General features: G+C 44.7%; 2 protein-coding genes and 3 long non-coding RNA genes across 13 annotated transcripts; 3 read left to right on the forward strand and 2 right to left on the reverse strand.

Annotated features, from left to right (window-relative positions):
- Nucleotides 1-19,149: 19,149 nt before the first annotated feature.
- LOC139590994 (uncharacterized) lies at nt 19,150-96,652 on the reverse strand. 6 transcript variants are annotated; one of them, XR_011679487.1, is made up of 3 exons: nt 96,254-96,652; nt 22,109-22,200; nt 19,150-20,704 (listed from the first exon to the last, which is right to left on the reverse strand). It is a non-coding gene; the product is annotated as an uncharacterized lncRNA (long non-coding RNA). The 6 variants fall into 6 exon arrangements; XR_011679485.1 differs by lacking the exon at nt 96,254-96,652 and adding exons at nt 24,200-24,378; nt 87,807-88,437 and having other exon boundaries at nt 19,150-22,200; XR_011679482.1 differs by having other exon boundaries at nt 19,150-22,200.
- Nucleotides 79,820-82,506, forward strand: LOC139590995 (uncharacterized). Its single transcript, XR_011679488.1, has 2 exons — nt 79,820-81,476; nt 81,835-82,506. It is a non-coding gene; the product is annotated as an uncharacterized lncRNA (long non-coding RNA).
- On the forward strand, nt 88,864-93,804 carry DLX6 (distal-less homeobox 6). Its single transcript, XM_071429043.1, has 3 exons — nt 88,864-89,777; nt 90,681-90,874; nt 92,659-93,804. Exons 1-3 carry the CDS (start codon nt 89,417-89,419, stop codon nt 92,908-92,910), a joined length of 807 nt encoding a protein of 268 aa, XP_071285144.1. The 5' UTR covers nt 88,864-89,416; the 3' UTR covers nt 92,911-93,804.
- Nucleotides 96,653-96,906: 254 nt separating the features above from the next.
- LOC139590993 (uncharacterized) lies at nt 96,907-100,730 on the forward strand. Of its 4 annotated transcripts, XR_011679479.1 has the most exons (5): nt 96,907-97,044; nt 97,375-97,642; nt 98,208-98,580; nt 99,926-99,998; nt 100,371-100,730. It is a non-coding gene; the product is annotated as an uncharacterized lncRNA (long non-coding RNA). The 4 variants fall into 4 exon arrangements; XR_011679480.1 differs by lacking the exon at nt 97,375-97,642 and having other exon boundaries at nt 96,914-97,044; XR_011679478.1 differs by lacking the exon at nt 96,907-97,044 and having other exon boundaries at nt 97,054-97,642.
- A 496-nt stretch (nt 100,731-101,226) lies between these two features.
- On the reverse strand, nt 101,227-104,090 carry DLX5 (distal-less homeobox 5). The gene is made up of 3 exons (XM_071429045.1): nt 103,502-104,090; nt 102,175-102,359; nt 101,227-101,922 (listed from the first exon to the last, which is right to left on the reverse strand). Exons 1-3 carry the CDS (start codon nt 103,854-103,856, stop codon nt 101,590-101,592), a joined length of 873 nt encoding a protein of 290 aa, XP_071285146.1. The 5' UTR covers nt 103,857-104,090; the 3' UTR covers nt 101,227-101,589.
- Nucleotides 104,091-133,650: the final 29,560 nt, after the last annotated feature.

Below are 133,650 nucleotides of genomic sequence, written 5' to 3' on the forward strand. Positions count from 1 at the left end.
AGCCTTGGCCAGGTTCTGCTTTCCTTGAAATGCATGGCAAATTTGTCAACAAAACACTCTCTGGCCCAGTAGTGGGGGGAGAAGTTTAACAGCTGGAATTAACCAGCAGGAATAATGTGAAGCAGGCTGAAGTTTCATATTAGGTTTAGCCTAATGCTGGGGTTCAAGGCTGAGCTTGCATTCTGATTCGCCTGTGCCAAAATCATGGAAGCGACATCCAAAACCAGAACCAGAGAACAGCCGCTTTCAGCTCTGGATTTGGCCCAAAGCCAGACCAGGGCTGCAGGCATTGGTCCAGGAATTCAGCACTGAGACACCCACAGGCCCCAGATACAGCGTCTTGAAACTCCAGTTCTCTACCATCAAAAATATTAGCCTGGTGCACAGAAAGTGCTTCTATTTACAAAGATGTTGTAAACATAATTAATTCTCCTTTGCACGGACTCTGCTTCCCTGACTGGTTGGAGGGAGATGACCAGCCATATGGGAGACAGGCATTAAACTAAACAAGATCCCAGATTGGTTTTACACTTCTTTTTTCTTTTTTTCTTTTTTTTTTTTTTTAATCTGAAGGGACCACCACTGGTGCAAGGCTCATTTCTTGTAGTGCCTTGAATAGCTATTAAAGGCAATTGTCATGTTGGACAGGCTGTGAGTTGAAATCCAGGAGTACCAAGCTATTGGTGCTCCCAATGTTTGCCTCCTCCACCCCTCTCTGACATGAATTTAATGCAGGTGCAGACACAAGCCTAACATAAGGGAGCAATTTTCTGATTCATTCATGTAAGACCCTGAGGGAGAGCAGGAACAAGATGTACAAAGGTAATGTGGCATTGTTAAAAAATTAACTTTGCTTTCATTTTATGGAGCCACAGTGCTGTGTTGCTTAGTTACGTGGATCAGGAATTTAACTGTAAACAAGATATTTCACTCTTCAGTCCCTAGGGTTTTCAGCTCCATTTGAAAAGCAGTTAGAAATGAGCATTTTTTGCCAAATCCTTGGGTTGCTTCTTGCCATTACTTGTACCCTTTGTGTCTGCTGCTGCTGTTCTAGCAGTGCTGGAAGATGGAGGTGGTGGCATCCATGCTAGCGTGACCGCTCTCGGGCTAGAGCCCTCTGAATGCTGCACTTGTTGGGAAACAAGACAGAATGCTTATGACTTCTGTTTTGGTTTTTGTTTGTACAAATGCTGGCTGCACAAGTTCCAGGCATAGGGAGTTTGCCAGCTGGACTATGCAGTTATTCAAGCCATTGGAAGTGGAAAAGGGGTTAATTATGTCAGTATATTGTTACATCACTAATGGAAATTCTGGTTTTGCCCTCAGGATCTCCACTGCTGTGTCTGCTCAGAACTGTTAAATATGACAAGGTCACTCACCCTGCTTTAGTAACAATGAGTGCTAACAAATTTGGCTGTTGCATGCATTGTCACTGCTCAACAGGGTCATCCCTGTAAGCACAAGCATTGCCTATGCCTTGTATCCAGCAAACCTCACAGCAGCTCAGATGTTAGGTTAACTGTGTTTAAAAAAATACAGTAACACAAAACTCTCTTTACATTCTAAACCAGATTAGGTAACTAACAAATACAGGAAAGATGGGGAGACAGAAAGTGGTGAAGAGAGGTTAAAACGTGATGCTGAAGATATGAACAAAATATTTTAATTGATAAAGCAAACTTTCAAGACATTTTTCTCTTCCCTTTTCCTTCTGGCTCTGCAGATGGCTGGGGAGAATCTGTCTTTTACAACACCACGTATTGAAGCAACACATTCTTCTGAAGTTTAGTCACCCACTAATTACTAGTCTTTCATTAACAGCGCAGGCATAAATGATGCAGCACTTGCTTATATCCAGTAGTCTCTATTGTTGAGGATTAAAAAATTAAATCATTAGCTACATGCTTGTTAAACATGCTAAGACTGTTTATGTAAACTCCCTTGCTCTTATTTTGGCTCACACAGATGGCTAAGATATGTCAGCTAATATTTCTTATTTTAAAGAGAAGGCTAATTGCCTAAATGTCAGACATGCTGAGTATTACTGGTCTCAATGAGAATGGGAATGTAATGTGTGCACACATTACATTCTAATGTCATCCTAAATGTGGTTCCTGCTAGTGATTTTTTGTCTGGCTACTGGTTTGTACAAACAGCATTGTCACAGTTGAGAAAAGCCTCTGTGGTGGCAATGGCCAAGCAGATCTCTCAAATCTCATGTTGTTTAGAAACAGTTTTGTGTTACTCCTCCAACGGTGCTCTTCAAGGGAATATCTGAAGACTGAGGCAAACATCAATAAGCAATGCACTTGTTTGGTTAAGGTTTCAGCCTTGACCTCCATCTTTAAACTCTTGTTTGTTATTAATCACGTGCTTCCTGAATCAAAGAGAATATTTTTGGAGAGGGAAAATTGTTCTGGGACTGGAGCGTTATGCACCAAACAGACTTGCCCAGATGACAAATAGCCTTCACATGATAGCCAAGGTTCATCCAGCTGCTCGGCCCCGTACCAAGTGATTGATGGTGTTGATGTTCTAAATAGGCTTAAGATATGCCAAATATCAGGGCTGTAACAAAGTCCTTCAGCTATATACTGTAAATAGGCAAGAAGGCATGTTCCCAGCATATGGCAAATCTGAGAGCAGTGTCAGGATTATAAGTAACCTCGCAGGGTTTGTCTGGTTTCTTTCGAAGTGAGACAAAAACAGTTTTCTGTGCGGGAATGAGCAGGGTCATGCGAGGTCTGCACGAAGCTTCCGATTACCACCGATTTTCTCTGTAACTGGACACCCTTCAGAGTTATAACAACATTTGATTTCTTAGCAGAAATCAATAAACTGTTTTTCTACCACAGTTCTGAGGGGGAAAGAAGAATAGGATGTGCTCAGAAGTTGCTGTCAGGAGTTTTTTGTATCTTAACAGAATGGTAAATTCACACCTGAATAGTTTTATCTTGATAACAACAGTGCTGGTTCTTTCTACTAATCCACAAAGGGCTGTTCATCGATATCCCACAGGATCCAGCAGCTGCACCACAGGAGCAACAGTTTCATTGATCATTCCTTTTCCCCAGAGAAATTTCCTTTATTTTGTATTTTGTATTGTCCATCTTCTTCACCGTAAATGCTGCATGCCTTCTAGGCAGGGAACAGAAGCAGTCTTGGAAGTGCCAGGATACTGGAGGACAAGCTGCCCCCTGCTCTGGCTTTGGGACTGGCAGAGGTTAGAGTGCAGGGTGGTGAGGTTTCTCTCTGCTTGGTCATTTGCAGGGGATAGTTAGCCTGTGCTAAACTAACCCCTCCCTGACAGCTAGCAGGATTTCAGACCCCTCTCTGTGGGGCACTCTCTGTTGCAATTCCCTGCTTGGCATTTCATGTCTTCATGTCCAGCTTGGTAGCTCCACTGGAAAATGTTTGTTCCTGGGCCTGCAAGCTCTCAGTGCAATGCCATAATCTTACTTTCTAAGAGATTAACCCATCTTGGCCTGAAGAGTGTGTTTGAATGGTTTTCTATGAATGACACTGAGGAAAGCATCTTTTGTGAAAAGGCCTTGATGGTGTAGGCTATTTCCTGGATAAAACCATTTCCTCAGTAATTGGAAGATAAGTCAGGCTCACATGTGTGAAGCCAACTTCTGTACTGACTCACTCCAGTTTGGGGCCAGCAGTTCTCTACTGGATACTGCCATGAGAAGTGGCCAAGACAGCCTCTGCACTGCACCAGATCCATAGCGCAAATTGGCCAGGAAGTAGAATCAAGCTACTCCAGGGCATTCAGATTTATCCAAACCACACCAGTAAACTCAGGATCAGTCATGCCCTGAAACACCAGCTGAACAACAGTGAATGGCATTTCATAATAACCTGCTCAGTTTGGGGCCACAACATGGAGCAATTGGCCCATGTCCCTTTTCCATTAGGTATGGCTATAACCAGCTTCTTAAATGATCAGAGGTTTCAAAGTTCTGTCTTCTGTCATCTCCACAGACTGGCTGGAATTAGCGGAAATCCCAGAACCATGTATCTTTATTTATTTCCAACTCACTTCTTGTTGGCAGTTAGAGCACAGCCTATGGAGCCAACAGGACGTCAGGGGGAATTAGCAATTAAAATGTACACTGTTCAGGGTTCCATGGTGCCTCAAGTGATTTTGTTTGCATTCATCCTGGAAGCAGAACAACAAGCCAGATTTTAATTCACATTGTAATTTAAGTGTGAGCCTGTGTGCTGATGTTCTTATCGCTGCATGCTCCATTTCAATAGAGTGCAAGCTCATTCGAAGTCATTCAAGTTAAATCGATAGTGAGAGTCCAGAGAATGAATGGAAAATGAGTAACCATACAATTATCTTCAACTAATTCAATATATAAATGAAACCAGAGGCAGCTTTTCCAGTGAATTCCTGTTCATAGGAAGCCTTCAGTGTGACACATCAAATGCAATGCTAAGAGTAAAGCTGGTCATGGTCACAGTCATACTCTTAATTATCATGTCATCTGCTGTTGGGAGTGTTAAGGCCCTAATGGAACACCAGGGGTACGTACTCTAGCCTGCACAGCACAATTCATCAAACCTGGATGGATTACCCAATAATTTGGGCATGGGGCCTTTAACTTCTGCTTAAGATATAACCTGCATTTCAGAAAGACAGACAATCATGACTTGAAGGCTAGAAGTCACTGAGACTACCCCATTCCTATCTGACCTGCTTTGAGGATTAATTAACCTTCTTAAAAGAACTCTTTCTGTTCTGTAGCATTTTCTCTAAGTTGCATGTATAACTTGTAATGATAATGAACTGTGATATTCCTTACTTTTGCTGATTTTCCATTATTGGGCAAAATAAATTAGCATCCCTGACTTTGGCTGGACTGATTCTACTAGCTAATTCCAGCTGTATAGTTCTGCTCAATGAACAATTTCAGTAAAATGACATTTGGGATCAGGAAAGCTATAGCTTTGCCAGACAGCCTAAATACAGGGGGATGATCTTGTTCTCCTTTTAGTCAACAGCCAGCACACTCTTATGAGTTGAATTGAACTCAGGTTCATATCTGCCTGAGAGGGTAACACCACTCCAGTCCCTGGCACATCTCTGACATAGCTGTGTTTTGTTTCCAAGTAGGGGCTCTGGCACATCTTTCTGCTGACTCTGCTTTTTGCATGGGATGCTGCCACACCACGTAGCCAGAAGGAGTGGCAGGTAGACGTGTCCTGAGGCTGGTGGGGAAAACACTGATTCCAAAGGTGGAACACCTTACCCTAAGCAAAAAATCTAAGTACAAACATAATAAGTGGAACTGTGCCAGTAAGAAAAATTGGCATCTTCCTTGCCTTGGGATGCTGGAGCCTTGCAGATAAGGAGTTCCACAGCTAAAAACGTTGCCTCCTTCTCCCTCCCTGCAAACTTAGTCTCATGAACTTCTTTTAGAAGTGACCAAAAGGAATATTTCATACTCAGCAAAGCAAAATATTTTTTCTTTCATATAGAAGAACTGAAATATTTTAGAACATCATTTAAACTGTTCCTTAGTTTTGGCTGCTAAGTCAGAGAACCAAAATTTACCTAATAACCCTGGATAATGCTGTCTTTCTAGGAATGACGAGTGAATAGTTTGTACACAAGAAGTGGTTTATCTGATAATGTGCCTTTCTTACATGGCCTTTACTATAAAGAAATAAAAAGGGTTTTTTTGTAGCTGTGGTTATATAGGTATAAAATTGAATTTGACCTAAACTCAATCTCTACTTCTATTAAGACTTGTATACATCAATACTAACTCATTGATCCTCCTGGAACCTCCTTCAGTTATGAAAGAGCTGAAGACATAATTGAAATCTAAAGGAGAGCTAGAAAACAAATCAAGCCCTTTGCACTTTGGTCCCATGCCCTGACAACATTTTCTCCTCTTAGTCTTTGTAACAGAATATGTTTTGCATATTATAGTAACACTTGTAATTCAAACTCTATTACTTATTCTTCAGGGCATGTAGATTAATGAGATTAATTGGTCCCTCCCTTCCTTTCTACATCTAGATATATTTTCTTACTCCTCTCAACTCTTCACCAAACTGAACTTGCCGAGTCCCTCAGGCTTTTCCCACATGGCAGGCTGCACAGATATCTCATTCTTGCTGCTCTCCTGAGCTCTCCCCTGGTCTCACTGTTTCAGGAAGTTCAGCGCACACCTCATCCTCCCTTGCTATGATGGAAAAGTGTTTGGACCCGCTCTCACTATAGAGCAGACTCAAATTAGACTTCCAGAATTTACCAGTTTTATTGGGCGATTGATATGACAAAGCTAGCTCTAGTTTGCAAATTTGCAGAGGTTTAAATGCACCTAATGAAAGATTGGCTTTGGTTATCCCCTGCCTGTGAGCAGTTCATCTGCTTCACAGCTTTGAGTCTCCCAGTTACTTACAACTAGCTATTTGTATATTCACTGGACTTCACTGTGTGAGCAAACTGTTTAAAAATACATTTTAAAGAGATGTTTTCACTTCATGTGGTTTTTTGCCAGCAGTGTGGTTTTTAAAAATGTTTTTAAAACCTGTGTAGCACAACCACTGTGAAGCTCTACCTCAAAAGGCAAAGCAGAACCCTTCACTTGCCGAGAGTGCTCAAGGGATCTGCTGTTGAAGCACATTGCAAGCCCTGTGCACTGCTTGAAGGCCTGGTAGGAGTTTTGCTTCCTTGTGTTGGAAAAACAGTGATAAGGTTGTGCAGAAGCAGGTGGGAAAGGTTACTTAAAAATTGCTTCAATATGGTCCTTGCTATAACATTATCTGAATTGGCCTGGATATTTAGAAGAGAATTAGCCATAATGATCTCACTCTGTCGCTTGTCCTTTTGTTTCCACTTTTCCAAGAAAAAAAAAATTTGATTTTGTTACAAAGTTCAGTTGAGGTTTCTGCCTGGATCTCCTGTGTCCAACCCATCTCTCTGCCATGCCCACATCTGCCCCAGGAAAGAGCGCTAAGGGCACTTCCAGAGATGGAAAGCCACATCAACAAAATTGCTCCCATCTAATCCTGCTGTCTTGATTAATGTCTGCTACACCAAAAGAGGTAGCAGGTCAGCTTCAAGGGGAGCTGAGTGTGCCAGCTTTCCCACTTAGTTGCTTCTCTGTGACTGCAAAGCAGCCTGCATGGAGATCCTATGGGTTGGGAAAGGGGTGATGGTTTCTCAGCTGGGTGGGAGCAGTCTCACAAAGAACATTTGCCTGTTGCAGACAAAATAGCTGCTCAGAGAGGCTGAAAATTATCAGACTTCAGACAACCATCAAGCCCTGAAAATGCATTCACTCCCTCAATCGCCAAAGTAGCAAATGTATCACATTCTTAAAACAACAGTAAAAATCTCATTTTACAAAATTTATTTTTGAGCCATGAGAGACTCAAGATTGTTTTAATAAAAGAACAGAGTTTGCTCCCCCATCCTATAAATTAAAAGAAATTTTCAACTTGGAGCAATATTTTTGGTCAAGTTATAAAACAAAAGCAATCAGAGAAAAATGTGGAATACTTATGGAAATGAAGACAGCAGTTTCTATAATTCTCAACAACAAACCAGTATCTGTAAGTTTTATCCATATGTACTTTGCATGTAACTGCAAGAGTAATTGGTGGCAGAGCCCCTTGTTTTCAAATGACACGCTAAAAGCAGGTTTCTGGCCACATTTCAAGAATAGTTTCAGTTATTCAAATTAAATTTGCAAGGAACCTTTCTACTCTGTCATAAATTCTCTTTGCAAAATGCTGTGACAATGAATTCCTTAAAAGCAAGTACAAGTGGGGTAAGGTTTCCAGGGAGAGTTAATATCTGTTATTTGACCAGCTGATTTATCCAAAGGCACGTTTGGTTTTTACAGTCAGATTTCTTGGTTCACATTTGATTTGTATAAAATCTTGAAACAACATATCTATTCAAAATATTCATGATTAATTCAAAGGTTTTCAAATATTCTTCTCCAGCTTGTAGAAATTTTAAAAAATTATAACCCTCAGTTGCTCCTGCTGAATTTTGTGTGCCTCACGTTGAGCAAATTTAGATTTGCTCTTTTTTGCCATTGGCTCTATTCAAACAAAATCCTCCAATTTTGCATTTGCTGTCCAAAAATCCTTTTAGCCTCCTTTTTCTCTGCTTTAAAATTCCACAAGTGTTAAATCCCATGCTGAAAAAATATCTTCATAGAATTCTGTACAATTTAATACTAAAGATATTTGGAAGGCTAAAACATTCCAAATGCTAATAATCATCTGAAAGGGGACAACCAATTGAAGTAGGGAGAGCTTAATTTTTTCCCCCCTCCCAAAAAAAAAGTATATATATTAAAAAATTAAAACCCCCAAACACTTCTTAAAAAAAAAAAAAAGGACTAGAAGTGGCTGGGAAAAGATCTTCTGATCTGAGGAATGATTTTTTTTCCCCCACTAGCAAAATAGGTATGAAAAATGTAAGTATGCACAGCTGTGTTTATTCCAATGATTAGACATTCTATTTCTCTATGACCTCTCTGCAGTGAGCTGGCAAGACACCTGGGTATGCTTAGAACTGTCTCATTCATACATTTACATTTATTCAACTTGGACCTTTCTTTCTCTCCCTCCTTGCCCTTTTCTTCTCTAAAAAGACCACAGAAAAATAATCTGTTGAATCTGGTCCACTCCTTCTTCTCTCTGTTTTTATTGTGTTGGCAAGGTATTGGTTAAGATTTTACCAATGCCTTTACACATTTTAAATTACATCATTGACACTATTTTAACACTGAGCATAACATTTTCTTTCTCAGGGCTTTTTTAGGCTGAATCAGTGAAGAGGTGACTGCAGAGGATCATGTAGTATGACTGCACATGTGCTGTACTAGGAAGGCAAAAGAATCTGCATCCCAATGTTTGCATCTCCCATGCTCTATACCTGCCCTTGCATTTTCTCTATGCGAAGTTTGTGTGCACGCAAAATGTGAGCTATCCTTGAACTAGTACCTGGGAACGCTGTTTGATAGTGATGGATGTTTAGTGGACATGGAGAAGTTTGCTTACAAAAGAAGGTCACCACAGAAATTTTGCAGTCCAGACTGTGTTGCTGATACAGAAGTGAGACAGAGTGGGGTTAAAAGGTTTCCTCACTGTTAGCAAAGAAGTTTGGTACGGACCTGAAATTCCCTCCTAGGTCTTCTGAGTCTTAATCCAATGCCCTACCTGCTCCTTCAACCTTGCTCTGCAAGGTTGCATCAGGCTGGGAAGCAGGGCTTCCATATTTGTTTGTCTTCTAGTGTTATTGAAATCAGAATTTCCAGAAATGGAAAGTTGCCAGATAAATTCCAGACTATTTCCCTGAAACTTATTATAGTTTGTCCCCCTGCTTCTTTGGATATCTAGATCTTTCAAAGCACTAAATACTGACTGCAAACTGTAGATCTAGTTCTTTTAATAACTGCACCTTAACCTATTGTCATTTTCCTTAGAGTTACTCTAAGTTTGAACTGCAAAAATATGACTGTATATACACAGAATTACAGTAAATGAAACAATAATGGGAAGCATCTGAATACACTTATTTTCCTTTCCTTTCAGGCTACCTGAATTCATTACCTGCCCTTCACACTGTGTGCTGTATACAATACAATGTCTCGTTTCTCCTCCATTCTGTAAAATCAGCTTTCTATTTTTTCTACTTCAAAACCATAACTCAAAAGCTTTGAATTGCTATTAGGTGTTAGTCAAAGGTGCATTTGATTTGCTGTTTCAGTAAGTTTTACAGGAAATGTTTAGGAAGGAATGATTCCCTCACATATAATAGTTTTTACTTTACATGTGATTAGGATGTGTCCAATGCAGACACATTGAAAATATTTCACAGCAAAGCAGTCCTATAATTGGATTTGTAGGGAAGTGTAAGCAAAAAGAACTCTGAGATGAATGAGTTTCTGTGTGTTGGTTTGACTGGCTAGCCCATTAATACATTGGAACCCATATGGCCAAGTCTTCATAGTTTGTCTGTGGAAAAGGGAGATAAGGAACTTTGGAAACACACAAGGTGGAAGAAAATGAGAGGAGCAAATGAGAATTAAAGTGAGGAACAGAAGCAGCTAGGCTGGAAGCAGAGGTAAAGGAAGCACTGGTGGGGATGCAATATGAAATCTTTTCTTTGTATGTGACTGGAAGACTCTTCAGGTGGAACATTTAATACCAAGTCAAAGTGCTTGCTTATACAGTCATATTACTAACCTTGTGTTTCACAGGAACGAGCTCTACTGCAAGGGGTAGCTGCATAGAGTAGTTTCCTCTCATGGCAAAGCTGATTCGGCAGGTTTCCACTACCTTAATTCATCTACTTGAGTTAACAGAAAAAAACCAAATTTTTTTCCAACCCCTGATACTTTTAAAACTTGGATATCTCACTTGCCCAGTTTTAAAGTTGCTATGAAGAACTTGTTCTGTTGAGCATAAACTGAAGCAGCCCAGCAGGGTGGGGGTGCTGCAGGTGACGGTGATAGGGGCTATCTCCTGTACCATCGGAGACACCGTGCCTTTAGTACCATCAGGAGCATTGCAGCTATTTCCCTCTCCTCAGAGGAGGGAGAGAGGGGGTTTGCTGTCCAGAAGTACCCAATCTCCTACTGAAATGTAATGGCAGTAGGTGAGAGAATCCTTCAGACTGCACAGGGTCACTCACGCGTTTGAGGAACGCAAGGAGAGCATCTCCCTGGGATGTAAGGAGTGGGAGCCCGGCTGCTTTGCAGGGCCGATGTGGATGAAGCCACGTCAAGGTGGGGAGACCCGGGGAGCGCCAGGGAAACAACTTTATGAGATTCTTTTGAGCTCAAAGCATTTTGCTGGGGTTGGGGAAGGGCTGCCTCCCCAGAGCCAGGTTGAAAGGAGGGCTGGAGGGAAAGAGTAGGAACCAGCAGCCATCCGTGCCCTGGCCCCGAGCGAAAAGGTGGTGTGTTTGCCGCCTTCACCCTCCCACCTTCCAGCCACATTAAAGCCCAATTATTCACGCTTGATGTCAGCAAGGCTGGGCCCCGCTACCCGCTGCTCCCAGATCCCTTCCCCGAGGGGCCGGATTACCCCGGCGTGCACCACGGGTGGGGTTCGTGGGGCGCCCAGGCCGGCGGGAGCCCAGGGCCGGCACCCTCAGCCCCACATGGCGCCTGCTTCCTCCCTGCCCTGTGCCTGGGCCGGCACCCTCAGCCCCACATGGCGCCTGCTTCCTCCCTGCCCTGTGCCTGGGTCGGCACCCTCAGCCCCACATGGCGCCTGCTTCCTCCCTGCCCTGTGCCTGGGAGACACCGCTCCTTTGGCCTCTGAGGTGGGACAGTGGCTGTGGAGAAGCCCTGGGCTGCTGCAGCATGGGCACCACGGGCTCCTCATGCACGCCAGGCCGGCTGTTCCCAATGGAGTCTGCCTTGGACGGGGAGACAAGAGGGAACACCCAGCCGGCTCCCGGAGCAGCCACAGGCACCAGGGATGAGCTGAGAATTCAACAGGAAGGCAATAGCGAAGGGAGAGAACTGAGCTGACCCTTTTTTCCCCTCACCATTCACATGCTCACAGATTTTTATCAGGCTTTTTAGCTGCAGGGCAAAGTGTTCCTTTATAGTTCCTTCCAAAGCAAAGCTGCCGCCAGATCCAGGCTGCGGCTTCGGCAGCTGTATCCCATCCCCCCGGCCTGCACAGCCCTGCTCGGGAGGGCCTGGCAGGGGCTTGGAAGCCGGGAAGGGCTCTGTGCACACTGTTGTGGGCATTTCGTGAGGGCTCTTGCCAGCTTTCGCCAAGTGCCAAAGCGTTTACCGAAATGCACATGTCGTGCCAAAATCCCGCTGCGGGGATGTGGGGCTGTGCAGCACAGCCAGAGACACCGCGGGCTCCCCTGGGTGCAGATTACAGGGTGCAGGGTGCAGGATGCAGCAGGGTGTGGGGTGCAGGGTGCAGAGTGCAGGATGTAGGGTGAGAGGTGCAGGGTGCAGAATGCAGGGTGCATGATGCAGTGTGCAGGATGCAGGGTGCAGGATGTAGGGTGTGGAGTGCACGATGCAGGGTGCAGGGTGCACGGTGCAGGATGCAGCAGGATGCAGGGTGTGGGGTGCCAGATGCAGGGTGCGGGGTGCAGGACGAAGGGTGCAGGATGAAGGATGCAGGGTGCAGAGTGCACAATGCAGGGTGCAGGATACAGGATACAGGGTGTGGGATGCAGGCTCCTCTCTTCCCCGGGCCACCCGGCAGGAACCACGAGAAGAGGTGCCGAGAGGCAGCCGAGGAGGGCTGGGTGTGAAATCCACGGCGGTGGGAACCAGTACTGCTCCCTCCTCCCACCAAGCCCAAGTGTCACATTGGTGGCATCCAAGGACAGGGGCTGTGCAGCACCCACAGATAGGGAGGAGCATAGGCAAGCTGGCACGGAGCAGCTCTGCCCTCTCCCAAGGCTGACGACAAGCTGGTCACTTTCTTGAAGCCAGAATAAGACACTTTTATGGCCTGACTGGGTTCGTTTTCTCTCTCTCTATTTTTTATTTTTTTTCCCTTCCCCAGCGGAAACTTACTCGTTTGTAATAGGAAGGTTTATTGTTTTCACGTCTGATATTTCTTTGATTACTTAAAAAGAAATCCCAGAGGCTTGTTTTCACAAAATAGTGATTGCATAATTGATGTGATTATGATGTATTTTGCTGTGTCACTGCAGCTCAGTTGATTATTTTGAGAAGCTCTGAGCACTGTTAGTGCTGCCATGTGTTGTGCATGCATGGCCCGGGCTTTCATCCCCCTCCACATGAGTACAAGAGCCTTTCAAGCACTGCTTCCTCCTGCAGGGACTGCATGAGACCTTCCTCTGCACGAGGAAAATGATGCAGACCCACAAAGAGCTCATATGGGGATATGACAAACTCTGTGGGGTGAGGGACAAAGCTTTTTCTGCATAATGGCTGTCTGGTGTGAATAATCTCCCTAGAATCAAATTTGCCATGTGGATGAGCACACAAGTGAAATAGGCCAAATTCTAGGCTCTTTCCCTGGCTAAAAATGTACAGATAAAGAAAATGCAAAACAGTCAAGTGATCTGGAAATAAAATTCTTCTGAAAACAAAACCATGAAGCAGATTATTGGTGATAATAATTAGTTAGAGCCTGAAAAATGTATCAGCTACATGCAGGTAGAAGTGTTTAAGAGCTCACCACAGAAGCCTTGGGAGAGCAGATTGCCTTCCCTTAACTTGGCTAGAACTTTTTAATTATTTTCAGCTTGAGGCTAGAGAGCATTATAAGAGTCCTTTCTTTCTCCTGATAACAATATTTTCATCTCTTTGCTGTATTCTTCTTTCTTTTCTATTTAATTCAGGGATGAAACATTGCCCCCAGTAAGGCTTCTTGGCCAAATTTCCAGATTTCTGAACCTTTTGTTTTTCTCTACATGTGTGCAATTTTCACTATTTTTGTCCAGCAGTGACCTCTGAAATTCCAGAATAATTTTCCCTCCCCTTCCTGGTGCCCTCACGTGACCCAGGAACACAAACATCTGAGAGACCTCTGGGCATCTTCACATCTGCTGGTAGGTAAGATCAGAGCCATTGTGTGATGTATTTTTAACAGCAGGTGTTGGGCTTGGAGAAGGGTGTGTTGGGTTTTGAGGGGTTGGGCAGAATCTGCACTTAATTCTTAGTTCCCAGGCTATTTAGGAACAGCTTAAAAAACACACTTAATCTGTTTGTACAAATTTAACATTGTAAAACCACAATAAGGAATTGCTAATGAAGTGCCAGCCTGGATTTAGTTTCAGCTTTGCACCACTGCTGTCCTAAGAAAAACAAAAAACCCACCCAAACAAAAAAAAGCCCCACCAACCAACTTTAAATCTGAGTCCAAAACTCTAGTTTACAACTTATTTTCATGAAATACTATTGATTGATTACTTGAAGCCTGTTAATTATTATTTAGTCACGGTTTTCAACACAAATTCCTTACAGCAGCAAAACAAACAGTGTGGATGTTTTATCTTTTGCCAATTAACACAGTTTGAACATGAATTAAAATACGCAGTTAGCTCAGGGTCTGATTCACCACTGCATCTCTCCTGGTTGTGCTGCTGCAGTCCTGTTGATTTCTGTGGCAATGAGGGAACCTTGGTGCAAAATGAGAGAAAAGGTTTCTTTAATTGATACCCCTCCCCCAGCCATGTTTAAAGGATCTTACAGGAAAGCCTCACACATGACTCTTTCATGGTCTGTTATAAATCTGTAAATTTATCATCTAAATTAGAGAAACAGTGTAAGCAGAGGGTTTCTCCCAAAATATCATTGAAATCCTATTTTCACAGAAACCGCTCTCAAATTTTTTTATCAGACCAATCTAAAATGGTGCTTAGTGTTCAGTTATCTGCCAGGTATAAATGGCATAAATGGATGATTACTTTAAATACATCTTCTCTGAGAAGGGAGTTATGGGACCTCACAAAAGCATCAAGCTGTGACTACTTTCAGGAAATCACCTGGAAATAAATGATGAAGGTTGCTTGCATGTCCTTACATTCTCATTGCCTTTTTAGCCAGATAATTGAATTCAGTGTGAGCTGCAATTCATTTCTGGTATCACTAAGGAATAAATTATTTAATATTTGGGAGAAGAGACTGAATGACCTTTCAGTCACAGCATCTATGATTATAAATTCTCATGTCCCCTGTCACATGGTTGTATACATACCAAAATAAAGAGGAAGATTTTAGCCTTGTTGCGATTGGAAAAATTTTGATAGTAGTTTCACCAGTAAGATGGTTTCACCTGTTCACTTTTCTAGGCTACATTTGAATTTTACCACATGACCTGTTGAGCTGTCTCTGACCAAAGTCAGAATAGCTATTTTTGAGCAGATATTTTTAATAATGCTAATAATAATTTTTAATATTCTAAGGAGAATAAGATTTTTTCCATTCACTTCAGTGTAAGTAGAATCTCAAACAAAGTAGAGATTTCTACATCAGTAGAATTGCTACTGATTGTGGTAGTGGATGGGTTTGGAAAAATCTTGGTTAATGTGGTCAGGATGACACAGTTCATGCAGGTCGTGGCTGCCCTCTTGTTCTTCTCCATCCGGGGCTGTGGATTGCTCAGTGTGGCTCAGGTCCTTCATCCTGTAATGAGGTACAGCAATGGGCATCTTCCCCAAGCACATCAGATGCAAATGCCATTATTTTTAATAATGGCTGGTTGGAAGTAATTTTCAAACATTTCTATTCCCAGTTAGTTGAGTCCTGAGGGCATTATGAAATCTGTCCTGATTGTGCAGATTTGTTTTACACAGACTGGTTCCATAACTGATCTGAACTGTCTTGGAATGTTTTTTTAATAAATATTTACATAATTATTACTTGAATTCCAGAGATCAATTCTCATACAGCTGGGTCCTTATGCCATTCACAGCACAACAAATCTTAAATAAAGCAGAGAATCCGTGGGACAGTTATCCAGTCACAGTAGTGGGAAGTCACAACACGCATACAAGGCCCTTTCATCTGCCCTGTGATGTTTTTAAGCTTCTGGAAACTTGCTTCATCCCACTTGGAATACAATTTGAGTTCGAGTTCAGACACTGGGGATGCTTTCAGACAGTACTCAGCTACCTACATAGTTGTTATGAAGTGACAGAGAAAACTTTTTTCCCTTTTTCACCGTTCCCAAGAGAATGAAGGCCAACTGTCTCTTCTGCCAGACTTCTGCAGTTACTAGGCATTGTCTCTCATGCCTCTCCCCTCAGAGCAGAACAGCCAGAGAAATAGGGTAGCTCTCACTTCAGTTCAGTAAATCCACTGCTGGAGTTTTCATCCATGCTGATTGCACTTGATTTCTCTCCTACTTTTCTCCCCACTTGACCCCATGATTACATCCTAACTGGCTCTTCCACTGGGGCATCTTCAAGAGGAGGAGTACCTTCAACCACAGAAATTACTTGAGACCAGAGCCTGTAAAACAGACAGGCTCCCCTTGCTCAAAAGGGAGGAACCTCATTCCATATATGCTGCACGGATGCTCTGAACCAGAGATTCACCATAATTTTTCTTACTGAGCTTTGTACTTTGTGTGATGCCTGATCTGAGAGGTGTTCTCTGAAAATGCATGTCAGGTCAGGCCTGGAAGCAGGGGGTAACACTTTGTTTGCAAATCCCAAAAGAGCTTAGATGTGATTTAGGTGCTTGGAGGCTCACACTGTTATGACCTTGGCAAGTTCAGGGGCAATATTTAGAATTTTTTCTGGCAGGGAAATAGGCACCTCCAGGCATATGCAGCAGCTCAATAGGAATGCAAATGGTGGTTCTGAGAAATACAGTGGCAGGTAAGTGGTGCTAGGTGAGTAAACTTTTTGTGAATCTAGTCCAAATCCACTGCATGTAAGTGAGGATAATATCTGAAATGCTGGAACAGTGATCTGAAGGAAGCGTGGACTTGAAAAGAAAGAGGCTGATAAAGCCAGGAGAGATCCAACTGAAGAGAAAAAAAAAATCTGTTTATTGAGCTTGTCCAGTGAGGATTATGCAGCAATATTTAATCCTTTGTTAAAAATCAGACCCTCTGCCCTTGTAGACTACATTCAGTTACAGAGAAGGGTGGCTAGAATGTGGCTGTCAGAGTAGATTGTGTCCTGAGGGTGAGCTGAACTCTTACACTGTGTTTATATAAAAACAAAAGTGGTTCTTTTCCTCCCTCCATACCTTGATGCATAGAATTGCTGCAAGCAGGGTAATTAATCTGGTCTGTGCCTGCTCATCAAATCTTTCTTGTGGTAAAACATCTCTAGTCTTTTTAAGTGAAAATTATTTTCATTTTGGAGAAAATTGCCTTGTGTTTCAGATTTGGGGTTATCCTACAGGACAGGGTAGAGGCACCCTGCTGCAGACTGCTGCCCATTTGAGGGCCAGAAGCAGTGCCTCCTTCACTCTCTTGGCCCTGGGGATGCAGATGGACCTGGGCAGCCAGAGCCCTTCGTGGGAGCTCAGCCCTGCTCAGCTCATCTCTCACAGCTGCGTTCGTGCTGTCCTGACAGTGCTCTATGGGCTGCCACAGCCTGGCTGCCCTGAGAGCTCAGTGTGTGCCTGAGCTTGCCTTCCCTCCTTCCCCCTTGCTGAGGCTGGGGACAGTCCACCTGGACACCCTTCTCAAAAGTCCTTCAATATTTGATTCATGCAGCCAGCATCTATTATAAATCCTGTGATAGGAATGTTACAGTTTGTATTTTGAGTTAGCTGAATCTGGACAAAATACTACATCTGATCCATTACTAGAAGCTAAGCTGCCTTTATTGTTGTTAGCAAGACATGTTTTTCTTCTTGGCCTGTCTTTTGATTTGTGTGGCATCTACATTTTGATGTGGAGATCTTTTACCAAATACATGCAAATGCATCTATCCTCATCAGAATGGTTCATGTTGGATGCAGTATGTTTGTGCATTGGTGTTCTGGAAGAAAGCAGATTTTCTCCAGGATATATAGCTGGATTCACCTTAACCCCAACAATGGATGCTACTGTTGTTGCTTTTCTCTGCACACTCTAGAAGAAACACAGGGGAAGAGCAGACATAAGCCAGATTTTTCAAACAAAGTCTTGACAGAACAATGGATGAAACGAGTCTCTTCAAGGTTTCTGTGTCATCAAATGTTACTGTTGACACTCTGAATGTAGCAATAGTTGTTACGCTAATTAGAGTGGTGTAGTTCTGGAAACAGGAACTGTGAAAAGACTGTGTCTAGAAGGTACTAATAATCTTTTGATACCTGTATTTTTGCCATTCTTTATTATTATAATGAGAGTGTTAATGTGCGAGGGAGAAATCATGTGTGTCCTTAATAAAGAATGAAGCTGCACAGTTGTTATCATCTTAAGTACCATATTCATTTAAAATCAAGTAGGCAACTCAAAGGTTAAGAGGTTTAATGTTCCTGAACTGTACAATTGAAGTACTGTAGTCCAGGTTATTGTTAGCAATTACTCAAAGTGCTTGGGGTTTTTTAATAGAAACTTCATTTTACAGAAGAAAGTCCCCCTTAACTTTAGCCAGCATTGCAGTGTGACCATTTAACTGCACAAAGTACATCACAAGATGCTGTCATGACATAATTTGCTCCCAACAGCTATTTATATGCTGTTCAATAACCACCCTCAAATATTCTTCAGTCTCTCTAAAGTTTTCATGCCACATATATTTCCAGTGAATATGGGAAACTTGAGAAGTTCTGTACTTAGCGATTAATGTAATATTCCACATTCATTCTTCCCAACATAAGAAATATGCCATTTTTTTGCAGCTTTTCCAAGCAAAGAAACAGACTTTACTAAAACAGAGAGTGTACCATAAGCCTACTAGACTGTGTGAGAAAAAAACAACAAGCACAGAATAAATGTTATGGTGAAGGAAATTGAGGGAAGAGAGGAAGCTTAGAGAGGGATTGCAGATAGTTTAGGAGTGTGTTAAATGCAAAGCTGAACTCCACATATTAAGCACAGGCAGCCATAAAAGCTAATTGATGTAGATGCAGATGATTATAATGTGGCATTCACAATTAACCTTTCAAATTGGGCCCCCATAGTGAACCAAGAGAGTGGCCTACTGCTGGAAAAAATGTGTATGAGCCTGAATCTGCCCAAAGAACTTGAGAAAATGTTTTCAGGAATACTGAAAAAACTAGGAATTGCACCAGCAGAAGGATGACTGTTTACCAAAAGGCAAGATTCAGACTCTCTTGCTTACTTTTCATGTCTTGAATCCCTCCAGGATATTCTAGAAGCAACAAAACTGGTGGGTGTTTTGTATTACTTCTCTTCCACTTGATCAGTCACGGCTGTGTTGTTTTCTTTGGTCCCTTAATGGAGGCTTATTGCCAAATACATGTAATATGGGATGGGTGTTCCCAGTCAGGTTCTTAAATTCACAGCCCTCTACTTCAGTAGCTAATTTACAGTCTGGTGCCTACAAATCAAGACCTTTCAATTGTAACTTTAATCTGCTAACATGATTTATGGAAGCTACAGCTTAGATTCAATTTAAGCAGCATTGGTCTGGGTCAGCCCTAGCTGAGTTTCCTTTTAAACTCTAACAAAACCCAGCTAGAGAGTGAATTCATTCCTGTTTAAGGATTCGCACAGAAAGACCACTAAGCCAAGCCATATGGGCATAGTTTCTTGCCTTTATTGATATGCACATCATTCCAGTTTTACTTTATTAGTTCAGAAGTTTGACGTTTCTTTAAACTTTGCTGTGATACGTGTTTGTGTTCAAAGCAGTCTCTTCATGTCAGTATGCAGCAGTCTTTCCAGATCCTTTCAAACCCATGCAAGAGAAGAAGCCACGAGTGCTTCTTGCTCATTGTGCCCCTTAGGGAGAATCAACAGGCTTCATGACATCATTTGCTGGTCAACAAATCATGTAGTTTAGTGAACTGAGACAAAAATTTATCTCCATAATACAGTTCCCTCACTATTCAACAGAATACCATGTCTCAAAGTCAGCAGTTGAAACCTCTTTGCTATTACACGAGGACACTATCGGATGAGACTGAGACACTGTTCCTTCAGGAGGGATAAAATAAAAGGCAAAGAAGAAAATAGGGCAGAGCCAGAATATGGAATGACAGAATCACCTTTACCAAAGTTTTCCCTGATTTTCAGTTGCTTCAGTAAAGGAGCCATGAAGAATCCCTTAAAATGAGGTCCTGGCCTGTTTGCTCAAGTAACCTAGGAAACCAGGGTGGCTCCCCAGGCTTTGGCTGTCTCTTGCAAAGAGATCTTTCATGTCCTTGCATTGGTCCTGCTAAAGATGAGGTTGGAGGTGCTGGACTGCAGCAGCATCACTCCAAATAACAGGGGTCCATAATGATGAAGACTGTGCTGGGGACACTTTCTTATTCAGTAAGTGTGACAGATCACCAGCATTAAAATAGGAAAACCTAAAGGAGAAAATAGCTGCCTGTGCTTCTGTAAGTAGCTGGTTCCCCTGACCTCTGGCATGATCCCATCCTAGTCAGATTGACTCATAACCAGTCCTGCTCATCCAAGCCACAGCTGCGTCAAGGCACAGTGAGAGCCAATCAATCCCACCAACTTCATCTCTGTTTCGTGACAGTTTAATCACTGAAGACTGTCTCTTTGTTGAAATATTTTCCCTTGGGGTTTTGGATAGCAGAATTATGTCAAGGCAAACAGAACCAAAAAGTGAAAAAGGCATTTGCTCTCACCTAAATTCTTTGGAGTTGATACAAAAAACACCTCTTCTGTAGTGTTCACAGCAAGCATGCATACATGTCCTGAGCCCTTAACCTCATGCAGTCATAGCTCACAACTCAGCTGAAATGGCTGTATTTTACATTCTTCATTTTATTGCCCATCAGTGGTGACATAAGTTAGAGGATACAGCCTAGAAAACAGTCAGTCTCATCATACATGTCAGCTGAAGTAAAGAAAAGGTAACAGTCAGTGTGAACTGATGGCAAATATATTATTTCCTGGGTCATATTCACTCTGGTGAAAATCAGGAATTACTACTGAGGTATTCAGAGTTAAATTGCTCTGTAACCAGGCTGAGTGGGAACAAGGTCAGAGGAACAATTTCTATTCCATTGGTGCCTTTTTCAGGTTATAATTCTGAGTGTCCACTGCCATATTTTTGTCATCATCATGTTTTTGTACCATTTGATAGTATATTACTGACGTAGCTCTGGTTGCTCTGTTAAGATTCACATAAAAAACCAAAATGGTAAGATGATAGAATCAAGTACAGAACACATGTGGGACCTGAGCGTTTTCACCGTTCACTGACAAAAGCATCCAGAGATGCTTGTTCACAATTCAGTTTTGTTAAAAATAGCTAATCCAACCAATATTATTAATATACACCAAAAAATCTATCCTGTACACAATTAGCACTACTGTAAGGAAAACACTTTTTTCAGTGGTGTTACAAAAATTATAGGTCGTTGTGCCCACCAAAGTTATTTTAGCAGAGCGATGTTGTTAGCACTGGAACTAAGCCATGTTTTCATAGTCAAATGATAGGCCTTTTCTAAGGTCATGCCCACGCAGTACAAAGCCCACTAAGTGCTTCTTTGTAAAGGCTAAATGGAATTCACACTTCTGCAGGCAATCATTTTATTATGATCATATGAGTATTCACAATGTAATTTTTAACATCTTGTAAATAAAGCAGGCCAATATCTAAGGGCAATCATTATGTGTCAAATTGAAAAGCTCCTGATTTCTGGCTTTCACTTACAACATATAACATACCATACAAGAAAATTAACATTTTTTACCTTACTCTGGCCTTTCAATCATGTTTCTGGCTTACAGTTTTGCAGAAAAGAAAAATCCACTTAAACATAATAGAAATCAAAGTATCACCTTTTCCTAGCAAGAACTACCAACTCGCACATAACATTATGCATTATATAAATGGTGTGGAACCTTTAAAGAAGGGACAGCGAAATGTCAATGCCTGAATTGAGGATACTGCTCAGACTTCACTGGCTGTTTGGTTTTCAGCACCTTAGATAAATCTAGACCAAAGGATGGCCACTTTCATTATCTGGCACAAGCGGATATTAACCCAAGTAATAGATGACCCATGAAAATGTATCTTTAGGTAATGCTAGGCACAGTCTCTGCTCTACCCCTCAGCCTCTGGCCATCACCAGGATCTCTCTGCAGCAGGTGGCTTTCAAGGCATTATGAACAGCCACCAACATCCTCCAAGAGTTTGTTTAAACCTCTTCTGGGTCATGAGTGCCTCAGACCTCTGTGGCAGCCTGACTGATGCCTTCCCCACTGTAGCCACACAGGTATGGCAGAGGGCAGAGAGCTGCCAGCAGGCTGGTCTGTTTACATGGTCTAGCAGGACTGTCCAGCTTGACCTCAGTGACTTCTTTGTCCTCTCCTTGTAAGGAGCCCTCCTATGGAGAAATATACTCTAAGATAGGTGCCCAACCAGCTGGCTACCATACCAAGGGGAAAGTCCAGTGCTTCAACATTGAAATCCAAATACAAAACTCACTCCTGACAGGTTCTATCTTATACACATTGGGGTTTTTTTTCCATTTAGTGAGCTGGGTGATGAGATATAAAATATACTTACTACAGCTACAGATTCTATGATACTGCAGAGATTGCTTTCAAATTGGAGGACAGGCTGGAATCTAGATTGATCTGACAAGCTGAAGAAATTGGCTGAAAAAAAAGAAAAAGAGAAGATTTAATAGAGTCATATGCAAAGTATTAAATTTAGGTAACCATGATCAAGCCAAAGTACAAGATGGAATAAAATTGGTTAGGGAGCATTTCAAAAGACAAGGCAGGCATTAAAATGGAGCACAGGCTGAGTGAGTCAACCCTGTCACACAGTGGCAAAGCAGCCTGACTTTGTGTTGGGTATCTGAAGAATGCTCCTCTCAGGGTCCACAGCTTGCTGGGCATCTGCAGGCATCCTTCTGCTTTACAAAGCACTAGTCCAGCTTCAATGCACTTAAGTTTGGCTACTGCACATCAGGGAAAGTGAGGACCTCTTAGAGACATCCCAGAGGTAAGCAATCCAAAGAATCCTTTGGGGAGCAACTGAAGAAATGTCAAGTGGTAGGTTAGGGACTCCAAATGGGAAACACCATCAAATATGTAAAAGGGCTTTGCCAAGAAGCAAAACATCTGATCACTGTTTCTGTGGTGACAAAAAGCAGCAACACATTCTAATTGTAGCCAGAAAGACTCAGGCTAAGCACTTTCAGAAAACTCTTTCTAACACTGCAGGTAGTGGAGCACTGAGGTTGGTTGGCAAAGCAGTGAAGCAGTTGTTGCAATAACTCTTATGGACCAATTGGACAAGTGTGTCTCAAGGACAGCATGGAAATGTTGAGTTGGCCTTCTGGACTTAGAATCCTTTTCTTTTGATTAAAATAAAAAGCCTTCCAGCCTTTTCTTTTTATTAGCTTGGATGTGAACCTTGTCCATGGAGGCTTACTCATATACAAGGCCTTTGCAGGACAGCTTCTCAAACTATCCTGGGAAAGCAGATCCAACAAATAGGCAGCAGGGTTATTTCTAATATGTCTAACAGGGATGAAAAGAAGCTCTGAAGGCCAGGAGCCTTGTCCTTAAATGGACCTCTGCATTGGTTCATTCTTCAGGTTTAGCCCATCACTGGAATTAAAGGCCAGCTTTTTAAAGGACTTTTGTGGTATCACAAATGAGAAAAAAAACCCTTTGCTTTCCTTTTTTTTCTGAACACCATAATTCATTAATCTTACTACCACAGTCCATTGGCTCAAATCACATTGCATATATTAGTGGCATCTTCGCATAAAAATTTTTATTATTTTGTGACACAAAATAGCGTGACACAATCATTCCTGTTTGTATCAGAGCATGCCAGGGAAAGTGGGGAGACATAATTTGTAGTGTCTCCATTACAAATCTCATGTTTCATGGCTGGGAAATACAGAATTTATACAGATAAATGGCAGTGAACCATAACTAAAAGATGAAAACATAGGTCCAGAGTCCCCAGCACCATTAAGTGTCAATAGTACATTAAGTCTGACCCAGGAAGGGAAAAGTATGGCCTGCCTTCTCAAAAGGGCTTACCATTTTAAAAGAATCTCACCGTCTAAAAGGGATCTTCACAGCTAAATATGCCATTTTTCATTTTTGTGCACATACAGATCAAGGGAAGGCTGTGAGTCCATGACTTATAAATACTTCTTCTTCATTTTCTTTAGGAAGTGCTAAGATCTGGTCTTCTTTACTTCACCTTCTGTTATTTATTTTTGAATCCAAAGCCTCAGTTCTTTAGAAGATGGGAAAAGTTGCTTTGAAGTTAATTTTATATGTAGAAGCAAATCCTGACCATAAAAATGCTTTCAGAGGGTCACATCACTGTCAGGAGATTGAGTTGTGCTGCCATTTCCTAATACTGGGGATAAGGCAAACTCCTTCCACCTTGATGTGAGATATTAAACTTACTCAGGTTTTATGGGTTAAAAATTGTATAATGCAAATTAAAACTTGGGAGGACTTTTTCCTTTGCTATTATCAGCATTCCTGCACCCAAATTCTCCAAGGGTGCCTCTGAACTTGCATTTTCCATGAATATGGCTTTGCATTTGTGGTGTTACAGCTTAGACATCACACAGATGGTTTTATCACAACATCCTATATCTCTTTCCCAAATGATTACCTGACCACCAAGTCCATTGCAGTCTGAGCTCTGTTTTCTCACAAACCTCTCCCTTTTGCTCTGCTCTCCTTGCAGGAGTGACCTCCAGGAGCACTTTGGTTGCGCCAGAGCAGTGACAGCATCTCTGCCCCGACACTGCCAGCAGGAGAGCTGGATGCAACCAGGAGCTGTTTGGTTTCCTGAGGAAAAGAGAACACTTCCAGGAAAAAGAAAGCTGAAAGCAAAACCAGGCAGAGGGGAACATGTGAGCCCTAGCAACCATCACAGCAGGCGTGCTTTGGCACTGCAGGAAGGGCAGGTGAGAAAAGCAATGGGCCCTGCTGTCTGGATGATGCCACACAAAACCACGGAGGATATACCCTTCAAAATTGATAAAAATAGCATCCAAAGTCAGAGCAATAGTAAGCTTTTTGGTACAGAAAGTTAAAAATATGCTTTGGCAATATGATCAAAATAGGCCAGTCGGTGGCTGGCATATCTATTTCTATCACAGCTAGCATATGTGTGGATATATAGGTAGATATATGATACTACACTCCAAAAGCGAGTTACTTGCACAAATATTGATGTCTTTTCATTACAGGCAACAAATGCCCTTGCAGAATCAGACACCCAAAATCACTCATAGCTTCTTCTATGAGGCTTGATCACTATGACTTATTCTTATATAATTTTTCTTTTATTTTAAAAATGTACACTTGTCTGCTTCATGATGCATTTTTCACCATTTCAGTTTCCATCTTTTTCGGACATCCTTAATGGATCAGTAGAGATGCCACCAAAATTAAACTGTGTCATATTTCTTAGCACAGTTTATAAAGAAAAGTGTTTAATCTTGCATGGCACACCTCAGAGCCTAACTGAAGAACAGCCTCAAACATTGGTCTTTTGGCAAAGTACAAGTTTTAAAACCAGTAATTTAACACAGTTACAATGCAAACAATTTCTTAAATCTCCGTCATTTTCTGCCATTTCTCTGAGTTCAGTGAATACACATAAAGTGCTTGCACCCAGATCAGTGGCATGCCAGAAATGAAGCATCTCCAGTCCAATCTGGGCCTAGTCCCCTGCCCACCTTTCCTTGGGAGTGCCAGTCTGAAAGTATTTCCCTAAAACTCTCACTTCTGCCTTCAAGTCACCTTTTCCAACTAACCTAATACAAAGAGGAGAAGGGGGGGTTTCTCTCCCTTATAGAGAAAGAAAACCTCTCAAAGCTCTCCTAAGTAAATTCATAAATTCTCCTAAGTAAATTTATGTTCACATTTTACCACCAAACAAGTGGCTATTAAAAAGCAATGTTATCCCCACACTCTATTCCCCCACAGCTCCCCACTTGCATCTCCCTGTTGGCTGGGTGTACCCATGCTCAGCCACAGCCACACCACAACCTCCTCTCCAAATGTATGGTCCAGATATTTATCCCTAAATGTGTTGTTCATAGAAAGCTTTTAGATTCCTTGTCAGGCTCCCACAAGGTTAAAAGGATTTTTGGCTGTATGGGTGGGACGAGGTGAAAAAAGACATCTAAGATGTCTCAGACCTTTGGAGACAGGGAAGATATTGACACATTCCCAATTTAAAGTCTCTTACAGGGTTAAGAGACTCTCTCTTCCTCCTGAGACTGTCCAGGTGCTCTATCAGTGATGCAGCCAAAAAAGCATCACAATTTAAATTCAATCAGTAAGTGAGAGTAGCAGGACCATGGCAAGGTGAGGGGATTGACACCTACTTCGGGGTGAGAAATGCCATGTGGTGTGTCTGTGTCCACATGGAGAAGGGCTGTGGTTTCTGAAGCTTCAGGTGGGCACCCAGAGGTAGTATGACTTGCACTAGGAAAGACTTTGATGTGTTGTAATTTGGTTGCCTTCAGCATGGAAATCCTTGTTATGGTGGTTCTGTATTTTCATTTGAAGGTGCATTAAACCATTTTATTTTTCAGATCTATCAGATAAATGGTAGAACACACCTTTGAGCAAGCTGGTAATGCATGCTTTAGGTTACTTTATCTCTGGGAATGGGCCAAAGTGGTTTCTGTCTGTGTGCGTGTGCCTGTGTAATTAGCCCACAAAATCAGACTCAGATAAAAATAACCAGGCAATGAATGTAAATAATCAGGGCCATGATACACATCACTCCTAAAACGTGATTCCCATGCACTGAGAAAACAGGGACTGTAAAAAGTTAGAGAAATCTCAACTTTCATTTCAATCCCTGGAAAACGCTCTGGGGGAACATAGATACTCTCTCACTTTAGTACCTTTCTAAAAAGGCCAGCAAAGCAGAAAAGCTGGACCAATTTCCATGCACAAGGAAGTGCCTAGGATACTAAAGCCAGTGGCAGAGTCTAGGCAGATGTTGAGAAGGGAGGCCATGGGTTGCAGAAGTTGCAGGTTTGGAAGGAGCTTGCTGCCATGGAGGACCCCAGTCACACCTCCTATCCCAGGCTCACCAGCAAAGAGTTCAAGTAAAGCCAAGCTCAGGTCATCTGCTGACAAAGAAAACTTTTATAGCCAACCTGTCTGGACTGCACAGCTGAGTCTGGGCACACTCAGGCATTATGCCATCCCTCCCAGGCACTCAAGGGACACCTTTGCCCCATGAGCAGCATCAGGGCTTGCACCTCAGGTAGTGCCTACAACATGTGGACATTCCTTCCTGCAACCAGGCAGTGTTGTGCATGCAGAGCAGCCTCTAGGAACCTCCACACAACATTTTTTTCCTTCCTTGCAACATGGCATGGCTGTGGCCAGAGGTGCCTCCACAGTGTTGATAGAAGGCTTGTGGAAACAGGGCTTCAGCCACCCTGCTCTTTTGTCACCTCACAGGATCCAGGACACGTTGTGGCAGTGCAGACTCCTGCTGCCACTGGAGTTGTACTGATGCCATTTGTAATGATAGAAAAATTCAAGGGCAAACTCTGGAGGCCAGTCTCCCAAGATACTTTCTACAGATACTTTCCTGGGATGAGGTCAGAGAAGCTGTAAGCAGCCACTGTTGGCACACCTGGGCAATGTCACATGCTGTAGGGAGATGCAAGGGAATGGAAATACATGGAAACATGATGCTATCAGAAAGAACTATAGCTGTAAAATTTAATAGTGTGATTTGTGAAGCTGACAACACCTGCCATAAGTCACAAAACAAAACAGAAATGTGTGGAAACTGTAAATCTTTCTGAGCACAATTAGTGTAAACCCTTGTTAAGTTTTATCATAAAGAAGGACAAACATCATAGAAATTCCAAATATTGTTCTTAGCCTTGTCTCTTGTCCAAACAGTAGTCAGGAGACCACCAGGGAAAGGACACTTTATCTTTCCTCACTGCTTCTCACTCCACTATTTTTATCCTCTTCATCTTTTTTTGCACAGGAAGGTAACCCTTCTTTCTGAATCCCAAGAGGAAAGGCACAAACACTTTCAAGACAAATAACTGTTAATACAGTAAGAGGTAGGAGACGGGGAGCTGTAAAACCCAATGCCTTATGCCATGATGGGGAGCCTAAGATGGTGAGATGGGCTGTGGTGAGTCTGCAGCTCTACATTTCCATGTACTTTGACACTGCCCAGCTCGTGGTACAGGTTCATTTGCTTCTCATGGGAAGAGAGGCTGAGTTCCAGACCAACTGGGTGAATCCCTGACCAAGCTGATTTTCCACTCATCCTGTGTTTCTACAGCAGAGTGATGGCTCACATCAGGAACATCAGAGAAGGCACAGCAGAGCAGCCCTCTTCTGCTGACTGGAGAAAGTGCCAAGCACAGAGAGGCTGACCTGGCCTTTCCAAGTCAAACCTCTCCATTACCTCCTGTGGGTCACAGCCCATGTCATACTGGCTATCAGGGTACAGCAGATCATGTGGGAGGATGGGACTATGCATGACCTATGAGCTCTTCAAGGGTTGCTTCAGCCCCAGAGAGTGGATGGGAATAGTGCTGACATCCTCTTGCATCATTTGGCCTGTAACAGCCTGCCTGAATATTATTTTCCTATAGGAAAAGAATAAATAGATGGTACTACTTAAAAACATCCCAGAATTTTGAAAGACATTTCGTTCCAGGCTTTGAAACACAATCCACTAAATCAACCATTTTCCACTGGAATGGCACTAGGTCAGTCCAGTATTCTTGAGGTTTACGGTCAGCTGTAGTTTTGCTTGGAATGTGAACATCACTAATAATAGAATGGACATCCCCAGCTAATTTTTGAAAGGGAGAAAATTGCTTGGTTTTTCCTCTAATGAATACCTCTGACCTCCTGCACTGAAGGCGAAGGCAGGTTGTAAAAAAGAAATTAGTTCTCTTCCTCCTTTTCTCCCTGCCATCTCCAACATTCTCACTCCCCAGTGCCAACAGCATGCCACAGCATTTTTATACTCAGTCCCCTGCTTCAAGACAGAGACATATTTTGAAGCAGCCACTGCATGTCCTACTGCTCAGCCACGTCCACCTTCATTAATGAGGTGTGACGTGGGATGTGGATTTGTATCCCGACACAAACATGTTGAGGGTCTCCATGTGTACTTAACACTTACCATCTGCTTACCACTCATTCAGGTGAGCAGGGTATGGAGTCATTTGATTGCCAGTATGACCAGCACTGCCAGGCAATGCTGGAGCACTTCTGATCACTTATTTGCTGAACCTTGTGCTCAGGACCCCAGGGAGGGCCATGGAGCAGCAGACCCCTGTGTGCAGGGTGATGGGATGTGCTGCATGTGAAATGTTGAGTCCTGTGCAGCAAGGCCTACAGACACAGTGCACCCCAGGCTGTGGGACAGTGGGGCACAGGAGCTGCTGGCCAGGGAGGATCTCTCACGAGTGGGTGCCTGAACAGCACCCCAGGCTCAGATCCCAACACGTCACTGAGTGCCCATGAGAAAATAGCTTGCCACCTTCTCTCACTATCAGGTGTTCTGCTGGCACACAACATAGTAATGCTAACTAAGCCAAGGTTTCAGCATGGCTGTTTATGGACACACGTTTTATCTCAGGTTCTTAGGTTATTATTGGTGTCACTAGATTTTCTGACTATAAATTGTTCAAGAAGCTTTATTGATTTAACAATTGTTATTGACCATTTTAAATGCTAAATATGATCAAGGCTTAATATCAGAATGATGACAGAGATATGTTATTGTTCAATGCATTGTAATTTAAGTAACAAGATTTCATCTGCCCATCTTATGAGTACTTTTGTAATAGAAATATTAATAGAAAGCTAAGTATTCTCAAATGCAACAGATTTACCCAAAATATTTATGTACAATTTACACTTCATTTCACAGTAAATTGCAAGCTGACTCCAAATCAATGATCTGATTTGTTTTCTACCTGTGTTTGCCGATGCCCTATGAACTAGTGGCTAAAGGAGACAAGGATGTATTTATGACATTTTACAAGTCCCTGGTGAGAATTTATCTCAAATGCTGTGTATCACTTTGATGTTCCCCTTTCATGAAGGAACTTGAATTGGTGCCCACAACCAAGCAGTTAGAATCAGTGACCCTGGAATTATCTTTCCAGTCCTGCTGTCCTATGTGCCAACTGGCATATAAGAATGAGCTGAATTGATTTATTTTTCACGACTATTCAAATAATTGCAAGAGCACAACCTCACTTCAAAGCATACGCTAGATTTAGCTGCAACTATAGGGCATCTCATTTGGGTTTAAATTACTGACTGGGATGTAGACAAGGACACAGCTGTGTTTCTGGCATCTGACATGCTGGCATTTGGAAATGCATTGCACTTGGGTCTTGGTGAGGTGATTTCTCAGTTCCACTGAATCACGGGTAGTTTTACCACTAGTTTTAATGTAAGATCATCACTTCTAGAATTAGCTGAAATCAGTGCTATTATCCATATTTACAATGACATTGTTGAGATCAGAATCTGGTCCTTGTTTTCCTTTTTGGTGAACTAATATATTTAGAAGCAGAATCTTAAATTCCTCTTTGTAAAACTCACATCTCCAGGCCCTTCTACAACACCAAATTCTCTGTTTAGCATCCTAGCTCTCCCAAAGAAGATTTCACTTCCAAGCCTTCTGCTCAAGATCTTTCCCTGAAAGGTTTATTCCCATTCAGGATGGAGTGCATGGAGTCACCCAGGGTGGAGCAAGCTGCCCTGTGCTGTCTGGTCTGTGGTAACCTCCATCCCTGCATATCAAAGGTACTGGTTCCTGTCAGCATGCTGAGGGAGGCAGCAGCTTTTGCAAAGCAGCTACTGAGAGGCAGCTTGCCAGGAGGGGTGCAAGGCACAGAAGACACAGGCTCCTGAGGACGCCAGAAGCATAGGACCCAAAATAACCACCTGGAGTTGCTTATGCCTGTGTCTGGCCTTGCTGATTTTACTCTTTCAAGGGCTTTTGGGCACAAGGGGTGTTTGTAGCATATAACCCTAAGCATCCCACCTAGTGACCAGTGTGTGGTGGCAGCTGTTGTGGCCATTTTGGCAATGTGTCACCAGAGCACCTGCCGCAGGCAGCCTTCCCTCCTGGGCACTGTGCAGCAGAGCTGCCTGCCTTGCTTCAACCCCCTGCCCTGCGTGCCCTGGATTGCTCTGCACATACCCATGCACACACACGTCCCTTCTCCCCTTTCACCTCCTCCCCTCGGGTCCAAATGGATTCATGAGTCACGCGGGAAGTGCCCCTGATGACCTCACAGCCATAGAACCAAACATGAAGCATCAAAAAACAACCTCATGTGGGAGCTGGGGACCAAGCAAGCTAAAGCCCAACTGGTCAGATGTTCACATCTGGGGTTTTATCACTTTCACAGCATTTTCTAAGCAATAGTAGTTCTTCTCTGGAAGAGTTTGACAGATATTCAGACTTTGATGAGATACATAAAAATTTTCATCTGGGACATTATGTGATATGTCTGACTGAACAAAATGCAAATAATTGAATTGTCATAAGAGAGATGGAAAGATTATTTAAAGCTTAAAGGTTGTTTTTAATCTACAAATGTATCTGGCATTGATTGGAATAGAGAAGTTCAATATGACCATAAAGCAGAAATGTGAACTTTTGCTATTGGTACTGTTTCTGCATCATTAAAAGGGATGGAGAAAGTCATTAAGGAAAAATTAAATTGTCATAAATACCAGCAGTATTTCAGTGTCCATGTGAGGATGCATGTTGGTGTATTTAAACTGGTCAAGATTTTCTTCAATGTTTTCTGAAGCAGGAAAAACATTTCTTTCCATTTATATGCCTTTTAAAGTAATGCTAGAAATTATTTCCAATAACACAAATACTACCCTGAATGGGAGCAGAGCTCTTGTGGTGCATTTGAGGGCAGTAAATCCCATTTTCTACCAAGATTAACAGGTTTTGCAGGCTGAACATGCCTGAAGGCAGCTGTACTCTACACACCCAATTTTTTACAAAACACAGCAGGACAGGTTCATGTCTGGTATAATCCCTTTGCCTCCAGAACATTTCAGTCTTGGCAAATTGGTCTTAGAAGCAAGCATATGCTCCAGGCTTCCAGTCAGGGCCAGTTTTTCTTCTATTCCCCGTAGACCAGCTCCACTTCCTGGGCTTGGACCTTTTCTTCACAGGAGCAGGACACTACAAGGTCAGCTCTGTGCAGTCCAAGCAAGAAAAATAATACTGATCTTCTTTCAGTGGAGAAATGGTGCAAAAATCAGAGATTGGCAGGATATCATGGTACAGACCTCATTCATAGGCCCTGTATGGAAGTGGTTTGGGCTGCAATCTCACCAATCACTTTCCTTCCTTGGAAAGTCCTTGGACATCCAAGACCTTTCCACTTTTGCAGGTGATCTCTTGTGCATCACAGGATGGTGTGAGCCAGCCCAGGAGCTTCACACTACTTTAATGTGGTGGCCCCAGGTTTGGATTCAGTTTGGGATTTGGAGCAATAGCTATCAGCTCATCCACATGAAAATGTGGCCAAGTTTGCTGCTGTTTCCCTGGGTTGCGGCAGCCATCGTTCGTGGCTATGCATCCACCTCACTACTGCTACACCCATGCAAACTGTGCCTCACCACGGGAAACGAGCTGATCCAGTTCAAATTCTCCTTTCTCTCTGTCAACACACAGAAATGAAGATAGAAACTGCTGCCTCCGTGTTGCTCAACACACCGGGCATTTGAAAGGGCTTTTAGGTGAATGTGGTGCCAAAGTGTCTGTCTCCGCCCACTCTCCTTTTGCCAAAGAGGTAAGAGGGAAAAAAACCCCATAAATATAGTCTCTGTCATTGTTCTCTGATTTCAGTGGGTTGCTGGAAGTGTGTGTGTTCTGCAGAGTTTCTGCAATAAAGCACCTCCCTATTTTGGAGGGGAAGAAGTTATTTTCTGCACATGCAATTGACTCAGAGACTTGTTTGTCGTGCAGGAAGAGTTGCAGGATTAACTTTGAGTACTTTGATATTCAGTGATAAAAAGGACACACCAACACGAGGATTTGAGGAGGCTCAGTATGTCCTTCCTTCTTGCTTTTTACACACCTACAAGCTGGGCATGAATGACAGATTGCAGCTTCAGTCCTGGAAACTGTCTCTTGAGGCTTAATCCAAAGAGCAACAATGACATCATGAAAGCTGGTCCTGCTCCACTGAAAAACCAAGCAGCTGGCTGCAGGTGTGGCTGCAGTCAGACTCTAATGGCCAAATTCACAGCAGAGAGAGGCTTCAGTGAGGTCAGCTGAAGCTGCCAAAGACAGGAGCACTGTAAAGCCGTGCCCTTCCCCAAGGCAGCAGCTCACCCTCCTGTACCAGTGCATGATTCAGAAATGAGGCAGTGACTTGGACAGTGCACATGTCTCTTTTTGGTGTTAAGGAAGGAAGAGGAAATGCTGACAGCATCAGCCTAGCATTCTCTCAGGAAAGACCTAAACACAAGAGTTTCCTCAGCTTGAGAAGATTTATTGCTCAAACCCAGTGTAAGCTCTCCAGAGCATCTAAAGCATCTCAGGAGAATATCACCTGAACACTAATTAAGCTCCATAGTGTGCTAACTTGGATTTTATCCCTAACCTCCATTTTGTAACCTATAAGTACTTAGTCATTCATTCTGCACACATTCAGAAATCACAGATAAAGCTGTGTTTCTCAGACTGCCCAGCAGCAAAGCAAATCTTTTTGGGAGGGATGATAAAGAGATGGAGTTGTAATAGGGCAAAGGATCCAATGGCACAGGGTGCATTTCTTTCACTCAAGAAGGTGATAAAAACATTTGTCTCTAAGTCTTATTCACAATGGCATTTCTGATACAAATAAGTTAGAGTAATTACAAGAGAAAGTATTTCACAGTGGAACTAGAGAAAGAAACAAATCTGAAAGGCAGCTGTTGCTCTGCAAGGTCAGTGTGATTGCTACAGAATTTCTCCTCTAAACCTTCCAGTAGAACATCCACACCTACACACATGCTTGGCATGAAACACTCCTGTGAAAGCATTACCTCTGTAGAGGAGAAGAGGTAGGTATGACTTTCTCTTTCAGAGTCTCAAACAAAGAACAATATATACCAATCACAGAACTCTTAGTTAATTCTGTCAGCTTGGCTTTTGAAGTTAAGTATCTTACACCCTACCCTTAGGAAGCATCTTTCTGTTCTTCAAGTCACTGTAAGAAAAGAATTTTCCAACAGCTACCAAATCTGTAGAAAATACAGAATTCATCCTATCTCAAAAAGAATTTCATTTCAAGGAAAGTAATCAGTGTTATTCCAAAAAATTAAAAAGCAAATCCTGAAGGTTTTTTTATAGGTTGCATAGATGTAGTTAAGAGGCTAATGGTATAATTACGTGCAATGAAGTAGGTATGCTGCAGCACCTTGCATTTCTCGAGCAGACTGGGGTTCCTACCCCTCTGCAAGGTCCCCACAGCTGTCACATGAGAAGGACTCAGTGCCACCAATGTAAGGCTGCAGTGCTGTCCTTCCAAGGTCCTGTGGCACCAGCAGGACTTAATGGGCCATGGGAAACCAAATGTCTTTATCTAAACTTTGGTGACATCAGCAGGGTTTACCTGTCTTACTTTAGAATATGAAACATTTTCAATGACCTTGCACTGACTGAAAACTGACACATTACTTTAGACTCTAGTTTGAGTTGCATCATTCCCACAGCATCAATGCAATGTCAGTAGCTCATGGTGCAGGATGGCTCGTCCTGGGTTTGGACTTATTTAGAGGCCTCTCCTGCTGAGGGCTGTGCTCCTCCTGAGGAGACTTTGCATTTGCCTTCAAAATATAAATTCCATTGGGAAAAGGAAGGAATGGAATCTGATTTAAGGAATTGTAGACCTATTAGAGTGGGCAATATTTTTTCACCAGGACTCTGCTAAATGAAAAATACATATTTGTCAACACTAAAACTTTCCAGGAATGTCCCACTTCACCAACTTATTTTCACATATAAAACTGAGGAGAAATTCCCTCAAAATTAAAATCTTTTGTTCTAATATTTTCAAAAATAAAAACTTGATGTTTCTTCACAAAAACAACTTTTTGTTTTGAGATGCATTCCAGCTTACTTTGAAATAAAATTGAAAACATTTTTTAAAATCTCCGTTTCAAAATAAAACAGTTCATTCGGGGATCAAACAGAATATTTCATTTAAGTGGTCAGAAAGGCTTTTTATTCTTTGGAGCTGATGATGAATCAGAAAAATTCTTTCTTTCCATGACTCCGGTATATGCTGTTTTGAAGCTGCTTTGATATCTGATATTTATTACCTTAATCTCATTTGTGCCTTAGCATTACTGGCTGTAATGGCTCCATGCTTGCCTGATGTTAGATGTTTAAATGCTGTGGCCCTGAATAGTGCTGGAATGGAAGACCACTTAGGGATCATGGGTACTGTTGACATAAACCAAGCAATTATGATGGGACTGTTGACCTGGTAGATCCTATTGATCACTGAGAGACAAATAAATAACATGTCCAAGTCACATAAATTTATGTCCAAATAACATGGACATAAATAGAGGATATAAAAACAGTGAATTTTAATTATAGAAGAATTTGAATGTATGAGAAAAATCAACTCAAAAGAAATTGAGATCTCATGGCATTCAGATTTATTTGAATCTTCTTTTAAATTGGATCTGAGAGCTGATGAAGAAGTTGCCATATTTTCAATCACTAATAAAAGTAATCTTGAGACAAAACTGATCTGAATATAGGTAGTTACTTTTAGAAAATAACATATGTTAGTGCTTGAATGCACTGACTTGTGACTACAGGAAAGCTGCCCGTCATCTGCATTTTATGAGTGCATCTCTTTTTTTATGCAAACACTAGGGAATGTTGTCTTTTGTGTGGCTGGTTTTCAATATGTTAAGAAAAATACTTTTTTTTGGAAAAGAAAAGTAACTTTTTGCCACCAGAAGCCCAGAATTATCGCATTAGGACCACCCTGGCTGGCTTCTCTGTGGAGTTCAAACTTCAAGGAAGTAGTATGGACACAGAAAGTTATGTTTAAACTGAGAAGACTATATAGGTTTGTACTGGAGGTTTTGTTTCTCTATTTGGTTTTAATAGAGCATTCATTATAAATTAATGAAGTATCATACAGACTTTATTCTTATTGTTTAGAGAACTATTATCTCCCATTTGCAGAGACAAAAATGAGAGTATCCTGAGGATAAAGCAACTTCCCAAAGTTCAAATATTAGGAAAGGTAACCAAGGTCTTTGAGCCACAAGCCTGCTCTTTCTGGCAAGGCCTGAAACAAGCACCAGAGCTGGAAATCTGCCTTTTTCTCCTATTTTTTTTTCTGTGGGCAGGGCAACCCACAGGAGTGACTAGCCATGAAATTCCTAGGCAGTTCTAGGTTTGGATCCTGAAACTACCCTCAACTAAGTTTCACAATTTTGATTCAAGCATTTATTATAATGTTATTTATACTTAGACAATGAAATCTGAGCATGTACCAGCTGAGCCTTTGAACTGTATCCCTTCTTCTTAGTGGTCTAGTCATCTTTCCACAGTAAATATGTTAGGTACAATGATCACTGATAGAATGGGTTCAGCCAATTCCACATGGAAAATACTTTATGTTGAGACATCGAGAAGTGTAACACTTTTAACTTCAGCAGGACACATCTTTGGAAACAGGCTTTAATCCTAGCTATGATGACAAGATGAGTCTGTGTTTCAAGTGGTACAAAGAGTGGTTTCAGGTCCTCAGGCCAAATTTTCAAGGTCAGATGTGTATACAGGCAGCTGAACAAATGGTCTCAGAGAAAACATGCACAGAGATGACATGTAAGAAGAAAAATTTTCTTCAGTTTACTCCTACTTGTGTTTGTTTTCCCTACTCAGATGGCTCTAGCAACCTTCCCTCCATCTCTCCATCTTGTCAGGATATAAGTTTGTGCTCTGAAAGTCTGCCAAAATGCTTTGGTGTACCATTGGGGTCTTACAAGATGCTCAGCTTATTCTGGAAAAGAAGCCATATTTTGGATGCATCTTCATCCTACATCTCCAGACTCCTCCATCCAAATGCAGACCCCACATTGCTCTGCCTGTGCTTTTAGCAGTGCTGCAGCATGCCCAGGTGTGTGCTTCAGAATGACCAAACACACAAGGGAAGAAGACTGGAGGGTCATCCAGGTCACCCACTGACAATGCTGGAGTTTTCCCTGATACCTTGTCCCTGTAGATTAGGCAGCACTGATCAGATGCTCTGGGAAACCTGGAGGTCAGACAAAATACTCACAATTTGGAAATCTTACTGGATTCCTCTGCATTGCTGTGAATACTGCCTGTTTCAAGGTATCTGGTAAATGTTTTTGTCATTGTAAGTAACAACCTGCAAGAAGAAAAGGAAATAGACAAACAAAAGGGAGCCTCATCCAGAACTGGGTGGCCATGTCCTGCCCTTCCTGTCCTTACAGGCAAATTGTGATGGCTCTCCTTTGTGAAGAGATTCTTTGAAACTTCACATCCAAAATCTGATGGTTTCCTTACACTATTGCTCATACCATGATCAACTGAAAATGCTCTGAAATTTTAGTTGTGCTCCCCCAAAAAACACCAACCAGGATTTATTCTCAAATGTATCTTTTGATTAAGAAAGCAACCATTACCACTAGCAGAAAAGCAATTCAGTTAGATGGTAGCTATTTGAAAAAACAAATCAGTTTTTCCCAGACAAAATCAGATCATACAAACAGGAATCTCTACACCTGGCACAGCTTTCCCACACAGAGAACTCAAAGGCTTTACAGAGGATAGAGCTACTGGACTTGTCCACGCTGAAAATGAATCCCAGTCCTTCTGTGAGCCAGACCACCAAGCAATCGGCTGTCCTTCATCTGCAGGAGGGAGGAAGGTGGGGAAATAGTAATTTTCCCTCTCTCACATTCAAGAGTTAAGTTCTGCTCTCTCTGATCACTGGTCTCACTCATGTCCATGTGGAGTCACTGCTTATCTTGCAGGGCTTCATGGCTTGGTGGTCCCTTTGGAACAGTCCACCTGCACGATGCTTTTGACTCTTATTTTTTTAAACTTTCTTCTTTTTTTCTCTTAGATTTTGCAGCAATGATTGAGCCCTTTTGGTTTGTCTCTGAGGAGAGGAAACTCAATGACTCATAATTACCTTGCATGCCATTTAATGAAATTGAAGGAGCACAGTAACATCCATAATCTAACTCTTTGAGCTTGTTAAGCCCTAGTTCTGCATATTTCCAAGTGCTAATATTCAGACATAAATGGAAAAAGGTTAAAAGGATTCAGTGAATTTGTAACAAATGTGCCCTTTGTGTATATGAATTCTGAGTTGTCTCTACTGGACATGGTGTGTTGGTTAATCTTGCTATGAATACCAAAATTACCTCCTTGCTAGCAGGGCTCATTGCTGTTATTACTGTAGCCCAGTGAAAAGGGCATTGACTTAGGTGCTAAGAGACTCAGATTCTCATCACATCACTGCTACTGTCCTGCCATTTGTCATAGGACAAATTCCTGCATCTATTTATTTCTGTTCCTGTTCCCAGCTGGTGCTGTCTTGTGTATCTAGAGTTGAAGCTCTTTGGGACAGAGACCTCCTTACATACTCAGTGTCAGATCTCAGTTAATTTCTTAATGAAGTAGTAACAAATGACAAGCGGGTAAATGTTAAATGAAGAGAAGTTCCATCTAAAATTAATGAACAACTTAAAAATTGAGCATACTTGGTATGAAATTTAAACCAGCTTTATCAACTACAGTTTCAGCAGCCTTAGATTATCTGGTGCAGAAGGTGATGCGTTCTGCAGAAGCTTCTTCTATGTTTTAAATACAGGGCCTTTTAATAAATAAGCACTGAACAAAAGCAAGACAGCTGATCCCATGCCTTTTCAGCTTTACCTTGCTTCCAGTTGGCCTGCTTTTGTCGTGTCACTTTCCACATAGATTTTTGCACTGAAAATGAAGAACTCAGAGGGAGAAGTTATTACAGAAGAAGATTGAGAGGTGATCAGAGATTACCTGGAGTGAAGGTGTATGAGTTCTGCAGCTGAACTGAGAGCAAATGATCAACAAGAAAAGAAATAAAAAAGCAGGGAGCAGAAGAGAAGAGAGGCAGCACTTTATTTATTAAGTGCCATCAATGTTTAAGGTATAAGGTAGAAATTCCTGAACAAAGTAATTCACAGTTTAAGAGTAAAATTGTACCTTTAAGAAGGGTAAAAAAAGCCCACACTGAGGCCAAGAAACCACTTACTGAGATTTCTCAGAATGTTTTCCAGCAACACTGGGATCTGCTTTCCTCCCACCACTCTGGCAGGAAAGGAGTTTGTCTGCATAAATCACACCTCCCTTAGAGACCACTGTCACCCTCATGGATATCCTATGTTTCCCCTGTGGCTGCTGTTCAATCACCAGAGCTGTGTCTCTGCAGCACTACATGCTCAGGAAAGAATAAACAGAAAGAAAAATGTAAAGACCAAAACTGCCAACTTAATGAAGGGGTGTATTGTGGTTTAACAGCAACTAAGCTCCACACAGCTTCTCACTCTCTCCCCCTCACTTCATCCCTCAATGGGATGGGGAATAGGATCAGAAGGGTAAAAGTGAGAAAACTCATGGGCTGAGATGAAGACAGTTTGATGAGTAAAGCAAAAGCTGCACATGGCAAGCAGAGCAAAACAAGGAATTCATTCACTGCTTCCTATGGGCAGGCAGGTGTTCAGCTATCCCCAGGAAAGCAGGACTCCAGCACATGTAAGGAGGGCTTGGGAAGACAAACACCATCACTCCAAAGATCCCCCTCTTCTGTCTTCTTCCCCCCAGCTTTATATGCTGAGCATGGCACCATATGTTAGGCTGTCCCTTGGGTCAGCTATTCTGGCCACCTCTCCTCCCAGCTCCTTATGCTTGCCTGGCGCAGTGGGGTGAGAAGCAGAGAAGGCCTCAACTCTGTGCAAGCCCTGCTCAGCAATTGTTAAAATATCCTTGAATTGTCAACACTGTTTTCCAGCATAAACCCAAAACACAGCCCTATACTAGCTACTATGAAGAAAATTAACTCTATCCCAGCCAAAAGCAGCACATTCTCCATCCCTTATTCCATATCATTTACATCATGATCCCACACCTTCCAATTCATCCTCACTGACCACCACCCCTTTCCCATCCTTTGAAGGAATACACAAATATCATTCCCTTAGTCTATGGACAATCCCTGTATTATATGCTCATAAAACACCCATAACATGTCCACAGAATGTCCATTGAGGTAATTTCATCCATGACTTTGAGTTCCACCTGTCAGGGGAGTCACTTAGGACAGAAGAGGCAGTGTTTTGTTAACATGTGCCATTGGGCACCAAAACCAGCTCAGGTCAGCTCACTGTTGCACTTGTATTGCTTCTCCCAAGACTTGTCCTCCACTTCTTTACATGGTTCTTGCTATAGTAATTCCTATAACTCATAATTCAAATCATGGGTGACACAGATTTAGAGTATTTCCATTACAACTTTCATCCCTGATTCCCTGGTGCCTGTTCATAGGTTTTAACACGATGAACTCTTCCCCTTGCTTTCAGCCTGGCTAGCAACCTTAAAAGCTTCCTCAGGAAGAGGACCAAGGCTAGTAAGTAGCAGAGTGTAAGCATAAGGACTATTGAAGAATCCCCATCATCTCTAGCTAAGCAGTCAGGCCTCTCTCCAGCTGGGTCTGTCATGTTTCCATCAGAAGATATCCACTGTTTTATACAGTGTTACTTTTGGTTGTCTTGGATTTTTTTCATGTTTATTTGTCTGTAGCTGATGAAGTTTGGTCATTGCTGCCCTCCCCTCAAGTATCTATGGCAAATTACAACAGGCACCTGTTTTGGCTATTGCAGCATAATGGCCTTTACATCATTTGAACACTTCATTTCCCATTTAGCATGGCTCAATACCTAAAGGTTTCTCTGAAGTACAACAATTTATGTGAAGGGACAAAGTTTAAGACAGACATTGTATTTCAGCAAGCTGCTCTGTACTAATACCAGAAAGAACAACAACAAACAGGGTAGCCCTCTCTTTTGGATGTAGGGTGGAAATAAGACATGTAAAACTGTCTGAATTCCCAATGTCATTCTTGAGCATGGACCCCATGTGAGGCACAGAATCCTAGCCTCTCTCTCTCTCCCTCCTCAGCACCGTTGCACGCTCTTTAGTATTTTGCATGTGCTGGTGGTGAAGAACTGATTTTTGTTATCATCTAAAAGCACTATCATGTTGAAAACAGGAGGAGGAAATAATAGAAAACCACAGCTCCATAAGTGAGAAAGCTGCAGAAAGGTAGTAAGCCCTCCAGACAGAGTTCTTGGAAGCCTGTTCTCCTACCACTGAAAGGAGATAAAATCTAGCTGAGGACAATCATATTTGGCCTAACATGACCCCTGCTTTTAGAGTAAGAATCAGAAAGAAGTATGTGGCCTTGCAAGCACAGAAAGGTATTAAAGTCATCCACCCTGGAAAGAGCCATTAGGTTAAAAGGCAACTGATTGGAGGTGTTTGTTTCCTGTACCCATAATTTTCATACCAGGAAATGTAAGACTTTTTGTTGCCTTTTCAGAAAATACCAAGGCTCTAATATCTACCATGCCAGAGTATGAAACAAAAAAGAGAATAAGAATTCACTTCTGGTTTACAGCTGTTGTCCCAATAGTTATATATGCTCCAATAAAAAATTACAATGGTCCAGGGAGACTTATTTGCCAAGCCACAAGCACATCAGGCTGCAGAAATAAACAAGGGCCAAGAGAAAAAAGTCAGTCCTGTTGGAAACCAAGTATGCTATTGCCAATCTTGTGATACTGTAAAATGCTACTCTCCCACCTCCAGACCATGAAACTAAACATATATATACACTAGATATTTTTATTTGCCTTCAACAATCCCCAAAAATTCAAATGTACAATCTTCTCCCCACCATCATGAGGGCTTAGCACATTTATTTTTAAACAAAAGCTGAGATTATCATGCAATTAAGTGGCTCTAGGCACTGAGCCTTAAAAAAATACCCTTTAGAGGTTCACTTTCAAACAATGAAAGATGGTGAGGCTGCAGTGAGAGAGCTGACAGAGGAAAGGAGATCATGGCAAAGGCTAAGGTGAGAGTGGCCAAGCAGGGTTAGTGACAGTCTCAGCTAACCCACGAGTGGGGTCTGACCCAGGAGTCCGAGGAAGAAAGCAGCAAACACACAAACCTCCAGCCTTGGTGTTTGGCTGCAGCTCTGCTGCGCTTGATCTGCAATTCCTCCGGGAAATCCCACTGAGATTTTTGGCTGGGACTTTGGAACAACTGGAGAGGAAACTTCATTGAGCCCTCTGCCTGTTTGGAGAGCACTTTATAAGTTTATGCCGTGCTGACTGAACACTTCTGCAGTGCAAACACCAGCCTTGAGACTCGTAGCTCATACACATGGCAGTCAAGGTGCACAGGGGCTGCCAGAAGAGGACAGTCCAGTGAGCAGGGGCACAAGGCAGCTCCTCCTGGCACAAGCTCCAGCAGATCTTATTCTTTCATTCTGCAGCTGCAAGCTGTTGGAGTTTCCCGATGGGTAAATGGAATCTGCTGTTTTCTCTCAGGAGAGTTACTAATCTTTTCAGCTACATAAATACACTTCTATTATTGTCTGAGTAAATTGCCTTAGAAAACTGTTTCTTCAGGAAAAAAGTTGAAATTTCTTAAAAGGAAAATGTCAGTATATTTTTCATAATTATTCCACTACTTTTTTCTACCATTGTTTATGGTAGAAATCTTCATAGTTAGGAATTAGCATATACACTCACGTTATCATATCTGCTTAAGAATCTGAGTTTACTCAATCCCAAATAAAAAGTGTGACTCATGCATCCCAGTCTCCTTGCTCCTGTCCAAATCTCACCTAGATTTCTTCCCAAATCATTGCCTGCTTGCATTTGTTTGTTATTACAACAATTCCAATTCTTGGATGGCAAAGAGCTCTGAAAAGAAAAAGATTATACAACCCCAGAATCAGCCTCGCACTTCGGCTCTCACATCCAGCCCTCCCCAGAAAGATTCCAGTTCAGCAGGATATTTTTCCAAAAGCTTTATTCTGCACTCAGCAGTCTGCACTCACTCTGCCTGCTCCAGCATTAAGATGAAGGGGGTGTTATGGGAGCCAGGGAAGCGAGGCAATGTTTGGCAGATTCAGATTTCAGGTGGTCTGAGTCCCCTGAAAATGAGGGCAATGACGGAGGAGGGATCTGCTCTATTTTATACACAGTGTTAGGTGTTTGTAATGGTACCACTGAAATTAAGAACTCTTTCAGTATGTAAAACTAGACGGCCTTTTGAATAATTTCTTTTGTAAAAACAAAAGAAACTATGCAACAGACACAATCTAGATGTAATTTCCAAATAAATCTACTCTGTGATTTTACCAGGATGTCTGTGAGTGGAATGCAGGCAAGTCCACAGCAGATTCGTTGAGATGCCTATGAATGCTTGTCAAATCTAACTTTATATTTTAATAAAAAATTCTACTAAAAAGAAGCCATGCCTAAGCAGAGTGCACTGGAGAAATTGTAGGCAAATCTGTACCTTATTCATATAATTAATTTTAGTATCTGATCCTACAGCTGAAGAGCACTTAGTGAATACAGAGAGCAGATGCAGTTTGGCTGTGTCTTCAGCAGGTATGTTTATTTGTTATCAGAAGGCTAACAATATCCCAATAGCAATTTGCATGGAATGTGCAGTTATTAAAACCAGAACAGTGGACGAGACTGTAATAATTTTTGAGTCTGGCCCTGAAATTACCTGCTTAAACAGCAATTTTACTGTTGCAGCTACATGTGAATGTTTTGACTGGTCTCTGGGCCTTCTTATGCTGTAGCTCTGGAGCGCTGTAGCTCTGGAGATTTTGTCACAAATCTTGGAATATTTTGCCCTGCAGAAACCCCAGCTCCTGGCAGAAGCAATCTGGCAGAATATCATCTTTCCTTTGTTTACTTTTTGAAGCCTCAAATCTTCTTGGTTACACAGCAAAGCTCAGCCATGTAATCTTCTAGAGGCTTAAAAATCAAAACTCAGATAAAATAAAGTCCCTGTTTCTTAGACCTAAAAATCTCCTGATTTTTAAACTGAGCTTATTACCCCGGGGATCTCAGCACTGCTTTTTTACAAAACTGGGACTGCAATACTGATTGAGGGGCTCCCAACATCATCAATAGCACATCTCTCCTGGCTTTCAGTGGCAGCAGATCTGACCTGTTGTGATTTATTAATCACAGAGTTTGTCAAAAATACGTTTCAGCTGGCAGTGTTAGGGAAGAGGTGAGGAGAGGAGAAGCAGGTGCTATGTTTTAACAGAAAGGACTGTGCCTGTTTACCTCATAATCTAATATTTTTACTTTATGGTTTTAAATTTCACAAAAAGCTATGGCAAAGCCACTTAGTAAACAAGGGAGGGAGCAGTGGCTCTGAAGGAGGTGGCAGCTGCTTTCACAACTGACAGAGGCTACTGTGCCCAGCTCCATGTTCCTGCAGCTGCAGAGCCCTGGCAGCTTCAGATCCAAAGTCTAAGGAAACCACTGCTGTCCTGATCAACTAATGAATAGAAAAGGTTACAAAATAAAAGCAATGTTTACATTCCCCACTCAGCATTTCATTGCAGTAAAAGCTGTCCTGGAGGGCCAGGAGTGTCTGAGCTTTGGTGACCCCATGCATCCCAGTTTTCTCTCCAGGCTACACCAGGCACCCCAAGAGCAGCTGGAGGGGCCTGACACCTTTTCATTACAAATTCTGCACCCTAGCACTTGGCAGCCTACAGCAGCTGCTGACCCACCATGCCCTTGGGAGCTGTGACCTCTCAGAAGCATGGGTTTTGCAGGGGGGACCCAGTTTTCCAGGAAGTGCAAGCCCCAAATAAACATTGTCACAGAAGAATTGCAGAGGAATAGGAACACTTCCATGGGTATGTCTCAGCACTTTCTGTGTGTTCCCTCCTGATCCCAAAATGAATATACAACTTCTGCCACGATCACGAGGATTTCTACCTCCTGGGCCAATTATTGCACCTTTTTAGTCAGGGTTTAAGACAACTGAGTGACTCCAAGGTGCACTGTGAGAGGAGGGGGCCCCAGTCCCCTCCATGGGAAGGGCACGGGAGGCAGGACCAGCAAAAGCGGAGCAAGATTGAGTCCTTCTGACTTTCTTCCAAAAAAAATACTTGCAGAGAAACCTGGAATTATATATAAGTAAAGTTGCCTTTTGATATTACCACGTAATTTCCACTTCTGGCAAAGAGATTTTTGCCCAGGCTAATTTGGAGACATTTCCCTTCATCACATTGGCACCGCCGTGTCCTTTTTGATAGAAGCCTCATTCATGGGGAGAGCCAAGGCAACCCATTCCCCTCTCACTTCTGCAAACAGAGCTTGTTGTTGAGTCTCTTGAAAGGCTGTGTGAGAAGATAAACATGCTACACATGAACTACCTTAGGTGGAGGTGAAATACAGATGATTATATTTAAGGGCTTACAATAGTCGTTAAGAGCTTCTAACCACAGGCCCTGGCAGAGCTGGTCCTCGGCTCGCAGTGCATGTCTTGGCTACATCCTCAACTGACTTGCTGTTTGTACCCCCTGAAACAGGGCCAATCTTGTCAGTCTGGTGGCAATGGGAACAAAACAAAAAAAAAAGAAAAAGAAAAAGAAAAAAAAAAAAAGAAGAAAAAAAGGAAAAAAATCCAACTCTGTTAATAGGATTATAAGATTTGGGGAATATAATGTTACTGCAGATCGTTTATTTTGAAAGCTGATTTCATTTTAGTGAAAACAAGCTCAGCCCTGCACACTGGGGGTTTGCAGCCATGATGCCAAACACAATCATTGCTGGTTTGAAAGATGTGATTGCTTTTTAATGTGGAAATTTCACAAGGTTACAAAAGAGGAAAAAATTAAACTCCTTTCTTATAACAAAGTCACCCTGGGATATGAGCTACAATGCCCTGACAATGTCCAGATACTCTGACTGCATTGCACATCAGAAAGGTGGATGAGTGTGATTTACACCATTTCGCAATTGGGATTTTTTTCACAGAGCTGAAAAAGCTGAAAAGTTTTGAGCAAAAATAAAAACAGCACTTTGTAAAATGCATTTGGAATTGCACAAACACGACCCAAGGGTCAAGGAAGTAGAGGGGGGATGAGTAATGTGTCCAAAGGGATAATTGTGGGGATAATATGATCTCCCCTTAATTTCTGACAGCTCGGGACCCACAGTGGCCGCCCACTCGAGGTATTGAAACCTAAGTTCCTCCTCAGGCTAGCAGACAACTTTTATATTTTGTTAGACATCAGAATAAAAAAAAAAAAAAAAGATAGCATCCCTGGCCTTTTCAATAGCAACCTCCCAAAGGGCTTAAATATATTCTAGAAATAATGGCTAAGCCCCATTTTCCTGGGTGTTAGATGATGTTCTGTCACCATCTCAGAAGAACCATTGTTGTGACAAAAGCCTCATGGCACAGCCCGGACAGGGCTGAACAGGGAAACAGGCACTAGCAGGAATGTCCCAGTCAGAGGAATTCATCAGGAGGGACCAAAAGGAAAGAATTTTTCCAATATGCTCTTAAAAGAGTGATGAAGAGGGTAACAAAGCTGCCACTTTCTGAGGGGGGGTGGGGGAGGCGGGCCAGTAGAGACTCGTGAGCTCTCTCCTTCTTTGTAGTGAAGATGCTGCTTTTGATCTACAGCGCGGGGAGCGCTCTCCCCAAAGGCAGGGGTGAGGAGGGGCGTAGATCTGGAGGGAGACACAAAGGATGGAGCTAAGCACTGCCTCCGAGCTGGGGATGGAAATGACATGTGCGCTGCGCAACCTTTTTCTTTCCAAAGCAATTTGCTATCATTATATTGCCCGTGCATTTCCAATACATGTCAGCCTGCTCTCTTTTAACTTGGCGGGAGGGGAAGGTGCTTTCATTGCAGGGCTCCTTGCAGAAGCTCACCAGACATTGCTATTATTGCATCTGCCGGGCACAGCACAGAACGCTGCTCGTTCATTAAAGAAATGGGCTTAGAGCAGAGCAAATTTATTCAGTCCCTGTTAGAGAATGCTTGGGTGGGTTTAGACGTTTTCATATGCAGAAATATTCCACATTTTCAAAGCAGAACAGTTTTTCCCTGTAACTTCAATTTGGCCTCTATCTAGCATTATCAAAATAATTTAGCTTTGTTAGCCTGGATCCTGTCAGTGGTGAAAATCCAGAAAACTGCTAGAACAGCATTTATTAAGGATTTCATAAAGTTGTAAATTACAAGATTCCCATTAACTATTTCAGTTAGGAATCCTATTTAACTATTTCAGTTGGGATTTCTGTTCTGGTCTGACTCACATGCTTCTCTAAATATTGGGGCACAGTGCGTGGTTACATATCTTCATGTGTGGAAGAAGAGGTGGGGCAAGATTTTAAACAAAATTTCAAATTACTCTTCTTCAACCAGATGCTTTCTCATTCACACACCAAGGGATGGAGCTGAAAATCGTTCCATATGGCATTGTGCCTGGGCTGATACATTCAGCTGAGGCTTAACATCCATAGGCAACACACAAAATTAATTTGGTCTCTGTTTCTGCATTTTCAGTGATTAGTACAAGGAAAGCTATGCAGAGCAGAACAATGTCATTTTGGTTCCTTCATCTATTTTACCCGGGTGTTGGGTCAACCTCAAACAGCCTGAGTGTGAGGCAAGCCCTTCCACCAAACTTTTTTTCTTCTGTTCTTGCATGGGAGGTTGGTAGCTGGGAAGGGCCTTTTTGGTGGGAGGGCAGCCAAACCCAGCCATGTCTAGCTGTTTAGCTTTGGAGTCAGGGTTCCTATGGCTACAGAGAGGCTCTGCAAATTCTTGGTTTCTCCTGCAGAATTTGGAAGATGACATCAGTCAGTTCCTCCAAAGACATAGAGGAGAGCAGAAGTTCTGACCACTTAGACCCATGTCCAGCAACCATCACCTATTGATAATGTAAATACCATCCTACAACACATGGTGGAGGAGTTTCAGGAAGAAGCATCAGCAATAGCTTGCCATTGATTTATGCCTGCCCTTTCCTCTCCTGGAGCCATTGATGGGGCATTTGAAAAGGAAGGTGATGCTGCTGGGCGGTGGCAATGCCTGCAATGCCTCTCTCCAAAATGACGGTGTAAGAAAGTGCTTTCAGAGGACTTGTGCAGCCAGGCCAAGAAGTGGGCTTGGGAGACAAGATGCCTAAAATTTGCCCTGTGGTTCTCCTAAAGCAGTGGTGAACTCTAGGGATGCTCTCTCCTGCTGCCTCTCTCTTTTTGTGCAGAAGGCTGAGTAACAAAATCAAAAGCACAGCTTGAAGCAAACCAACTGCACACAGGTTTCCTCGTGGCATGACAGGCTATCACAGCCCAATGCTAGGCTGCTAGACTAGAGGCAGTCTTTCATTGAGTTTGTCTTACTGAGAGGAAAAACTGCTTTGTGTAATAACTTTATGGTAAATGTTGGCAAAAGATTTGCACTGCATACTGAAAGACAGACATTTCTGACCACAGCTCATGAAACCACATTTATTTACTCTGGCATTTGTCCATTATTTGTTCATAGGCTTTCTGTCTCTGCTAAATGTGTTCCAATTTTGGGAGCTAAATCATTGCCAGTAGTTTCCAGGACATTCCGCTAGGCTAAGCAAAATTGCCCTAAGCAGTTGTCAGAAACCACTGGAGTAGTATTTTAAATACAGAGAATTTGAAGAAAAGAAAAGATACCAAGTGTCCTATCTGTCTGGATGGCAGATCCTGTGTGTTGTAAAAAGTTAGGGAACAGAAGCAGAGGGCTTAAAGAACTGCCTGACATTCCTGAACCATTTTCCAGAAGCAGTGGGCTTAAAGCACTGTCTTTCCTGAGCCATTTTCCATCACTTAATGAACCAGTCTGATTTTAAAATGAGGATAGTAATTAAAAATATGCATATGTATTTGTCAGCAGCTCATCAGAGAGAAATTATGCTCAAAATTCCATCTGGAAAACCCTATTTATTTCCTTCTTTACAAAAATGAACTACAAAGTACAGGAGGAAAGCCATTGCAGTAAAAACTGATAATTGCTATCACATGGCCCAACAAAAATGCACATTTATAGTTTAGACAGGACAATATTGTGGCTTTTCTAGACCAACCTGATGCATCTGCTCACTATCCCATATCTGACAGAGCTCAGAATAACATGATGTATTACCTGCCCTGACAACAGTCCAATAAAGATTGCAAAATAATCCCTAAAATAATGAGTGCTGGCTTCAACTATATTTTGAGTTCCTATATTTTCTCTAATGTTATTTTTCTTGGCATTAATTATTGTAACTACAGATAGCATCTCTGCCCAAAAAGAAGCTCAGCGTTTCTTCAGACTTTGTTGAGTTCCTGTTGTTGAATTCTGGTATCCTCTGGCAAAGCCTGAGTCCATGTGAGCCCTCAGGAAGCAGGAAACTTGCCTACTGGTGATCTGGACTTAGCTGCCTTTTCTTTTTATCAATTGTCCACTTTTTGCTATGTGTTACAGGGAACACTGATTATTTTCTCTACGTTTATCATGTCCCTTTCTTTTTCTCTCCATTTCAAAGAGAAAAAAATCCCAGCCTTCCAATTTCTCCACCAATGAGTCAGAGTAATTTCTGAGTTCATTTCCAAATGCACTTTCTTTCTGCAGACAGAACAGCCAGTCCCACCTATGCAGTGCTGGAGGAAGTGGTGGTAGTGATTTATGTAAGAGCATTCTGCTGCCCTGTTTCTCATCCATACCATTAAATCCCATCAAGGGTTTTAACCCACAGCTTCATATTAAAAGAGTATCTCAATGAACTGCCAACTAGGATTCCCCTCTAAATCAGTGCTTGAGAATTCTTTGAAAAAAGGTGGGCGGTTTTTTCCTTTTTGGCTATATAAATATTTTATCAACACTGAATTTTAGCTGCCATTTTATTACCGTCTATTCAATTTATTAAATTACTGATACATTTGCAACTACCTGAACCTCTTCAAAATGCTCTTTTTACACAGCAAAAAAAAAAAAAAACCAAGTTATGTCCTAATATTTTTCATCACACTGCCCAGCTGTATAGTAAACGTAGTAGTAATAGCAATAGAGCAATAACAGTACAGTAAGTAATGACATTGATCCTAATAAATGGAGCATCTCCATGGTAAACCTCTTACTTTGGTAAAAGCTGGCCATTTAATCTTTATGGGAGTAATTTTTATTCACTAGCTATAAAGAGTACTTTGCTTCCTATGTTCCAGATGGTTTTGATTGATAGAAATATTCAGCTTAACTTGCATGATGCTGTGGGGTTTTTTTCCCTTAGATTCATGTGTGTGTTTTTTTTAGAGGTTAGTGGAAGTCTAGAGAAATGGATTTCTGGTTCACCTCTGTCCACCCTTCTGTGGACAATAGCAAAGATCCAGAGAGATTAGGGAGGCAAAGTGAGATTTGGCAAAATCTGCACCAAACTCACATATTCCTGCTCACTTACTCTTTTTACTATTTTATTTTTACTTGCCATTTGATGAATTTAATGGGTGCAGATAAGATTCCCACTGGCTCACAAATCCCAAATTATCCCTGTATTTTTAAATATTGGTAGTCTAAGCACAATCCTAATGCTTTAAATATTATGTCTTCTATCTCATAGAATTTTTCCTATTCCCACCAGTAATAAGGAAATGCAAATCTACTTGGCAGTGGTAGATTTATACTCTGTGGTAGTAATTTGCTTTTAATTTATTGCCTTGCTTCAGTGACACCTTTGTTTCACATTCTGTACCATTACTACTACTGCAAAAGAGGACAGGAAGAATATATAACTTTCTGAAACCTTATGCAATAAATATCTTTCTTAGCTCCCCCTTCAATTTCTGTGAGCCCAAGCAATGCTGTGATTCCCTTGAAGCCTCCAAGTTTGTGATATATGCAAATAAAGCATTCTTACTCTGAGATATGCAGCTATTTGGGACTGTTACAAGCTATCTTGACTTCTTAATTTTCCTCTTGCTTGTTCTTTGCCAAAAGGCAGCACCGTTATCACTCACTCATGCATTAAAGTACATTTTTTAAGCAAAAAAAAAAAATAATAATAGAAGGACTACAGTGGGAAAGCGGCGGCATCTGGAAAAATCAAACAATGTGAATTAATACAATCTTTGTGGGCTGGAGGAAGCAATGGAGTCAAGGAAGGCCTTTGGATGTTATGTTTTACAATACCTCTGGAGGCCCAAGCCCCACTATAGGCTGTTTTCTTCCTGCCTCTGGACAAGCTGAAATTAACTGGTAATAACACACAATTAAAAGCGCATGTGTGTGTGTCTGTGAGGGGTGTGTTACTTTGCTCCAATTCCACTCCTTCTGTGCATTTTAACTTTCAAACTTAGACAGCGGTGAAGAGGAGACAGACAGGTATACATAGCAGCCACATCAAAATCTTGGTGGGGCAGGGAGAACATTTGACACCTCCTTGTTTCAATGCCCCCTGTCTGTTTTCAATTTCACTAAATCGCTCCCGTCTGGGGATTGTATATTTTCAGTGGCCTCTCCCAGCAATGCAGAGGTGGAGTGTAAGTGTGCCAAACCCCAGCTATGCTCCGGCACAGGACTGCACATTTACAGGAGGCAAGAAGGGAGTCAGCTCATGGGACCAGCCATTCACCCAACTTAGGTCTAAAAGTGATGCCAAGAAACTTCATTTGCCCTTTTGCCTTTATGGTCACTTTATGAGGGAAGAGGTGGATAACTTGAGTTACAAACTGGCTAATAATCTTCTGACACTGCAGCTTTGAAAGTAACACAAAAGGTTTGTGTGTGTGAAAAGTCCCCTGTTATGAGGGGATACTGTACTGCAGTTTCTGCTCCAGATAACAAGGATTATGCTGCCTTGGGTAGGGGGATTTGCTTGGTTTTGAAGAGGCAAGCAGGATCTGGTTCTGAGCACTTCCAGGGAAAGGAATGGCTTGTAAAGGCAATTTGAGGAGGATTTCACTGGACAGCTGTAGGCACAGTGATACCTGGGCTCCAGGTTGCCATGGAGGTAAGTGGAGGTTTTGCTCCTAGTTTTGTTGAGAGAAAAGTTCTGGCCCAACACAGAAGCTTGTGCAGTCTTGTGCAATCTGCCTCATAGCAGCAACAAGGCAACACTGAATAGGGAAAAAAAGAAGAGCTCCTAAGTCAGCTGCTCTGAGGCTGGATATCACTGTCTTGGGGTACATGGGGTACTCCTCTATGTCCTTCCTCCTGTGAGCATCTCACCAGAGCCAGCCCCTCACAGGCACTGAATAATGCACATTGCAAATGCCTATGCCTGAGCAGAAGCCCTTCATGTATGAATATGTCAGAATGTAAAGCAAAGAGATTCCCTCTAGTATTAGTTTGCACAGCTCCCATGCTTTCTTCTGCTTGTCTACAGAGAGGGGCATGGAACAAGGTTAGTGTGAAGCTCTGGTCAGACTCCAGGCCAGTGTTGCTGCTGGGAGGGCTGCAGAACTCTGCCCCTAGGAGCCAGGGGGCTAAAATAACCCTGAAGAGAAAGCCAGCCAAGGCACACCATTAATTACTTTGGCCCACTGTAGATCATCCTGAAAGGAGCAGGATTTGGCTTCAATACAATTATGAAACCGAGGTGGTAATAGGGTGCTTTGAGAAATCCCATTGTGCCATTGGGTGGCCCTGAGGATGCAATGAATGAGTTACACAATAAGCTGGTGAGAGCATGAAAAGACAAGATACCTGAGCCACTCCACTAGAGCTTCATTACATTAAAGAACACTTCTTTGAGATCGGAAGGATTTTGTCCTCCCCTTCACTCGCTGACTTCTCTGAGAATTGAGCATTACAGTGGCTTTGACTGTAACCATTATAATAATTTTCCAGTGCTAATGTTGTGGTTTTAATGAAAGGAAACAGCAAATGGTGTATCGACTCATATACACAAATCTGCACTTCATTTGCACAAAATAGCTTCTGGATGGCTTTCCTCCATGTTTTTGGTCAAAGCCACTCTTTTTGAGAAATGATCAATGTCTACACTGTTTGCTCTTCCACAGATAAAGCAGATGCTATTCATTACTGCCTTTGCCATGCATATATTGCTACTTTCCCCAAAGCAGCCGCAGTGGGTCATGTGTTTATTTTTCTTTAAATCCTTTTGTTCTTAAATCACTCCGCTTTTGCTTTCAGGATATGATGAATGATTAATGCTGTAGTAGCAGCATTATTGAATTAGGAAAGTCACTGGCAGCTTCCAAAATCATTGAGACAACCAACAAATAAATACAAGCCACTTCTTTAGAGTTAGATGTAGTGAAGCAGTGTGATAATGTCACGATAAGAAGAGGCAGGGCTGGTATGAATACTTTTAAAGCTGCAGGATACACTTACTGTTGCTTTCATGTAAATCACAGTAGCTCTGATAACAGTGCAGATGTTTTGAACAATTTGCATTGGAGTAATATAACTACAATAAAGAAAAATGCTAAGGAACACTCAGAACTGGTGCGGGTACTTGAGGGAATTCTATTGTATAAGAAGTTACATGATCATGAAGAAAGGAACTATTCATGGGTTCATGGTTTAGTCAAAGTCTAGAGATTAGGAGTCAGATGCTGAAAGGTAGGTGTTCAGCACCTCACAGGGATTACAGCCAACAGCACCAGCAATTACTCACCAGGAAAGGAGAGAGATTATAGATTTCTGGACTAACCCTTTGCAATCACCACTGGAATAGACAAGCAGAGTTAGCCTACTGTTTGTAGTGATCCAAGTGTGGTAATATTCCGGTTAAATGGGAGTTTGTGTGAAACAGGAAAGCAGGATTAAATTCATTTTCTTACATTTATACACAGATGGTTCTCTACTGGCTTCCTAACAATGCCCATCAGGTTTTGATGTGACTCTGTCTCTCATGTATTTCACCACAGCACCATGGTGGGCAGAACAGCCAGTGTGGTCAGGCAAAGGTTCTAAAGGCCACTGAGCCTTTACAACTCCTTAACATAGAAGGGAAGCAGTGAAGAGACTATGGAATGGTGAGAAATAAGCCCTGGCACCTCCAACTGCCTCAGTTTGCAATCTGAAGGGAAGAACCTCAGTGGGTATGGCACTGCATGTTGTTTGACAGCAGTAATTATCATGGCTTTACTCCCCAGGGGCAGTCCCTGAGCACACTGCAGGCCTGCCTAATTCTTCTCCCTACACCTCTGTTTAGGATTTCTGTAGATATCAAGAGACTCGTGCTAGTTACTCCTGTGTACTCCTGAAAATAAAGGGCCCCTTTATTGAGTGCTATAGTGCTATATACTTTCCTGGCCTTAAAATCTTTTTTATTTTTCATTGAACTGTCCCTTATTAGAGCTAGGTAGGAAAAATGTTTCCCTGCAGAGTGAAAGATCTCACAATTTCAAGTGGTCTCACTGATGTTCTACTTCAGGATGCTACTAAGTCCTTTTAGATAGGGCCTGCTCTGAGCAATCAATAGCCAGAGATTAAGACTCTCACTGCAGCTATTGAAGAACTGGGTAAAAAATATTTCTATAAAGAAAAACCAGAATAAAATCTGCGTTAGTCCAGGATGAGCTCAGTGTGCTGGAAGAGGGCGGGATGCTTCTGCTCATTTCCCTGGCTGCAGCAGTTTCACTACACAAGCAATGACATGTCAGCCATGAGAAGAGACCTGGACTTCCATCTGCTCCTCTCAGCATGGTAATGTAATTCCTGGACTGCCAACTCAGGCTTTTTCACTCTCTTGCCTAATGAAAGCCTTGGCATCTATGCAATTTGGAGCATCTCCAACAGGAGAAGCTCTCATTTTGAAGCAGACTGCAGCCCAGAACCCACCCAGACTGTGGGATGCTGACTTCCATGTCCCTGGGCCATCTTAAAGAGATTATAGTCCTACATGTGGTCTGCTCTTTTGAATCTGAATATCCAATGCAGAGAGTTCTGGTTGCCCTGAGACAGCAAATCAAAGTCTTTTACTTGGACCAGAAAGTCATTGAATTTATAACCACCTTCCCTTTGAAAATTCTGAGTTTGAATCAGTGTTTTCTGATTTGAGGATTGTATTTCAAAGACCTTCCAGCCATCTGTGTTCCCTGTCACCTTTATCTTCAGCAGGTTCCTCTACCTGTGAGTCTTAGTTTTTTAAGAAATTTTTGTTAAGCTTATTCAAGGAAAATTATTTCTAGACTATTTCATCAGCCTTTCCACAGGACAAGCTCTGCCTTTGTTTTCACCATGCTTTCGGTCAGCTTGTATTTATGCTCACCCAGGTGCAACCCTAGAGAGTTCTCTCACTTCATCCCTCAACACTGGTAGGAAACAAATTGCTAAAATCCTTGACAGGAGTTATACATATCTTACATCTCACCAGCTGAGCAGTTGTTCCTAAGGTATTAAGGAATCAAACTGGAGGTCCCTTCCCATCTGATTATCTGCATGCAGAGGGTAGGGACTATCATGGGCAGGTGAACAGTGGCCCTGCCTCCTTGGAAACCATAAAATCCGTAAGAGAATGAATCAAAATTTTACCCTACAACAAACCCACCCACCTTTCCTTTATTTCCTCCCCTTACATGGCATAACTGGTATTTGAAAGTCTCCACTCTTCCTGTGCTTGAGTCAAAAACAGAGAGGTCAGGAGCCCTGCTAGGGCTGGCAGAGCTCAACCCCATTCACCCCCTTCCTGCCCAGGCTCACTGTTGTTTTGATGCTCCAGCTAAAGAAAATCTCTGCAGATTTTTTTTTGTCCTCAGAATGAAGCTTCCCACTGCTAGCCTTGGGAGACACAGAACATCCTGGCTGGGCAAGAGCTCTTTATGGATATTTCTAGTGCTCTGAGGGAGAAGGGGAAAAAAAACAAACTACAGCAAGTTTATGGTAATTGCTTTAATGAGGCAAAGCCCTTTAGAATGCAAACATGCTCAACAATACACAAAGAAACAATCAAAAAAAGTGGTTTATACAGGCTGTTTTATAAGAAGGTAATAAAAGCAATTGTATGGCATACTCAGTTGCATAAACAGGCTCACCATGGAAGGTGTTTGTGTGAGAGCATGACTATGAATACTTAATTGCTTTCTTATTCTTATTTTCAGTACAAAATACTGCAATCAAAACTTAATCTGTGGCTTGATTTTTAAATAAAAATGTTATATTCCAGTTTCCATTGTTGTAAATACAATGAAGCATGGTCTTTCTGTTAAACAGTATTTTATTTCTTACTCGGTGTAAAGAGGTAAAACTGTGATTAATGTCTATGTCCCTGGCAATATCAAAATGTTTTTCAAATGCAGGATCATTTTTCCTCTTCATATGAAAGGCAGAAGACCAAAATGTTTAAAAGGTCTTCATTAATGACCCAACTGGAAGTCATGGAAACCTTTGGTGAGATCCTTCTGTGGCTGCTAATCCTGTTTGAACCAAGCCCCAAAAGCAATGCAAATTTCAGATCTATTTTCATTCACACATGTCTTCTGAAAAACACAGTCAGTATAAAAGAAGAGTGTAAGGAAATATGAATTTGGGGACCTCAATAAGTTGCAAAATACAAAACTGAAAAATTGTCACCCAATTTCCCTTAACTCTCAGGAGAGTAAATTACTCAGACAAAAGGCTTGTATGAATTGTTATACAATCTGCTGTATCTGGAATGTTGTATTCTGCATCTGGTGATTTCTTTTTAATATGTAGTACGACATTTGTGCCTTAGTGACATCTAGACCAGAGTAATTTTCAAATACTTAGGTATAAGAATTCATTTTTATTTCCTCTCGACTTTCTGCTTTTGTAAGAAATACAGAACTGTCAAAGACCTGTTGTGCATATAAACTGAGTGATATGTCTAAAAGATTTCGGGAATAAGACTGTCTTATACAAGAAAATTAATATCTGGATGAAAAAAATATATTCATTAATGGTTTGTACTGTAGAGGCTGAGGACATTGCTGAGAAATAACATAACAGTAATACCAGAAAGGCCAGAGTCACTCCCAATGAAAATGGATGTCTCTAGGAAAGAAGTGACAATTTCTGGTTTCAAACTAACAGCAAAAAATGAGTATAAATTTGATATATTAATTTACTTTTTTTAAAAAAGAATCTCCTCCTATAATATACAGAAAGAAGTAGCACTTTTTCAGTTCACTAGGCATATAAGAATTTCTATCCTTTAAATCGATGGACTCCCTGTTAATGCTACAGGCCACCTGCCAAATTGGAAATGTCATTTTTATTTTTACCTTTCTCATCATTACAGACAGCATAATGCTGTCAGGAATCAAGCAGGTACCATTAAGTGTTTCCTGCTCACAATTTAATTATCATATTTTAATATGTTGCATCACTGATGCCCAAAAACTGTTCACATGAAAAAAAATTTTAAAAAAATTAAAATTAAAAAAAAAAGACAAGGCAGAAGTTCTCAATATGTCCTATCCTAGGGAAAGTAATATTAACACTTTCCATCTCACTACAGTAGAACTACTGCCTAGGAGAACAAAGGAATCTTAACTAAATTGGTGAATACTTTAAACCACATAAGAACAGCAAGAAGAATGTAAACTTTCCTATAACCAAATCCTGATGAACTTGCATGCCAAAATCAGCCTTTCCAGGCACTTATTGGCAGGGTGTCCAAAGGACCAAGAACTCCCAAACACCGACTCTTGACCTTTCAGCAAGGTATCTTACCTTCTTCTTAGACATCAAAATCAAATTGTTTGCTGGTATCTATCCATCTTTGACAATTAAAGGCAAACAGCCTAATCATGATAGTCAAGACCAAACCTTTTCTTAGAAAGTAAAGGGTATCTAGGTTTGGATTACATACTACACAGAAAGAACTAGAACACTATTCTGAAATTTTTGGAAGGAATAGAGATCATGCTTTCCTTTTAGTATCTCATTCTTCAGGGATCAGAAAGCAAGTCTACAACCAGAAATCTAAACAAACCATGAGAATCTGTAATACACTAGAGAAGTGGAATTGAAAAGACAAGTCATTCAGTCTGATGAGGTAGATGGGTGTCTGGAATCATGCTAAATGTTGTCAGCCTTCAAGGTCAAGGAGTCAAGCAAGGGCAGACAGAAAGTTAGTCACAAGGTATCATCTGCTTACAAGGACATGTGAAGAACAGCCAGGTATTAGCCATGAGGAACTTTCTAAAAAGATGTGTGGTATTAACCAGCACTCAAAACTAATCAGAGAGGCTTGGTGAGATGTCACCGTATTATTATCTGACTGATCCTAAATGTATTGACTCTTGGATCTGAAAGTAGACTTTATCAATGTATGTATTTTGTCATAGAGGAGTTGTCAAAATTTTCCTCCTCAATCCCTTGACAGAGATGTCTCGTTACAGAAATCAGGCTACAGAGAAGGTAGTCATAGATAAACCATATACTGCTCTTTTGACACTCTCCTGCTTTGGTTTCCCCCTTTCTAATAGGAAGCTCTCTGCACTGGGAGCTCAGGTGGGTTCATCCTCCATCAAGATATCCATCTAAGCCACCCAATAATGATCCATTATTACCTTGGAGAGGCCTCCATCTCTGCACCACCCTCACAGCAATGCCTCCCAGTGGCAGCTCCCCCACCACAGCAGCCTTCCCGTGTGCTGTGGGGGCTGAGGAGAGAGAAATGCAAGTGCTGCCACGTGTGAGCACCCTGCGCAGGGAACTGACTGCAGGCAGCAGCCAACTGTGGTGCTCCATGTTCTCAAGGGCCTCGAGATAGCAAGAATCAAAGCAGAGATGCCAACAGACACAGCTTGGCTTGTTTTGCTTTGCTGGTTGGTATATTAGATAGTAGATGAGATATCACTCTCTGGATGGGAGCCTGAAGTCAAACCAGGTTGCCTGGTTTGGCTCTATGTGATGTAACACATTCATGACCATATCTCAGTCACATGTAAGCTCTCTCAACCTCACTAACAGAGTCTGCACACTGATCAAACCCATAACAAGGGCTTTATAAAGCATTGTAATTCAAGTCTTTGGGAGGTGTAAATGGGTGTGCAGTAGCTATGGCCAAAGCCCATTTCCAAGAGCTCTTCCTCTTTACCTGTGTTTTTATCACACTTGCATTGGTAAAGTTGCTTACTGAAGGGGGGAAAAAAAAGAAAATAACAGGGAAAAAAAAAAAGTGAGTTTCCTTAGAAGAAATGTTGCCCAAGAGCAGTTTACATCATATGTTATCTGGAAGCTGTTCTGTGAAACATCGTAATAATTGCTTTTCCTGGACTGAGACACTTATTAGTAGCAGCTAAAGTTAACAGATTGGAAGATTGCCTGAAGATGATGGATGGGTTTTCTCAGATAGTAGATTTCTGGTCATTTTCCATGGCAGCTGTAAATTAAAAAATAATATAAAGTTAAGCAGTGTTAGGATAGAAGTCACAAATAGTACACGGCAACTGACTTGATCATTAATCATCCTAAATTAATGTTAAAGTGTTACTATGATGAGCCAAACTTTGCCCTGGGCTGTGTGCAGAAGTTACTCATTGATTGCAAACGGGAAACAGCACATGTAGGTGAACACTGAATTCAGCCAACTGCTTGTTTGGTTTGCTGGGGTTTTCTAATTACTGCTTGAGGGAGATGGAGAGGTTTCTCTTTTAGGAATCTCCTTTCATAACAGTGATCTGGAAGAAAATTATCAAGAGCCATCCTCTGATGTGCAGTCAATACTCCAGGTTATGGCAACAATCTTTCTATGTATTTTTAAAGCTGAAGACAATTAATTCCCTCTATGTTCACTTTTAAGGTTGCTGCAGTCAAAAAATAATTTATTTTTAGGCAGAATGAAGATTTTTGTCCACAACTGAAATTCCTTCTAAGCTAAACAACAATTCTCTGTAGACTTTGTCCTAATTTACCCTGGCATTTTTTATGAAGTCAAGTGTCTTCTTCAGATAATTAACTAGAGAGGAAGTGCCAGAGACACACATGTTGAAAAAAATTCATACCACAAGAATCAAATCTGATGCAAATGAAGAAGTCTTGCACTCAGAGACACCATAATGATTCCTTACCTCTGCAGAATCTGGAGGTCAGAAAACCTGTAATGGCCATGGCAAGGTCATGGAGATACACAGACCTTTGCCTTGTGATCATCTAACTCCTCTCAGCCCCTTTGGCACTGTTATACTAATTGCTTAGGCATGTTTATGTTATACATGCTGTTAGTATTAATGTATACTAGCTATAGGACATTACTTAGTCTCATATTTAATGTCTTTCAGACCTTAGGTACAAATGCTCCACAGTAGTTGCATTGAAAACAATTTAACTTGAATGCCAACCACAGAATACTGTTAGCAGCAGGTTTCTCAGGGCGATTTACTTCTGTTTATCCACAGGGTTTGGTAATAAATACATATATTTTGGGGCCATAGGTACATTAAACACACTCAATAGTCAGAGCTTGTAGAAGCTAATTTCTCTGTCATTGCATTATAGCTAAATTGGTTGCACACGTCTCATTCAATTATACAACTTGAAGAATACCAACAACACAGATTCCTGATTTCAATAGTGCATATGCTTGTTTTAGTGCTTACAATGGATCAGCTTTTAGCACAAGACACTAAAATCATCATGCTTTGAATTTCGGAGTCACAATTTCAAATGTAATACTGTCTTTGTGTGTGTGTCATTAATGGCTTTTTCTGCTTTCTGGATATGTACTATAATATTCAGCACAAATCAAAGCGAAGACTGAAAGGCAACTCACAATGGATATTTGCAGTTAAGCTTTCACATAATCAAATTCTTTACTGATATCAGCTTAGTTAAGTAGTTACTCAACCAGTAAAAAAATGTGCTCAATAGCCAAATAAAGTATTTGCTGTTAAATCCTGATGGAGAGAAAGTGCCAGGTCAAGTCTATCAAGACTTCAATGGGACTCCTTTACTGGTAGTTATTCCACATGGAAGGCACTCTGCTAGTATAGTAGTACAGAAGGAACAAGGAGAAAGGACGGGTTAAATTCATATCCACAGGAATTGACATACTACTATGATTCCAGTATTTTATAATAGCAATAAAACATATCAAATGGATTAAAAAATGTCTGACAGATCTCAAAAAAACAGGCATCAGCTGGAATTTGCAGTTGAATGGATGTTTCCAATGTTCCTTTGAGTTCTGTGCAAGGCTTCATGTTCTTTAATAACTTCACCAATGGCCTTGTAAACATATCCCTAAATACAATCTCTGAATGACAAGAATTTGGCATATGATGAAAACTGGGCAGTCAACAGAAACCAGCAATGGTAAAGGAAAGAACCACAAAGTTATTCAAACAAGAATTCCTTGCAGTAAACAAAAATCAAACTAAAAAATAAGTAATTCCATGTTGATTTTATCATGAGGAAGATGGGAAGACATTAGTTGTTCTCAGGAGAGATTCACAGCAGGGAAATACCAAGTTTAAAAGGACTCTTCCATCTAGCAGAAGCACCAAGGGCTGGAAACTTAAGCTAGACTGCAAGTAAGGTGCCTTTCTAAGAATAAAGGTGATTATGAGTTGGAGAAAAAATTACCAGATACATTTTATAAGCTCTTAAGGCCAAGAGGAATATTCCTTTCACCAAAACTAGATTTTTTTTTTATTTAACATAAGAAGAGATAGTGGAGATAGTGGAGATATAAGCAAATTGATCATATTTTATGAGTATAAATACATGCAAATTTAACCAGAGCCAACATTTTCTCATCTGCCAGTGATATGTCTCATTAAGAAAACTGCCTTTTAAGAATTGTCTTCTAAAGAGATGGGTTATCATTGTTTAATCTTAAGAGATATTATTAAATAAAAGGTTTATCAAACATTTTAGTACAGTTTAGAAAGTTTAATACAGTGTAAAATACAACTTGTCTTGCAACATTGCAAATTTCTGGAGAGAGCAGCCTTTATTTCTTAGATACAAACCTGAAGTAAAAGAGAGTGAAGAAATGGAATTCATCTCAGATTCACAAATCTTAATAGATTAATCAGGAAAATACTGCCACCATATATGCTTCAAAATACATGTGTGGCCCTGGTGCTATTTTTAAAATAATTAGCATAACAATATATCTTCAGATACTTTCTGTTTCTATCAAATAACAAATAATAGCTGTTAGCATCCTTCCTTCTTCCATTTTGTAACATGTTATATCTTCCAGAAACTGGCTAGGCCAGTGACATTACTGAAAACAGAGAGTAAATCCATTTAAAACAATGTGAGTAAAAGCAGAATCTGTCTGTTTGCTTTTGCATGGTTAGAACAAAAAGCTCCATTGCTGCTTTTACAGCTAAAGAGCATTTTATAATGAGCTCTGAAATTTTTGGGAAATTCGGATTACAATGTTGGTTTAACATCAGACAGTCCATTGTTTAGATGTAGGATCACTGTGATGTCCGGTCTCTGAAAAGTTTAGTTTTCCTTTTGATATTAAAAAGACCACTGAAATAATCCACAAAGAGCTCAGGCCTCAGGAAAGAAGTCTGAAAAACAAACACTGTTAAAGATCGGTAAGACCCGATTATGTGGCTGACAATTACATGTGATAACAATTAAAATTATCTGATTCCAACCACATGGCATCTTAATACAGCAGATCTCCAAGTAAATAACATGTCACATAATAGGTTTTGATTGATGTTGTCAGCAGCCTTTTGAATGTTACAGATACCTTCCCATCAATGCCTTAGAAACCAGTGGAGACTGCTGACCTCAGCCTAACCTGAAATTATTTGCATGTACCTAAATACTCTAGTTCTAACTGCTTGGTAACCTAAAATTCTTCTTTTACTTTATAGATACTTGTACATGGTGTCCATCTCCTTCCTCCCAGTTGTAAATAACTTTGCTAATATATGCATTTGTGGTTTTAATGAAACCCCTAGATGCTTTCTGAGAGGCCTTTCAGTTACCTGCCAGTACCGATCTGGGAACATACATCTGATTGCAAGCCAGCTGAAGCACTCCAAACAATTTCTGAAGTCCATGGCTTGGCTGGCATAGGGGACCTAACCAGGGAGAACATGGAGCTGCCAAGGAGCTGCCTCTGAGCAGCATGAGGTTACTTTGCTGCCAACTTTAATTTGCGTTTAAAAAAATAGGGATGAGTTAATGATTGCTAAACCAACAAATCATCCTCCTATTGGAGGAGCCCCAGAGGACATCCTGTCTCCAGCAGTGATGTACCCAGTAAGAAAACACATTGTCACATTGTCTAGAATGGGCATACAAAAAGCAGAGGGGATGGGAGCAGGAATTTGGAGTATTTTCATGGTGCCAAGTCTCCACACATGTTCTTGGCTTAGTCTTATGCTCCTTCTTTTCCTCTAGACTAGCCCAAGAGCTACTCTTCAGATCTGTGATGCAAGTTTTATTGTTTCCTTCTGTATACTGTTAAGTGGGAAGTGAAACAAAATGTCTTAAAAATGAATTGAGGAATAATACCATACATTTGTTAGAAGGACAGTTTTTGCTACCATTGTTGTTTTTAAAAAACAACCTTTTCTACTTTGGCATCTAAATCAGGATTTCAACATCACAGCTGGAAAAGCAGCTGTCTTTTCTAACCAGGGCTGCCACAAACACAGCTCTCCCACTGTAGGATATAGAGTCAGCAGCTTGTTGAGAATGAAGCTTTAGTTGAGATATTGCAACTGTTTAGAAGGTGTTGCTGAAGGTGAGCAAAAACCCTATGAGTTATTCGTATCAGTTTCACTGGTCTGACAAAGCATGTTATCCAGCCATGATGCAAGGTCCTGCCTGTGATATAAATATATTGGGTTTTTAACCAATAAGTTGTATTCTTTATACCAGATCACACTGATGAGAAAGAAAAATATGAAGCAACAAAACTCATGAGCAGACAAGGCAACTCAGCAGTCATACCTGACACCTCAGTCATAAACGTGTTTCTGTCCTGAGGAACAGTTCTACAGGACAGGCACAGGTTTCTCTAAATAGCCTTCCCAGTAAGCAACAGTCATTTGACTGCCCCAAGGATGTCATCTTAATGTAGAGGAAATATATCTGGTTTCCAATGATAAAAAGAGAAGAATTATCTACATGGTCCATGCTAAATCAGAATCATGTATTTCTTCCCTGCAAGGAAAGTTACATTTGCTGTAGGTATGCACCAGAACTGTTAGCACTGTGGGAGAGCAGGTTCCCAGAAGCACCTGCTCATTGAAGTACACCAAACTTATGTATGAAAACTCTCCATATTCACAGACCTCTAAACCTTCAACACTAATCAGACAGCCACATTCTTTGTCCTGAACTCCAGAGGTCGCTCCAAAAAATCAAGTCACGTGATACTTAGACTTTACAGAGAAAAGATCTCAATGTTGTGCAAGAATACATCAGACAAAGTGGCCAAGTCATTAAAGAACCATTGATAGAGTGATGAACAGAGTACATAAACAAGCCAAACTGTACAAAACCAGATGTAGCCGTGCATCTGCAAAGATGTAGCCATAGTCATTTTCTCTGAAGAACAGCATGACAGAGGTAGTTCATCTGGTATGTGTTTTCCACCCCTGATGTTCAAGACTATACACTCAGAAGCTACTCTACAAGTATAACATTTGTGCAGCTGAAGCATGAGCAGAGGTGATTAGTATGGGAGCAGGGCCTCTCATTTTCTTCATGCAGAGCATAATACAAAGGGACTTTGATCTTTAGGGGGATCTCTACCACAGTGCAAACTAATAATGATGTTAACACAACAGTAATAATAGGTACAGATAGCAATGCTGAACCTTAAACATGTATCCATTATAAACACATAAATATTCAGTTGTCTACTGTAAGAGCACAGGTCATACACTCTTTAGCTTCATTTCCCTCCTACACATCCAAAAGTAGGCAGGAAAATATTGAAATGTATTTATTTGTTGGAAAACAGTATCTTTTCTAATTGGCATGGCAGAAATTTGGAGAATCAGGCTGCTAATGGGAATCTGAGAATGTATATAATATAAGGAGCAAACAGAATATTGGAGCCATAGAAGAATCTCCAGAAATAACCAAAACAGCAGAGATATTCTTTTAAAGTTGTACAGAACGGTTGTGAAAAAATCTAATTTCCCTGCAATGTTTTGAAAAAGTTAGCATCTACCTACAAATCAGCTGGGGGGTTCAGATTATTGTTCTATTGATTCTATATATGACTTTCTGGTTTTGTATGGGTTTTTCATGTTTGGGGGGTTCGATTTGGCATTTGTTTTCTTGTATATTTTTTGGAATAAAGGAGAAATTACCAACCTATAGCCGCCAGACCAGCTTCCAAAGGCCAGAATAGCTTATCCAACCAATAGCTACATTTTGCTGTCCTGTCCTTTACTAAGGCCTTCAGTCAGAAGCAAAAGATTATCTGCAAGCTGTTAAATTGAGAAAAAAAAGTGATCAGAAGCTTGGTCTTAGCATTGCTTTTGCCCAAGGCTCTCTGGCCTCTACACCATTACAAACCAGGAATTGCATCCATCCTAACTGGGGCACATCCCCACCACAGGATGGACAGGTGATGTGAAAAGCCCTGACAAAAGTGTGTGTTAACCTCACCCTTGTTACAGGCACTGCTTGAACTCCTCATCCGTTACCAAAATAAGCATTTCTGAAGAAAGGACTCGCATTTTAATTTTCTAATGGATATGCCTCTCATTGAGTTAGAGGTCAGTGCACATATTTCTTCCTTAAAATGACACAATCCTCCAAATCAAAAGGCTGAGATTGACACAAGGAATGTGGACTACATATTTATGGAGTAAACACAACTATTATTTGTTGCCAGAACAAGGCTTTGGATATACATATCACCAGTCTAGCATTTTCTTGAAGTTGCGTGTAGTGCTTTTCTGTCACAATGTTTCATCCATGACATCCATATTTTGGATGCATGCAGAAAAAGAGCATCCCTGCTTTGGGAAATAACATGCCAAGAACAGAAGGGCTAAAAAAGGCCCAAGAAGTAGAACATTCAGAAGGTCATCAACAGTGCCATTTTCTGCAGGCATCATAGCAAGAGACTAGGCAGATTGAATGTGGAGAAGGTAGTGCCCTGGTGAAAGAATTCAGGGACACTGAATAATACCAGTGGGGCTGCATAGAAGAATCCAAGTATCTCTGTTATTTTCTGCTAAAAGAGAATCAGTTGAACTCCAAAGTGACTGAAAAGTGATGAGCTAGTGCTTCAGAGAGGGGTTGAAAACAGGGAGGTGGGGCTGTTGGGATAGTTTTGTTTGGCATGGTTTCATTGTTCACAAAAATAAAGGGAAAAAACAATATTCCAAAACTCTTTCTGGGCAGTTAATAATTATTTTTCTCCCTTGGATTACAACACACATAAATATCAACAACCCTTTTGGCTATGTGGGCCTGGAGCCCTGCTCAGGCTTTGCATGTGGCGTTCCTAAGGAGCTGTCCCACTTGATGCATGTTGAAAGCCTCTCCCCTTAGAAATGCATTTGGGCTGGTGCCTTGAAGGGACATTTGAAACCTGCCTATGCTGCTTTGCTTTTTTTTCCTGTTCTTGTTGTCAGGCTCATCATGCTGAGTCATATCTGCATCTAGATCATAATGATTATCCTGAAATGTCAGCAGCTGCTCTTTTCACCCCCATATGGTGCCAGATTTAGGATGAGGTTTCCTTAATGCATAAACAATGACTATAATTGTGGTTTTTGACAACCAAGGTATCGCAGAGATGTTATTCTGTTGTAAAAAACCTGCATTTCCACAGTGGTAATGAAGGGGTGGGTCATAATGACCCATATGTTTCTTTGCATTTCTCTCCAAAGAAAGCCTATGACATAAGTGAATCCCTGTCAGCATGGCTTTCGGCCATCAGATGTTGTTTGACACGGGAAACATCTAAAAGCTTTAACAGCAAATAGCTTCCTAACTGTAAGAGCATTATTTTCCTAATTCCAGAGATGGTTGTTTGATAGACAAAAAACTGGCTTTAACCTCTATTCTCTTAATTCAGATGTAATTTCCTTGCAGTCTGCAGATAGTCTTATCCCTTAGTGTTGCTTAAAGTTACAAGCTCCCTTTAAAAGCCAGCTAAAAAGAAGCTGAGGTATCAGAGAAACCAAAAAGAGAACAAACAGACAAACAAACAAACAAACACCCTAGTAGGACTTGACAAAAGAAATGAAGAAAACAAACCTCTATCTCTTCTTTCATTTATGGATGTACATCAAAAGTATTTCCACTATCTATTATCTGTGGAGACAGAAGATAGTAGAACTGTCAGTGAGAGGGGAATTTAGTCCCAGCACGTCCATTCTGTATTTTAGTGCCAAATAAAGCAATACAGAGATAAATAAAAGATAAGCAAGTAGAAAATCTTGTGAGGGCAAAGAGAGGGTGAACATCATGTACTATTGTTCAAGACTGGGAGAAGAGGCATTGAAGCTGATGGAAGTAACCACCACCCTTCATCTGAGATAACAGAGCCAAGTAGTTCTTTGATGAGGTAATACAGGTTTCTGAGACAAGGCAAAAGTACACCCTAAATCTTGAATAATGTAGGCAGATGGTACTGATGGTTATTGCTTTGGGTAAGGGTGTATTTGTGTGTATGCATGTACAAGAAAACAAGGTAGCTGAAACAGAAAGAGAAATAAGCTCTAAACAGAGCAGCTAAAAGGAAACTATCCAGGCATAAAGCCTAAAGGGAGAACTTACTGGGAATACTGAACACACAAAAAAAAGTGATGCTGTAAGCAAAGATACTGTCTTTGGTGGTTTTGATTGCATCTGCAGGCTGAGAGAGGGAAGCTGGCATGTTCTTTGTAAATAGGTAGAACTGAAGCCAAGAAAGGGCCTGACTCCATCAATGGTTTAGCTTCCTAACCAGAACAAGCTCTGATATGTGACCATCTGTGTCAAAGGAAGAAATATTATAGATAACAAAGCAGACTAAAGGAAAGACTACAGACAAACCTATGGTATCCTGAGAAAGCTAAGGATGTTGTAATGAATTAAATCTTCTTGTAGTGAATCAAAAGTCATATTTGCATTGAAATTATTGCAAATACAAAATGCTTTACCAGATAGAAACACTGGCACTCCATTTTTAACTAAAAGAAGCTCCTCCAAAGCTTAAACGAGCCCTCAAAAACTAGACTGAGAAGGTTCTATTGTTCTGCAGGCTGAGAGGTTCAGGTTCAGTGAGACAAAAGCGGGAGGCAAGATCCAGGGCAGTGTTCCTCTGTGAGAACAAAGTCCCTGCAGGCTCACTGTATAGGTGCTTCAGCCTCATACCCAAAGCTGGCTTATACAGCTAAGCCCTAATTAGGTGCTTAAGGTCCCATCCACTCCTTCCCCTGAAATAATCTATAACACCAGATGTCATGTACCAAATGGTACATAAAATGCCAGAGAGGGGTCTACCATTTTACTGTTTTCAACCCTGCACCAGCCTTCCTGCTGAAGCTGAGGAGATGAAAATCAGTTGGAGAGATGAGCACAGAAATTACCTCTGCAGTAACCTGAAGTGTACCTGCTCTGTTCTTCCATGCCACCAACAAGTACACATCACCCTCCTAAAGAGCAGTTATAATTTGGATCTCTAGCACTAAAACCATACTGCGCTTCCACAGCTGTAACTGAGAAACAAAATTGGTGTGACTGGAAGCTATTCTGATCCTTCACAAACTAGGCACAGAACAAAATTTTTAGGATGGCAAATATCCAGTCACAGTTGAAACTTTAATACATTTTTACTTTCCCTCTGGGCATTGTTTCATCCACTTGGATTATACCTATCTACTTAGATTTAGCCAAGAATTTGGCATCTAGGATAAAGCAGTTGTCTATGCCTTCTTTTTAGTTAAGAGGTAGATGGAGGTAGATGTTCACTTCCAGAAACATATCACCATAGCCTAACAGAGAATTTAAAGTCAGACATCTCTGAAAAATAGTACAGGATGTCTTTTTGCATTGACTGAAGTGGGAACCCAGACAGCTAGTCAGTCTGGACACATACTTTGGGACAGTAGCAGACAAGGCCTACACAAGTTTTTGTGTACTGCGCCATGATATACTTCAAAATCTTTCTCAAGGGCATCTGTGGTTACTTGTGTAACCTTTCTTGGGTGTGTCAAAAAAGACACTGTCAAATGCAGTAAACTCATGAGGAGATCCAAGAAGGGCTCTCAGAGAAAAGAGCCATTAGACAGGCTGCTTGGGTGGGTATGAGGAACAAACCTTGCATGGCTTCTGTGCATGAAGGAGCACTACTAGTCATTCAGTATTCCTCTCTCATAAAAAGTTGTGTGTGGTGGGAAGAAACAAGAGCACTGGTGCTGTCTCAAAAAGGTGTGGCTTGTTCAGGTTAGACTTCAGAGCCACAGTTGTCTGAATGAGGACTAGTAAGAGATGAGAGCGTTTTGATCTGTCTGCCACTCTGTAAAGGATAATAGGCAGTTGTTTTATTATTCCTTCAGTGTAATGTACAAGGATGATTTGTAATGAGGCAGAATCTAGGATAAATAGCTCTTGCTATAATACTTTGCCTTCAGATATCTCAAGAGCTAATCTGCGGTGGGTATGCTTGCTATAAATCAGAGGCTATGTCTTTGCATTTGGAAGTCACTATTATTATGTTAAAGGGTGTATCCTTTCATAGTTCAAGTATGGCATTTGGAAAGAAGTAATTTCACCTCAGAGTGGAAGCTTCCCTGGGGCACAGATCTTCAACAGTAAAATTTTGTGTGTGTACTTTGACAAACGCATGCCCAGTGGGCATGTGCCAAATTATGCCTTTGAAGCCATGGAAGCCTTGCTGTGGGAACCTAGAACTTTGAAGAATTTCTCAAGGGAGAGGAAGCAAAGCCAGCTGGACTCATTTTCTATAGACAGAAATTTAATTGCTAGCTAGCAGCTACTACATTAGAAGAGAAATCATCTCAGAGACCTGGAACATGGTGGTGTGAACCCTTGTTAGAGGAGTTGGGAGACAGCTTGACTGTGACCCATCCAGATCCCTCTCTTTGCACATTCTTTTAAACTTCAGTATTTACTGTCATAGTAAAATGTGATCATACTTATAAGAACCAACACATCATCATTATTACTCAGCACCTAAGAACAAACTGTAAATACTCTGCTTTTGACTGCATACCAGCTGAACAAAGAACAATTTCTTTGAAACTAATACATATCAATTCAGCAGACTTACAAGCATGAAAATAACTTGATACAATAAAATTTATATACAGCCTTTTCTGCAAGAAGTGTTTTATTTTCACAACCCAGTGACTTCATCTTTCCTATTCTCTGAGACATAACCTTGCAGCTCCTGAGGAGCAGGTTCCCCTTTGTGGTAGTAGATACCTGTCCTCTTCTGTGAGCTCTTTTTTGACTTCATCCTTCTTCAGTGCTCTCAAGTAGTCCTATGTAATCCTTAACTCACACAAATGCACATTATTTTGCCTGACCAACAAAAAACAAAACTGCTGCAAAATACTGCCCCAAGAATGGCAAGTATATATGTGTGTGTGTGTGTGTGTGTGTGTGTGTGTGTGTGTGTGTGGTGTAAAATGGTAATTCACATGTTACTGTACTATTAAGATAATGTTTCTCTACCAAAATAATTATAAATAAAGCACTTCAGATAATAATTAAAAATCTTACTGAGGGAAATTGCCTAGTGAAAGGAGGCTCAGGATATACCTTTATCGCTACTCTGAGGTTAGTGCTAATTGGCAGACAACAAAGCCTATGAATTCAGAAGTTGATTGTTGCCTTCTGCTTTTCTCCACTGACAGGTGAGCACACCTCCCCCTCTGTTAGTCCTGTGATTTATCTGTACTTGTATGCAAACCTCTGATAAGAACAGTCCATCACTGCGTTGGACTCTGTACCAACATGGAGTGCGAACATTTCCACTATGCAACTTACAATCTGGACAGAGAAAGAAGAGGGAGGTGAAACCTCCTCCCTTTTCACATGAGAAACAAATACTATGATTCATAGAGACATTTAGGTGCTTTGCTGATTGGGATCTGATTGGTCAGACTCACAAGGACTTTGAAATATCTTCAACCAGTTGATCTGCTCGCTCCATGCACATCCTCTTACTCCACAGTAATGGCAAAGAAACCAGACCTGTTTCACTACAGGTTAAATCAGCACTGCCACTCTATGCCCAACATTTCTACCAAAAGACCTACATTCCTCCACTGACATGCACTGGGGAACTGGTGAAGATTAAAAACAACCCAGAAAAAAAAGTAAAGCAAAACAAAACAAAAACCTCACAAATTTTAAACCAGATTAGTTGCCTTCTCAGGGATACGATCTCATGGCAGCAGAGCTGGTTGCACTGATTTAATTATTTGTTCATATAACTGCACTTTGGGTCATATCAGCCCGTTTGCTCTGGGTGAAAGTGCACACAAGGACAGTCACTGCTGATCAACTGAGACACAATAGCTTGTTAAATTGTTATAAACTGATCATAAGTCTGAGTCCCAAATGTCTTACCCGAGGTCACCCAGCAGTTTGAGACACACCCAGCAACAGAACATCCCCAGAGTCCAGCCTAGTGTCAAATACAATGGCACTTTTCCTCTCTAATTGCAACCAATTGTCACTGTCTTTTGCTGGGTGTAACCAGGAGAAAATGGACATGGGAATGAACTAGCACTGTCCAGTGAGCCCTTCCAGTTTCAGCTGAAGCATATTGGCAAGACTCCATCAGGACAACTCCATGGTTTCACCAGGTTTTGTTTCTCCATGGGCAACAAGTGATTAGATAGAGTAACTCAGAGAAAAATTCTTGTGATATGTGTAGGTGTTGTCCTGGACAATATGTTTCAGGGAGAGTGGGCATCATCTTCAGAAACAAAAAGCATTTTTGACCCCAGAGAAGCTTGTCCAACTCAATGCCTTCCTTTCCTATGCACCAGAGCAGTGGAGTGCCATGGTTAGTGCTACTCAGTGCATAATACATGAGCATATATTGATCTGAAGAGCAACTAGCACAGAAGATGTAAAAGTGAAATAGTGGGGCAGAGGGACCCAGTGCTGGAGGAACGCTGCTCTCCACAAGGCATGTAAACCCTAATTAATAGACAAAGAGCTCTATTCTTCACCTCTGTTTAACTCCTCCCCTCTTGCTTCTCTTCCCTTTAAGAATACTCCTTTTCCCCCTCCAGTTCACAGCAGCATATACAGGACCTGATGGAAGCCCACACAAACAAATGGCAATGCTCCCATTGACTTCAATGGGGTCTGTAACAAGCAGAGACATAAAAAAATAGGTGATTACTTTTTTCCTTTCTGAATGTCAAGACCCTCCCCTTCCCCCCAGAAAAACAATCCATGTAGTAATCATAAGTGCTTTATATTGTGTAGTGCAATGGGCATAATTAATCCAACACTCTAAACCACTAGTAGCAGTTTGTCTCTTTAATGCTTGGAAAATTATTTTAAATAGACTTCATAGCTACAGAATAGGATTTTTTTAGATTGTAAGTACCTAGACTCCAATATCAACAGTTGTTAGCAGCATGTCTGTGCTGACTTTAAAAAGGAGAGTCAATTCATACATATAGAAGAATGGGGCCCAAATCAGCATTTGCTGAACAGTCAAAATCATTTTGATATCCATGAGCTGTTATCTCGAAGCTGTAAATGTAGGCTCAACCCTGCTGCTGCTCTTTGGCCAATTATCTAGACATGATCATGATTAATTACTCACCTGGTTCTTTGGATTCAAGCAGACAAATCTCCATCTATTTTCCCTACTCTACAACCAAACACAAAAAAAAAAAAATCGTCCCCCTCTTCCTCTTGATTCACTGAAGTGAGGACTTTACTGGTAAGAGCAAAAATCCCAGGTATATTTTAAAAGTTCTTGTTTATGCTGCCTGCAAGTTCATCTGCTTAACAAAGGGCTCTGATACTGGGCGGGGAGGAGGGGAGGGAATGCATTGCGAATTTAGTGTCCTAGCATGCTCTGGATATCTGCAATATCTTTGTTCTGAAAAGCTGCACATTTTTTTGGCAACACTTGGACAAAAATGTTCCAACTGTATTGAAGTTTAGGTCATATGCAAATGCTTATATTCAAAATGGTGTGCACAACACCGTCTTTCTAATCCTACCACTAAAATATTATTTGTGGCTGTTCTTCAGAACGTCTGCCTGATTAAACATCCTTGGAAAAAAATGCATGGGATTGTAATAAAGAATCATAAAACCGTTTCTTTTAATCAGTAATTAAGTAGCAATTAAGCATAATTATTACAATTTGTATCTAATTTATAATATCGGTAGAATGAACAGATGTAATTTATCCTCCAGTAGTCAACAGTGCTTGGCTTGAGCAAAGCCAGCTCGCACTTCCCTTCACATTTGCAACACAAAAAGGACACCATGGATGGTGAGCAAATGTGTCTTTCCCAAGGGTGGGAATATTCAGCAGTGGGGTAGGAACTGCTCAGTCATCTGAACGCCCGGGAAAATACCCATACAGACAACATAAGGTTTTCCTACTGTCTTCAGTAGATGATAAAAATCTTCAGGTTTTTAACCTCATAAAGAGATCTCATGTCTGTGTAGCTGGTACAGTAACTGTTCAGTGCCACAACCAACCATTGCAAAATATAACCATAGGTGTGCTTCTTTTTTATATGAAATATTATAAAAATTGGTGAAGTTTTTTTCATGTGGTGGCTGGGGAAAGTTCTTCACTAGCAGCCTACAAAAAATTACACAGTTTACTGAGTAACTCAGAGAGGAAAAAAAAGAAGTTTTCATTACAAACTCTAGGTTAATTTTCCTTAACTCCACAGTTTTTAAATGCTTAAGAAACATGTGTGTGATCTTGGGCTATCTGGAAGCAGCCAATATGACAACTTTCTGCCATGGATGCTTTCAAATAAAACTACAATGAATTTTTGTTTGTTGTCTGACCTTGCTTAAGGTTCACCTGAGACATACATGGCTTGATGGTAAAACATCAGTCTTCACATGCAGCTGATTACCTATGGTGCTGTGTTTGGAAAGTTCCGTGATGGGGGGGGCCATTAAAGCACCTTAGAGAGTTCTCTGGAATCACTCAGTATAGAACACAGAAACATTTATAGCCCAGAAGCTTTACCATTTGCCTAACAGTAGCAAATTCCTACAACAGCCCTCTGCCAAGGTAACTTTCTGAAACTGTTTCAACACAAATTTTTAAAAAGTTAAAAACTGTATATTTGATGGATCTGGAATGTTCCTCAACCTCAGAAGTCTGAATGTATATACCTTGTCCTTACTCTGATGCCATACCTGGCTGAGTTGGTCCCCTAAGCAGATCTGCTGCTTGGAGAAGAGGATTCCCCAAGGAGGGTGCAAAGAAGCCCAGAAGGAGCTGAAATAAACTAGTATACTGGTATTGAATCTGACCAGCCTGAATGCAGAACTATTTGGCATTTGAAAATGCGAAAGAACTTGTTAAGAAATTAAAATCTAGTTTGCTCAAGCCAGTGTTAATTTGGAGAACCAAATCAGGTCTGTGGTTTTCTCAGTGACAGAAGTCTCACAAAGTTTGTGGATCTGTAAGCTGAAGATTTCATGCATTCCTAAGCCCTTAATTAACAATGTAAGTCAGTTTAAAAGATTCTTATATAGCAAAAACTTTATGGTTTTAACTGAAGTTAATGGTTTACTGATGGAATGTACCATTAAGGTCTAGCCATTTGAAAGTGGTAATAAGGACACAGATGCATATTCAAATGTTTATCTCTTTAATGTTCCCAAACCTAATCTCTTAAATGAGTGTAATCAGAAAAGTGGCATTCTAATTCTCTTTTGGGGAAGAGAAGGCGCCAGAGATGGAGTGATAACTGGGCTGTGAGTTAAAGCCATTCTCATGAAACTGTGGCTGTGTTTGAACCCAAATTGGAGAGGTTTTTCTAGGCACTGTGTCTGCTAGAATTCAAAGAGAAGACAAACTTCTGCTTTCAGGGCATAAAACCAAACTATGGACAGCCTTCATTAAAAAAAAAAAAAGCCAAACAAAACAACAAAAAGCCAACATTATAAAAATGTCAGGCTTGCTGGTTTTGCTTTGGTTTACACTAAGATCTTTCTCACACACCTATACCTCTAAGCCAAGAGAACAATAAGGTTGTGAAGTTAGTCACTCAAAAGGTAGAAAGTGCCAGACATGAGGTTGGTTACATATGCAACCCAAATTCAGTTCCTTAGGTAAACTCATGATTAGACATGCTTTAATCACATGGCCACACACATTTTTTTCCACAAGACAAAGACAGTGCAAGCCTGACAACTTAGAGGAGCAAAGCGCAGTATTATGCACTGTGTTGGATGGTTGTGACAAAAGAGAATGACCAGGTCTGTATGGCAAGTAATGGGCTGAGAGAGCCAGCCCTGCCCAGGGACAGGAGTGGGAGGCTGTGAAATGCCCTGCTGCCGTACCAGCATGTCCCTCCTCCCTGCCAGTAATCCCCTGCAGACACGAGAGGAGAAATGGAGGTAGTAGGCTGGGCTGCAGCACCATGGCCTGTTGCACACCACCAAGGAAATTACTGTGAACAGGGGCAGGCTGCAGCCAAGGTTCACTAGTCTATGACCCATTTTGCCTTCTGTGACAATCTGGTTCACATTACAACTACATTACTGGCAAAATTGTGGTGGGTTTTGGTGGGGTTTTGGTGCTTTGTTTTGGTTTTTGGGGGGTTTAGTTTGTGTTGTTGTTTTTTGTTGCTGGTTTTAGGATTTTTTTTTTTTTTTTGGTGGTTCTAGCATTTCCTGGCAGTTCCATGGCTTTTCTCATCTCTTGTCTACATACTTCTTTGTTCAGGCTTGTGCCTTTGAAACTTTACACCCAGATCTAGTTATCTTTGCTTTTTTAGTACTCAAAAGTGGTCACTAAGCAAGCATGGACTCATGGAGGCCTGAACTTTTCCTAAACAAAAGACCTACAAATAATTGTTACAACTAATCACCTGCTGCCTGAAAATGCACTGTCACCCTCTGAACCGCAGAGGGTATTAGAGATATTTGGGTTGACACGCACAATCACTTAAACGTGCAGGCACTGACTTCCTTGAGCCCAAGTCCCCACATTAAGGATGGCAGGAGGAAGCCCAGACAGAGGCTCTCATCTCCCAGATAATAGCAGGAGACTAGGCCAGGCCGGCTTTAATCTCGGCCCTCGAATTTAAATTTATCCCTTTCTACTGACAGTGAGGCACCTGGCAGGGGGAGCCGGGCCCCCGCCGATAGATCTCTCCCGCAAAGCGCTCGTTCGGCTGCAGGAGCAGCCCGGGACCGGCTGGGATGGCCCGCCCGGCATCAGGGCGGGACTGGTGCCATTGCCCGCCGCCTGTGCCCGCATGACAGAGCGCGGGGGCCGCGGCAGCCGAGCGCGCTGCTGACACCGGGGCAGCTGCAGCCACAGGCGCCGGGCCGGGCCGGGCCGGGCCGGGGCCGCGGGTGGGGCTGCGGCGCGTTCCCGGCGTGGCGGGTTCCGCCGCCTGCCCGGCGCCAGCCCCGTGGGGCCCGGGAAGTCCCCCCAGGTGCGCCGCGCCTGGGGCCCCGCGGCCGCTCCCGCCCGGCCCCGGCAGCTCGGCCGCCCCCGGCTCCCTCAGAGGGACGCGGGGAAGGGAGGCCGTGGATCCCCGAGGGCCGCCCGCTCCGCTCGCTGCGCCCTCCCCGAGGTGCCGCAGTCGGGGCCCCGCGGTGCCCTCGCCCCCGGATCGGGCTTCGGCAGGAGCGGAGCGGGAATGCAGCCCCCGGGTCCCGCCGCAGAGCCCCGCGGCACGGGGGGCACGACGCTGCCCCGGGCCGGGGGAAGAGCTGGGCACGGCCGGTCCCGCGGATCCCCATGTTTAGCCTAATCTAATAGCAGCAGTGATTAGAGTTTAATATTACTTGCGCGCTGAACTTTTCAGCTGAAGGGAGATTTAAAAATCAATAGTAAAGTCACATGCCTGACTGCTTGGACACTTATGGAAAAGCTGTTGGCCAAGGCCAATAAATCAATCCTCCTTTTTCAGTCCTGTTTGTTTCTTTTCTACTTCCAGAATTTTCTTCCTTGCAGAAGGGAACCCACATCTAATAAGATGCCACTTTAAAATACATCATGTTTGAAGCCAACATGCTAATTATAGATTAACAGGAGGTGAAACTCTGTTGAAGTGACATAGTGAAAAAAACCCAAGGTGATCAAATATAGTATGTCATCAAACATATTATGCTCGTTTAAAATCCTATGTTTAAGGGAAGGCTGCATAATCCTCTCAACCCCATGACTCACTGGCACCGGCTTTTACTCAGAGAAGTGAAGTTAGAATTCATTTAAAGTTATTTTGTGGTAAGTGGGCCCTCAGACCTCTGAGAGTTTTTACAGCCCCAGTCAAGGTATGTCCAATATTTCCAGCCTGACACATCAGCAGCCTACAGACTGGACAAGTAAATGAAATGGAAGTGTTTAACAGGCTTCACACATTTCATTTATTTGGATTTGAACTGAGGAGCTGAGCTGAGCCTTGAATCACCAGTGAAGGAAGAGCATAATTACTTGTCATTATATTCATTCCAATTTATAAATAATGTTTCTGGCTTTATTTGATTCAATGCTTAATTCAAAAATAATGATTAAATATTAGCCCTTGGGCTGCGTGCTGGATTATAGCCAGATACGTTATTACTTCTCCTTGGGACTCTGGAAATATCTAAATGGACTAGGAGGGAAAATGAAGATTTCCCACACTATTAGCTATGATGGAAGGACAGTGCTATAAGTTAAGCATAGATTTTAATTGTTTTAAAACGACGAGGTATTTCACCAGAATCAACAAATAAATGCTGAGAGAAATCACATTTACTGTAAGGTGGTGGTGCATGGCTTTGGTATCCACGCAGAGGAACACACAGCACTGTATTTCTGGATCTGGCTGTATATACACACGTGTAAGGAAATCGCGGGTGCCTGCATATCTGCACACACACGTAAATTTCTCTAATATGTTTATATGTTCAGCGGTGGGAACAGAAGCAAAATAAGTGTTCCCTGATTTGGAGCACTTTCCAGGTGCAGCAAACACTGATGAACTAAAATCCTTATGTAGAAAATGAATAGGTCCCTCACACGTACACATATACGCACCTCAAAAAAAAAAAAAAAAAAAGGAAGAAAAAAGAGAAAGAAAATAGAGGAAAGGGGAACTCGATTTATTCTCATTTGTTTATCTCTAGATTTTTCCCCCTTTCTGCAAATTCATTTGAATAGCTTTCAAGCTGCAAAATGGAAATGTGGCTCCTGCCCTCTATTTCAGCAGCAGCGTCCTGGCAACAGAGCAATTTTCTATCATCAAGGATAAATGGCATCGAACAGAACATTCTGATAAAAAAGAAAAAAAAGCTTTAGCCCAAGAAGCCCATGATTGCTGCCCTTCCTGTCTATCATCCCTTTACAAAATCCTCTCCTCCAAACCTGAGCTGCATGCTGTCAGAGCTAATAATGTCTTCTAAAGAAAAGGGAAAGAAACAGCATTCATGCACAATGTTCCCATTTATTACATAGAGTGCTTATTTAAAAATTGCAAATATCTTTGTTTGGTTCACTGCAAATTAAAACCAAGATGTAGGAAGTTACACGATGCAACAATTATCCATGTCACAGCAGAGCATCAAACCCTCATATCTGGCTTTTCTATTGGTTAATATGTGTGTGTGTGTGCGTGTGTGTGTGCGCGCGTGTGCATGCGTTGTGTGTGTGTGTGCAATGCAGGGAATATCCCTTGTTGTGAAAATAAAAACCACTTCAGGTAAGCCTGTGTTTCGTTGTTTTAGAACAAGTAGGGGGGAAAGTCATTACCGATCCGAAGTAGGCAAAGGCTGTGTGTGTGCTGTCTTTGCTTTCCCGCCGGGGTTCGGCCCCAGGAGCCGGCAGGAAGGCTGCGGTGGGAGCGGGGTGCTGGGCCGGGGCAGCGGCGCTCCCCCGGCCGCTCAGCCCCGGCCCTCGCCCCCGCAGCTCCCCGCAAACGCCGGCGCCTTCCCGCGGGGTGCCAGCGGCGAGCCGGCCCTGCCCGGCTGCCACAGGACCCTCGGTATCAAACACGGCTGCGGGAACAGCCCGCGCAGGCGGACCGGAGGCGCTCGGAGATTGTTTGGGGCAGGATCGTGGGGGGGCTCACCGTCCACGGAGCTGCGGTGGGAGCCCCCGCGGCCCTGCCCAAGGAGCAGAGCAGGGCCGGTGCGGACAGCAGCAGCAGGGCGCACCGTGAGGTACCACAGGCCGGGGAGAAGAAGGGCCCGGCGGAACAGAACCGGCACGGCCCGAGCGCCGGAGACACCGGAGAGGAGGGCAGGGGCGACGCCGCCGGCTGGACAGCCCCACCGGGAGGACTTAAAACAACCCGTCGGGCGGAATGCCTTCAGAGGCTGCTTCGCCGCCTCGGAGCTTTCCTCGGCGTGGGGACGCGAGGCCTCGGCGGGCAGGCTGCGGGCCGGGGCCCGGCGGGACGGGGGGCTCGGGGCCGCCCTCGGGCTCGGGGCCGCCGTCGGGCGCGGCCGTCGGGGCTGGCGCCGCGCGCATGCTCCGCGCCGCGTCACGTGCGGCGGGAGCGGCGGAGCGGGGAGGCCGCCGGGCCCCGCCGAGCGCCCCAGAGGGCTCGGCCCGGAGCCCCGGCTCTCGGCCCGGCCACGCTGCCCCGAGCAGAGGGAGGGGACCGGGCCCCGCGTCTCCTGGAAGCAACAGGGGCCGGGTTTCTCTCTGGGGAGGCCCCCGGCCGATGCCCCGGGCATCGCCTTCGAAGGGCGGCTCTGCGCTCGCCCGACGTGCGCACACGGACAAGGGGAGCCGCTCCCCCGCCGCACCCGCAGCTCCGCTCCCCTCAGGGAGGTTTGCTCGGTCCGGCCACCCGCGGCTGTGTGGACCAAAACTACAAAGCAGCCAACCAACAACCCCCCAAGGCACCCACTTGAAAAGCTGGGCTCGCGTCTCATGCCGGGGCCTGGATTCACTCCTTTCCTCACTTTTACACACCTAGGCTGCAACGCCACTGATTCTTACTTTGCCCGATGGACAAAGCAGCTAGTCAGAGCCTTTGAAGTTTACATTGCTGTGCCGAAAACTTGTGTAAAATTTACTTTATTCACGGGCCACAGGTCATCTGACAAAAAAAATCCGAAGACAGGAAGAATGAATAATTGTCCTCACTTTTAACCATATATATATGCACCGAAAATTAACGTTAAAATATCTTAAACGGGTCGAAGTCCGTGAGAGACTTCCTGCCCTGCTCTAGCTGAGGGCTGCAGGCTGGCCATTTGATTTATTTTCATTTTTTCAAAGGAATGGAGAAAGTCGTCCGATTAGCAGTAGTATTATTATAATCTCCATTCTTAAACCTTGAAAGACCCTCGTAAACAATCGGCTCCTTCTCCCAGTCCCGTTCCCATCGCCGCTTGGTAATGACTGGAAGATTAATGGCGCTTTTTTAGCAACACCTGTCTTTTAAGCTGTCGACACAACCAATTAATACTTTTAATTACCACTATAAGGAAACTAACCAGAACCTTTCTGATTTGATTTCGCCGCTGAATTTTATCCCCTCTGAAACGAAGCAGCCCCGACTCGAGGCAGGGCAGCCGCGAGGGGCGACTCGTTTTGCTGCGGGTTTATTTTGCTTCGGGCTGGACAGGGAGATGATTTATTTAGGGGGGAAAATTGTTGTGGGTTTATTTCGCTTCGCTTTTCCCCGCTTCATTGGAAGCATTTTGCCATCCCTTTCGAGAAGAAAAAAGTGCTTGCTGACACGACCCCGGAGCACACAAGTTCCTTGGATCCCGGAGAACCAACCTTTCGCACCAGCGGCCCCGGGAATGGCAAGGGAAAGGCGGGAGGCACCAAGCACCCGCTTAGGCAAAAGTTGCCATAGAGAAACTGTCCAAAGGAAGCGGGGGCGATTCCTTTCTCGCCGAATTCAGGGCAGTTTTACCAGTGAATTCAACGAAAGAGCTAGTGTCCCATGGACGGAGCTGGGAAGGACAGGGACAGCGGCACCTGAGCCCCGGCATGTCTAGCTGAACCCCCTCTCACCTCGGGCCTGGGCTATTCCCTTCCTTCACCCCCGTTTCTTCGGGGGCCCCTGATCTCCATCTGAGTAACCAACAGTCGAGCAGGAGGTTGGGCACAAATTTGAACAGAAAGTGTGTTTGTCCTTCAGACGGGGTGAGCGCGATAAAAAGTTCACAGATGCCTGTGAGCAGTGCCGGCAGGGCGCCATCCCCTCTCTCTCCAGAGTTCCCCTTTGGCCGTAGGGTGTGCGAGTCTGCATGACCACTTCCCGACCAGCCCGAATGCTAGGAAATGGGGCTGCCACAAGATCCCCGGCCTTATCCTGAGGAGGTGGCAAAGTGTGTGAGCAAACCTTGTCCCCACACACGTATTTCCCATGGCGACATGAAGTGGGCAGCAGCGTGTGGAAACGAAGTGGGAGCACCCAACTCGGGGTGCTTAACCCCGGCTCATCCTCCGTGGACTTTTCCCTCTCCTCCCAGCCCCCAGCTAGTGCATGTGAATTGCTGGGAGTTCCTCCGACCGAATGTGGAGAGCTGAAAAGCAGAAAGCGGTGGTGTTTGGGTTAAACAGACACCTCTGTGCCTGGTAAAGCGCGCCCGTGCTGTTCCCTGCCTGCCCTCCTTTGTGTTATCTCTCATGCTGCCCAGGCCTTGCAGAGTTATGCCGTAGGGGCGATGTCCCACGTTAGAACAATATGAATTCGCGGACGGATCCTGAATATGAATGAGGTATGTGGTCGTCTGACTGCTTTGAAGCCGTACTTCTCCGAATATGGCTTTAATTAAATGTCTTCCGGCTGTAAAAGATTACATGTTGTGGAAAATATATCCTAGCATGAAATTTACTTCCACGATACGAAATTAGGTTACTTATAAATGTCTTCATTTAAAAAGGAAAATCGCTTCTCCTCGTTCTGTTTTCTGTTTTGTTGAACAGAGATCTCCAACGAGGAAAGAGGGTTGGGATAATATATTTATAGAGGCACGTGTAACAAAACCTGCCAGAAGCGGAGTGGGTGAGGGCTGCTTGCTCAAATGCAGACAATTCACAAAACAGGCAAGTTAATCCAGATCTGATTTGTTTCAGATCCAGCTGTCAGAAACCCGGAATACCTCCCGCGCCTCACGCCGCAGATACCTAACGCGCTCTTACCGCCCACGTCCCCCAGTGTCCCTTCCTCCTGCCTTTATTCCGCGAGAGAGATGGCCGGGGGGAGAGGGGTCAGGGCACACAGGTGGAGAAAGGTGACGGTCTCAACTCGCGAAATATAATAATAATAATTCTTGCGGTATGGAGGATAACGCCGTGGTCACACTAGGACCAGTCAGTCCGGCAAAGCAGTTTCACTCTGCCAGTGAAACCGCGCTCAGTGTCAAGAGCTTTTCCGCTCCGGACGGTGGATGCGGGCGGAATCCAGGTTGCTGGAGGCGATGCTCTGTTTGTATGTATCTCTTTACGCTTTCAGATACGGGACCTTACCTAGCTAAGTTTCTATGGAGAGATCAGATAATGCATCCCTCCGGATTATCCTTCTAAATTAACTTTTAGATTTGTTTTTATAGTCCGCTGAGACCCTGACAAAAGTGGCTGTAGCTAGATACAGATACGAGATAAACGTATAAAGCAGGCTCATTACACGGGAATAAGTGAAGAACTCTCCTTGCAATCTACTCTAGATAACGAGTCTGCCCGAAGAAACAAGTAAAGCCGAGATATTTACTTCTTTTCCTAATAAATAAACCTCAATAACTGCATTGACTTTGCGCAGTGTTTACTACATTTCCATTCATTGCTTGGGTAAATGCATCCCTAAAGGCAGAGTAAATAATTGCAGTGATCTCAACAAGGGAAATGTGTAGACATTTGAAGTGTACTAAAAATAAACGAAGGCAAAGAGACTGAAGAGAGAGGACTCCGCGCTCGTTTGCCGTAATTAAAGCCTCTGCTTTCACTCGCCGGAATCCGAGACTTGCAGAGCGCAGCCGGGGTGACACGTTCCCCGCTGGTGTCACCGGCTCAGCACACTCAGAGTGGCCGTGGGAGCCGCGGCGGAATCCGGCGTGTCTGGGCTCGGGAGGGCTCGGCGCGGCGCTTGGCTCGGGGTGAGACTGGCCGCTACCGCAGGAGAAATTGCAGCCTCTCTGATGACTTAAAAGAGCCGCGAGTTTCCATTCTCCTCTGAGCCCTTCCAAAATGGGCACTTAAGAGCGGTGGTGGCTTGGGTTTTTTGTTTTGTTTTGTTTTTATTTTTTAATTGCATTTCATCTTGTTCTGCCAGATAAAGGGGTTTTTTTTTTCTTTCTTTCATTTGAAAAGAAAACAAAACAACATAAGTCCCCGCTAAAACAAACATCTGCTTCAGCAGCACCCGGGCAGGTGGGGACTTCTGCCAAGTGAAAGCCTCACAGGCGGCGGTCTGCAAACCTGCGGCTGCGTTCGGGGAGGTCCCCTGGCCCTCGCAGGGGAAGATCCCCCCACGCCGCTGCCACGGAGGGGAAGATCCCACAAGGGTCCCAGCGGAGGGGCGAAGGAGGCACAGCCCGCGCTCGGTCTCTTGACGGGGATCACGTACGCCCAGAGCAGGCTTCCGTATGGGCAGAGGGGAGAGAGCTGTCCGCGGGTTTCACTGGAGGCGGTGTGGCTGCACACCTGACCAGGTGCGGGAGAGGCGGGCGGCCGGGGCCTCCGCGGGGGTTCCCTCCTCCAGCTGAGCAGCCACTCGCTTGAAACCTAATTGCATTTTAAAGCAGGTATACACCCCCCCCCCCCCCCCCCCACATACACATACCCCCCATCAGGGACAACAACCAACGACAACAACACAACAAAACATTAACCAAACAAAAAGCCCCAATCTGCGACTCTCTACGGAGCCACACATTGAATGAATCTATCTGTAAGGTTTTAATCACAGCCAAGGCTTCGCTACAAATCTGTACAAGAGACAGTGGCTGGTTCCCTCTGGATCTTTCCCCTTCTGACTCCTATTATTTTGACCTAGGCTACAATATAGAAAGCGGCGTGTGTGATCCATCTGCAAGGCTGGGCTGGGGTTTACCCCCCCCTCCGCTTCCCTGCCACTTCCTTCACACTCGCGGTATGGAAAGCCATTGACGCCTGCCTGTCTGTTATACTCTTAGTGGGTTGAAATCCAGAGGAGCCTCCGCTCCGCTCTTGCTCTCGCGCTGGCAGCGCTCAAAATCCGCGGTCTCTCCTTAAAATTAGTCTCTTCCAGCGTGAGGAGGTGACCTCCTCTTGCGGGTGCCTTTCCTCACCGTTCAGTTGTTAGGACGATGGCAATATGACATACTAGCAGAAGGAGAGGAGGACGTGTGTTTTGGGGTAAACAGGCTTGAGAGACCGGGAGAAAGAAATATCATCGGCAGATGCAAGGAGAGATATTTTGCTGAGCTTCTGGGAGCTGTAAATACAGCGGGCGAAGCTGCGCTGCCAGGGCAGGACAGCGGCTGCCGAGCCATACCGGGCAGCTGCTCTCACATCAGCGTCGTGCGGCCGCGGACACCCGCGGGGCGGGGGCGCGCCTTTGGCGGCCGCCACAGCCGCGCTCCAGCGGGGAAAGTCCCGTGCATCCGCGGAGGGAGCCTCTCCGCAAAAACGCATCTGGAGCGGATCGCTGCCAGCCGGAATATTTTCTGGCTTTCCGCTTCCCTCGAGATTTTCCACATACTGCTCTGCCGGAGACCTCCGCTCTCCCCCGAGCACCTTTCGAATGCTTTGTGGATTCAGTACTGTTGTTAAAAAAACAGGAGATCCCTCACTAATCTAATCTTTGCCTTTTCCCCTCCCTCCCGTCCCCCCCCCGCCCCACCCGGCATTTCTCTGCCACTTAAAAAAAATTCCTGTTGCAAGATCTGATTCACGCGGGTACATGGGCTTCTCGCGCAAAATCACACGAACCTACGTAATTCCTGAAATAAGTTTATCTGGGACCTTCCCAACTACTCTGACCGGTGTGAGACAGAAAGCACTCTCCCGGACTCTGGTGTGAATTGAGAAGAGGGGATATATAATCCCAGAGCACACTCCTTCTGGAGGAACCTCGCCTGGGGAATGCCGTCAGCTATCGCACCCCTCCCCACGAACCACAAAACAAGATAAACCACCCGAAAGAGGGACTCCGCTTGCAGAGCCCACCCTTGCAAACGCCTCAGCAGGACTTCCCGGCAAGGATGGGATGAGAAACGGAAGGGGAATGTTTGTTTTCCCCTGTTGTTGTTGTTGAACGCATGAATGAATGAATGGATGAATGAATGAATGGAACAGAAGGTGCTCGGAGGCATATAGGAAGCTTCTGACCGCTTACATTAACTTCCTATTACACCCTAAAAATAGAACCCCGTTTCCTGTTGTTTGTCAGCTCCTTCTAGCTGTTGTGTCTGTTGTGTGACATCTTTCGACTCGCAAATGTGACCTTAAACCATGCAAACACGCTTTGGCCCTTTGAAAGTATTACCCACAAACATCATTAAAGCGACACCGAAGACCGGTCGCACGAAGTCACCCAGTCCTGGGGCACAGGGAGCCCGGTGCGTGGTGCCACGCTCTCCGCTCGACAGCGGAGCAGGGGAGGACGGCGGCGAGAAGGAAAGGGAGCGTAGCATTGACCCTGCGGCTCTCAGCCAGCCCGGGCGTGCAGAGATACTGACCCTAATCCCGCTTGGGATGGATGCAAAGGCCTCCTTGCTCTCCAGACGAGCGAGGGTGACTTGCGGAGAGCATTCTCTGGGAATATTACACCGCGGGGTGGGGAGAGGAGAAGGCCGGCCAGGGATGCGCGGGCAGGGCCCGCGGGTACGGAGGGAATAGAGCGCAGAACAGTGCACAGGGCATATCCCCATCGCCCCCGAGCAGGGCTGCAACCCAGACCTCCGGCAGCTCGGGCTTGGCCGCGGAAAGAGCGGGGAAGCCGGGAAGGGGGCTCGTATGCGGTTAATTCCTGCTGCCTTTTCCCAGGGACGGACGTGTGCTCACAGGAGGCCGTGCAGGGGCTCCCGCCCCGGGACAGTGCCCAGCCTCCCCCTAACGGGCACGTTTCCCCATCCAGCCAGGCTCCCGGCCCGTCCGGCCCCGCGCAGATCCCGGGAAGCTCAGCTGAGGCAAGGCAGCTCCCCTCGTGGGCTCCCGCCTCTCACTCGTGACTTCTGCCCGCTCACTTTCGGAGACACTTCAGGGCAAGGGGACTAGGAGGTGTGGGGTGCCCGTCCCCACCCCTTTTTCACGAGTCACCCACCCTGGGAAATGGACACTCCACTGTTCTGATGCGTCCAGAGCTATTGATTCTGGTCTATTTTCTCCAGAAAGAGGCCGATGACGGAGCTCGGCTACGCGCAAATGGGAGCCAGGGAGGAGCGGTGCCCGGCAGCGCAGTGTCCCCAGCGGGAGGGACCTCCCTGTGCCCTGGCATCCCCCTCCAGAGCGCGGGCCCAGGACCTGCCTGAACCTCGGAAAAGAAATATCCCTGCAGCTGCCGCTTCTACCGGGGCACGGCTCGGGTCCCTATTGCTCCCCACTCCACCCCCACGCCCCCCGCGACCCCCGGTGGGCCTAATTAAATTGAGCAAAATTATCGGTGTGAGGTTGGACGGAGTCAACTGTCTTGACGACAGACGAGGATGTCTGAGCAGCGCCGGGGAAGAGCAGCGCCGGGTTTCCAGCTCTTCCCTCCGGCCGGCGCCCACTGAGGGCTCGGCGGGGGCTCCGCACCCCCTCGGCGCCGCCGCTCCCCCCGGGCCACATCCGGAGCCGCTGCTCGTCCCGCTCGCCCCACCGCATCTCGTCCGTCAGCTGGGCTGAACGAGAGATGCACTAGCAACTCCGTTTGCTGCCTATGGCAGGAAGCAGTTCCCGCAGATTCTCCCTGTCTTTTCTTCTTCTCCTTTTTGTCTGACTCAGACGCCTTATTCCCTCCGCCAAGGCGGCATATAGGTACTATTTCAAAGAGATCTTCTCTCCTGCCCAACTTTCCCCCATTCCGGGGTTAGCATCCATTATGAGGCAGGAATTATTTCGAAACAAGAAAACAACGTGTTGCAAACACTCCCCAGCCTATTTTCTGACATCTTTTGTTATGCATGCTCTTGCTGCTGGAGAAAATGCTAGTATGTGCACCTGCGAAAAAAAACGCCTTCATGATGTTAACAGCAAGCTGGAGGGTATAAAGCAATAAAACTGCCAAATGTACCTGTTCCTGTTGAGTACATTACCTACACCTATGAATAAAGAGTCTCAGTAGGAATTCTTTCCTTTCTCTTCCCCTTTTCTCTATATTTTTATTCATTGTAGATTTGTAAACGCCTGGATCGGGTTACCCTTTCGCGTGTTAAAGTGGAACCCTTGTTAAAAGCCGGAGAACAAGGCAAGACACTTACAACTGCATTCAGAGTTACTGAACCGACTCCAAGGGCTCAAGAAGTGAAACAACGATGAGAGGGTGGCTAAGGGGGCTCAGAACATCCCAGCCACACAGGAAAAAAAGACATGCCTCCCCCATGCCCCCCTGAAACAAGCCATATGAACTGCAAGCGCAGAGAGACTACGGGTTATGCCCTTCCACCGACAGAGCATCGCTTGGCATCCTCCTTCCCCCTCTTCCCCCCCTCCCCAACGGTCTGCGAAGAGGGGGCTCGCATCCTTCGGCTTCCCAGAGCTAATGATCGGGCTGTGGGGAAGCACAACTCCAAGATAAAGGAAAAAATGAAAAAGAGAAAAAAATCCCAGAAAGAAAAATTGAACCCCTCTAAGTATTTCCACAAGCGACGCGTTAAAAAATTTATATATATATATATATATATATATATATATATATATATATATATATACATAATCTGAAAACCAATCCTCAGGGAATGTCGCATTGAGAGGCAGTGTCAAGACCTGGGATCGGTCTGGGGACGTCTCTGGGCTGCGCGAGGTTTTGGAAGCAGCGGCTGCTGATGCCGGTGTTGGTTTTCAAAGCCCGAAGCCTCCAGCCCCTTTCCCCATCTAGAGCAACTTTCGGATTTCTTTAGGCTTAGCGAGTTCCGCAGGGTCCTTCCTACCTCAGTCCTCTCCGGTGGGGTCTGTCTCTGGAGTTCATGCTTAGCTGGACGCGAGGAGATTTAAGCGAGGGAAAGGGGGGAAAAAGAGAGAGAGAGGGGGTGAGAGAGAGGGGGGAGAGAGAGGAGAGAGGAGAGAGAGAGAGAGATCCTCCGCCGTGCTGGATCAAACTTAATGTCTTTCCCTAGTCCATCTTTGAAAGAGAAGTGGTAATACCACCTGGATGTTCGGATATAAATCCCCTTGCAAATAATAAATGGATTAATAATAACAAGGTATGAAGTTCTTTTTATAGAAAAAAGGAGAGAATTGAAACTAAATGCGGCAGTTAGACAACCATTTTGATAAGAGGATAATTGAGGCGACACTGGTGTATAATTAGAGGATAATTTATGCTATATCCACTTTTATTCCACCTCCCAAAATAAACCCAGTCCATAATCATTACAGGCAAATTGTTCTGAATTTTATAGCAGCAATTTGAACAAAGTACTGCAGTTAATCATGGGAGATTTTTGTGTATTCCTGATTAGAAGTCTAATTGCCTCCTTCCAGAAAGTAAAAATAACTGTAAAACGACTCTATTTTTATCATTAACAATGTTGACAATAAAATAAAATCAACTGGAATTGTAATCTAAAGACAAATTTAGGGCGCAGGCACTTTTTTTTTTCCTTGGGTCGTTTATATCCTAATCAAGCTTTTTGCCAAAACCGCCAACCGCACGTAGCCATTTGCATATATTTGAAAGCCATTACGGGAGCTGCTGCTGCTGTTGCTGCTGCTGCGTTCAGCGGGGAAAAATGCGCTGCGCGTCGCTTCGCCGCGGCGAAAATACCGCGCAAGGAGGCGGAGGGGGGAGGTGGGGGACGGCGGGGTTGGTGTGCGGGGGGATGCGGGGTTGGTGTGCGGGGGGATGCGGGGTTCGGGGCTGCGGGGGATGGGCACGGGCGCTCCCCTCCTCCCCTCCCGCGCGGGGCGCGCAACGCGCGCGGCTCTGGGGGGGGGGGGGGGGGGGCGCGAGGGGGGCGGGCGCGGGCTCCGCGCGCGCTGCCGGCTATGACGTCAGGGGGCCGAGTGACCAATGAGGGAGGCGCTGCCCTCCGGAGCCGAACCATTCGACTCGTGCGCGTCCCTGCCTTGGAGTCGGAGCGCCGGAGCCCCAACTTTCCCGGCTCCCACCTCAAACTGCCCCCACCCTCCACGCCCCCCCACCCCCCCAGGAAAGAAAAAAAAACCTTAAAAAAAAACCAAAAAAAAAACAACACCCACCCCACGCGCCGGGGGGATGAGGGAAAAGAGCGGCGCAAAAAAGCGGCGGGAGTAGCCCGCCCTCCCCCTTCACACACCCCGCACACCGCCCTCCCCTTCCTCCCCTCCCTCAGTGAACGAGGCCCCTCGCACAACGGCTCCTTGGAGAGGAGGGGGGGAAGGAAAAAAAAAAAAAGGCGGAAAAGAAAAAAAAAAAAAAAAAGAAAAGAAATTAAATTAAATCACCGCCGCCTCTCCAGCGGTGCCGCGGCGGGTAAGGGGAGCGGCGGTGGCTGGGCAGAGAGGAGGCAGAGCGCGGGGGGCGAGCCGGGGAGCACCGCGCTCTCCCTCCCAAACTTTGATGATGACCATGACTACGATGGCTGACGGGCTGGACGCGCAAGACTCCTCCAAATCCGCCTTCATGGAGTTCGGGCAGCAGCAGCCGCCGCCGCCGCAGCCGCCGCCGCCGCCCCACTCCCAGCAGAGCTCGCCGGCGATGGCCGGAGCCCACTACCCGCTGCACTGCCTGCACTCCGCCGCCGGCTCGCACCCGCACCACCAGCATCACCACCACAGCTCGCCCTACTCCGGCAGCGCCGGCTCCTACAACCACCGCTCGCTGGCCGCCTACCCCTACGTGAGCCATTCGCAGCACAGCCCTTACCTCCAGTCCTACCACAACAGCAGCTCGGCCAGCCAGACGCGGGCGGACGATGCAGGTGAGCCGGCACCGCTTCCCGAACCCGCTGCCAGCTTCTCCCCCCGCTCCCTGCATCCCCGGGCCTCTTCCCGGCCCCCCCTCCGGGCACCTGCAGAACGACCCCCGCCGTGCCCCCCGCTCCCGCCGAGGCAGGCGCCAGCCCCGGGTGCGCGGGACGGCGGGAGGAAAGGCGGGGGGTGTCCGTTCCCGCGGCCCCTCCGCGGGCCTGCTGCTGCGGTACCGGCGCCGGGGCCGCCGCGCTCCCTCCGCGCCAGCGGCGGCTGCCGGCGCTACCGCGGCGCTGCCACCGGCGCCTTCCCCGCTCGCCCCGCGGCCGGCGGCGAGGGGCTGCGCTCGGCGCTCCTTTGTTACGGCGGGACCGGCTTTAGGCAAAATTCCTGCTAACACCTGAGGAGTGAAAGTTTCCAGGCGAGCGGGTCGCATTCCGCTCGGGGGCCGTCTGATTTATGTATTTCTTTTTTTGCAGGGAGACGTACATATCCATCCAGAGGGGCACGGGAGGGGTGCGGGGGGGGAGAAAGCATTGTTAAAAGTCTCGGACTGGTGATTCACTGACCACCAAACTGGCGACGCGAAGTCAATTAGCCGAGTAAAACCTGGATGGCCCTGGAACGAGGCATACCTTCGCAAAGCCAGCGCTGCACTTTATATTTAAAAAAATGTTTTCTTTTTTTTTTTTTTTTTTTTTTTTTTTTCCCTTCCCGGGAAGAAGGAGAGAGTGCCCACCATGCCCGGACAGCTGTTTTTCTCCCGGTAGCTCCCAAGCGGTAGCCTGTGCCTGCGCCTGGAGTTAAACAGGCGTCGGGACGGGCTTTGGCGTTTTCAGGAGCCGTGGCAGCCAAAATAACCGCGTTTAATAGCTAAGGAGGGTGATGTTTCAGCTGTGTTGTTTTGCTTGCAGATCAGCAAAAAACCACAGTGATTGAAAATGGTGAAATCAGATTTAATGGAAAAGGGAAAAAGATTCGGAAGCCTCGAACCATTTACTCTAGTCTACAACTCCAGGCTTTAAATCATCGCTTTCAGCAGACTCAGTACCTGGCACTTCCAGAGAGAGCTGAACTGGCAGCTTCATTAGGACTTACCCAGACACAGGTAATTACTGGGAATTCCAAATCACTGAAACCTGCTCGAGCAACAAAGGCCAAGCAAAGTATGATGCTCCCTAAACATTTTGGCCTCTGTCGGGAACGGTAGAAAAGGTAAAGCACACGGTTCCCGTCTCTCCACGCTGGGATTTACCTAACGCGCGGCAGAGATCGGGCAGCCGCAGAGAGAGCTGAACGCGCCCTTCCCTCAGCCGGCTGCGAGCAAGCGCTCCCTTTTGATGCCACACATGGTATTTTAAAATTGCCTATATTCTCAGATAATTCCGGCACTGAGATGCAATTGCCCAGCTGTGAAAAGGAGATCAAAACAAAGGCAAGGAATCGCTGGGCCTGAGGTAGAGCTGAAAGCAAAGCTGCCTCGTCGCAACGTTTATAGGTAGAGGGGAAGCAGGAACGCGTTAGGAAATACCTGTTAAATCAATAGTTAATTCACCCTGGATGACTAACGCAAATGCAGTGGTTAGCCTTGGGCAAAATGTACGGAAGGTGATAATAGATCTGAAGATCAAATACAGCCGTGTACAAAATTATGGCAGGTTAAGCCATAGTTAAGTGTGGTTGGAGTAGCTGTGCTATTCTGCTAATTTAAGCTTGAAAGACATACGAGGCATTACAGGCTTACCAGGCTGGGGTTTGTGGAGAAGTGCTTGGATAGATGGGATCAATCCGGGCAAAATGTTATCATGTGAATCTATGAGCCTAGCAAATAACTTCAGGATTTTATCAATGTCATTGGTAACTGTCTCTTCCAGACAGCGATTTTTAAATCCTCAGCAAACATTAATAATGGGAAGGGGCCTGATGGTTTTGCAAATGGGATTTTAGTATCCTCAGCATGCCCGCTCTGTCTCACTGTTGTCTCTCTTTCTCGCTCGTATGCATAGATTTTTTTTAGGGGCCCGATCCTGATCTTGCAGCTAGAGAAGACCCCCTGCTTATCCCCTAACATTATGATTGCAAAGTTTGAGAGGTCAAATACGCATGGGAAATTTGTTTTCTGTTTGACTGATTAAAAAAAAAAAAAATTCTGTATATATGTCTTACCTATATATAATTGCTATGATAATTCTGACCTGCCAGTGGGCCTGATCCTTGCACACCTTACTGAGTGCAGGCTGCTTCCTCGGGAGTTCTGCTGGGTTAGGAGCAGGATGAGACCCAAAGCAATGTTGATATACTATTACTCACAGAAAAAATAAAAATATTCTTTCTTTACTAATCCATTTTAATATAAAGCCGCAATCCTGGTTCTATTATGCCTCCTCCCCTGCCACATCAGCATGGACTGCTTGATCTGATCGTGAGGATTTCAGAAGCACAATTTCTTTGTAAGATGCCCTTTGTCTATTGGCTCTTGTCTCCTGGCACAAAATCATATGATTGCCCATGTTTGACAACAGTTTGCCCGAACGATCAAATGACCTCCAAAATTCTGAATGAGGTGCTAAAACGGGAGACCTCAGAGCATGTGGTCTGCTCAGGGAAACAACAACGTGGCCTGCTCGGGAAAGCCACGTCCCAGGTTAAAACCTGCATCCCTCTCGCTTTCCAGCTCTGCTCTGCCTCCCCTGTTCTCTCCAGCTGCATCCAAAGCCCGAGAGCAGCCGTAGCTACCCCTCCTTCCCCTCTCCCCATTCCCAGCTCCACACCCGACTGGCGTGTGCCCTCAAGACTCTCCCCCGATTAGACCCCCGGCCCCCAGGGTCTTCCCTGCCGTGCCCTGGGCGCTGACGGCAGCCTAATATCTAATATCTGCGTTTCGGTTTACAGGTGAAGATCTGGTTTCAGAACAAGCGCTCCAAATTCAAGAAGCTGCTGAAGCAGGGCAGTAACCCCCACGAGAGCGACCCTCTGCCCGGCTCCGCTGCCCTCTCCCCTCGCTCTCCAGCTCTGCCTCCAGTCTGGGACGTTTCAGCCTCTGCCAAGGGAGTCAATATGCCTCCAAACAGCTACATGCCTGGCTATTCTCACTGGTATTCTTCTCCACATCAAGACACAATGCAGAGACCACAAATGATGTGAATTGTCCAAGAGAAATCATCTCCCAAGAACGCCTCGTCTCGACATGGCAAGAAGTTCCCCTGCTTTGCCAAGCCGTGCCAGCTAACAGGCTCTGTGTGAACTTGTAGATGCGGCAAAGAGACAGAGTGGCTTTATTTTTTTTTTTTTTAAGTAACCTCAGCGATTGATCTTGAACAGAAAGACACAATTTTCATTCTGGCGCACAGAAGACACTTCTCTTTAGGATATTTTCCTTTGGACTCCAAGGCACCAGCCTCTTTCTCTGTGGAGTATACGTCAAAACAAACTTTTTACAGACTTTGCCCACAAGAACCTGAATCTACCATGGCAGCCGTTTTTACTTGTTTAATGAGCTAAAGACATTACATGATGAAAGAGAGACTAGTCAGAGCTCCTTCATTTTTATTCACCAAATCCGAACTGGGGAAAGGATTAAAAGACAGAAGAAGTGATTTTTTTAAAAATTAAGATTGGGGGGGGAAAAGGAGAACTGGTTGAAAAAAATGCAAATATACTGTGAGATTGGAACATTACCACGAAGCAAAATCTGCATGCTTTCTCAAAATGTAATGGGCTGCGGCTCAGAAGAAACCACCGTCTCTCACCCGAAGAGCCCCCTCATCCGCACAGCCCCGCACCCGCACACAGCCGGACAGACTCCCGGAGACGAGCAGGAAGGACAGAGCGAGGGATTCGCGGCCGGACCCGGACCCAGACCCGGCGCCGCGGGCTGGGGAAGGGCGGTTCAGCGCTGCCCGGCGGCAGCCTCAACCACTGAGCGAGAGGGACCTTTCCCCGAGCAACCTTTCTGTATATATTGTTGAATTTTAGTTGTACATATACTTTGTATGTTTTTGTCTTCTTTCATATATAGAGTAAAAGCCACAAAACGCCCGCCTGGCTCCTATTTCTCTTCACCTTAGCGGATCCCCACCTGCCCCGACTTGCCCCCCACATCAGCCCGGGCAGAGGGATCCTTGTGCCCAGCTTGCCTGAGTGCACAGACACCCCTACCAAACCATATATCTGCAAGCAAAGAAAGAAAGGATGAAGTGGGGTGGGGTAGCTGGTGGTTTAGTTGGTTTTAAGGCTACGACTTAAAGACAGCAGGTACCGAGTCCACAAAGATACGCCTAGACGAAGTTGCTAATCCCCCGGCCATTTCTGCTGCGATTTTACTGCTCCGCTGCTTAGCTGAGCTTTCTCGCCGAGGCAAAGCTCAGAGCCCTGTCTTTCTTCCCAAAGGTTGGAGACTCCAAATTATTAAGAAAGGAGGCGCCCTCCTTTGTTTCAAAGAGCAGACAATGCAAGCTGAGGAATGTTTTGCAAAGCCCTGAGAGGTGCCCAGGCACACAACACGCTGTCCAGCCAGCTTCAGCCGCACCGGCTTGTGGAAAGCACAGCAACAACTGACAATGAAAAGCCTTTTCCTCATCCAAGCTGGGTGCCCCATACTGCGAGAATTAATGGCTAGAGACCTGGGCATCCTTCAAATTATGAACCTTGAAACCACTGAGCCATTTATCAGAAGTCAATAGAGATCCTCAGAGTGCTCCATATAATGACAGCTACATACAGTCGTGCAAAAGGACAGTCACTATAATTAGACACAAAGCAAAGACTACTTACCAATATACCAGTTTTTTGGGGGGTGTTTTTTGGTTTGGTTTTTTTTTTTTTGAGCAACTTCCACGCTCAGTCAGTCTTCAGAGTGCTTTAAAACCGATCAGTCTTGTCATTTTCTACCATTCGTATTGTTACATTAGGAAAAATGTTTTCTTTTCTTTTTTTCCCCTTCCCACTGTGAAACTTTGGGTTCAGAGCTCCCCAGGATCAATTCTGAACAAAGCCTCCAGCTGCAGTGCCATCCAATTTGAAGCAGACATTGGGGACAATTTAAGGTTTTTATCCACAAGAAGGTTTTTTTCCATTCTCTTAAATGCAGCCATAATTAGAGTAATTTTTCATGTAGCCCGCTGATTACAGCGTTTTTACCGTCAAAGATAATTACCTGTAATTTTCTTCCACTTTTAATACTAAAAAGCCATCTTTATTTAGATTCAGGAACAGGAAAGGCGAAACAAAAGAGGAAAATTATTCTGTTATTCATACACAAATTGCAGAGACGTAGGGCCTAAAATTGAAAATTAACCAAAATTATAATGCTGAAAAGAATGGAAGAGGCTTCAGAAGTACAGCTGGTAGTGGGGCTCACTGAATTATTCAAATGACACTGGAGAGAAAGCTACCATACATTTAAACCAACAGCATTGTGTGCATCTTTCAGAAAACCCCGCTTTACACCGCCCTCCCCCCCACGCCGGCCCCTGTGCGGGCTCCCCTCGCCTCGCAGAAGGGCGGCGGATGCCCCGGGGAGCGAGTCCCGCAGCCCGGGGAGCCCAGCCCGGCCCGGCCCGGCCCGCACGGCCCCCGCAGGCGCTTTAACCCTTTCGCTGCGGGCGCCCCGCGGGGTGGCGGCGGGCAGTCCGTCCGTCCGTCCGTCCGTCCGTCCCGGCGCTGGCGGGCACGGGGGGGCGGGGAGCGGGGGGTTCTCTGCCCCTCGTGGGCTTGCGGGGTCTCGTCCTCCCCCGCACGCCGCGCGTGGGTGCCGGCGCGGAAAGCCTCTGGCTGCGTCGTGCCCTCCTCCCCCGCGAGCGATTCCTCAAATAGGCTCCGAGAAAGCCCAGACAACAAGCGAGCGAGCGAGCAAATAAACGCTAACAATAATAATAAAAGCCCCATTAGGTTAGTGGCGTGGGAGAAGGTGGGAAAGGTAGGCCTTCCCGGGAGCGGGGTGGGAGTGAATGGCAGCGGCGGCTCCCACTCGCGCGGCAGCCGCCCCGGGAGACTCTCGTGAAACAGCGTCATCTATGGATGGAGCCCGGCAGCTCCCCACGGCAGCGCCAAACCTGCCGCCGCCGGGCTGCCAGCGCCGGCTCCGCCACCGCCCGCCCGCCCGCCCGCCGCCCCGGGAGCCGCGGAAAGGCGCTGCCGCCGCCCCGGGAGCCGCGGAAAGGCGCTGCCGCCGCCCCGGGAGCCGCGGAAAGGCGCTGCCGCCGCCCCGCCGCGGGCACGGGCGGACGGGGCTGGCCCGGGGTTCGCACGGTTCCTCCGCCGAGTCCCGCTCGCCCCTCCGGCAGCCCGTCCCGTCGGGGCTCCCGCCGCATCCCCGGCAGCATCGGGGGAAAGGGGGCGCTTATCTGTGGGGGTCCGGCCGGGGAGGGAAACCACCTGCGCGGGAATGACCGCCGGTGTGGGGGAGCACAGACGGAGCGTGCCTCGACGGGCGAGGCGCGGAGCAGCCACAAACCAGCCCCAAACCCGAGCGAGCCCCAAAACTTACCCCTCTGAAAATCTGCTAAGCAAGGATCGGGTCTAGAAATCTGTACTGAACAGAAGCAGTGGAGAATATTTTTCTGAGTCTCAGGGCAGAAGCTCTTTCTCTATATTCTTGGTTGAGTGAGCACATCCAGGTGTGAAATTGTTTGCACACCCCAGCACCTCTTATATTGCCAGCAAAATTAGCTGTTATTACTGTCACTGTTTAGTGATGGTTAGCTTGATAAAAAAAACCTGCTGTAATCAAGACCTGGCGCATCTTTGCAAATTACAGATAATTGTAAACGTCCAGATTATGATAATAGCATCCTAATCCAGCCTGCAATATAATTATTACAGAGTGTTACATCTGAAACTGTCCAGTAGGGCTAATTCAGCCATTATTTAGACCCTATTTTTGCACTGCAAATGGGTTGCTGAGTTGAAAATGTACGATTGTAATTTCACGGGGCACTCAATGAGTAATGGTATAGGGAGGGAAAAATACAAAAGTGAAATGTGAACACTAGTGATCAAATCAAACTCTGAAGGACAAAAGACTGTTTGATTCATAGGGAATGAGAAGAGCGGGAATTAAGAAAATAGCAAATCAGTGGTCTGCAGCGTTACGTGTCCAAATCTCAACGACTGCGAGCCTGATGTGCAGTCAGGGACTGCTGCTTCGGCTCCCGCCTCGCATCAGTCCGCCTCTCGGCTCGGCTCTTCCCGGCAGCCTCTCCCCGGCACCCGGAGCATCCCCGAGCTCCCCACCTATCCCCAAAAGAGGGATCGCCATTGTCTTGTGCCTCCTCTCAGGTGACCGAACGTCACTTTCGGGCAAGAAGCCTCGGGAGCTTCGGCACCGGGCGGAGGAGGGCGCGGGGTGCGGGATGCGGCGCTCTCCGCGGCGGGCTGCGGAGCCTTTTGCGCTCCCGCGCACCCGCTGGACCGGTCCTCAGGGGTCCTTAGGGAAATTATCACAGAACCGACTCAATTGTAATTAATTAATCAAAAGAGCCTGGCTAACAGGACTACCTGCAGCTAGCGAGGTTAACTCACCGGGCTAGCTGGCTTTCGACTCCTGATTAACTTTTATTAACCCTGGACACGAAATACACAAACCCGCTTCATTTTTTAATGACCTAGATCATCAAAGCGCGGTTGCCGCCGGACCGGTTGGTCTCCGGTTGGTCTCCGCAGGGTCCAGATGAGAAGAGGCAGCACCCGGGGCCGGCCCCATGGGCAGGAGGGCTGCCTCCCCGGCCCTCGCTGGCCTCTCCCGACCGCAGCCGCTCCTGGCAGCCCGCAGTCCAACTCCGCGCCCTTTTCTCCATGCGCATTAGTAAAAACCAGGAGAATAAAAGAAAGCTCAGCGGATAGCGCGAGGCGAAAACCCTACAAAACGCGTTGTACGGTACGTATCGATGAGACCGTAAGGATCTCCTGGAACGGAGGGCCAGCTCCGCAGCCAGGCAGATGATGCCGCTGCAGAGCACGAAGCCGGGTCAGCATCCGGCCCGGAGAGGCTGCCTGAGCCATCCTGCAAAGCCCAGGCTGAGGCTGAGACAGCCTCTCCGGGAGTGCCGAGGGGCAGGCGGCAGCGGGAGAGGAGCGAGAAGCCACCCCCAAGCTCTTCCTCGCCAAATGCCCAATCTGTCGCCGGTTCTGGCCGGGGCCGGCACTCTGGGCCCTCACCTGAAGGTGATGAAGGAGGTGAGGGAGCCGTGAGTTTTACCCGCGGCTTTGAGGGTCGTGTCAGTGGAAGGTGCTCTCACAGACAGCTGGGGCGAGGGTGCGTGGCGGGATTTATCAGGTCTGTATTCCAGGCAGATAAACTATTGTTTATCATCCTCCCTGAATCGCATATAAATAGACACACCACGGAACAAAGAGAACTATTTAACTGATGCAATACAGATTCTCCCTAAAAAAAGAGAAAGCGAGGCTTAATGTAAACTTCGCGTTTCCTATTTTCACAGCTCTTATCTGACCTATAAAACAGGTTATTGAGTTACTGCAAGCAATCGCTTAAATGACTGAAAGCAAGAAGAGGGGGTTCCCACACCCCACCCCCCCGCCCCGATTTTCCTGAAGCAATAGATCTCCTTTCCTTAATCCACAACCGAAACACCTAAAGTCTGTCAGTCGCAAAATTGCGTGGCAGAAATCTTTAATTGATGCCACATGTGGGATGCACTCTGGGGACACAGCGCTGCCGGCGGTGGAGCGGGCAGAGCGCGGAGGCCCGCGCAGGCAGCGCGGCCGCGGGGCAGCGAATGCCCGGGGGACACCGAGGGGAGTAAGAGGGCGACAGGAACGCCTGACGAACGGGCTGCCCTGCCGCCGTGACAGGTTGGAGGGGGTGTTTTTCCTTTCCTCGGGAAGGAGCGGGAGGGAAACCGAGGCGCTCGGCGACGAGACGGCAGTGCCCGGCTGGAGGCTGTGCCCGCGGGCGGTGCGGGCAGATGCCCGGGCAGGAGCGGGGGCTCGGGCGGAGGGGGAAGGGGGAAGGTGCTGCTCCCGCCGCCGTGGGAGAGGGTGGCGGGCACTGCGTGTGTCTGGGTGGCGCTGATGGAGGGGTGCGTCCCAGCCGGGGGCTAGCGCGGCCGGGGGTGGATGCGCTGTGGGTGTGAGAGCCCCAGGGAGGGCAGGCAGTGCCAGGAGCTCTCGATCTGGGGAAGCGGGGGCTGCAGGCTGCTCTGTGCGTGTGTGTCTGTGTGTCTGCGCGCCTCTGTGTGTGTGTGTGTGTGTGTGTGTGTCAGGCCCTGTGGCTCAGCCCTGGAGCCGCTCGGCACCCACAGGAATGTGGCTCCTCTCGGCTCCCCAAACTGCCCCGGCTCCGCATGGAAGTGGCCGCCAGGAAAACAGAAGGGAGGGGAAGAGGGGGAGGGGCGGGGAAAGCCCCGAGCCAGCAATCCGCCGAGCCCAAACCCAGCATCAGACAAAGGACAGTTCATGCCATCCCTTTCCCGGGGAAGCAAGGGGGGAGGCCTGGCCAAGCCGGGCTCCCTCCGGCCGCCGCCGGAGCCCAGGGGGTGTGCCCAGGCGGGAAGAGGCGCCGGGGTGTGCCTGCCCCTGTGTGCGGGGACAGAGGGGACAGGAGCATCCATCCCCTCGGCCCGGGGCTCTCCCGGAGGGGCGGGCGGCCCTGAGCGTTCATCGAGGTCGGGGCCACGCGACGGGGAGCCCCGGCGAGGGCATTTCTTTCTTATCCTCATCAGGGGAGGGATGCCAGGCTTTTCCCGACCTGTCCAACACCAACCCGCTCTGGGAGGAGGAGAAATTAAGCAGGGAGGGGGACCGGCATGGAAACTAAGCCGAGCTGACTCGGCTGGCTTGGAGAGGCGAGCGATGCCTAGTCCAGCGGCCGCGGTGTGAATTCCCATTTCTGCCCGGTATGCTGCTTGCCGGCATTCCGCCTTCCCGGAGCTGTTTCTGCGCTGTCCGTCCGGGCCGTCCCGGCCCCGGCAGGTTACCGTAACCCAACAGCCCCGCGGCAGCTCCTCAAAGAAACGGGGTGGGTGGACCCACCTGGGACATTGCCTTCCACCTCTTGTGTCCAAACCTTTCTGCAAAGGGAAGTGACCTCCGGGAGGGGAGAATTTCTTACTGCAGGTTGAATGCTTGTCTAGAGGGAAATGAGGAAAAGAGCGGAAGAAAATGAAAGGGTCAAGTTTTAAATTTTTTTTTTGCACAGGATGGAAGTGAGCAGAAGAGATGAAGCCGAGCTCTTCGTCAGCCCCAGAGTCTCGGGAAGCCCCTGAAACCTTGTGAGTTAAAAGAGCAGGAGACGGTCCCCAGAAGGGCGGAAGAGATGGGGAGCGGCGGGCAGGGGCGGGCAGCAGTGCCTCCGGCACCCCCGCAGCCTCCCCGGCGTGCAGGGAGCACAACCGAACAAACTGGTCTATTGTACTGCAAGACATTTACCAGCCCCCAAACCTGCTACAAAACGGCAAACGCGGGCTTCTTTCTTTGGGGAGAAAACTGCACAAACCACACTCACGCACACGCACAAAACATGGCAGGCAGGAGAGGAAGGAGAAAAAAGGAGGGGGAGGGCAGCGGGGAGGAAGACTGGAGATAGGTAAGTGCGCCCCAGGGCAGGAGCGTGCCTTTTCAGGCCTCGCCTCCCCCCTTTCCAGCACTCTCCCCGCCAGCCTCAGCTGCCAGAGGGGCATCTTTCATCTCGGGGATCCTTCCAGCGACGCCTTTGGCACGTTCACTGCTGCCGCCGTACCCCGCTCGGCCGTGAGCTACCGCTGCCCCCTGCCATGGGGGTCCCCGTGGGAACGGGCGCGCCGGGGGGCCCCGGGCCAGGATTCGACTGGGCGAGAGAGAGAGAGCCCGTGCTCCGTGCGAGGGGTCCGCGCCATGGGCAGCACTCCGGCCATCTCGCCAAGCCGTGCCCCCAGCACTGGGCAGCGCCAGCGACTGCTTTGACGCAAGGGTTTTTCCCTAAATCGTGTAGAAATAAAATAAAAACAATAAAAGTACCTCTGAAACGTTCCTCCTTCTGTCGAAGCCGCCGCAGGCTTTTAGCAGGAGTGAGGGGAGCGGGGCCCTCATTTTATTCTTTTCTCATATTTAGTGGCTCCCTTTGACGGAAACGTAATTTGTATAATTAGCCGAGCGCACACGGGCGACTGATGGGCTGTGGAGTGTGCAGCTCTCGACGCTAATTGCTCTCAGGAAAGGATTCAGGGCGGCTTAAGGCGAGAGATTCGCTTTCTCGCATCAGGATGGGCAGCTTTCCCTTCAGCTTACAGCCCTGTGCAGTGGGATGGACGCGGTCTTGCCAGAGCCCCTTTCCCAGCGGGGAGAGAGCACCGCGGGTACCTGCAAGGGCCAGATCCTGCCAGACTGCTGTGACCGCGGCACGGCTCTGGAGCAGAATACGAACTCCCAGCTCCCGGCCTCTTTCCTCACTTTCTTTCTGAAAGCAAATTAGTATTATTTTTTTTTCCTCTTATTAATAGAAGAAGGGGTAATTTGGAAACATTTCTCTTGGTCGAAATAATTTTATTTTATTCAGAATATACAGTTTAATTCCTCTATCTACAATTATTTACAGGGTTAAAATAACATTGAAAAAAGTCTCTGGAAAAGTTGAGGTCATAGATTTCAAGGCACCAATGATAGTGTCCACAGCTGAGCCAAAAAACGTCCGTATTGTATAAAAAAGGGTTTCCTTTGAAATGCAATAAGTTACATGCACAAGCTTTACACATTTTAATCTTTTTGTTTGTTTCTTTTCCCTTTTAAAAATTCCCCATATGCATTCCTTTCGTTATTATTCCTTAACAGTAAAACACAGGAGTCCAAGGAGCAACAAAAAAATAATAAAATAATAAGGGTCAGGCTCTAATAAATCGTCCCAGAGGCCAGCGCTAACGGGTGCTGTAGGGAGCCGTGGGGCTGGAGATGAGAGTTGATGGAGTTGGCAGCGGGGTACCAGGAAGTGGAGCTCTCCAGGTAGCTGGATGCGGGGGACGGGTTGGAGTTTGGAGGGTGAGCGTGTGCGTGGGCATGGTGGCTGAGGGAGCGGGACGAGCCCTGAGGTTCCCAAACCGCAGGTGACTGTGGAGAGTTGCAGGCCATGGGGTCGCTGGAGCTGGGGCTGTGCTCCGGAGGCATCTCCCCGTTTTTCATGATCTTCTTGATCTTGGATCTCTTATTCTGAAACCAGATTTTCACCTGGGAGCGGGGCGGGAGGAGAGGAGAAGGGAGGAAAGGGGGAGTGGGGAGGGAAAGCGACACCATTAATGCCCGCCTGGCAAGCCGGTGCTCCGCGGCTGCGGCGCCCCGCCGCCCTCCCGCCCCTCCGGGGACCGATCCAGCCCTTCCCGCCGCGCCGGGGTGAGCCCGGGCTCTGGACCCGCCGGGCCGAGCCGAGCCGAGCCGAGCCGAGCCGAGCCGAGCCGAGCCGAGCCGAGCCGCTCGCGGTACCTGTGTTTGCGTGAGTCCCAGGGAGGCTGCCAGCTCGGCCCGCTCGGGCAGGGCGAGGTACTGGGTCTTCTGAAACCTCCTCTGCAACGCTGCCAGCTGAAAGCTGGAATAAATAGTCCGGGGTTTGCGCACTTTCTTTGGTTTGCCGTTCACCATCCGCACCTCGGGTTCCGCCACCTCCTTCTCTGCACGGGCGCAAGAGCGGGAGAGAGACGCAGACTTGTTAAGTTCGGCACAGGCTCCGCTCCGCTCCGCGCCGCCGGGGCGGCATCCCGCCCGCGGGCCGGGCCGGGCCGGGCCGGGCTGGGCAGCGGCGCCGGCCCGACGGGCCCCTGCGGCTCCCCCCGGGGCGCCCGCAGCCGGGCGGCGGCCCCGCGCAGCCTCCCCGCGGTGAGACGGGGGGGAACCCGCTCCCTCCACACCGGCCTCGGCCACCCCCGGCCCTCCTCCTCCGCCTCCCACGCCCGCCCCGGGCATCCTGCCGGGCGCGCAGCGCTGCGCGGGCGGGAGCGCAGGGCATGCGCGGGCGGTGGGAGGATGGCTGGGGCCCTGCTGGGAAGAGCTCTGTCCGGAGCGAAGTCGGACCCAAGCACCGACCACTTCCTCCGCACACCCGCGCCAGCCCCCTGCCGCCGCCGGCGTGTCCCCAAGCGCCGCCGCGACCGCACTCGTCCCAGCCAAGCCCCAGCCGCTTGGCTTTACCACGGGCTTGTTTATTTTTTTTTTCCTCCCTGACCCCTTCTTATTTTTTTTTTTCCTTTTCTTTCTTTTCTTTTTTTTTTTTTTCTCTTTTTTTTTTTTTTTTTCCTTCCCCTACAGCAAGTTACAAAGAAGTAAAGCACTAAAACCGCGACGCTTTCTGGCGAAAAACCCTCCCGGCTTCGCAGCCCCGCCACTGCTGGTCTCCCCCTCCCAGTCTCCTCCCCCGCCCCTCCAGCACAGGGGGAAGGAAACTTTCTTCAACACCGCGAACCTGAGTTTGAGACACGCAACAAGGCTCGGCTATTTTCTCCCTCTTCCTGCGGGGGGAAGGAGGAGGGAGGCAGCCGTGGGGGCCCGGGGGCAGCTGACAGAAGCGCTAAAGCGCTAGTCCTACAATTTGTAGTTTAGCTCATGCGAGGTCGTCAAAAATGTAGACGAGAAAACCAGTTCTCCACTTTTTTTCCACTCCAAATTTTCTTTCCCCCCCCATTTATTTATTTATTTTTAGTTTCCCTCCTGGCTCAGGGAAAGCCGCATCCCCGCGCTCCGTGGGTCAGGGATCTGCTCCCCCAGCCTCCCCAAAGCCGCGGGAGCGTCCCGCTCACCCCGGGCCCCCGGCCCTCACCTGGCTGGCTGGCGGAGCTCTGGACGCGGTTGTAAGCCCCGCTGTACTGGTGGTAGGGGCTGGCGTAGCTGTAGTCTGCATAGGCTTTGGCAGGATAGTTCCCGGCAGATCCGTTCATGCCGTGGTACTGGTACTGGTAGGGGTTGAGCGCTTTGCCGTAGGAAGCCGAGGTAGGCGAGCAGTAGCCGTGCGGGGCTCCCCCCGCCGGGCTGTAGTAGTCGGAATCCGTGGCGGAGGACTCGGGTAAAGTGGGAGATTCCTGGGACGGGTGGTGCATGGCTGCAGCCGTCTGGAAAGGAGCTTGGAAGTCGCCGGATCTGATGTTGGGGACCCTTCTGTCAAATACTCCTGTCATAGCTCGGAGCCGGCGGCGGGCTGGGGCTGGCGGCGGGGCTGCTCGGCTCTAAGCAGACATGTCTGGGGGAGGAGGCTGCGGCGCGGTGTCTGTCTCCGGCAGACTGCTGGCTGGGGCGCAGCATAGGCTTGGTTAAATCCTTAATTGCGCTCTTACGCACAGCAGGGTGGATCGGGTTCCATTGGCCAGAGCAATCGGGAGCAGCGACACCCTAACTCGTCCAACTAGTTTAGCACAACAAAGCTTCGGCTTAAAAAAAAAAAAAAAAAAAAAAAAAAAAAAAAAAAAAAAAAAAGAGAGAGAGAGAGAGGGGGGAAAAAAGGAGGAAAAAAAGTCCCATTCAACCTCTTTTTAAAGTGAATACCAACAGCAATCTCCGAGTCGGAGCGCCGCGATTGGGAGGTTTCCGGCTGCCCCCACCCCTGTAGCCGGCGAGGGGGCTCGGCCAGCCCCGCAGCCCGGTGCCCCCGCGCCTCCACCCGCAGCGCCCCGGGGGAGGCTGCAGCCACGCCGCTCGGATTTGCCGTCCGGTCCCCCTTGGCTACGCTGATGGCTTGGGAACACCGCACCGGGCGCTCCTGGCTCCAACTCGATTTCTGATCTGGTGACAATAACCATTAGCGTGTCTGACCGTGCTGCTTCCCTCGGTCCGTCCTTCTTTCCCGGGGAAACGTCCGGGACCTCCGCTCTAAACATAGCAAACCCTATTACCCCCAAGTACCTTGAATTTTAGTTACATCATTTCCTGCATTTCCAAGACCCCAGCACGGCCCGGAGCCAGCGGGAGACTCCCGGCATACTGCCCTGCCGTGGGGCTGTGGGGGAGCTGCCAGGGGCACCATCCGGCTTAGGGGCACCCAACCCCGCGGATTTCGCGAAAAGCAACCTGCCCGTGGCACGACGTCCGTGGCTGGAGAGCCCCCGACTCTCTCGCCAGCTCTGGAGCCCGTCAAGGTTCGCTTGTGACCGCTCGGCCCCACGAACGTGCGCTCCTCCAGCCCCCGGGGCGATGCTCATCGTCTGGTCCGCCTTCGGCCCAGGGTCAGAAGCCCCTGACGAAGGGAGCTCAAATCCCCCTCACGCGTGGGCAGGACCACTGGGAGGCCGCCGTGGGGCTTCTCCATCGGAGGCTGTGCCAGAGCCCGCTTCCCTGGTGACAGTCCCACAGCAGCGGCCGGCGCTGTGCGGGGGGATCGCCCCACAGCCCTCGGGCCCGCAGCTCCCTCCTTCACCTGCACCCGTCCTCCCGCACCCATCTACGCACCCAGGCGCCAGCAGCGCGCTTCATGTCAGGGCCAGGGAGAGCCACGGGCTGCTGATGCCCGTCCCTGCTGATTTTACAGCAGTGTTGCAAAAAAAAAAGGATCAAATTTTACTAGACACTAAGGAAAACAAATAAAAGGCTGTTTTCAGTGACCTGGAGTTGTAGATTTTTCTGAAGTTGTTTACTCTCCAGATTTAGCCTGTTTGCTCACCGAAGATCTCCCAGCCAGCTGAGTAACACTTGTAACACAACCGTGCATGTTGTACTTGAACTTATTGTTTGCTTTGGAAATGTCCACAGCTCATATAAAATCGCATTAAACAAATCCCTAAGAATTTCATTACATGATTCACTTACTTAAATCCATTGGAAATGTCTCTCCCCCCTCTATTTTTTCCCTTCCCCCCCCCTTTTTTTTTTTTTTTTGCAAAGAGAGGAATCAGAGAGGGATATATGTTTATGACTGGGGAAGGGGAGAGTAAGTTTATTAAAGCTCCCAGTTTGCATCCAGCTGGAAGGGACGGTAGAGGTTTTAAGCAGACGAAGAGGGGGAGAGGGGGAGGAAAGCCCATTTGTGTCATAAATTCCAGGGCACTGCACTTCAACACGTTCGGGCAGGAAGGTGCCGTTTTAGGGGAGAGAACGGGAGAGGAGCTGGGCGCCGGTCTCGCACCCAGCCCCGGCAGCTCTGGAGCCGCGGCGGGTCCCGGCCAAGCCGTCCCGACAGGCTGCCTGTACAGCTCACCGGGAAATCTGCATCTCTGCAGCAGAGAAAGTTTCCTCTTGTTTTATTCAGTAGCAGGGCAGGGGACAAAAAACAAACAAACAAACAAAAAGCTTCGATATTAATAGGGGGGGAAAAAAAGGTAGGAGCCCAACAGAGCCAACCGCAAACCCCCCAAGCTGATTTTTTTCTGAAGGCATCCGCCGCCGTTGCAGTCCGTGCGAGGATTACCGGGCTGAGGGCGCACGAATCCGCCTGTTTGCGGGTTTCCTGCCCCCCGTCCTTCCCAGCCCGAACCCGATTTTCTTGCCTTTCTGCTGTTTTCCCCCAGCGGTTTTAATTTAACACATCCGGTGGGAGCGGGCGGTTCGGAGGGAGCCGGAGTCTGTTTTCCATTTCACAATATGGTCATTGTTTACCGGCACATGCCCGCCGCGTCGCCTGAGCGGCTGCCCGGGGCCCCCGCGGCCCGTTCGGGCCCGAGCCCCGCTGACCCCGGGGGAGGTGGGCTCTGTGTCCGTGTGTCCCGCGGCCGCCGTGTCCGTGTGTCCCGCGGCCGCCGTGTCCGTGTGTCCCGCGGCCGCTGTGCGGAGGCGCGCGCGGGCCGTGCCCGTGCCAAGAGCGCCCCTCGGTGGCCGCGGGGCCGCAGCGCAGCCGCGCTACCTGCGCGCCCCCGCCCCCGCCGCCGCGCCGCCGCCGCCGCCCCCGCCGGGGCCAGACTGAGCGGCGGCGGCGGGCGCGGAGCCGGGCGGCCCCGCCAGCGCTGCACCCTCAGGGCACGGGGACCGGGGCGCGGGAGCCGCCGGGCCGGCGGCCGCGGCAGGACAACGCGGCGATTGTTCCCGCCCGCGCCTGGGAGCTGCCGCGGGGGCGGCGCTGGGGCCCCGGCCGAGCCCCGCGGCGGAGCGGGCGCTGTGTCCCGGCCGGTGCCCGCCGGCCGCCCCGCCCTGCCCCGCTCCTGCGCGGGACTGTCCCCACCGCTGAACCCTCCGCCCGGGGTCACCGAGGGCTCTCCGGCCCCTCTCGCTCCGCAGCGCTTTGTTTCCAGCCAACGAGAGAAATATTTCGGATGAGCCTCTCAAACTTTTGGATAAAATCTTGTAATTGTTCAGAGAAAATCTTTCACTTTCTGGATAAAATATTCTCTCTTGGGCACCGAGTTTTTGCTGGGAAACTTTATTTGCATGGAAATTGCTGGCAAAGAATGAAAGGAAATTTTTTCCCTTCCTTAAAAAAAAAAGCCCCAAACAGCCCTCCGCAGTGGAAACACAGATTAACTCTTGTTTTACAGCATCAGAAAATGGTGATTGCCATTCAACAACTTCAACAACTTAGGAGTTTCCTCGTCTTAGGCTTAGGACTTGTTTACCTAGGGGAGTGTTTTCAGAATGAAGAGGCAAAGGGACTGAAGGTCCTTGTAGTCTTACCTAAGGCAAAAAAAGAAATTGTACTGCAAAAGTCCTGAAATTTTCAGTATGGGCAAAAGCTATCGGGATCCAGTGGAGAGAGCTAGTGAACTGCCCAGAAAAATGTTCACAAGATAGTGAGAAAGGGAGAAATGCAGGTAAGGATTTTGGAAAGCAGGAATTGCAAGCAGGGAAGGAGAAATAAACCTGACAGAAAACTCAAGGAAGGTTTGACTCTCATCTAAGACTTTTTGCTCACATTTCAGTAGCTTTTTGAAGAGCCTTTGGCTTTGGGTACAGCTGGTTCAGGGAGAGGAAAATGGGCATGTCTCCACGTAGGCACGACATGCTCTGCTTTGGGGAACTGAAGTCACTCCTGAAGGAAAGGATGCTTGTGCTCCTGTGAAAGTCACCATTTGTTTTGATGGAAGGATTCACATGTGAACTTGGGATCAAAGCCCTGTGTGGTCCCTCAAACGCTGCTACAGGCATTGCTTTAGTCCTCCATCCAAGAAGGTCATCCATCCAAAAGGGTCATTTCCCATCCCTGGAACAGCCTTTTCTCTTCCAGTTTCTTATGCGTGCCCAGGAATCACTGGGCCTCCAGTTAATGAAATGAACCTGTCACTTTGGCATTTCCATGGCTGATGGATTCACTGCCAGGCTTGGCCACAGACTGGGCTCTGCTGGCCTCGCTTGTCCAGCCTGTAAATTGCACAGCACATAAAAACCATGATATACAATGTTAGGAATTAGAATTTGCTTTTTAGGGCAACTTGTGACTGTCTCTTTCAGTTGCCAAGGAGCTGACAGGAGAAGAGTACACTTGCACCTTTTTCCCCCAAATTGCACCAGATGAGTGAAGAGGGAAGTTTGGGCTTCCTGTTAAGGTCAGCTGTAGCAGGCTGAGCCAGATGCGGGGGACAAGGTGATGTTAAGAGATTCCTGCCTGCATCCCCCATTCCCTCCTTTCCCAGGGCATGCCTTCCAGGGTTGCTGAGGGCTTGCTTAGCTGTTTCTTGACGCATCACAACCTTCCCAAGGCAGGGCATTGCCTTGCAGTCCCAGCTGAGTCATGGCCTGCTCCTCCAGAAAGAGAAACATTCGGTGAACTCGACCATTCCTTTACCTTTGGGAGCTCTGTCCACATAAGCTCATGGGGCAGATGGGGAGCTCACAGTGTTCTTTCATTCATGGGCTCCACATGGATGTGATCCATCTCAACAAATATGGAGATGTGCCCTGGGCTGGGCAGGATGTCTCAGGAAAAGTCTGTCCTAGTCTTTTTTCCCCAGCCCATATGCTTCCATTGCAGTGTAACACTGGCATCTTTTTAAGGTCATGGAGGCCAGCAGACAACCAGAATCAGAAACTCCAACTTCTCCCAACGGAGTTGTTCTTCTACCTGCCTGCTCCTCAGGTAGCTGGATGTTGTTATTCCAAGAACTGTAGGTGCTTCAACTGATGTGAAGCGCAGTGGTTTCAAAAAAAGTCAAGACACAAACCAGGTGGAACCCTCTCCAGATCTGCAGTTTGGGTCAGCAGTGAGAGCTGCAGAATCAAGGCTCCCTGCACAGTTGCCCGAAGTTTCCATAACAGATGTTTGAGCATGGATCTGGAGCTGCATGGCCCAAGCTGCTGCTGGAGCTGCTGCTCTGATGCAGAGCATGAGCCAGCACCACTGGAGAGCTCTCTAAAATCTCTCTTTGCCAGAAACACTACAGGGAAAATATTTGCTCTAGCTGCTCTGGCTGCCCAGAGGCGGTGCCACAGGGAGGGCACTGCAGACATCTGGCAAGGCAGACAGTGATGGCAGTGACATCCTGGGAAGGGCCTTCAACCAAGAGCAGAGGAGGAAAGGACCTCAGCTGTGGCAGCAGGAGGGGCAGGCATGAATGACTTCAGGAAATTCAGCATCCTGGATGAGTGGGCAGCTGGGCTGGATGACTGTAATGATCTTTTCAGGCCTTAAAATTTATTACTGTGGCTTTTAGCTCTGGGTAGCCAAAGGCAGTTGCTCCTCGAGGAAGAGGGTTGATTCATCTCCAGCACAGACACTCTCTCTGCTTAGTCTCTCTCTCCTGTCACATCTCCTTCAGCTGTAACTCACTTGTCGGCCTCTCAGATAGGAGCAGGATTGCTGCCTCTCTGCAGGACTTCAGATGTGAGATAAATCCCTTTGCATCCCAATGCCACAGGAATGCTTTCCTAGACCTCTGACATCCCTGTTAAAAGATGACCGCTCAAAGAATTTGAGGCACAGCTCTTCAGGCCCTTTGGTGTGCTTTCAGCAGGGCAGGGCAGGGCAGGGCTGCTGGCTGAGGGGCTCAGGGAAGACTGCCTCCGGGCCCTTGTGGATTTTAACTTACAAATCTCAGGAATTAAGCTTGCAATTTTCCTTTTGCTCTTTTTATAATGATCTAATACGTTGTTTTCCTACAGAGGTCAGCCAAACTTTTATAATTTAGATCTTGAAGGATTTGCAGATGATGGCAGCCTTAGGAAAAAATCTCAAAAACTCCTACTTAGCTAATGTCTGTGCAATCAGCTCAAGTCAGGCAGTGTTAGACCATACACAAATCCATGAAGAAATTAACAACAGCAATTAAACACTGGGAGCAGTGAATATGAGAAGGGACACTGAACAAGGGCCAAGGACAATGTGCAGGTTAAAGATTAAAATGGCAAATGCACATGTCTTGTCATATGGTTCTGTCCCTATTACTTGTTCCTTACATGGTCTGCCTGGCCTTACCCATTAAGTTGATCAATATGTACTCACCAACAGTACATACTCTAGCTAGCAGTGGAATATATCTAGAAAATGACTTCATAACATGCATCTGTCATAAAACTCATCTTGTGTTCAGTTCTTCAGTTATAACTTTGCCTTTTTAATAATACTTCTAAACTAAGTATATGCTTGGCTTTCCCCATGTAATTCCAGGGCTGCATTATTTTATTTCATTTCATCCCATCTCCTGCCTTAGGTTTTATGTTCTTCACTGAAACGTACACTACCATAACTCAAACTTGGTCTCCTAAAAGTTCCCTATGCAGTACAGGAGGACCTTCTTCTCTTTCATCTTTCACAATCCAGTCTGCAGCTGCCAGCAGCCCTGCAGGGAAGTTGGATGTCACTGGCTGTGTTGTCAGTGCTGTCTCTTCAAGGGGCTCTGTAAGGTCACCACCATATTTATAAGCATAGAGGAAAAGACTTTTCTTTTTCTGGTATCCATTTTTTCATCTTTGAATTACATCTTTGTCCTTGAAAGAGGGCCTGCTGCAAGAAACATCAAGATTCTCTGCTTTAAGATTCATTTTACATTCCTGTGAAGATCTTAATTTATTGGAAAAATTGAGGTTATTTTCTTCTTCAGCTAGATTTCTTTATCACAATGTTCTCTAGTCAGTGACTGAAAAATACCTCTTGGGGCTGTATAATTTGGGCTTCTGCAAGCCTGCTTATTCTTGTATTTTTAAGAAAATGCCTTGGTTTGGGAATGAGAAATAAGGTGGTTTTCTTCAGAGACAGATTTTGAATATGCAGGCACATATTTTGAGGAAAAGTATCCCCTGGGTGGATACTTACAGAAGGAAAAGAATTTTCATTAAAGATATTTAAGAGAAAATACATTTGTATTAGAAATAAGACATGTTTTACAACTTTTCTTTCTTTCTTTAAAAAAGCATAAATTAGTTTTTGGAAAGAAGTCCAAAAGGTTATGGTTGCTTCTGCATGACTTATACTTTTTCATGAGTCACTTCCAAGTGAGATCTTTGGATCAAGCAGAAGAAAAGAGAATGATGGAGACATGACCAAACAAGGTTGTATGGCTTACACTGTACAGGAAACCAGAGCAAATGATTGCTGTGTTCCCTTCTGGCCTTCAAATCTTTTTGTCAGTTTCATAAAACGTTCCACTTTTTCCTCCCATGCTGCCAAACAACATTGCATCACCCTGATTTCAGAATTATTCTGTATTAGAAATGGTGTGTGTGTAATGATGCCTGGCTTTGGGACTTTTCATCACATGAAAGAGCAGCAGTTAACCCTACAGCTCTCTGCAACACGATGTGCATGGCCACATCTTCCTTTTCTTCCTTCCCTGATCTCCACGGGGAACCCCCCTGACACAAACCACCACCACAATCCATGTCCTGCTAAACCAGCAGAAAGGGTCTCCATTGGCTTCAGTGGGAGCAGATGGAAGTTTTGTGTGCCCACCTTCCCTCTCCTGGTTCAATACCTGGAGCCACAGAGCTGTAGATTCTGCCTCACCCTACTCATTGCTGCACCTGTGCTTGGCTCTCAGCTGTCCTCTCTCCATCCCATTTTGCTGCAGGACTCCACTGTGATGGGTTGGACAAAATCTTTTCTTCCTTTGGCACTGTTACTGAATTTAGGCAGCTGAGAAAACCTCGTCATGCTTGCTGTTGCTCTCTGCCTCAGTGAACTTGCAGGCTAGAGAAGGTACAGATTGAGAAAGCCATTGCCCTTAAGCCTGTCCTCAGCCTTTCTGCTGTGTTATACAAAAGATGATAATTATCCTCTCTGGTTTTGGAAAAGAAGCTAGATAAAATGCAGAGATTATGAAGGGAAGCAGTCATATTACAACAATTCTGGGCAAGGAAATAATAGTTGTGGGTGGAGTGAAAGGATGGTACAGTGAGATCCAAATGTGCACTGGTGCCAGTGTGAGTCTTTCCAGCCACAGTCAAAAGAACTGTGTGCAGCCCTTTGTTTGCTTTTACACTGTGATCTAAAAGGTGAAATATTCCATGGACTGAAGTGACCAGGATGTCATTAGTGTTATTTTACATAGGATTTCAGGGGAGATGGCTTCAGGTGTTCATGACCAGGATTTGGACTGAGGTTCTCTATCAAATCTAGCTCTTTTTTCAGTGAAGTAATTGGTGGTGTTGCAGCTTGAATGGAGCAGAGCTCTTTACTGAGGGCTTCACATTTAATCTTTTCTCACTAGGACTTCAGGAACTAATAGAGTGTTAACAAAAGAGTGAGAATCACATTTTTCTGCACATTTTGTTTTTATAATTGTAATATTATAGTGCTGTTTACTCAACCAATATAAACCCAGTGCTCTTGGCAAATACTTAACAATGTGTGTGCTCTGAATTTATTCTTTGCAAAACAGACTTTACACGCCACAGATGAAAATGCTTCTGCCTTTATTTAAATAGGAAATAAAAGGGATTGCATTACTCTACTTCTTTGCAAGCTGAAAAAAAAGGCATTGTCCTCTTTCAGAGTTCAGATTTCATTTTCTTCAAATGAAGTTGCAGTGGTTAGATTTACAAAACCTCTATTCTTTTTTTTTTTCCACAGATCTGCAAATTTCCTATCTTTAAAGTATTTGCACAGAGTCAAAAAGGAAACAATAGAAACACAAATCTTCAAGCTGGCATGAAAAATGGCAAGAACAAGATTTGAACACTTCTTAATACTAATGTAGCTATGAGATTACTTTTAAAATATTTTTTTCTGAAAATTCTGTACTTTATTTTTGAGGGCAAATCAGAGTGTAAAGTAGAGAAGACATTTCTAAAGATTTCCTTGGACTGTTTAAAGCTACACCTGAAGACATATAAACATATAATAGAAACACATAGACCAACCTACTATTGTGTTTTAGACTTTGGCATTTTTGCAAACTTCTGTAATTATGTCTTTTTAGTACATTAAAACAAACAGCAAGGAAATAGAAAATATTTCTTCCACAGCTGTGTTTACAACCTTAAATGTGTCTTTTTTTCCTCAACCAGGCAACCAGTCTGAGATAAGAGGTTTCCCTGCTGTGTAACACAGCATAATCAGAAGCATACACAGCACCTACCTGGAGTATTCCAACACACAAGAGTAGTGGAAAATTAAAGAAATAGAATGGAAAAGTCAATAGCTTTTTCCAGTGAGATACATTTGACACAGCAAGAGACATACTTTTAAAATATATGAATGTATACATAAGATGTTGGAGAATTTCTTTGAGTGAAAATTCTGCTCATATGGGGAGGTTAAAAAAACATTCAAACATTCTTGAATAAATCAAAATTTTAATAGAAAAATTTTAAAACAGATCCCCATTTTACCATAATGTGAATAATGATTTTCCACTTTCTTTACTGCTTTGGGTAGCATATTTTACATAAATGATAGTCTAATGAGCTATTCCTAGTAAAATGAAAATATTTTGTCAAAATTGAAAATATCTGCTTTTTAGCTGAAATCAGCAGCACATTCAGAGATTTCCTGGAGAGTTTTAAGCTGCTTGAATATCTGTTGAGAAATCAAAATAATTTTTTTTACTGCCATTTTTTGTAGAAGAAATAAGCTGCAAATTCACTGCAGAAAAGTATCTTTCCCTTGAAATGGTCAATATTGTTTTCTGATTTTCAGCCATTGCTAGTATGATATAACCACTTTTCAAAAAGTTCAGACATTTTTAGGTAGGATTTTATTTCACTGGAAAGTTTTATGGATCGTTTAAAAACTTATTTTGAATCGTCACTCAATAATTATTCCAAATGCTGTAGGAATCAGAAATTCTGACAAAATTTTTAGGTCATGTAAAACATACATTTTTCCTGACTGAAATAAAATATTTTATTTCAACTTCAAGTGTTTCTTTCAGTTCTTTTGTTTTGTATAAAGGAAATGAAAGAAATTTTGTAATCACAGAATGAAAATGTGTTGTAAAACATCAACATGGACTTTTCCGTCTTCCATACTACTTTGTCCTTTTTTTTTCCTTAGTATGGGCAGCTGAAGATAAAAACCTCAAAAATCCAGTGATGGAATATTTCTGACTAATCAAATTTACAGTTTTTGTTAAAAAAAGCCACCTTGGCTGAAAACAAGTGATTGGAACCTACTTTGTTGTTTAAATCAAGCACTAGCCAATGAAGTGTAAGCCCTGAGAGCAGACAGGCACTTAGGAAAGGGGGGTCACAATATTGATAAGGGGACTGGAGCACCTCCCCATGAAGACAGCTGAGGAAGTTGGGGATGCTCAGCCTGGAAAAGAGAAGGTTGTGCAGAGACCTCATAGCAACCTTCCAGCATCTGAAGGGGCACACAGGGAAGCCAGAGAGGGACTCCTTGTCAGGAACTGTAGTGACAGGACAAGGAGCAATGGTTCACACTGAGAGAAGGGACATTTAGGTTGGATATGTGGAAGGAATTCTTTACTGTGAGGGTGGTGACACACTGGAACAGGTTGCCCAGAGAAGCTGTGGCTGCCCCATCCATGGAAGTGTTCAAGGCCGGGTTGGAGGCAGCTTTGAGCAACCTGGTCTAGTGAAAGGTATCCCTACCCATGGCAGAGGAATTGGAACTAAATTATCTTTAAGGTACTTCCAACCCGAACCATTCTATGATTCTGTGATTCTAAAAGTTCTCAGCAGCTGAAATTTTAGGCAATCTCCTTTGTCTTGTTTGAAGGTTCTGCCCATGGTCTTTGAGCATAATCTGGTCAGTAATCTTCATTAACATGGTCTTTGCAGCTTGTCTTACTTTAGCCACATAAAATCCAGGTTTCAAGCTGAGGCCAGTACCTTCAGCTTCCATTGCTGACATGAAGAAGGATTGGATATGTCTCAAGGTGGGATCACTCTCTACTAGGAGAGACATTATGGGACAGCAGTGGGGATGAAACCCTGAACTTTTACCAAGAATATGGTCACACTCAAGTTTTTAGGATACAGGTGGATGCTAATGTAAGCTAATATAACCTGTCAGGAACACTTTCCAGATCACCAGTCTGAATATTTAGTACAGTATGGGCATATAATCCAGGATAATCACCAAGAACCAGCAAATAAGGGTGGTTTTGTTCTGTGTGCACATATTCCATAAGTTTAATGTTTGACTCTTCAAACTCTTAGTTAAACTCATCCTCTAGCATGAGTGCCACTCCAGGCACTATGGACAGGTAGTCAATCACAGGAACAAGTGTAGTTTGGTTTCAGGAGAATTGGAAGTCAGAATACTCCAAACAGCAGTGACTCATCTCTTTTTAATAATGAAGATAATTAACCTCAGACACCATAGTTCTAAGCAGATGTCATGGCAAATTCATTACCATCAGCAAATCATGTCAAAAGTGTTTTGGAGCCAGGCTGCTCCCACTGGTGCCAGGGGAGCTTAACCATGGCCTTCCCCAGAAGCCAAGTCAGGTCAGCACGAGCTTCTGCAAATACTCAGCTTCTTGTCATGGGCTCCAGTTTAGTCATTGAATAAGGCATGGATGAGAGTGACCAGATCAAATTTTGTGTCTCTGCTGCAGCAGATGAAGCTGGCTGCTTGCTCTTGCAGCATGTTATTTCACCCTTTACTACATCCTCCACAGCACCTGGATTTAAATAGGACTTTGAGATATGTTTAGAAATAGTTTTGGTTATGAGAGAGATTAGCTCTCAGAGTCTGTGTCACAAACTTAATAAGGTAAATGCAAGCAATTCCTTAAACTTGGGAGGTGTGTGTTCAACTCATTCAGTTCACATCCCTGGTGGGTTGGCCTTGCCCAGCATCTCAGTATCCATACTGCTGCTCACTCACTTCCCCCACCCAGAAGAACTAGGAAGAGCAAAAACAGCAAGAGAACTCCCAAGGTCATATAAAGGCAGTTTCATTGGTGAAGAAAAGAGGAAAAAACAGCAAGCAAAGCAAAGGCAACCACCCACCACCTCCCATGGGCAGACCAATGCCCAGACAGTTGCTGAACTTAACCAATTTGGAAACTGGCTCTGCATCCCTCCTTCTTCTGCCTCAGGTTTTATTGCTGACCATGATGTTACAGGGTAAGGAGTGAACAGCTGTAAAACACTGATCCTTCTTGAAAGGATGTGTGAATTTCTAAGCACTTGTAACCATTAAAAAGAAGATACAGGAACAGATTTGTCCTACCTGCAATGCCTAGAGAGCCTTTTCTTTAGGATGGTATTTGAGTCATGGGATGTGAGTTTCCTTAAGGAGGATAACTGGATAAGAAGTATTTTTTTTTCTTTCAAAAGAAAAATGACTATTTACTTACACAAACAATGCAATGAACCTTTCAATTCCCTTTCAGAAGAAACCTGGAATTAAAACTAGTTAAAAACCACTTTCTCCAACACAAAGCACTCTTCTGCTCACTGAGATATTTATAGAGAAAATTAGCACAACTTCTTCATAAATCTCCTGGATTTAAAAGTGATGTGGCTGGCAAACATGGTTTCCCTTTTTAGCTCCTTGAGCATTTCTGTCAGAACAAATATTGTGCCCCAGTTGTGGGACCCTTTCCTCTCACAATTTTTTGTGTGGTGCTGGAACACACTCTGATACAATTCCCTTTCATTTCTGACACTGTTACGTCATTTAATGGATTTGCACTGACAGCATTTCATTTTGACATCATTATAGAATCTCAACTTTCCACACTGAGCACACCAAGAGGCTTTGTGATGATGCTGTACTAAGAACAGTTAGAATAAATCGGTTATTAACATGATTACAAATAACCTCACTAAAGATTAATTATTATGCATGAGCATGAACAGGTTTTCTTGCTTAAATTTTTAGCTGCTGCAAAATTTTGTATTTTCTATCTTTTACAACTGGTCAAGAGATTCAAATTATAGGTAAAGCTACCTTGCAACTGAAGGATGCAAGCCTAGTGGGTTCAGAGACTGCTGTTACAGCTAGCAAAAGTGGGGACTGCGCTCACTATGAGTCAGTTCATCATTCTGGTTCCTTGGAAGTCAGGTGCCTGAGCTGGGTAGCAAGGTGCCCAGCTGTGTCTCAGTTCCCACCACAGACAGCAGGAGGAACCAAAGGGAGCTTGACCTGAAAGTGTTAGACCAGCTTCTTAAGGTGTGATGGGATTTTGTTGGGACCATGGTGGTACCAACTGCAGAGGGAGGCTGGAGAATTGAAAGGTGACTCTGCCCATGGCAGGGCAGCTGGACCTAAGTGATCTTTAAGGTCCCTTCCAACCTAAACCATTCTATGTTTCTGTGATTCTGTGAATTAGAATCACTGCTTTAATTAAAAAAAAATTAAACTTAGGAGAGTCTAGTTCTATCCAAAGAGGTGAAAAAAAAGGAAACTGGAGAAAAATGCCATGACAGAAAACAAACAAAAAAGGAAGAACCCCTAACCTCCAACACATCTCTTCTTTTGTCTCTTAGTGCTGTGTCTTAGAGATTCATGGCTGCACAAGCTAGGGTGTGCAAAGGAATCCCAAGTGACAAGTCTAAGACAGATGCCTTTCTGAGCCCTCTGTGATTAGAGGGAATCCATGGTGGCAGAGGTGCTCCTGAAGTGTCATTCATGTAGGGCAGCAGTGCAGCCACCCCAGGATCAGGCATCTCCGTGGGTGCCATGGCTGGTGCCCCTGGTTCCCTGAGTAACCAGTACACCTCTCATCCAGGTAGGTAGCTGAGCTTGCAAGATGCAGATTGAGATGCAGATTGAAATGCAGATTGAGCTCTGAGACAAAAGGGCTGCAAACCTTTGGGATAACAAAGGCCATGAAGAGTCAAGGGGAATGGACACTGAGAGACACCTCAGGAGCCAGGAACTGCTAACCTTTTGGATAACAAAGGAAGTGAAGACAGGTGAAGACTCCTTTGTTGAGGGTCCTCCTTGGACACACCAGCTCTGGCAGTTTCTATGTTACCGTGCTGTGAATAAATGGAACTAGACATCTGAGACTCTGCTATGGGAAAACAAGAGCCAAACTGGTAAGGGAACCTGGCCTGACTGTGTGAGTGCAGTGTGGAGCGAGTCAAGTGGGGCTCCCATTGGCACACTGGAGCTGCCTTCTCTGAAGGCCCTCTGGTCCCAGCAGCCCCAGTCTCTGCTCTCAGGAATGTGACTGGCAGAGGCCTCAGGATGGATGCTCAGACTGGGATCTGGCTATCTGGGATCTAAGGGTCATTTCCTTAAAACCTGAACCCTGCTGCAAAACCTCCACCTGCACCTGAGCATTCCCAGACTTGGATTTGCTCTAAGCAAGAAAAGATATGCAAACTCATGCACAATTACATTGAAAGTTAGAGAATATTTAAATAGCAACAGAATCAAATACAGCAAAACTTAGATTTATCAAAATGTACAGATATTCAGATATTCTTCATTCATCCTCCTTCTGGAAGTGTGTTCTAACACAGGCTCTAATTACACCATCAATTACTGTTTTTTTAATAATAAATTGGAACATTTGTGTGGGTGAGGATATCCAAGGCATACTTAGGAAGTGAGATAGGTCAGTATTTTTACTGTCATTTTTAAATTAGTGATCTTCACCAGTGCATTTGGTACAAGTAGAATCAGTCATTTCTTCATGGTCTTTTGCAGGAGTGGGAATTTTCTAGTTTCTGTAGTATGTAAATGCCTTAACAACCTTGATAATGTTTTTCCTAAGGTGAAATGAGACAGTGAATAGCATTACCTCCACTGTTTTAGATGGAAAATGAGACAGAGGACACTTACTGGAATCCAGATTAAAGTCAGCAATTTGGACTCCCACATCCATCTCACCACTGTCTCCACCTCTGTGAGGATATCCTCAGGCAGATAGAAAAACAGAGCTCTATTTTCCTCTGCTTTACATTTTATCCTTTACATTTTTCTTCTCCTTTACACCTTCACACTGCAATGATATAGTCAGTTGTATGGGAAAAAATGTGCACCTGAAAGAAGAAAAATTTATGGTTTTTTTTAGTCAGCTAAATCCTCAGATAAATGTTCCAGCAAGCCCTGGCTGCATGGGATAGGGAACAGGACTAAGAGGAATCAGATGAGGAAGTAGTGAGCTGGGAATACAACTATTTAAGACAGTGCTGCATATTTTTTATTTGATATTTATGGATCAGTTGATGTAGATCAAAAAAATTACCAGGGGGCAGTTCTAAATGATCTCATTCGAATGAGAAATCCCAGGTAAATGTGAAAGTCTGGAGGCATAGCACTGGGAGCTCAGCAGCCTGACACTGCTCTCAGTTGAGTAGTACAGTTTCCTCCATGTGCTTTGGAAAGTGAGCAGCCATAGCATGTATGTCATGAATGTGCAGTGGTGTGTAGGAAATGGGTATGCCACCTGTAGCCTGACCCATGAATTATTAAGCTGCTGTTTTGTCACAACAAAAAGTTTTGGTTTATTTGGTTTTTTTTGCAAGAAACTACTTTGGAATATTAATAAAGACTAGTTCTGCACCTTGGATAGCTCTAATTGCAGGTAAATTTATCTGTAAGACAGCAGGTGAGGCTGCTGTGATCCTTAAATGTGATCTGTCACTGTACAGTCCAGAGGACACTGCTGTAGTACCTGTGGACTTCTGGCTGTTCATCCAAGCTCAAGAGTTTGGTGGTCTAGATTGTCCAAGGGGTCCTCATTTATAGGACCTCTGTATGTATACCGTACACCTCACATCCAAGCCTGGAAACAGCCACAGGTCCCATCCATAATTGTGGGTGACAGAATCACAGAATGAACTAGGTTGGAAAAGGCCTTTGAGATCATCAAGTCCAACCTATGACCAACACCATCTCATCAACTAAACCATGGCACTGAGTGCCTCGTCCAGCCTTTTTATAAACATGTCCAGGGATGGTGACTCCACCACCTCCCTCGGCAGATGATTCCAGTGCCCAATCACTCTTTCAGTGAAGACTTTCTTTCCTGATGTACTTCCCCTGCTGCAGCTTAAGGCTGTGTCTTCTCGTTCTGTCAGTGGTTGCCTGGGAGGAGAGACCGACCCCCAGCTAACTATACCAGCTTGTAGAAAGTGAGAAGGTCACCCTGAGCCTCCTTTTTTCCAGCTCCCTCAGCTGTTCTTCACAGGGCTTGTGTTCCAAGCCCCTCACCAGCCTCGTTGTCCTCCCCTGGATGAGCTCAAGCATCTCAATGTTCTTCCCAAACTGAGGGGCTCAGAACTGGACGCAGCACTCAAGGTGTGGCCTCACCAGCACCGAGTACAGGGGTAGAATGACCTCCCTGCTCCTGCGGGCCACACTATTCCTGACACAGGCCAGGATGCCACTGGCCTTCTTGGCCACAGGGGCACACTGCTGGCTCATGTTCAGTTGGCTAAAAGGCCAGGTCCCTTTCTGCCTGGCCACTGTCCAGACACTCTGTCCACCATTGGAAGTGTTCAAGGTCAAGCTGGATGGGGCGTTGAGCAACCTGATTGAGTGAAAGATGTCCCTGCCTATGGCAGGGGGTTGGATGTGATGATCTTTAAAGGACCCTCTCAACCCAAACCAGTCACCTACCTGTTCAGAAGTCTCCCAGTCCAGGAAGAGTTTTAGATGTTTCCATGATCAAGCAAGAGGATGAGCCACTCTAAGGGAGGAACAGAGTTTCTCTTGTGCCATCTCAGGGTATTCCTCAGCTAGTGAAGCCTGAGTAGAGACTTGTGAAATGAAGCTTGTCCTTTCAAATCCAAGCCTATGCCTTTCAGCTGCCTCACCCCAAGACAGATGTGCTGCGCCAGCCTGCAGAAAACCTGATTCATGGCTTCATCCACAGCTCATTGCCAAAAAGCAAAAGATTTCCGTTGACTTCACTCAGTTTCACACTGGCCCCTGGGACTCAAAACACACTGCAAAACACCAGTGCTCTGCTGAATCTGTCAAGGGTCTCCTGTGTTGTTAGAGCCAACAGGGCCTCACTGGTTGCTGCCAGCAGGGAATTTGGCCCTCTGTGCCATTTCCAGCATGGATGTTGCAAGATGACGGTTAAATGATCTTGAGTTTTTACTGATAAAAAATATGTCAGACTTCTTGGAAAACCCTACCTCTTGTACCACTGCCAAGTGTTTCCTTCTCTATTGCTACCAAGTTTTGACTTCAAATGGAACTTTCTAATTACATCACAAATATTATATCATGCAAATTTGGAACCTGTTAACATAGTCCAGAATAAAATAACTGAAAAATAACAGACTACAGCCTCTTTTCATTACACTCCGAAGGTCTAAAAAGTTCTGAAGTATAAATTCTCAATCCTGTCTGAGTATTGAAGGACAGATGACCTCACAACAGAATGAGCTGGTTGCCTAAAGAAGCTGGCTAATCCATGAGACATTATTTCTATCTTCTTCTGTTGGCATCTTTTGTAATAGTTTATTAACAATGATTTGTGTCCTATTGAGTAAGCTGTGTTTGTATAACACCATTGGCGCTACATTAGCTGAAGCCAAGGGTATTCTGGCTAGCTAGTCACAGCTATCAAATGCTTGGAACTTGATTTTCGCTCTTTTCTTGCTAAGAATTTTTAACAAATATTTTGCTGCAGGGTAGAGAAAATCCTAAATACTCAACAGTATTGTTTGCAGGACCAGACAGGCATTTCCAGCCAGATGAATATGTTTGATGTGCTTCTGTGGTGGAAACACAATGACATCTACTGGCCAATGAAGATGGCTGTCAGAGTGTCTGCGGGAGCACAACAGCCCAGAGTCGACTCTGCAAGGAAAGAGCATGGCATTCTTCTGAGAGGCAGGATGACAAATCAGAGCAACACCCACAGATATCTCAAGAAATACAGTAGAGATTGAAAAACAGAAAATATAAGGTATTTTATCTAGGTACCACTTGTTTATTGTTAGTTGAAAAACAAACAAACAACACAAATCCTCTGATGGTGCAAATTTTCTCTATTGTCCTCAGTATTGCCTGTCAGAGTTAAAAAAGTTAAAGCAATTTACAGTGGGTGTAGCCATCTAAAAATCACAAACAAGATCCAGAATGCACAAGTGCCTCCTCTCCTCTTAAAAAGAGGGATGCATGCAAGCAGGACTTTCTGATACTCTGAAATGACACAGTTCTGCACAGCACTGATAGTAGTGTATTTTTTTTCTCTTAATATGATGCAATCTCTGTAAGTCTTGTGCAGAAGACTATACCTAATCAACCCCAAAGGCATGGTGCTCCAGCAGTATGGTATTTCTCTTGCAAACAGTGCTATTAAAAATAAATAAAGGAGACAATCAAAACTTGTCTGTTTCTGAAACTGTGAATGCTAACAATAGCAATGAATTGAGAATGAATTTTCTACCAGCTCATACTTCTTATGTTCAAAATGTGTATGATTTTGAAATCCCTTGTCTTCTATCAACTCTGCTTCTATAATTTTTAGTTGTGTTGCCTCAACAAGAGGATGCAGTTCAGCAGAACCAGTACCTCTGAAAATCATCATGCTTGCTTTCTAAAATGGATAGGTTGTGCAATTTACTCAGTAAGTGGCACTGGGTTGGAAATGTTATACAGCCAGTATATCAGTGCAGCATCCAGAAGAGGAACTGTGTGGAAAAGAAGGCTTTGGCTTCCATTCATGGAAGCAAATCAATCCAGAACTAAGGAATACAGCATTGGTTAGATCCTGTCCATGGTTTACAGGCTTCTAGGTGGTGACAAGAAAATTGAGGCTGTCTAAAATTAATGAATATTATGCATGGAAGTAAGAGTAGCAAATATGAGCAATGCATTAAATGTGGTCACGGCAATCCATGGAGACTTTAGTACCATTTCATGTTGGGTTTAGCAGGAGTCAAGAATGTGCTTGAACTGGAGCAGCATCTTGTATAATGTAAGTGAGTGCTCCAAAGCTCTGTACAGTTTTGCATGTCACTCCCTCACTTAGATTTCATCCCCTACAGAGGAGATGAGGGAATGTGAGCAAAAGGATTTGACCCTAATGTCACAACCCTACTGCTCAACAATGGGCCTTTCACAGTGCTGTTGCAAGGAAGAAAAGAAAAGGGGAGAAGGGAGATGGCATAACACAAACAAGCAAAAAATGGTTCAGTCTGTGATTATAAAGGTCTAAAAGAGTCCTCCTCATAGCAATAAAGAGGAAATCTGTGATAAAAGTGGTCTGACCATCAAAATATTGCAGGAAGTCCTTACCAGACCATATACAGCAGATGATTCCTTCTGTACATTGTATAGCAATGGGACAACTGTGGGCTGGCTTTCCCTCCTCAAATAATTTCAGAATTATAAATCGTCAGAATTGGCATTTGAATCCTGACTGGCAGCATTCAGGATGCAGGACAAAACAGAAATGTGTATATCTGTGAGGCTGCTTGTTTGCATATGTCATCCTAGATTTCGGTTCTGAAAGGCTATATTCTATTGAGACAAGAAAGCATAACCAAGAACAAGGAAATGTCTTCCATATTTTTCTGATATGTGAAACTTTTATAAACAGAGCTCTTATGGGATGTGAATTGTCATGTTAAACATAGTGACACCTAACAGCGAGTAAAAAATAAATCAGATGCAGATTTCTGGGCTGCTGTCCTCTGTCACCACAGCATCCATGCCTTTGACAAGTGGTCATGTATGTTAGTGGTTTTCACACTGCAGTAACTGGGATGCAGCCTGAAAACAGCCAGTGTGATACTCATGTCCCTGTTCAGTGCTAATATGAACCCTATGTCTTTCATGCTGGCAGGCGGGTGCACCGTGTGTCCATGGGTGCATTCCACAATAATTCTGGGTAATATTTATTACCAGAATAATTACTAGGGAATAATTATTACCAGGATAATAACCAGGACTCTGTGGAGTCCCCCTAGTTATTGTCTTCCCTCATTTGACTTTCATTTACATTTCCTATGAATGTACTTACATAGAAATATTAAAAAATATTTGTTTAGATAACAAAGGGTGAGCTTTGTTGTTTTTTTTTCTTCCTTTCAACCCCCAAAAATCTGCTGACTGTCTTGGCAAGCCAAGAAGATGTTCACTGGTAACCTTCACTCCCCCTCCAAAAAGCACTGCACTGCCTGGGTTATTTGTTTAAAGAGATACTGTCATGCCAAACTGGGACCTAAAGATAGCAACTTTAAACACAATTCTTTTAACAAAACAAAGACTCCTGGAGACATTTCTATGTTTATAATTTCCAGTGGATACAGGGGATTTTCCTGAATCCTTATTACAAATAAACATCTTCCACTCAGCCAATCATCCCAGACAATGCAGCCTTATGCTCCCTTATGCATGGGAGTTAGGGAGTAAAAATTATGAGAAATTCATTACTTAAACTTGAAACGAATAAACTAATTTTGTTTAATTTGGAAGAGTGAGAAAATACAGAGGGGCAGCTAAATACTTAAAAAATATTTATGAAATCTCAGAAAGTAAAGGTGGGAGGGTTAAGTACTCTGGTGAAAAACACAGTTGGAAGAACATTTGTCCTCAGATGTGCCAGATCAGGCTATTTCCAGTTAAACAAAGTTAGGAGGAGCCTTTTACATAATTTTCTTCATTCCTGTCTTCAATACAGAGATCTGTTTGCATATGTGGATGCATAAATATCTACCTTCTCCATATACATATGTAGAGATGAACCAGAGAACTTTGCATGCACAGAACTGCAGTCTCCATCTGCAGGATACACCTCAGGACTGAACCGCATTATTCATTTTGTGTCCTCACTTTGAGACATCCTGGAAGATCCTGCTTTTTGGGAGTACAGAGCCTATACCATCCTTGGGACACTTAATCCAGACTCTAGATGTGAAGAACACTGTTTCCAGCCTTAGAGCCTCATTTGTCAAGCCTAGAGACAAAACTCCTCTAGGACATGCAAACTGAGCACAGGAACACCCTGGGTGAGGGGTGAAGCCAAGAGAGGCAGGTGAGGATGCTGATGTTGAAGCTACTCTCATCTTGCCTTGATCCCTAGCTGGTCCTGGGTAAATCTCTTCATTGTCTTCAGCAAGGAGGCACCCAGTGAGGAAGGGACAATTACTAGACAGTGAATAAGCCAACTGCAGAATGGCTAAACAGCACAACCATGCTAATAATTCTTGGCAGTTTTTCATCCTCATCTCCTTTAAAATGTATTTTTTTCATCCTGTGGCAACATTCAACTGCCTTTCTCTGGTCCTGCAGTGTGGCACAATGCTGAGATTTGGCTTACCATCATCTGGAGATGAGATGGATAGAATAAAAAACTTCCACTTTGCTAAATGACCAAATACAAAGAGTTGTCTTTGACCACTTCCCATCCTTCTCCACCCTGAAAAGACCAACCAGAAAATGGAACAGGATGTATATAAAATATCCTCAAGCTTGTAAGCATCTCCTCATAGTTGGTGTTCATAAGACTTTTGAATGTTTCAGCATATCTTTAGTTCTCTTTGATTTTTCTGAGGTTATATGGGTGGTTGCTGGCAGAATTACACAAATACAGTCTTCACAGCTCAGCAATCCTTGCATCCAGATTTGGAGCTCAATGTGGGTGGCATAGGAGTAGATGCCAATAAGAAGGCTAGGACAGTGTTGTTACTTTCAGAAGCTAAATGACTCAGTACAGAGCCTTTGCAAGCAGCAATTAAAGAACCAGAAGAATGTTTTGTAACTACTAAAGAGTAAGAGGGAAACCTCATTTTTTTGTAATGATGTTTTATTTTCACTCTTTAATGAATGTTTTAATCTTGCCTTAAGATATATTTCTGTTGCTGAATGTGAGATAGAGACAATCAGTATCTTTCAAGTCTTTTGCTGCTAGGGCATTTCCACCTTTGCTGTGGGAACACCTTTCAGTTCATTTTAGGGTTAAGGCTTCAGATCTCAGTAGCTGCACGTTCCTGTTGTTGAAAGAGCCTCCATAGGATGTATAGAAAGCATTTACTAAAATCCTCATAGGCTTTAGGTTGATTTGTATGGGTAATATATCTGACGATGATGACAATGATGTATTGTCCAAAAAGTTTTAAATAAAAACTGACACACTGATAAGAATGTGGAATAATACAAAGTTGTCCAAACCTCAGAGACAATATCAACTATTAGCTGAAGCACTGAACTGAGACACAGGAAAGCCTTAAGTTGTTGTACCATCTCTGACACTGTCTTACTGAAGGCTAGGTTGGCATGATGACCCACTTTCTCAAGTTTCCCATGTGTTGAATGGCGATGCGGTACTCTCAGACAATCTCAGTGTACCTGGAGGCACATTTTGATAGGCAAGTGTGCAAAGCAATCAGTGAATGTCAAGTACACATGCACAGGACACTGCTTATATTGTGGAAAGTACTTGCAAGAACTATCAGAAGGAAAAAAAGAAGGCACATATTAAAAGCCTTAAAAATCTGATTACAAAGTAAGCCAGGAAAAATGGTTTTGTTATGTTATTTCAGAAAGTTACAGTAACAAAGTTTGGTGTGCGCTTGTGTGTGTGTGTGTGTGTGTGTATTCGTGTTCATGGACACACATACCTGAGTTTGGAGGGGCATGTGGGGGTAAGTACATGTATATACATTTTCATAAAACCAGGTATATGTACATATGGCTTATACTACTTGTGTGGCATATCTATTCCTTTGCTTGTACAGCAGCACATGAATCAAACAGACAATACTTGAAAAGGAATTGAAAGTATTTACTGACAGCAAGAGAAATGATTCATGTTCTAGTATCAGAAAAGTAATTTTTGATTTTGTTTTGCTTTTTCTGAACTATCACTCTAGTGTTAAATATTTCTCAACTTGCTGTTTACCAAATTTCAAGTGTCTGTTTGGTTAGCTGAAGAATTAAGCTTAGGATCAGTCTGCAATAAAAACATATTTCATGGGTTTCATACCCTCAGATTTCTCTGAATTGTGTTACAAAAAGAAAAAGATTTAAAACTCAAGAACCAAAAATTGCTTAGCAGTTTCACAGGGAGGGAGGAATTACTCCAAATTTTCACTGTGAAATGTTCCAGTTATTGTCACAACTAAGTTTTCAAGACCATCATCATATCCCAGTGGATTTCCAAGCATATAAAATGCAGCTCTCCTAGGAAGGTTGAAAAGAAGGGGTATTATCTGAAGACCTGTTAGACCAATTGACTTCAGACCTGCTTGGATAATGATGCCTCTGGCTCTGGTGAGGTGTAACAATTTTCAAAACATGTTGGAGATGCCTGTGGATTTCAGAGCACTTTGAAATCCAGGTCTTTAATGAGAAGTTTTGCTCCCAGGGCATAATTTTGAAAGCAGAGTGCAGGAAGACAGTAAATGAGTCCCAGCAAAGCCCTCTGGAAGCTGAGAAGAGTACAGTTTTGATATATGAAGCTGAACAACAGAAGGGGTACAATTCTGGTCCTTTTGAAGAATTTCTGAAGTGGTGATCTCCTCAAGCACATCTTTTGATATCACAGCCTGATATTTTAAATAGACACTGTACCCTGGACCTAGATGGGATTCTCCAAGTTTTCAAGATGCCACAGCAATCATATGAATTTTAGAGCTCACAGAAAAAGCATCTGTCCTACAGAATGTCGTTTCCACCGTAAACTCCAGGAGTACATTGCTGCACCATTAAACAGTTTGCTTTCAAGATTAATTTTAAAGGATTTTTAAATGTACATTATCTTTACACCCTACTAATGAATATAAAAAAAAAATTTAACTTCTATATGGTGGGAAAATAAAATTGGAGGTTAAACAATGCTAGGACACTTTGTAATTGCTATATCCCATCCGTGAAAAGTCTCCAACTTTTTCCTTTCAAGAGGTTGTGACCATCCTGCTGTCTAACACATTAGAATGAAACAGTAGAAAATTTTCCCCTACATTTTGGTCTGTGCTTTCTATAGCACCTGGAGCTGCTACTGCTCCATAGCGTACAAGAACAAGTTATCTTTTGACATCTCAGTTTAAAAGCAAATCTCAAAGAAGTCAAAAACCAAATGCCACTTCCACAAAGCAACAAGCAGTTTGTGATCACTAACTTGTTTTCAGTCTAAAAATTATTCCTGTGGCACCTTGCAAATAACTTTTGTTTTGGTTTAGGAGAAGTGAAAAGCCATTATTCACAAAGCAACAGCAATAAACTCACTATTAAAAACCATATCTCACAGAGATGATAATTTCAATACTAAGAAATGCTAAATGTCCTTTGATCACCACTGATCCTGCCTTCAGGTGGTTTGGGGAGGGGGTGGAGGGAGGAACTGATTAACAGTGATAGTGATGTTGGATAAAAAGGGTTCAAGGAACCTTGAGTATTTATTTAAATCCTTTTAAATAATCTTTTTTTTTTCATGTGGTATCCTATAGTTCTATCCTGAATCCCAACCATTAACAGAAGATGTTATATCAAGAAACCACATAGGAAAATCCTGACTATCAAGAAATGTAATTACAAATATTACCAGATCCAGTGAATAATAAACCTTGGATGAGTAGCCATCCAGATACACCCCCAGTTTGCAGTGTGGTGCTGAGTTTCAGGGCAGGGAACACAACAAAAGAGCACAAACAGTTTCAGAGCTACACAGTTTCATGTTGGATTTGTTTTCCTGATTGATTACAACATCAGAAACTGGATAGAGACAAGAGATGCCTATCCAAGGCTGCACATCAAAGGTGATGCCAAGTGTTTTAACGTGAGGCCAGTTAAGTATTCCAGAACTTGGCCTGCATGTTAAATTGTCCTGGACAGACTGGATGTATTCAGAAGCTTTTTAAAGCACTAGAGACCTGAGATGGAACATGTGCTTTGCTGATACCATAATGTTTATGCCAAAATAATGAATGATGTTGGATTATGCATGCTTCATTTTAAACAGCAGACAATGATCTGGATTTGTGAAACAATAACAATGTTATAGCAAAGCCTTGAACCTGAAAACATGTAACCACTGAGCATGGTAAAAGGAGAAATACAAACACTCTCAAATTTATGTTTGGCTTTGAATTTTGTGGGTTTGACCTGCTTTCTGCTCTACAGTGTGCAGCACTGCCTGGACACTTGCAGCTGCACCTCCCATGGTCAGTGCAGTCAATGGCTTTGTTTCTGTCCCAGTGGGAAGGTATGGGCTCCCAGACCAGTAAGAGCCACAGGGCTCATGCTTTATTTGTGACATGTAGTCTGCTATCTGTAGATCTTAAAAAAGCAAGAAGGGATTTCCAATTGATCTGTGGTTACTTGGTGGAGGGAGGGAGGGAGGGAGAAAGAGAAAGCACAGTCTTCTTCCCAGTCCCCTTTGGCTCAGTACTAATGCCAAAACTGAAGCAGCCACACAGAGAGCAGAGGAAACTTAAAAAAAACTTAATTAGGGAAGAAAGCAAACTAAATAATACTATGGTCTGTTTACTTAGAGCTGCAATGCTGCCAGAGAAACCTCACAGCTTGCATTTGTAAGCTATGCTTTTCATATAAAACATATTTAATGAAAACAGGAGACGGGACAACAAGCTTTCTTCTAACTTCATTTAAACATGTTTATGCTGCACTTTAAATTCCTCTTGGAATTTAATATGAAGCTAGGCTAAAACTTTGGAAGTGATGCAGCCTGGCTAGCTTTATTCCCTGAGTTTAGGCTTCAGGGCCTGACAGCACATCATCTAGAGCTCCCAGAACCCGTGGATGCCACTGTTCAGAAGGGGTTTGCTTTTGCTCCCCTCCTGATGCCTTGAGGCTGGGCTACGTTTCTGCAGTCACATATATGTGGTCTCTTCTGCAGCTTTTCAGAATATTAGTTTTTTAAATTTGATCATCTACTCACTTGTTCTGTTTCTCCCCTCTCTTAAAAGCATCAACATAAAAATTTCTGTGCTCTTTCTGTGTTATTCTGGAAGGAATTTTAATGGATTTGTGGAAGCATCTTTGCATGGCTTTAAGTTTTACAATGACTTACTAAGTAGAACAGGAAAATGAAGCCTTACCTATGAATGGTGCACACTTCATATTATATTTGAAATAACGAAATGTATGCTTTCAAATTTTATTTATTTCAGCATCAGCATTCTGCTCTTAATTAATTTACTATGTGAATTATGAGCAGAATATTGCATCTCTTACAGAATTTGAACCCAGTTAAACAGAACAGCACATGTGGCAGATTAACCAAGTGAACTAGTACTGTATTTACTAAAAAGATTGTTCACAAGAAGACACACAGCAATTCCAAATAAATGACATTTTCAAATTCTGTTTGAATTTTCAAAAGTAGAAGAAATTTTTTGCAATATAGGCAATCTTTTGGATGCTTTCTTTGAATGTTGAAAACAACAACAGCTTAAGGATGAAAAGATTTCCAGTTCAGAGCCTGACTTGGCACCATCTATAAAAGATGGTGTAGGATTTTCCCCCTAAAACCATCTTCCCTGCCATTACATTGAGTTTTGATGCTCTTTAATCATTCTATCCAAAATTTTAATTTTGAATCAGTTCACTGAGTAGAACCCTTTAGAAAATTTCCACTGAATGCTAGATGTTTCTGAAATGAGATTAAAGAAAACCCTCACAAGGTTAATCGCAACCTTCTCTTTTTCTTTCACAACACTTCCCTGAGACATGCTGCTGCCTGTGTGCTTTGAAATCCAGTGCTGGACTAGAGAGAGGAGATGAAGGTGGGGAGATGGTGAGCAGGAGGGTCCACGTGCAAGCCTGGCATTCCTCCAGGCTGATGTTGCCTACACTTGGCTTGCTGCAAAGCTCTGCTCTCACATATTCAAGCAGAAACTTGGTAGAGTTTGGTAGCTAAATACTTTGAATATTTTGGCACGCTTGGCATCTTTCATGTCTGCAGGAGGCAAGCAGAGCTTCCTCAGGAACTGTCAAAAATTTGTTTTGGATAATATGGATCATATGTTTCAGATGAAAGTACAAGAAATCCTGCAATGAATGAGCAGCTCAAGCATAAGCTGAAGCAGAGCAGAACTTCCTTTGAATGTCCAAAAGCTACCAGCATGCCAAGCATGTAATTGACTGTAGTCCAAAACCAGCTGACTGTCTCTCCCTTCCAAAATTGTCATGTGCTATATTTATTTCATCAGAATTGTGTTCTATTTGTTTTCATTCTACTATCAGATGCATGTGTGAGTGAGTACCTGAAGCCATCCTGATGAGCTGCACCAAATTATGTTTATTATGGCATCTTTTTTCCTCACTGAAATGGAGCTTTTGGAAGAAAATCACCTGTCTGGCTCTCCCTACCATGCTCTGCTGACCAGGCTGGAGCATACCAAGCACAGGCTGTGTGCAGAACTCTGGGCCAGACATGGACAGGCAGTGTCCAGCCTCTGCAGCCAACAGCAAACACCACTGGTGCCTTCATCAGCTCTACTTCCCCAAGCCTGGGGAAAGAGCTGGTCCAGTTTTAGCAGCATCCACCTATAGTAGGTTGCATGTCCAACTTCTGCATGGATTTTGAAGCAGACAGTCCCGTTCTAAGACTGATTTTGCTTCTGTTGAATCAAGGACGAAACTCCACTCCATTTTGACAGAGGCAGAAGCATCCTCAGAATCTCTAAGTACCCAAAAAATGACTTTTTTCTAAGTCATTTATGAAAGTATTAATTTTATGTTTATGTTTCCTACAGAGCAGGGGTAATTCAGTGTCTTTTTAGCTTATGAGGCACATTGGAAGGTGCCACAGAATGTTTAGTAGACAACTTGTGCTGTCATAACAGATCTTTCGCTTGGTTTTTGAATCTGCCTTGGTCTGGAATAGCATGCAAAAAGAAACTGTCTTGAATATATTCAAATACTTAGAGAGCTTATTAAAAACATAATACTTCTGAAATGAGAGATGCAATTTTATTGTGATCTGCACAATGCAAAAAAAGGAAACATGGAACAGGGCTATACTTTTTTTTTAATAGCAGGAAATTAGACTGTACTTTAACATTAATCCACAATTTAGAGAAAAGATTGCATATTATTCTGGGGGGGTATATTTTAAATATGACAATACAATTTAGCTTCATCAGGAGTACCAACAGTTCTGGAAAGAAATACCACTTCATTGCATTCTATATTTAATCATTTATTTTGATTCACAAAAAGACCTTCTCTCAGGATGCTCTTGATAATTTAAAAAATTACAGCAATTATACCAGCTCAATAAATACTTCAGCTTCATCTTCTATAGTCAACATATTACTGCTAAAAGGAAAAAATAAACATGGAAGTGTTCCTCCAGTCCTTCTATATTTGGAATTAGGACTGTAGCAAACAACATGGCCACTCTGACAGATTCACAGGGTCAAAAGCTCAGAAGGATGGCTAAGAAACCACTTTGCATCCATGCTTTACCACAGATTTCTTGTATATCCTTGGGAAAAGGCTGAGATGCTACTCACACAGTCACTAGTCATGCAAATAGAGATTTAATATATTGGCTAAGTCACTCCACCTGCCTTTGTGCCGACCTATTGCAGGGCTGACATTGCCTCCCCAGTCCCAAAGGCACTATGATGGAGCATGGCACAAAGCCACTCTGGTAGGATCCACACTTCTAGCAAAACAAACACTGACCCAGTGCTCTAAAGCACAGTCAGGTACAGAATAATCCATTATGGGTTGTCTAATAGGCCCCACAGTAGTACAGCCCTCTATTGACACTTGAAAGGAAGTAGTGCTAAATTGCCTCCACCTGCCGTAAAAGGAGTGGGATGAACACTCTCCTGAGGTGCCTCTTTCTTTGATGCAAGCTAGGAAGTGCTCATGGGCTGTGGAGCACCAGGAGCAGCAGGACAGATGCCCCAGTGCCCTGCACAGAAGCAGTGCTGCCTGGAAGCAGAGGCAGGCACCACCAAGAAGCAAGCAAAGGAGTTGCACTTGTGTGTTAATTAAAATTGTATCTGGATTCAAAGTGTGGCACAGACATTTTGAGTACTGATGACTGAGAAGTCATTATATGGAAAGAATACCTCTAATATTGCATCATGTCTTAAGGAGTTCTGATGGTGAGTCTGTTTGTGCCTGTACACAAAGAATAAGGCACTCAATTGCCTCTGCTGCCTCACCACATTGCTGATAGTGCAGAGACCTCCAAGGACTTAGGCATATAAAAATTGTTATTAGACAAAGACTGACAACTTAGACTGTTATCAGCATCTTGATGAACTTACAGCTCTATCTTCTGCTCCACGGGGAATTCATTGATAAATCCTCACTCCCCTCGCAGAACCTAGGGAAGGTGCAAGGATGAGGCTCAAGAGCTGCAGCTGAAGCAGCCTGGAGGTGCAGAGATGCTGCAGGAACCCTCCTGGGCAGGAACCACCTGCTTTGGTCTCTGTGGACAGAAAGATGAGATGTAAGAAATGTTGACGGTCACAGATCGGCCTGAGTTGGTATTTGAGCCTGGTGAGTATCTGAGAGGCAAAGTGAGTGCCCAGCAGAGGGCTTAGGCAGGCCATGGAAGAAGAGGACTCCTAAAAACCACTCAGGGTGGATGTAGCAAAAAAAGCTCTCAATGTGCAATATGACATGGTGGTCAAGATATAATAAAATATTTAAATAAGTTCTCTAAATGAATGCACCCTGAGATGATTCAGAAGAATTGCATCACTGCAAATAAGTGATACAGCAAATCAGTTTTCGAACCTCAATCCTTTTAAACTGTGAACATATTGAAAGACATATGGTAGACAAAATACTTTAGG

The sequence above is a fragment of the Agelaius tricolor genome, unplaced genomic scaffold, assembly GCF_023055355.1.
Source record: "Agelaius tricolor isolate 1412-34295 unplaced genomic scaffold, bAgeTri1.0.p SCAF_6, whole genome shotgun sequence".
Taxonomy (NCBI): Eukaryota; Metazoa; Chordata; class Aves; order Passeriformes; family Icteridae; genus Agelaius; species Agelaius tricolor.

What these genes read in the sequence shown, in the direction of transcription:
- DLX6 (XM_071429043.1), top strand. Translation starts at nt 89,417, where the DNA reads ATGATGACCATGACTACGATGGCTGACGGGCTGGACGCGCAAGACTCC. An exon ending in GACGCGGGCGGACGATGCAG is followed by an intron (nt 89,778 to 90,680) that starts GTGAGCCGGCAC and finishes TTTTGCTTGCAG; the next exon opens with ATCAGCAAAAAACCACAGTG. An exon ending in TAGGACTTACCCAGACACAG is followed by an intron (nt 90,875 to 92,658) that starts GTAATTACTGGG and finishes TTCGGTTTACAG; the next exon opens with GTGAAGATCTGGTTTCAGAA.
- DLX5 (XM_071429045.1), bottom strand. Translation starts at nt 103,856, where the DNA reads ATGACAGGAGTATTTGACAGAAGGGTCCCCAACATCAGATCCGGCGAC. An exon ending in GAGCTCCGCCAGCCAGCCAG is followed by an intron (nt 102,360 to 103,501) that starts GTGAGGGCCGGG and finishes GCGCCCGTGCAG; the next exon opens with AGAAGGAGGTGGCGGAACCC. An exon ending in TGGGACTCACGCAAACACAG is followed by an intron (nt 101,923 to 102,174) that starts GTACCGCGAGCG and finishes CCCCGCTCCCAG; the next exon opens with GTGAAAATCTGGTTTCAGAA.